At 40.7% G+C, this 134,828-nt stretch overlaps 5 protein-coding genes across 8 annotated transcripts; 2 read left to right on the plus strand and 3 right to left on the minus strand.

Annotated features, from left to right (window-relative positions):
* Positions 1–22,528: 22,528 nt before the first annotated feature.
* Positions 22,529–39,949, minus strand: wapla (WAPL cohesin release factor a). The gene is made up of 20 exons (XM_080036426.1): positions 39,697–39,949; positions 38,247–38,657; positions 37,402–38,089; positions 35,780–36,087; positions 35,409–35,539; positions 33,829–33,924; positions 33,116–33,289; positions 32,376–32,512; positions 31,248–31,359; positions 30,425–30,655; positions 29,769–29,880; positions 29,488–29,585; positions 29,155–29,231; positions 28,569–28,744; positions 28,075–28,190; positions 27,717–27,947; positions 25,924–26,149; positions 25,640–25,728; positions 25,453–25,548; positions 22,529–24,583 (listed from the first exon to the last, which is right to left on the minus strand). The coding sequence occupies exons 2-20, from the start codon at positions 38,629–38,631 to the stop codon at positions 24,518–24,520; spliced, it is 3,549 nt and encodes a 1,182-aa protein (XP_079892552.1). The 5' UTR covers positions 38,632–38,657; positions 39,697–39,949; the 3' UTR covers positions 22,529–24,517.
* A 4,677-nt stretch (positions 39,950–44,626) lies between these two features.
* Positions 44,627–67,314, minus strand: LOC307257846 (serine protease HTRA1A-like). Of its 2 annotated transcripts, XM_080037200.1 has the most exons (9): positions 66,663–67,311; positions 61,381–61,480; positions 60,575–60,779; positions 48,440–48,634; positions 48,311–48,343; positions 48,058–48,172; positions 47,442–47,499; positions 47,228–47,323; positions 44,627–45,287 (listed from the first exon to the last, which is right to left on the minus strand). In XM_080037200.1, the coding sequence occupies exons 1-9, from the start codon at positions 67,126–67,128 to the stop codon at positions 45,119–45,121; spliced, it is 1,437 nt and encodes a 478-aa protein (XP_079893326.1). In that variant the 5' UTR covers positions 67,129–67,311; the 3' UTR covers positions 44,627–45,118. The 2 variants fall into 2 exon arrangements, with proteins under 2 accessions (XP_079893326.1, XP_079893325.1); XM_080037199.1 differs by having other exon boundaries at positions 48,311–48,634; positions 66,663–67,314.
* Positions 67,315–70,126: 2,812 nt separating this feature from the next.
* On the minus strand, positions 70,127–86,565 carry LOC307257981 (pleckstrin homology domain-containing family A member 1-like). Of its 3 annotated transcripts, XM_080037356.1 has the most exons (13): positions 86,447–86,565; positions 81,383–81,605; positions 80,271–80,327; positions 80,094–80,139; positions 78,001–78,098; positions 77,381–77,512; positions 76,940–77,080; positions 76,452–76,520; positions 75,850–75,914; positions 75,642–75,705; positions 75,455–75,544; positions 74,283–74,356; positions 71,843–72,217 (listed from the first exon to the last, which is right to left on the minus strand). In XM_080037356.1, the coding sequence occupies exons 2-13, from the start codon at positions 81,521–81,523 to the stop codon at positions 71,980–71,982; spliced, it is 1,215 nt and encodes a 404-aa protein (XP_079893482.1). In that variant the 5' UTR covers positions 81,524–81,605; positions 86,447–86,565; the 3' UTR covers positions 71,843–71,979. The 3 variants fall into 3 exon arrangements, with proteins under 3 accessions (XP_079893480.1, XP_079893481.1, XP_079893482.1); XM_080037354.1 differs by lacking the exon at positions 74,283–74,356 and having other exon boundaries at positions 70,127–72,217; XM_080037355.1 differs by lacking the exons at positions 74,283–74,356; positions 86,447–86,565 and adding an exon at positions 81,842–81,956 and having other exon boundaries at positions 70,127–72,217.
* A 4,790-nt stretch (positions 86,566–91,355) lies between these two features.
* On the plus strand, positions 91,356–133,786 carry phactr2 (phosphatase and actin regulator 2). Its single transcript, XM_080036315.1, has 12 exons — positions 91,356–91,474; positions 118,059–118,238; positions 118,952–119,026; positions 119,459–119,587; positions 122,432–122,969; positions 123,281–123,459; positions 123,691–123,847; positions 124,564–124,619; positions 126,233–126,297; positions 126,967–127,104; positions 128,680–128,756; positions 129,789–133,786. Exons 1-12 carry the CDS (start codon positions 91,369–91,371, stop codon positions 129,802–129,804), a joined length of 1,716 nt encoding a protein of 571 aa, XP_079892441.1. The 5' UTR covers positions 91,356–91,368; the 3' UTR covers positions 129,805–133,786.
* LOC307257168 (N-acetyllactosaminide beta-1,3-N-acetylglucosaminyltransferase 3-like) lies at positions 105,778–109,273 on the plus strand. The gene is made up of 2 exons (XM_080036316.1): positions 105,778–105,826; positions 107,490–109,273. The coding sequence occupies exon 2, from the start codon at positions 107,500–107,502 to the stop codon at positions 108,628–108,630; it is 1,131 nt and encodes a 376-aa protein (XP_079892442.1). The 5' UTR covers positions 105,778–105,826; positions 107,490–107,499; the 3' UTR covers positions 108,631–109,273.
* Positions 133,787–134,828: the final 1,042 nt, after the last annotated feature.

A 134,828-nucleotide genomic window follows, 5' to 3' on the forward strand; every position in this document is an offset into this window, starting at 1 on the left:
TGGATAGAGAAATTTGCACATAAAAGAGACAGAGTAAATGAAACGTGATCCGAGGAGGCAGCCCATAGCAGCCTTCTCCTTGTGCTTACATACCTGTCTGTCAAGCCGACAGCTCTGCATATCCCACGGACGATGTTCCAGAGGGGGCCCGGGCTCTGTGCCAACAGAGGGGCCCTTTAAGTGGGCCACAAGATACTGGTTATGTGACCAGGGACCAGTCTGGGTCAGCCAGCACTGCAGAGCTTGATACGTGCCTAGACATTTACCACAAAGCCCCTCAGGCCCCCACAGTCGATGAGCCCAGGGATTGTAACGCAGCTTTCACCTCGGGGCCTCGGGATCTGAGAGTGAGAGTGGAAAGAATGAGAAGTAAGACAAACAGATGTTTTAGCAGAAGATATGGCTGGCCGCCTCTACATCTTACTAGCCCCTCATGTGTAGTCCACATTCTGCAACAACATAGCAGTCAGAGAGCAGCCTACCTAACTCACATATCTTATCACCTCATTTAAAATATGAAGCAAAATCAAGGTGTATGGGAGTTTTTGTATCTGTTTGTGCCTATTTGCAATTCAGGCAGTGTAGGCCTTCTCCAAATCATACTTGCAAATGATGCATGGGGAGTGTTTGTAAGTGGGTTCGCAGGGATGTTGGGAGATAAGGTAGAAACCATGTAGCCAACCAGATCAAGAGCAGTGTTTCAGGAAATACCCCACAGAGGAAAGCATTGCAGAGTGAGCTCAGCCAAAGCACTTAAGACACTTCTTTAAAGCCAAAAAACAAGCTGCAGAGGCAGCGTAGAGCACGTCTAAGATACATTTTGCCAGTGTGAATCTCTCTTGTTCAACAAACAAGCTCTAAATGGTAGAGAAGGCACCTGCATGGATAAATACAGTGTGTCAAGGTCCTGTCTAGATGGTGTATCAAAGTCCCTTATGGCAAGCCTTTGGAGAAGTTATTCCAGGCTATCCTTTATAATATTAGACATCGGGTTCCTCCACTAGTTTACTTGTAAAAGCCCAAACACGTACAAGTTCCCTAGTTGGACTGTTTCTGGACTACTGCATTTTGGCTTTAGCCTGTTAACAAGTAGACATTTTTGACCACATAGGTTGACCACATTAGGTTTAGTCGAAACCATGTGGTCAAAAATGTCTACTTGTTAACAGGCTAAAGCCAAAATGCAGTAGAAATAGCAGCACACAATGCTAATGAGGAGGAGGCGAGAGGGATGTGATGCTTCCTATTGGCTCTCCAGTTAAAAATAAATGATACTAACCAATCAGGACTCAGGATTGTGCCCTTATCCCGACTACATCATTTGCATGTTGCACACTATAGTTAACTAGTTAGCCTTAAAAACTGCAACTATTGAATTAATGGCTGCGGGTTGCAGCCCACATCAATCTACACTAAACTCAACTTTGACTTCACTAGTGACTCTTTTTGGAGTCAAAGTTAACAAGTAAACATTTTTTTGTGTGCAACAAGTTAAGTAGGTAAAAAATACCTTTAATGAGAATGACATCTAGGCATCTAGACCTCAAAAGTCTAAAAGGCTTTCCATAGTCCCAATATTTCTCAACACCTTAAATAAAGACTAAGAAATAAGAAACACCTTGAAAAAAAAAGTTTATAATATATTTAGTGTTCGTCTTTACTTAAAGCTGGGGTGGAGAATTTGGGGAGAAAATAGCAGTTGGGATAGAGATTTGAATCCAAATACCTCAACCGCTCCACTTGTTCTCTTTGGTCCCTCCCCTATGGTCCCTCCCTGACACCCTCTACAGCAGGGGTGTCCAAACTTTTTTCACTGAGGGCCACATACAGAAAAATCTACGAAGGGCCGGGCCACTTTGCAAAAATAACACATTTATCAGGACATGTAGCTGCTCTGATGTTTAGTTTCATAGTGTCTTCGTCAATTGTAATCCTTCTTCACGGCAACACTTTTCTTGCACATTAAACAGACACATCCCCTCTCTTGTAAAATGCCATTGATACACCCAGTGTTTTCCTTTTTTGCGTTCAATGTCCAGCTGGGTGAAAATAGTAGCCAGTCGGGATCCCGACCCTCATAGGGGGGTCCGGGGGTATGCCCCCCGTGAGATTTTTTTAAGTTTTTAAAGTGAAATGCATGAATCTGGTGCACTTTGAGAGGGAAATTAAGAGGCTAAATCCGAAGAATTTTGTATGAATAAAAATGGAGACACTGTGTCAGATGAATTAGAAGCTATTGGAGAAGGACACATGGATTTTCCATGATAATATTAATTAATTTTTTTTTTCAAAGGGCCATTTCACATTATATTTTTAAAAACGGCCGCGGGCCAATAAAAAGCGGGCCGTGGGCCGCAGGGGTGTCCAAACTACAGCCCGGGCTGTAGTTTGGACACCCCTGCTCTACAGACACCAACAATGTCGGTGCCAAAGTGAATGGACATAACAGTCCCAACAGCCAATAAAGCCGAGAATCAGATTTATTTTTTTTATTTTATTTTCTTTAAGAATCGGAGCCTCTGATTGGTCAAAGTGTACCGCTCATGTTAATTTTGACCAATCAGAAATCACATGCCCCAGCTTTAACCTGAGCAGAGCCAGGGTTAATGAGAACACTGAGTTCAATAACTTTAATGTTAAAGGCAATTTAAAAGTATAGTAAAACAATTAGAAAATATACATCAGCCATTTAATCCTCCTTAAAGCCTTTTTGTCACGTAAAAAGTTTGAGAGAAAAGTTAAATATATCCTACAACTCACCTGTGTGTGTAGCCATAGCTTAGCTAGCAAGAGACTCTCTAACTATTAGCATTTGAAATCTGTCCTTTGACAAAGTCGTGTTTTTGGGGTTTTACTTAGGCCTACTCTATATTCCATCCATGATCTGACTGGGCAGACTGTTGACACCACATTGTGGAGTCCAGCTGACAAATCGGCAAACTGATTAGACTACAAACAGCCATGCTAACAAAGGAGCTACTCACTTGGGGAAGATAACATTAGTGCTGTTACGAATTAAATGTCTAATGTTAGAATATAACTTGACTTACACATCTATTCCAGATTTTATTTTTACTTTTTTTAAATGATAGATGATAGCTGATACGGGTTGGTTTTCTATGTTGGAGAAGATTTCAGATACTAAAAGTAGCAATACCACAGTGTAGACATACTCTGTTCCTAGTCATGCATTCAAAATGTATAAGTGCAAAAGGTAATAAAAAGTGGCCTGCTTAAAGTACAAAAAGTACTCATGCATGATTACTGATTTCAGAGCAATGTAAAATACTGACTCATTAATGTGCACATTACTTTCCAGATGGTCAAGGTTTTATGCCAAGTAGCTGGTGAATTGCATATTTTATATTTTCTGAATGAATGAAAGCTATAAGGCACTGATGCAAATACAACAGTGTATTCATTTTATATTAAGGGCCATAGTAAATAGGCCTTTCTTTAAATAAAACAATCTATGTGAATTAAACCGCATTTCTTATACCTTTCAACAAAATGTCATGCCTTTTGATCTTGCATATTGTTCTATTGCAGCAGTAGAACAGGCGTTACTCTAATTCCTTTGGAAAAAAGTAGTACAAATAATATATGATTCCCTGCAATCTCAGGATCAAAGAATCCCACAGACATGTGTGGGTCAATTTTATGATTCATTCATCAGAGTTGAGTCTGTGTTTGATTGAACATCCTCAAGCGTCTTGATCACCCCATGGCCCTCGGAACCTGACCATCCCTTCTGACGTTCTTCTCCCCTCAATCAAATCTCAGTTTACTGCAAGGTGAATATTATCATCACTGCTTCTGAAGCATCAACATGAAAGCTGATTTTTTTTCCCCCTCCTTTTCTTTTTCTTCTTTCATCCGCCATGGCCGTTGGATTATTTTTCCTGGGAGCACAATACCTTTCCAAGACCCTGTGAAGTTGAACACTATTTTGGTCTCCGTGCAGGATCGCTTCAGGTGGGGCCCAGACAGAGAGTGCTGGTGTGATCGGCATACTGAGTGACAGCACAGCAATAACGAAGGAGAAGACAGAGAGAGAGAGAGAGCGAAGGTGGGATGAAAAGAAAACGAATGAGAGGTTTAAAATGAAATTATGAATTCCGGGAAAGGAAAGGTATGACGTGCAGCCCAAAATAAACAATGACACAGACAACTCTCCATCTTGATAGTGAGCCTATTAGAATTGCACCAAGAGTTTTGTTACACCATGAGAAAAAAAGTACGCAAAATCCTGAGCCGTCATGAGCAAGAGCAAAAGTTCAGGAATGAATAAGTCAATTTGGTCGGACAATGCACTATAATAGGGGCACAGAAATGTTTAGTAATGGTGAAGTAACAATAGTGTAATGATGCGTTCCTTAATAACTCAGCATGACGCATTCTTTTATTGGAAAAGGCAAAAAAATATGAAATATTTTTGTGTAATAAGGAAGTTGTGATGGAGTATGCCTTATGTGCCATTAAGCAACTGATTCTGAGCTAATTAGGAATGATTAATTGAGAAAGAGAACATTGGTCCATTAACACAGTGTCTCATAGTCTGCTCCTCCTGGAAAGCATCTTTAGAGGGAAAACATGTTTCGCCAGGAGGAAAGGATTATTTTCCTGCATTAAGAATACATGGGGGTCTATTGATTAGGACTGGCCTCCACATTGCCTTAGTATGAAAGTGAAACCTGCTACCTTGAACACATTGGAAAAGCTTAGAAAAGATGTCCATCTTCGCTATCGCATTAGCCCATCAGAGCTCGCATTTGAGTTAATCTGATCCAATTATTTTTTAATTCACAGGGATGATTATGACATTCCTGGGGCGACCTTAATGAAATTTGCTATTTGATTGGTGATTCCACGCAGTGTAGTGTACATTTTGTTTCAGTCTCACAAAAAAATTAAAAGCTAATGAATCGACTACAGCGAGGAAACCAAATGAGTTATGCGTAACCTTCTCAACCAGGTGCTACTTTTAAAAATACAAATCGTATTTTGCCCTTCACACCTCGAAAGAACTTTGGAATATGTTTTACATTGGTTCACGGCACTATCATTTGGTCAACACCATTGTCCTCCCTCGCCACAGTGTGAGTCTGCTAACTTGAAGGTCTGATGGAGAAGGTAATTAAAGGAGATGAGAGCATTAATAGTGCATGAAGCTATGCGTGTGTGTGCATGTGTGGATCTGGTTGAAAGGACAGCACGTGAGGGCAACATTGATCTGGGTCTCATGCGTACACACATTATTTATTTCAGTCCGGCAACACCTTGTTAGGAGGTATAAAACCTTTGAGGCGCACTCCCCAACCCATTTATGAACCGCAGAGATGAAGAATAGGTCAAAATGCCCTCCACTGCCGCTGCTTCCATGGCTACCACAAATCATAGAAATACACACAAAGAGTGAACACAAGAGGAAAGGAGCTCACATCAATAGGGAGACATGCACATGTAAAAGCATATGTTGTTTACTCATGTGTGTGTGTGTGCAAAAGAAACAAGTGTATGCAGCCAATTTCAATATGTTATATGGATTATTTTCTAAACTGCCTGTGGCAATAACTTCTCCGTCCGTCACAGTCGAAGCAAAATATGAAAAAGGAGATTGGATGCACTGCAGAAAGACAGTGTGATTGTGAGAATTAAAAAGAATGAGGGAGTCAGAAAACAAAAGTGGAGACAAAGAGGCAGAAGAAAGTTATCAGGTCAAATAAATGGATATAGGCATATGCCCGTCCCCTCCCTCCCCCCACACAAGTGCATAATTGGTTTAAAAAAAATGCAGGTTCAGGTGTAGCAATGCCTGGACAAGCGAGGCTAATCGGAGCCGAGATGCAGAAACTCTGGGTGAACTTTCTAAAGTCTGCCAGGCTCACTCGATACAAGCAGGGGCTTAAGGAAAGCAAAGAAGGCACACGTTGTTTTGGATTCACCATGCACATTTTTTTAAGTCACGCATGGATTAGGAACTACAAAGCCACTTAAACACTGACAACCTCAGTTTAAGAAAAATGTCATGCTTGGCAGACTCACTTCAGCTCTTGGAGAAGGCACGGAAGAGTGGGTGTCAGCAATGATTATGTTGCCCTGTGTTGATCAATAATGGAAACACACTTTGAAGATAAATGAACAGAGCAATACCTCTTCAAGCAGAAAGACAACCACACAGTTGATTTTCATTGTGTGAAAAGATTTACATATTCAGGTTTTTTCAATGCAAACTTTTTTTTCTGATATTTTTGTCCAAGGATATATGATCGGGATGTCACCTAGACTAACTTTTCATTTCCCTCGTCTCCTCCAGTTGTTATAGCTCATTTCATATCGATCAACATATTCACTGCAGCGGTTTCTGATCCCCTGAGCTGTAGTCTTTATGGAGCGATGCAGCAGTGGAACAGAGAAAGTTCATATTTTTCACGGTAATTTTTTGCTAAAAGGAGAATAGAATCTCTCCACTAAGCTAAATAGGTGTCCTTTTCCGGTGTTCCGGGCTTCTATTAACATACCATCACTGAAGAAAAGTCATAAATGGCCAAGCCTACTCAAAGATGTAACATGTGCAGTATTATAAATTAGAATATTTGAAGTAGCCTACAACAGAAAGGGGAACTCATGACACAGCTGTTGGTTGGTTGGTTGGTCATTACTCCCTGCTTTTAAACTGCAGCAACCAAAAAAACTTGTTTTTTAGCCCTCTGCATTGTGATACATTTTGTGAGTTTGGACACTTCATATTTCAAATGTACTGGGTTGTCCAGGCTATCTTTGTTTAATATGATCATTAGGGTTGCAAAATTCCGGGAATTTTCAAAGTTGGAAACTTTCCATGGGAATTTATGGGAATTAACGGGAATTTTGGGAATTAACTGGAATAAACGGGAATTTACTAAATTTAAAGCAACCCAAATGCACTAAATTTTCCTTACTATGTTATTTCAGTCCAGGCAAACGTTCTAGACTGTAAAAAGCAGTTTTTTCAACTAAGTTTTAATATATTTATGAACATTTAATTTCAAATCAGATTTTTTTTAAGTTTATTGAGACACCCAACTTGATATCATATATTGATTTTTACTAGACCAGGTTTACAGAGGCTTAAACTGTGATTTTAAACATAGTTGGGGACAATATATTTTAGCATAATCTTGACTAAAACAACCAGATTTTATGCAAGTACACTTGGCAAATTGCACATAGCACACATCCTACTGCAGGGGTACTGAGGCCATGTCCCCTACATGCTCTGTGCTCTCCATCACATGGGGGGCATTTGACTTTATTTATTGAATGGGTGGGGTCAGACAGATGAGTAATATTTAACTCAACAGTCATCTTTTTGTTGTTCAGTGAAATTATTGATTGTTCATAAAATAATCAAAACTTGATAAAGTTCTTCTTACAAATACATTTTTTAATTAATGTTTTTTTTAATTGTATTATTTTGCATGGATATCTGCCTATGACCAAACATAGTGTTTAAATGTTTAGATTTATGTTTGGATATGAAAAAAAAATCATTGAAATTACCGACATTTAGTTAATTCCTATAATTTCCAATTTTGAATATTCCCAAAATTCCCGAGCGAAAGTTCCCGTGGAAATTTTCCGGTAATTTACCGGAAACTTTCCACCCCTTTGCATCCCTAACGATCATCAATCAGATCAGATAAACCATCATGGCGTGTTTAGGTCAAAAGGCATAAAGGTTTATTCTAAAGTGTTGTTTTGAACTAGAAAGAAAATTACTTTTAACCACACCAGCAGCATGCTGGGATGGGTAGGGTGGGCTACTATCTCAACACCTGTTTGGAAGGATGCCATGACATTTAGTACAACATTTTATGGTTACTTGACAATGTATAATAATGAATTTACATCACTTGACTTCCTTTGACAACATGTTCAAATTTAACCGAGGTTTAGAGTAGGGAGTGAACTAGCGATACAGCCATGTTAAGCAATAACATAATGGCCTCAAGAGAGTGACATTTTTTTTAAATAAAAGACTAAAAAAGTGAGACTGGTTTTACTTTTAAGGCATGCGTGCTGGTCCGTTGGTGCAAACTGTTCAGTCTTAAAAGGAAAATTGTGTTCAAAGGACCAACAAATTTGTGATTATGTTGCTTTGCATTACTGAATGTGCTTTTTGGTCAATGCTATGGCACAAACAAAATGGCTTACATTAGAAAGCAAGTTTAAACATAATATAAATGCTAAACTTAGCCAATACTTAAACTAAGTTAGGAAGTTATTCCTGCATGTACATAGTAGTCCAGAGGATATTTGTTTTAAATTTGAGAACTACCATGGCTTAAATAAATATAATTGACTAGGTGTTAAAACACAAAATCTGCTTTCGCAATATATATTATGAATTAAGGGAATTCATGATTTTGTCTCCAGGCCCCTATAAATCACATCACAGATTCAAATCTTAAATGTTTGATTCGTAGCCTCGAGGAAAGTCAGACATGTTTACAAATTTGAATCACAGCTTCTCAGGCTCATGAATGAGTCATTTTTATTTATGATGGATCTATGCTTTAATTTTGATGAAGGAGCTCTCTCCAGAAAATGCTGAATTTCAAATGTCCCCCGTAACGCGCCCCTGACCGAGACTGGGAAATGAGTGACCTGAAGATACACAAGCCAGGTAAGCTGCACTGAGGAATATAACATGGCCTCAGGACTTATTTGCTGCCTCATAATCACTTCACTTTTTTGAACATACCAGTCTTTCACACTTTGCCATAGTTTCTAGTCGTTGCCAGGGTACAATGTGCAAAGCAATGCATTTGTGCTAATAAAAAGAACACAGCACCTTCTACCTATATTACTTATTATACACCTGTCCTGAAAGAGTTTGATATTGAAGATGGAGGCAGAGATATGAAAGTTGTTTGCAGTACCTGAAATAGAGTGATATGGACAAAAATATCCCCAAACTATATAAAACGGTGTTGTCACCAAAATAGCAGTTGAAAACCGTAAGGCTAGAAGCAAAATATTACACTTGGGAGATAAGGCCTGCAAATTTGCCTCGCTCCAAACTGCTAACACTCTCACAGGGGATACAATGATTGTGTTGAAGTGCCATCAGTTAATAAGGAAATCCAAAAATCCAAAACAGAGCCCTGAAAGAAAGTTGTTTTAGCTCTTAGCAGGCTGGTTCAGTGTTAGGGAAATCCAAAGCAGTCCAGCAGAGAATTCATGTAGGAGAATTGAATGCCAAACATATCACACTTAACACCAGAGGAGACAAAACAATCCCAGGTCGATGCATTCTTTTGTTAAAAGCAAAGCCACAAACTTTTCCTCACCCTCGGCAGCTAAATAGTTTTTATCATATTTTCAACTATAAAAAGTTTCACAGTCCCTTTGTTCCTTATTTCTCCTCTCTCTTGTTCCTCTTCCTTTGTATCTGACAAGACGCCTCTCATGAGTATAGCTGTCCTCCACCAACAAGGAATATGTTTACCTGTATCTCCATTCTCCATGATGTGAACACATTTCCACATAAAACAGTGGCCGCTGATGTTGTATTAAACTTAATTCTGCATTTACCATTAATCTATCTTCAACCTTAATGTAAGTTATTTATCCACCCAACCTTATAGACGTGTATAGAAAGTATATAAAACATAAGTGGTTAACACATTACAACAGTCTAATTTAGCTGTGTGCAGATAAGTGTAAATCAATTTTGTTTTACATTAACAATGAATCTCGTATATGTCAGGTTTAAAAGGCATGACATTGTTGTTTGATGGCCATTACGTTTTGTTGTCCCCAAGTTCCGTTAAACACTCATAACCGTGTTTAAATATATTAATGAATTAAAATATAACAAATTTGTAATTATACAATTTATTCCCTTTATAGATTGCTTTATGAATCATGAAATTATCATATTTAATATTAGAATATATGTTTATCCCTTTGTGACACTGCTGATGTAGGCCATGAGATTCTGCAGCAGCCTGCTAATTATTTGCACATACATATAAACAGTTAATAAATGCGTTGTAACACCATGTAAGGATTTGTTGGAGTGTTATCATATTGTTGAACATGGTTTCAGCTAGCTATGTTGTACTCTGCGATCAGCCATTCATCAACTGTTTAAACTAGGGGTGTGCACGTGTACACGTGTACACGTGTAACCGTTTAGTAAATCATAACCGTTTAGGAAAAATCAATAAACGAAAACCGTTTAAAAAAAAAAATCTTCAAATTTAAAATTGTCTTTTTTTCAAAGTTTTTAAATATGTTCTGGAGACACGTATTTATTGATTTTACATCACTAGTAGGCCTAAACTAATTGGGGATGATAAAAGCTAGTCTGCCGAATCGGTCTGTCCCTCGGCGAGTGTGTGAGTGTGTGTATCGGCGCGCGCACACACACACACACACACACACACACGGGGAGTCGCCGTGCCGGTGCTCGACTCACAGCCACGGAAGAGTGATGAAAGATAACCTAAAGATTAAAGTTACTCGGTTGACGTGAACTAAGCTCGTAAGTAGCCCGAACTTTATAACACCTGTTCAACCTGCATGAACGTGGACATGTAGAAAGCGATAGGCTATATTAATCAGGAAATGAATGAAGCGCGATAATGACGGCGCACATGTCAGGCGAACGTGTGTGTGTGTTTGTGTTTGTGCCATGGACCTATTATAAGAGGTGTGTAAACGAGCGTAGTTCATTTCAACTGTGTGTTTACAGGCGAACGAACGCGTATGTGTGTGTGTGTGTGTGCGCGCGCCTACAGGACGGCAGGCGCGCGAAGACAATGACGTCACGGTTAACCGTGTACACGAAAAAAATTCCGTCGTGTACACGGTTAGACATTTTTGTAAACGTTCACACCCCTAGTTTAAACATCAGTTATGGATGCTCCATAAAAACATTAAACACACAAATCTGTTTACAACTACGTACATTGCAGTTGTAATAAACAACTAATGAAGTGTACAGACACCGCTTAGAAAGGCTAAATAGTGGGATTAAAGTAAAGTGTTAAGAGTTACCTAAGATTTAACAACTGATAATAATAGAAAGTAAGAAAAAAACAACAACAAAGGAAACGATTCTTGGTTTTAGCCCCCAGGGTTGTGATAATGCCTCCCTCTCATTTCCTGCACACATTTTTCATCCATAGATTAAGCAAATCCTGCAGAAAAAACATATTTGCTTTGCAGATTATAGCGCAAAGTGCCATGGTATCCAGGGAGTCTAGTGTCAAAATGATAATTTCACATATGTGGCCTGCATTTCACAGTGTATGTCTAGGAGCTTAAGTGGCATGTGGGCAACTTACACTTGCGGCTGCTGTGTCCTTAGCTGTTGTAAAACCATCCAGTGAGTAAGTAACCTAACAATGCTCTGGATTTAGGAGGAAGGTGTAAAGTTCTACTTTATTACACCTTTCCACATATAGTGCCGAGGGCAGCCCTGCACTGCACTGTTAAGCCACTTTCCCCTATGACGCTGACTTTTTTTTTAGTGAGGAGGATCTTGGCACTTTTTTTTGTTCTGCCACGGGCTGCACAGCCTTACAAGGCAGAAAAGGATTAATATTAATCCCTGCCAAATTACTTAGAGATTCAATTATGCAAGATAATACAAATACAGAGGCTTTCAGGTCTGCCTTACTTCCCATACACACACACACACACACACACACACACACACACACACACACACACACACACACACGCAATCTCTCACACACACACACACACACACACACTCACACACACACACACACTCACACACACACACACACACACACACACACACAAAAGGACAAAACTGCCAATTGGAGCGCATGTTTGATAAATCAATCTTTTTCTTCTCTAGTTGTGTGCTCCTTCAGTGGGCTGACGTCCTCTTTGTGCTGCTATCTGGATTCAAGGGTAATGACACTGCTAATGTATAATGCAACCAAACTCTGCCATCAAATGCAGCGTCAGTATCAAAAAAGCCCTTTTTTTCTTTCATCCCTCGAAACTGAAAGTTTTTGCCAAGCTGCTAGCCTTCGGGGAAGTATCACAGGGGCCATTAGATCAGGGGGAAAAGGAGGTCTTCAAACTCCGTTTAGAGGCTTGTGTGCTGCTGATGTTTTGGTTTGCTTTTCTGGAGCCACGGGGGTCTCTGCTAGTTGGTGCCAGCATGCCCTCAAATGCCTCACACTGGCAGTTAATCACTTAGATCTCTGGTAATAAAAGAAGCCAGGCCAAGTGAGAAAGAAATACAATGTATACGAGAAAGGAGAAAGCAGAAGAGAGAAAAGTGGTAGAAACAGACGGAGAGAAAGAGACAGAGACTATAGGTACCATAACAATATCATAACAAATAACAGCAGGTCGGCAGGCAGACTTGACTGTTTTTGAAAACTTTTGCAGATGTATTTAGACTACCAGATAAGAAATTGAGAAGGCCACATCACAAGGCCACATCACACTCTGCATTGTCACAGAAAAAAATGGAAAGCATGTCTGTTGTGTCAATAAAATAAGGAGACCTAAAATTGACTGTGTATTGGACTGCAGCTTTTTCAACAAAAAAAACACAACAACAACAAAATTGTGTTTTTTTCTGTATCAGTAGCTGTGTATCTGAATCTGAATCTGATGAAAATGGGGGCGGGACCTGATAAGCCTTTGGCTTCTCCTGTTACCCTTCGGACAACACAAAGAAATATGTATGAATATGTGAAAGAGAAAATTGTGTATTGTGTGAAATTGTCCGAAAGAATAATAAATAAATAAATAGGGAATGAATAAGGAATAGTGCAGAAACAGTACCAAAAAGAGGACAAAAGAAGTGGTGTGAAAAGTGGCAACTGCAGACAGATCGCTTTTCTCCCATCATGATGAGTCTTGACAAAATGTCACCATGGTTTAATCCGACTATACCAGTGCTGCTGTGCGAAATAGTTACAAACAAAATAACAAAAACCTGCTGCTTAACATGTTGACCTAACCCCTTACGTGGACACATCCCCTATCTCTCTGCCAATCACAACACTATCTCACACTAACTCATAGGTAACTGAAATACACTGACACATCCAAAATGACATGTTTACTGACACACAGGAAAAAAGAAGCAACTAGGCCTACTCTTAATTAACACATATTTTTGCATAGGTTAGCCCTCTGACTAAACTAGCATCTTTGAAAACTGACACTCATGACTACTAACATTTAGCCTCGTCTGTATAGGTGTGTGTGTGTGTGTGTGTGTGTGTGTGTGTGTGTGTGTGTGTGTGTGTGTGTGTGTGTGTGTGTGGGGTACAAAACTGTTTGCAGACAGTTATGAGTAAGGAAACAAATAAAAAAATTGTTTTGCATAAACTGTATAAACATATTGTCCTGTTAGCATCCAGTAAGTCGAAGACTGTTCAACGTGTGCCTCCTGTGTGTTCATTGAGTGATCACTGCTTGTTCCTGCTGTTTTATTGTCTTACTGTAAGAAAAGTATCCAGTGTTGTTGAAGCTTGGTGTATAAGGACTCAAAGGTCTGAATGTTGTCCAGTTCGATTAGGAACATTCTTTTTTTCTTAAATGTCTCCTGTGAGTCCGATAACTTTGCAGAAGTGCAACACTATACCAACGGAGAAGTCCTTTAAAAAATAAGTAACAGTAGACAGAAATAATCTTCCTCTGAAGAAAACATGGAAGTGTGCAGAAGCCTATTATCTTCTATATCTACTGTGAAAACTAATGTGTTCCAGTAGTTAAACGCCGGCAGGATATGTGATAGGTACAAGGCGGGCATCATGGAGGACGAGTGATACAAGTTACCTTGAAGATAAGGGTATCAAAGATAAGATGCAATGAAATTGTCCGATTCAAATCTGAGCGGCCAGGTATCCATCTCTCTCTCTCTCTCTCTCTCTCTCTCTCTCTCTCAAGGTTTCCTGCTAGTCTCCACGATCAGCCTTTGAAGCAAGGCATAATGCCAAACAGATAGCAGTCGCAGACTGTGTGGAAATAGTGTGCACACAGCTTGGTTGGCTGCTATTTTGCAGTATCGAAAGGTTGTGGTCTACTCAGCAGGGGATACCTGCCATGTTAATTGCTGTTATTGCTCCTGTTGGGCAAATTTCACTCTCTCTATGTCTCTCCCTTGATCTTATGATCTCAGGACAAATGCTCACACACACACACACACACACACAGATGCTTCGAATGAGCGGGTGTCCCTGAGCTCCTCACAACATTCTTACAACCCAACCCACACACCATTCAAAGCAACCAGTCTCATAATCGGTCATGTCAGAAGAAAAAAATCTAAATGCTGAAGAAAGTGAGAGATAGAAAAATGTTCCAGCTTGCTGATCTGTGAATAATGTACAATTGTATCGGTGTGCTGTGGGAATTTCCTTGTGAACGTAGATATTATTTGCATGCGTCAATGCAGAAATCAGTGTGAGTGCATGTGTCAGTAATGTGGACATTAAAATGAAACAATCCTTTTTGGCAGATGACCCAAGGGCTTCCACTCAGGATCAACTGATGGAAGCCTGCAATTATGACAGCAACCTTAACATACAACCTACTGGGCTGTGGATTAGGTTACAGGAGGTGCTTCATTTGAGTGTGGGTTGAACCCCCTCACTCATACACACACGCTCACACACACACACACTCACACACACTCATCAGATACCCTGGACAGAGAGAAGCCTGGAGGTGTAGAAAAGCAAGACGCAGCGGCAGTGTGGGGTAGTAATACCACCACCACTCTGAGCTGCTCCTCATCTGGCTCGCCCGTGGACAAAGCCCATCTGTTAGAGTGCAGGTCACGCACACAGTAATACAGATGGGCTTGTGAGTCTTTCTGCCCTGCCACTCAATGATTTAAGGGCTGGCATTAAACAAGAAGCAATACCTGCACATGAGCGAGTAGAAATTACTTTGCCTTTGTACGGATGTGAACATATTTTTTTCAGCTGTGTGTTTTCACATTTAACGCTGTGCACGTGTTGCATTTGTCGTGAGGTGTTTGCAGGTCTGTGTGTGTTCTCTTATATGCCTGGCTGACTGTGCGTACAAATGTTCCTGCAAATGTGTAGGCTACGTGTGAAAGCATCCACTTGGGCTGCAGAGTCCAGTGTGCTGTTGCAGGAGAATAGGCAGCACCGGTGAATAAACCGTTTGAATCAATCTTTTGTACTAAGGGCTAAATAATCGAAGGCCTGTACACAAATCAGCGGGTGCCGGCTCTTTCAGTCCTATGCGCAGTGTGGGCATGTGCAAAAGGTCCTCCTTCAGTTGACAGTGAGATGCTCACGGTCGGTTCTAGAGCGGTTTCAAGATAATACACTCAGTTCAGCCTCACCGTTTACCCTCTGACTTAATCTGTCTTGGCGTACAAATTGAAGAGCAGGGGTTAGAATGAAAAGAGTTGTTCTCTGTTCTTACAGCAGTGGTGGAAAGCAGGCTACATTTACTCCAAGCGCTGTTGCTAAGTACACATGATAGGTACTTCTTCTTGAGTAAGTAGCTCATAATGCTACTTCTATGTCAGTGGTAAATATGATATACATAAAACCAGTTAGAAACACCTAAGACTGAAAACAGAGTGTTAAAGTAGGCCTAGCTCCAGCTTGACAGACTACAGTATTAAAATACTGCTTACACGCATCACTAACAGTAACATAGCATAATATTCTATATATATATATATATATATATATATATATATATATATATATATATATATATATATATATATATATATATATATATATATATATATATATATATATATATACGGCACAATTAATAGTTTTACTTTTGATACTTTAAAGGATAAGTCTGGTGATTGTCTATATTTATATGTATTATCTATTATAACAAAAAGTATTCAAAGCTACCATGCATCACCTCTGTAACAGAATAAAAAGAAACAGCATTTTACAGTTGTTTATGGAATCTGGGGCCCTTTCTTTTTTTAAATAAAGAATTTGTGAGCATTTATTTTACATTCTAATTGGAAACCAATGGGCTTAGAGTCTAGCAGCAAGTGCTCAAAAAAGGCTTTAGTTTTGGAGATACCCCTACCCGAGGTAGAACAAACCTCAACAATGATTTTTTTTATCTTTAGAATGTCCTGTTCATGAAATTGATTCTTGAGCACTTTTATCTTTGGGCGAAATGTGTTTTTTTGGTTATTCTTTAGAACTACCCCAGTCCCTCAAAAAGAGCCAAATTAGGCCATTCCGAATAGGGGATATGTGACAAAAAAGCCCATAACTTGGGAATTCTCACTCTTTTCTTCATCAGATTTGCTGAGGTACTAACCAGGTGTCTGTCCCACATCACCAAAAAGTTAGAATGTAATTTACCAAAACATTTATTGAAATATAGTCCTGTATACATAGCTTTAGTTTAGGCGGAAATGGTACTTTTGTGGTGATTGGAAAAGAGGGTTCCTTTACTTTTCTATGCACAGCCCTGCACAGTATTTCATATCAATTATTGTAACAACTTTACAAATTGTAGATGGCATTCACGCCAACTTTCAAGTTGTGATTAGGAGAGGAAATGCTCAAACATCTGAATTGAAACTTACCAATACTTATAGCACCTTAAACCCACAAATGGATATGTCACACCAGACAAATCTCTTTCAGTGTATTGGCCCAAATTTAGTGGATAGCGTTAAATTGTTAATGAACACCAGTGTTTAACTCTTACATGAACGCTGCAGTCATACATCTGTCCTGAGTACTCCTATGAAGTGAACACAAATATTAAAAGGCAATCCGAGGAACTTTGAGTTTTTGTTCATTCTTGCATCCGCTCTGGACAAAAGCAGTAGTGTTTTTACTACGCCAGCTGTCGTTCCTGGGTGAGCGTACCCATGACAAAGGCATTAAGAAAAACAATATAAAAAAAATAGCATTCTTTGCACTGATGGTCTCGTTTGCTGGTACATGTAATTTATGATCATCAGTGGAAAAATGATTTCAGCACCTTTAACACAAGAATATTTCCCATCCATACAACATCACCTGAATGCTGCTTTTGGGATAGATTGAGGGAGTCTGAAAGTATTCACAGGTTAACACACTATCAGTTGAGCCTTTTTCTTTAGTATTTAATGATGACAAATACATTTTTATAAATTTTCTTTATCCTTTCAATTGAATGAATGCTGGGCTTTTAATTGCAAAGATGTTTTATTTTTCGTACATTGTAACACTACTGTTTAAAAGCAATTGCTTTACTTAAAGGCTACAGATAATACTGCTGATAGAGGTAGGTGAGTGTGTATCCCTTTAGAATTACTTTTGTTAAACACGCGCTAGAAATTCTCATATGGATGAAACTTCTCGGTATGCAATAAAGCAGATTAGAGTTGTTCTTTTTTATCTACTCCCACATACCGCCTCCAAAAGCACTCAAGAGCTGTGCAGAGATGAATGGTTCCTGTCTGTTTCATGTGCTGGCACACAGCCCTAAGTAACATAAAGAATAATATTTTGACGTGAGAGCTTCATTTGAATGAACTGAATAAGGGTGTTGATGGTCAGCAAGGCAGGCAGCAATGGAGTCTCTTTATAAATGTTACACTTTACTCTCCAGTGGGCTATCAAGGGTGTGCATGTGTGTGAGTGCAACTGCGTCAGCAAGAAGAGGGCGTTAATCTCTCTGAAGACTGCAGAGATCTTACAGCTTGAGGGGAAATCAGTAGGCAATGCCACTGATGAGAAGATACTTGTGTGCACATGTTTGTTTGTGTGTGTGTGCTAGTAGCCTAGGCTACATGTGGATGTGTGTTCAGTGTGCACTTCACTTCAGGCACTGCGGTCAGAGGCTGAGTACTCACACCACCTAGTGGGCGTTCGGGCCTTAAATCACTCTTTCTCCAGGGGGAGCAACAGAAAGATAAAAAGGACAACATATATATTTACACACATGCACAACAACTTAGGCATGAGATAGAAAATCAAATGGAGTCACATGATGGACTTAGAAGAGAAGAGATCATTCTTGTTCGAGTAAATATCACAAAAACAAGAACACAACAGGTTATCAAAAGGTACAACACCTTGTGCACAGTGACGTGCGGTGAGGTCAGTGAGTGGGTAGGCACTGAGTTCTGAAAGCCAGATTTCTCTAAACCTATATATTGTTAAATCAAAAACAAACAACAAACAGGCACGCACGGCCGATTTCAAATAAGTTCCTCCCTTTCTCTCTCTCTCACACACACACACACACACACACACACACACACACACACACACACACACACACACACACACACACACACGCGCACACACACACAGACGGGACGTATATGAAATGTCACGACGGTGACTTCAGGTTTGCCCGTAGCCTACTGTAGTTGCCCGTAGCCTACTGTAGTTTGGTCTAAATGATTAAACATCGCATCCATCGACTTAACGGACCCGTCCCTCACACCGAGGGCCGAAAAAACGTAAGGCAACAAGTCAAACCTTCGCCGATTCAAACTACCGGTACTACTTCTATTCAACTTAAAAATAAAAGACAGCATTCATCATTATGTAGGACTACAGCATAACTGATGGCAACTCCACTCCATAAACTTTATCTTAATAGATAAAGTACCAGTAGCATATGCCCCATGGACCTGTCCAGCATCAGAATGTAACCATTTATCCACAATGCAGAGTTTGGGTTTGTCCGTCAGTAACAATGAAAACACAACTGCTCAATTGAATATAAAATGCAGAATGGATTGCACTCGGTATCAATTCATCCAACTTTATTATTAAATAAACCCCAAAAAAGTTTCTGACTCACCAATCTGACTCCCTGGCTGTAGAAAGAAGCAAGACGAGAGTAATCCAGTGACAGTCTGACTGACAGCACAGCTAGCTAGCATCCTTCCGTTCATGTAGGCTACCTGTCCGTTTGAAATGCTCGAACATTGTTTGTCCCTGTTGCTGCTGTACACCGTCCAAGGCTGGCGCAGGCCTTTCTCTTGCTGTTCATTCTGTTCGTTTTTAAATTATAATCCAATTTGTTAAAATTCCTCCAGTCTGAAATATCTGCGGGCACGGACATCGCAGCTGCAATGTTGATTTAAAAATCCGCGGGGGTAACGCGACGTGAATGAGCATAGCCAACGTAATGACGTTGGCCTAAGCTGCGTAAATGTCTAGTAATATCTCGATTTTAATTGGTCCATGAATGATATGTAACGTAAAGGCTTATGTGGCATACCATTTACGTTAAAAAAGCACAAAGAATTCCGCTTATTTGCGTACATGTTAAATAATACAGAATCAAGTGCGCATGCGCGAAAACTTTTTTTTTCTTGCCGTCCACAATGAATAGGCGCAAAAGCACTGATTATTTGCCGTACACAATGACTGGGAAACAGCAAAAGCACAATATTTTTTGGCGTAACTTACTAACTGCCACCTTTCTAATCAAAACGTCTACACTTTTTTAAAGTAATCGCGGATTACATGTAAAGATCGAAATAATTAACAATAATAATACAAATATAAGTTTATTAAATAAAAAAAATATTTTATTTTTATTTATTTTTTTTGCACACGGCGCCAGGGTAGGCACTGCCTACCTTGCCTATACCTGACCGCACGTCACTGCTTGTGCACAAGGGAAAGACAAATTAGTCGAACCGGGGAAGACAGGTGGCCAGAGGGAGAGGGAGATGAAAGGATGAATGTTGGGGGAAGCTGAACACATTAATGTGCAGTTCTCCCCCTTAGGCGGTGTGGCTTTACTGAAATGGCGTTTGATTGACAGGTGGGACACGCTAATCCCCTGTGCTCTGCATCCTGCCCTCCCTCGCAGTCTCTCTTATTTAGAGGAGGACATCCTATCAGTCTTGTTAACATGAAGGAAACGCTGCAGCTTTTCCCCTTCCCACTTTGTGTTTACTCACGTCTACAAGCTCGCTACTGTTGTTGCCTTGGAAAAGATACAAGTGTCATGTATAGCCTAATGTACAAAGGCGGATTAAAGGCAGAGATGGTTGACAAACCATACTATGCAAGATTCCTCCTATTTGGAATATACAGCCGCGCTCCCACCTAAGCCTAATTACAAATTGGCGTGTTGTGCGATGAGACATCAACTCATAATTACATGTTACTTTGTGCACTGTTTACCAACTTGTTACCCTGTCTTGTCAATTCCTGACAGTCCAGATTTAAAGCCTGCATTTGTCTCCCCCGCTTGTTGTATCACTCTTGACACAGCTGTCGCCTGCATGGATACCGTGTTGCCGGATAGCATTTCACTAAATTCCCCAGGCTCCCTGAGCTATTTGTAAGTTTGACTTCTCCACTAGCAACTGCAACCAGAATCTTTTGTTTCCATTATGCAGCAGTCAGTCAAGCTGAGGGGCCGTGTCCACAAACTGCCACCGCTGAGTGCTGTTAAGTATACCAACAACGCTTAGGACTCACTCCATACCAGCCAGTTTGTCAGGGATGAGACAAGGGGGTACACACACCCACAAACAGAGCTCTCACACCACACACACACTTTCACTTATGGCCTTGTAGGGTTACAGCAGGTGCTGACAAGCTAAAATACAAGGATAGGCATTCTGCAGCAGCTACACACTACACACTTGAATACAAAACAGAAACAATAGCTGCATTCCAAAACCCATACTTTCCTGTGATTTAGTATGGAAGAACAAGATTTAGGTTTTCCTGATACATTGTAGTCAGATGTAGCATGCCTAAAAATACCCAGATGTCCTACTACATCCGGTCCCAATTTTTAGTGTTCCAATCAGCATGATTTAGGTTGCATTCCGAATCGCATACTCTTTCTTTTTTCTATTCTACATACTACATCCGACGATAAAAAGAATCTAGTTAGGATGCAGTAGGCATACTATTGGGACATACTTTACTCTCTTATTTCATCATAACATTGCGCCTTGATCTTGCCTCTTGCTTTTATATCCGTCGCATCCCCGCTTGTTTTCATATGGAGGCTTCGTCGATGTTACGTCACTTCACGTGCACAATCTTGGCCGCATGAAGTAGGACATCCGGGTACTTCTAACCATCCTAAATCTGGCCATAAGAATCGGGACATCCTAAATCTTTTTTCTACATACTATATAGTAGAAAGTATGTACGGAAGAGGATTAGGGCCACACATGAAAAAAAAAAAAAGTTCTGACTTTATTCTCAGAATTCTGACATTAATCTCAGAATTCTGACTTTAAAGGGACACTGTGTAACATGACATCATCAAGAAAGTTCTAGAATGCAACGCTCCCTGGGTAACCCCACCCCTTTTGAATAATAACAGAAGCTACAGTGGCCTTCAAGGACAAGAACAATTCTACATTTTAAACAATGCACCTGATGACATTCCAAAAACATGGATTCCTCCATAAGACCTGCCTGCTCAATGTACAAAATGTAATATTAATATTTGTAATTCTCCGCTCAGGAGGATAATTCAGATTATTGGCAGAGGTGATTGTACACCAATGAGGACATATTTATGAATGAGGATATTGATTTTAGCTAATAAATTACTTCAAATGTTACACAGTGTCCCTTTAATGTCAGAATTCTGAGAAAAAAGTCAGAATTCTGATTTTAATCTCAGAATTCTGACTTTTTTCTCAGAATTCTGACTTTTTTTTTCACTTTTTTTGTATACATGAAAAAAAAGTCAGAATTCTGAGATTAAAGTCAGAATTCTGAGAATAAAGTCAGAATTCTGACTTTTTTCTCAGAATTCTGACATTAATCTCAGAATTCTGAGAAAAAAGTCAGAATTCTGACTTTAATCTCAGAATTCTGAGAAAAAAAGTCAGAATTCTGACTTTAATCTCAGAATTCTGACTTTTTTCTCAGAATTCTGAGATTAAAGTCAGAATTCTGAGAATAAAGTCAGAATTCTGACTTTTTTCTCAGAATTCTGACTTTTTTTTTTTACTTTTTTTATATACATGAAAAAAAAAAAAAAATCAGAATTCTGAGATTAAAGTCAGAATTCTGACTTTTTTCTCAGAATTCTGAGATTAAAGTCAGAATTCTGAGATTAATGTCAGAATTCTGAGAATAAAGTCAGAACTTTTTTTTTTTTTCATGTGTGGCCCTAATCCTCTTCCGTAAGTATGCGATTCGGAACGCAACCTTATTTTTTTTGATTTGTTGATCCGTGTGAGAACAACCAGTGATGCAACAGATATGTAAGCAAGAGGCAAGTTTGAGGTGCGATGTTATGATGAAATAAACAAGTAAAAGTATGTCCCAATTGTGTACCTACTGCATGCTAACTTGTATGATTAGTTAAAGTATGTGCTGCAGAATAGTAAAAAGAGTGTGCAATTTGGGACGCAGGTTAAAAATCACTTCTGGCTGGTTAAGGTTTTGCATCCTGTAGATGAATGTGAACAAAAACACATTCCTTTGCTCAAACAACAAAAGGAAGAAAACACATAGGGAGTGTACTGAAAGTAGCAACTTTTTTTTTTCCTTTTTGAGATACAACTATTTACATTTAACCAAAGATTGAAACAGGTACAAACATTTTTTTTCTTCCTCTTCCTGCAATTTTTGTTTTTCTCAAATGACAACTCAGAAATATTGTATAAAATAAAAATATCAGCTTCAGGGGGAAAAAAGTAGTCTAAGCATTTTTTAAATGTCCATTAACCTCTATGTACAGGAGTATTTACATTCTAAAATTCCATTTAGACCAGACTTTTGCAAAGTAATTAACAGTAAACACAGTTGCAGTCATGTTCACTGCAGCTTTACAAACCAGGTAAAGCTAATCTGCTTATACAGGTATGGCTGTCATTCAAATCAGTGATCGTACATATGAGTAGTACAAGGCCGAGGCGTTTTCAAAAAAAGGTTCATGTGCATCATTACAGGTAAAATGACACCACAAAAGAATAAATAAATGGGAGCTCAATACATGAAGTCCGATGTAGAAACATCATGATACAATGAGTGTATAAACACAAAGCTACAGGTGGCTGGACGTACAGAAATGTGAAGTCATTAGGAGATCTCTCATGTTGCTTAACAACAGAATTAAAAAAATCCTGTTTTATTACATGCAAGTTGCGATTACATTTTGCATTGGTTCAAGCTAAAGCCATAATTCAGCTAAATCTGTCAATTCAAAGTTCTATTGTCCAGCCACTGAGCTGTGTCACATGGGATGTACTAAACATGGATTGAAACTTTAGACACAAAATGGCATCTCACTAGGTAAAGACTTTGCATTTACAAAAAGGAGAAAGCATTAAATTAAAAATATTTCCAAAAAAAAAATTAACTTCATTACAAATTTAAAAGGAAGCACAACCAGTAAATTCATTAAATCTGTTTATATCTGTGAGTTTAAATGCATACTCTAATTTCATACAGTTGAAATTAAATGATCTAAAACTATAAAATGTGACCAAACGCTAATGGTCAAAGATAGGACATCCGGTCGAAGTCGGTATGTAACGCAGTCCACTAAAAGTAATTCATAACTCAGAGTGTAAAACAAAATGCCCTGAAGGAAAATCATATAATCCAAAAACATTGAGAACGCTCAAGTGACCGACCAACTCGCAGTAAACTAAATGAACGGGCACAAAAAAAAAATCATATCTTAAAAATTCTCTTTCCCTTACACATTCAAGCCAAATGCAAACATGAAGGAAAATGGATGTATGCATTCGATAATCATTGCACACAGGTTTACACATAGAGACGTCATTCTAACACCTGTGAAAATGATTGTATTTCATGCTAATCAATGATTTTACCCTTGGCTTTGATGCGGATGAGCACAGATTAAAATTTAATGACCCATAAAATTTGATTGAGGAAGTTCACACTCCATGCTAAACGACCAAGAATGGAGCCCAGGCAGCAGACTCCTCCTCAGTGGCCTGTTAGCAGTCCAAATCTCTAGGGACACAACAGTCCCGTCTTCACATTCCCCTTCCAACAGAGTATTTTGAAAAAAAAAAAAAAACTTTAGCTTAACCTCTGCACGATTCCCAGTTACCTGAGGATGAATTCTCGAGCTGGTTGTGAATGTTAGTTGAGCAGTATATGAATGGATTTGCACATCGGTCAGCTAGCAGGGCTTTGGTTCAGGCTGTGAAACTTTATCATTTGCGGTACACACACAAACACACACACACACACACACACACACACACACACACACACACACACACACACACACACACACACACACACACACACACACACACACACACACACACACACACACACACACACACACACACACACACACACACACACACACACACACACACACACACACACCCCTTTATGTGTGAAAATTCAAAGGAATCACAGCATTGTGGGATCTGGTCAAGTCAAGGGAATTCTGCTGAGACTCCAATGGCTCCTCTGTAGCGCCTGTCGGGGGTATGGGGGATGCAGAAAGGCCTGGGATCCATTTTAATGTGCAGAGTGTGAGTTCGCTGTGTGGCTGTCTGTTAACAGTTCTCCAGGTAATCGATGGCCCGCGAGATGGACTTCTGTCCTGTGGTGCCCATTGCACACTGTGTGTGCAGACAGAATGAAAAGAGTGTGTGAGTGCAACTGTACTTGTAGAGTTTTAAAACAGACAATGAAGTTTTTGAGGACATTTCAGCTTCTGTTCACTTGAAAAGGCAATATTTATGAAACAGATGGTTCAAGTCTTCAGTTCTGAAGGGATGAGTCACTGCTGCCAAATGCACATCTGTGACTAACTGTTCAGTTTAATATAAATGCTTGTTTTTTTTGGGTTTTTTTTCAAATCATTACATTTTGGATACATAAGAAACATTGAATTGGTAACAATTTATAGGTCTCCAGTATTATATAAAAGCTAATTGCCACTAGAGGCAGTGCAATGGATTGAGGCCCAGCTAAGATGTGGTTGAGAAATATTTGATAGAGCCGAAACTTGAGAACCTTTATATTGAAAGAAAAATAATAAATAATTAAGGATTCCTCTCTCTGTGGTTTAAAGAAATAAAAGCTTCCATTTCCTTCCAAATGTTAACCTTTGTCTGCAATAAGCTGAATGATGGTTCCAAAAAAACTGTGCAAACACTGCAGTTATATCTGAAACTTACAGGAAATCTGGTTTTGTACAGAATTCCTGATCCGCAAAAATGTTTATTTGACAAGCATTCATAAAAGATTACTTTTGCTCAATCGGTCCAACTAAAGGCATGTTTGTACAATTTGCCTGGAGCTAAGGATTGCACATCAAAATATTTAGAGGTATAAAAAGCTCTGGTGTCAAATATCTTTTAGGCAGAAAATCTATTTGACTTGTTACTATTGTATAAACTTTTAGTTCAATTCTAAATGTCCTGCATGTGTCTTGACAGCATCAACACACAATGCAGATGACAGGGGGTTGGTTTGTCATACTCACAGTGAGGTTCATGAAATTCAAGAACTTCTTCAGCATTTCTGTCATGATGGAGAAATCCCCTTTAGGTAGATGCTGTCTCACAGTAGTCACGTTTACCTGAGGGAGAGAAAGGTCAGGTATGAATTCCTTTTAAGTAGGAGACAAAAAAAATCCAATCCTGTTGTTTGTGTGCGTCATATATTCTCACCTGGCTGCCCTGGCAGAGGCAGCCCAGCAGCAGAGCGGTGTAGGAGGCAACAATGCTGTCCTCCATATGCTTGCCTGCATGCTGCAGAGCTACAGTGCACACAAGGGAGAGAGAAAAGGTTCACAATCAAAAGATACATACACTACCTCTTTAGGTGGAGATGCTTTTAAAACACTAATGGTAGAAACTGCTGGATACAGATGGATTTTGGCTTGTAAGCAGTTTTTTTATAGCAAATCTAAAAACAGCTCCTTTCACATGCACCACTTCAAACACACGTCTACCTTTATTTAGGTCCAACTCTTCGTCCTCTTCCTCTTTCTTTTCCTCCTCTTTCTTCTCCTCCTCCGTCTGGCTGTCGGCGGTGGGTTCGGCCGCCACCCACTGGATCTCTCCCGACGTCTCCTGCCACTCGCCGCTTTTGTCCAGTGCCGGCTTAGGCGCCTCGCTGATGAGGTCGTCAGTCTTTGCTTCGGCCAGGATGGCAGCACGTTCCCTCTCCAGGAAAAACTAAGATTAAAAAACAGAGAGAGTGAGAGAAGCACTTGTAAAGCTCCAACACATTTCATAGTGAATTAAGGAATGGCAGTTCAGCATGATAGTCAAGACACTTCCTTAATGGCGAGGTCAGGTAGCAACTGGACTGGGTATGCTAAAAGCTCTGAAACAAGCCTTTAAAGGCCAGGACACACCAGCCCGATAATCGCCGTCGTCAAAAAAAAGACGAATCTGTTTGGTGTGTGCCGTGACGTCGGCCGACGTAGAGGTCGTCGAGCTTGTTTTGAGCCTGTCGGGCGCCGACTGAACATGTTCAATCGGCGGCCGACTGAACATGTTCAATCGGCGGCCGACTGAACATGTTCAATCGGCGGCCGACCGTCTTTCATTTGGAGCAATTTGATTGGTGGAGGGCTAGCGAATCAGTGAAGCCCGGAAGTGAGGCGGGTAGCACAAACAGCTAACAACAGCTAGCCATCGTTTTAATGTGTTTGTTCGTTTCGTTTTGAGAGTACTCACATGCATCAACCCTTGTTGACTGCTCGACACCATGCTCGACACTCTCTGCTAAAAATTGTGCTCTTATGGTCCATAAATATAAATACGTATTTCTATCTATGTTTATGCTCTAGAGAGATGTCCAATCATTTCCGGCTTTCGTATTTTTTCGGGCCACAATACAGATTAGCGCCGCCTGCTGTTGTGGAGACATTACGTCCCGCGAGCGTACGGAAAATAAACAGTCGTCTCGGTGTGTTCTTTGGCCGCGACGGGAAGACTGGAGCTTCCTGAAACGGCCGACTCCATTTTTTGCGTAGTCGGAACATGTCGGACTGGTGTGTCCTGGCCTTAAGTCTTGAAAATGAAGGGCAATGTTGATCACTGATTTATTTGCAATTTCAGGCTTGGAGAAAGACTATGGTTGCAGAGATATCAATAATAAAGCTTTTATTTTTTTCTCAAAAGTTACATTTTGATCTTGAAAGAAAAATCCACAACCGAGTTTACATCGATTTATATTTACTTATTACTTGGTGTTCAAGTTGTCAGCCATATGCAAATTTAGACTAGCGCATTTACTTAAAATGCACTGAAGGGTACAGCTTATGGCAGGGTTTGTAGCACAAAGGGGAAATTTGAAAGTGATGATACAGCATGTAGCATCATCCATATTCATTATGTACCACATAGATGTTTTAACCATCTCCCTGAGAAACAGGTGAAACCCTGGTTCACCTGTTAATACAAAACAAAGTCTTCCTTGAACAAGAAAAACATTGATTTTTCCTTCTCACCACTGCTCAGTCACTTGTTCTGCTCACAGCCTGACTTCAAAAGAAATCATGAAAAACTCCCAGTAACCAAGTAACAACAGAAAAGAAAAGAAAAGAAAAGAAAAGAAAAGAAAAGAAAAGAAAAGAAAAGAAAAGAAAAGAAAAGAAAAGAAAAGAAAAGAAAAGAAAAGAAAAGAAAAGAAAAGAAAAGAAAAGAAAAGAAAAGAAAAGAAAAGAAAAGAAAAGAAAAGAAAAACACAATGACAGCTAAAATATGTATTAATGAGTCCTGGCACGATTCCTACCTTCACAAGGGCAGCCAAAGCACCAGAGATCTCAGGCTTGTCAGCGTCCTCTCCCTCAGTCTCAGCTGTGCTTGTCGGGGCTGATGCCGTGGCTGTGTCTGCCTGTATGGGGTCAGCAGGCTGCATCAGGCTGTCTTCTAGACAGGTGTTGTCCACAGTGTACTCCATGTCCACCAGACAGTGGCGGTTTCTGGAGCTGTACTCCACTAGGTTAATTAGCAAGCCCAGACCCTGGTTTATGCAACAGAATACACACGTAAAACACACAATTACAAATGAGTACACAGAATATATCTTAGCCTGAGAAAATATATATATATTTTTTAAGTTTGTTTTGTTTTATTAAAGAGTGCCTTACCAGTACTCGCACGTCAAAACGCTGCTCCTGGGGGATGTAGCGAGGAACCCGTAGGACGCAATTCAAAGCAGTTACTATTAGCTGTTCCTGCTCACCTGTCTTAGTGCTTCCCCACTCTGCAGATGAAGAAATATCATTACCAACCTAAGCTCATGCTACTCAATGCAATACCCTGCAGAGTACATCAATATTATATTCCATGCCGATACCTATACCCATAGGTATAATTAATAATAATATATTACAATAATAACCCTAAACATCAGACTATTGCAAAAGTATGCTATATAACGTATAAAATATTCAGACTGTTGTTTTATTCAGTGAACTGTGCTTCATTGTTATGCATAGCAGACAAACCGAATAATAAGCCATTATACTCAAGTATTGCCCAGCTCTTGTGAGAGATAGAAAAAAAGTCAACCAACACAGAATATAAAAATGACAAAAACAAAAAGCAAATGCTTAAAATGTCTAGTTGTAAATGGGAATACCATTGTCGTGGGTAAGGTTGAGCAGCACTCCTATGACAGCCCTCATGCAGTCCTCCACCGCTTTGCCCACGTTACTGAAGCTGCAGTGGGGCAGAGCTGAACCCGACAGTGACACAGAGGTGTTGTTTAACGCCCGACTGTACCTCTGGATCATATCCTCACAGTACCGTAATGCCCTGGTCAAAGTAAGGAAAGACATAGTGATGAGAGAAAAGAAAGAAAGCGAGTGTCCACCATTACAGAAATATTCAGTCCAAAATCATTCAGATCCAACTTTGCTGACAATTTTCAATAAAAAATGCTTAAAAATATTTAAATGCTTGTAATTATGGTGACCAGGAAGCTGCTTATGTTATTGGCCATATACATTTAAGGTCTATGCTTAAGTTATTACTGCCTGGTTTGAATATGAAATTAAAAGACATGCCCTCAAAGATCCATAACACCCTCACAGACACAATTTACTATGATTGGTACAATAGTGTTACAAAAAAAGGTAAACCGAACGAACTGTCGCTTTAACAGTAGGTGTGTCAGCATGTGTCTGTGTCCAGTCAATAAATAGCTCTGAACTGTGTCCGCTCACCTGGCAGAGGAGACAATGAGTTGTGACTCTTTGTGGGCGATCAGGTAACCCTGGTTCTCTGGGTTCTGCACCGTCACCTGCTCTCAGAAGATGAAAGGAAAAAGAAAATCAATTGAGGAGAAAAGTTCCTTCAAAAGGCTCAAAAGATAGTCCAGAAACAGAATAGGGAGTGGTGGGGGGCATTAAGTGCTCGAAACAAAGTGGTTTGTGCAACTTGTGAAAAGTTTCCATCCAATTCCCCAGCTCTCAGTACTGAACTACTCTTTTCCTCGAGTGTAGTTCTTGTCTGACTTTGGCGAAAAGAGAACCTTACTTTGGCTGAGCGGTACTTACACTTTCAAGCACTCTCAGGCACCTTTCAGCCCCCCATAAAGACGCTACGAGGCTCTCCTTGTCTTCTTCTTGGCTCAGGTTCTTCACACACTCCACAACTGTGGCAACACAACACACACATAAGGCACATGACTATTAAGACATCTTAGGCCGCTACATGAAAGTAGACAGAAGTTACACCTGGAACTTGGAAAGCAGATGATTGCATGTTTACACATACACAATTACACATGAGACTTGCAAATCACCCACACACTATGTATTATGCATCACACACACACCTTTGTCTACGATATGGTCCAAACCTCCGAGGAGCCGCAGTTCTTCTTTGAACCAATCCCCGGCTCTCTTGGATGTTAGAGAGAGCAGTGTTTCCATGGCAAGGTGACCCGTCTGCAACAGAAATAAACAATAATGTCAAATCTGAAATACTCTTACAGTATCTTTCCAAATGTGCATACATTTCTTTATTTGGCATGACACCCTTTCCCACTGGGAAAATACTTATTTTTTTAATATATAATTATTGCCGAAGTTTCCTGTATTACAATTTGTCAATTTCATAATGATTATCTACATCTAAAATACAAGCTATCTGTCATTCATCAACTTACATATGATAAATCTAATCTAATTTCTATGCATGTCTACATGCTACTGTTCCTTTAAAATGTAACCCAATTAATCTTCCAATAACAGGTGTCCAGTAAATTCTTAAACACACCTTAGGAACACAACAAGTAAAATAAATCATTACCAACTAATTAAGACTGACATTTTACATTCAATCTGACTAATTAGGGATTTCACAGAAACATTTCTAGGGAAGCTACTTAAGTATTTATCAAGATTAGCTTGTTAAAATAATCATTAGAAAAGTAAACAGCTCAGAGAGCAGATGGTGTAGATTCTTGTGTTATTTAAAGGGCCAACCCACCGTGATGTTCTCCAAGTCCAGGTGCTTGTTGTGCACGGTGTCACACAGCTTCCTGATCTTCTCCTTGACCTTCTCCACCTCCTTGGGGGTGAGCTGGTCCTGGTGGGCCGAGTAGTCCTGGTCCACCTCCAGCAGCTTGAGCATCAGCTCCAGACAGGCTCGGTCCAGGTCCATGTTTAGACGATCACGACTCAGAATGTACATCAGGGAAGCCGTGCACAGGCCAAGGTTCTGACAGAAGGACAAGAGAAGGGGGGCTTTTTTTTTTACAACATGGTGGAGGTGGTGTGTGGAGCATTCAGAGGTGAGACAAGGTGTTCAGGGTTTTAAACACTCTGGACCAGTTAAAAAAAAATATGAGGACCTGTCAACCATCACTATAGCATTCTCTTAGTTAGGAAACTTAACTTGGGAGGTTAATAAACTGTCCAAATGTGTGTCCAACCAAGGGATGTTTTAATAGAAATACTGCGCACCAAGAACACATCCCAAAGCTTTGACTTCCATTTCATTATTAACAGAAATGATTCATTAAAGCAATTTAAGAAGACTCAAAATGCAGCTTTGCAATTGTTTTCCAGAAGAAAAACCTTAGGTCATGGTTTATAATACAGTTATGTGTATTAAGCGAGTCAGTGCGGGGTCTCTGCTGTTATTTTTGGATTAAAAGAAACCATTAAGGTTCAAACCCTTCATTCAAAACATACATTAGCTACATTTCAATCTAGGACAAACAGCAGCAATTACTGAGAAGCGGCAAACATATTACTCATTTTCACTCATTTATTCTAGTATTTTAAAGTGGCGAATGAGTTTTACTAACCGGGTGTTGTGGAGCATCACTGAGCATGTTGAAGACCTGCGCCACTTTCCCTCTGGCCCGCAGGTGCATCCTGAAACCGGGCATGGCACACCGCGTGGCCAGGCTGATTATACTGAAAAGAGGAGAGAGAGAGAGGAAAAGAAAAGGATTACTGAAATGCTGGGACTAATGTTTATCAGTCCATCAGTGCAAGAATGACCGATGAGAAGAAATGTGCAGCCCACTTATGAATCAATGACAACAGTTGTGATTTCAATTTGAAACGGGTTTGGTTTTGTATTTCTTCCCTTTTTTCCCCCCCCCATCATATTTTCTCTGCATGTGTTGAAATGTAAAAGCATCCTAAAAAATGAGGCTTTGCTTCCTGCAGCTTTTAATGAATTTAAGTTATCTCTCCTGAGTGGATTCCATTTTCACGAAAGAATTGCTATATTCTTTATGAGACTACAGGACAACATGCTTGATCTATTCTGCATATTTTCCCAAAAGCCAGTGAGATACAAGGTACAATATAGGTACACGTGCCGCCGCTGTAGGGCTCATTACTTTGGTGGTAATTTTAAGAAAACTATTTGTTTTAGTTTAATTCAATTTTGAAAAAATACAAGAATATCAGCAATTGCGGAGCATGCTTGTTGACAAAATCACTTGTTGTCAAAAACAGTGAATATCTACACGTGATCAACTTCCTGTCCATACTGTGTGCGCGGCATAAAAGAAATCTGGTGTTAATACACAGCCTAGGCTCTTAGGGTAAACGGGCATAATGCTAGCTATGGTACATACCAGTTTACAGAGCCTTGGCTGTGAATTACAAATGGATTTTTTTTCACAGACAGGTAGTGGATCACAAGGAGATATTCACTGATTTTGACAACAAGCGCTTTCCACAATTGCCTACACCACCTTTGACTGAGGATTATTGTACAAATATCAAAGCTGTGCTCAACTAACGCAGCTGTTTCTCTAATTGCTGCCTTTATAAAGCAACCCTAGATGTCAAGAAAAAATTGCCATTCATGTTCCATTCATCAAAGGAATCTACATCAGAGCAGACTTGGAGCATTTAAGTGCTACTCTAAAGGACCCCACAAAAAGGCAGTACGTAAGTACTAAGTGTCCACTTACCTAAGGCACCTTGTGTTGAGAGGCTGACTGCTCTTTAGACCTGTCTCCAGGTACTCAAAATCATCGGTGAACTCTTGATTCTCTCCAAACTCCACCACGTCATTGAAGTGCTTCACATGCTGCACCACTGTGTACAGCTGGTGGAAGGGGAAATGGGGTTAATTACAGCTAATTGGAAAGCAGTGCATCTGTCCAGAGACACAATCAGCTCACACAAACACAGCTAGAGAATTGCTCTCATTGTTTAAATTGCTCTCTATTGCTACCATTGGAAGCGATAGCCGACTGTGCTAATACCCCACATCAATAAAAGCTCAGCATGTCATACAGAGTCACCACTCTATGTTTATCAGTAGCAACAGTAATGCTGTGTGTGCACTCGGCGTGACACAGGGGAGGGAGGACCTGGGTTTTAGATAACCACCATTTCACCAGCCATCTGTGGCAAGCCCATCTGTAAATGACAAGCTGTGTGGGAGTTTATATCAACAGTAATAGTCCTCATTGCTACATCCAACCCACAGTGGGGTTCAAATAAACAAAAGTGAACCTGACATGCATCAGATGAATGCCCCCCCTTTTATTGTCTAATCTGCATGAAAAGCAGATCTGCTGTGTATGAATAAGAGAGATTACATCATAGGAGTTCACAAAAAAATACAGCAAAAAGCAAAAACAACTGAGAATTAAACTGCAAAAGACAGTTGGTATGAAAACACCTCGGCATGCTCCAGACTCACCTCTTTGTGCTCCTTCCTGCATTTGAGTGCCGTGACAATATCCTGGTTGAGTCGTGTGGGGAGTGTCTCTGACTTGGTGACTTTGGGCGGCGGTGGAGGGGCTTTGAATAAGCCGTCATCTTTATGGGAGTTGCTGTCCTTGCTGCTGCTGCTGCTGCTGCTCGATAAAATGGCCTGAAGAAGAATAGAGGCGGAAGAAGAAAGGGCTCATACCTAAGTAACAAAATCTGTTTAACGACATGTCCGCAAGATTTACCACAGCTGAATTGTCAACCTTTAATGAGTGTTAACAGATGTAGGGAAGGCGGCGCAAAGTTCAAAAAAAACTTTTTACATCACAGTTGTCAGACTCTGATTAGCTAGTCTCTGAACAACCATTTATTCCACTAAACACAGAATATACAAATAAACTGAATGTGTACAGAAAGCCGCTCATTAGGGCTATTAAACAAAACTGTTTACTACTTAAACCAAAAACATAATATCTAAATTAAGGACAGCAGGGAATGGGGAATTAAACAAATGGTACTCTTTATCGACATTGGCTCAACATAATAACCTGTAATATTGTTTTCCTACTTTGTGCACATGAATGAATTACATACATTTCATTTGGGAACTTTAAACGTCACTTCTTTGCCATTTTCACACTGCAATGTTTGCCTTTATTATACTAAAAAACACAACAACCTCCCAAATGAGTGGGATCTTACCGGAGCAGTTTTTGTTCGTGAAATTGGAGGCACAGGTATCTCTTCAGGCTCGGGTTGGTTCCAGTGGCGAGCGTTGTACACAGCTTTAGCAGGGGACTTGAGGAAGAAGAATGTGTTAAGTAAGCTTTAACACGAAGCAAGTATCACCATCAATACATTGACAAAGACTATACAGAAACCCTTTCATGATAATAATCACCATAAACCACGCATGCACAAAGCCTAACATATTGTTGGAAAATAGCACGAGTGAACATTGGATGAACATTGACTTTGCACGATGAATTCACGATGATACACCGAGACAACAGCAGACTCAGTTTGGAGAACAGTCCCCAAGCAGCAAAAGAAAACATTTCCTGAGAATGACACATGGTGTGACTCAGTTATACATTGCAAAGACAACCCACAGAGCTTTAGCTTTCTCCACAAAATAACCCAAAGCCACTAAAAAACATGATCTACAAAAGCAGGAGAAATTGGGCATTATTCAAAATACCACAAATCAAATAAGCGTTACTCATATAAATATGAGCCAGAAGAAAGGGTCTTATTCAAACCCAATGCATAGGAAGACCCCCTATATATGCTACTTAGGGTTGCAAAGGGGTGGAAAGTTTCCGGTAAATTACCGGAAACTTTCCGGAAACTTTCCATGGGAACTTTCGCTCAGGAATTTTGGGAATATTCGATTTTTGGGAATTGACTTGAAATTGGGGGAAATTTAATGGACTATCATATTCAAACTTAAATGTAGTTCAAATGTTCAAATGTGTGTCTTCAAAAGTCTTGTGCTCTGGGCTTAATGTAGCCTCAATGCTCCAGGGTTCTAGAAATCATCTGTGCATGTGATGGAGGAATGCACAGTGCATGTAGGGGGCGTGGCCTCAATACCCCTGCAGTAAGCAGTGTGCTGTGTGCATGTGATTGAGGAAAAGCACATATTCTCAAGTGTGAAAGCATGAAAGCTGGTTTATTTAGTCAAGAATATGCTAAATATACATTTCCCCCAACTATATTTAAAATCACTGTTAAGGTCAAACCTTAAATTTGTTAAATTTTTGGTTTATTCCCGTTAATTCCCATTAATTCCCAAAATTCCCGTTAATTCCCTTGGAAAGTTTCCAACTTTGAAAATTCCCGGAATTTTGCAACCCTAATGCTACTGAACATGCATTTAACCATGTGAAGCAGCTGTCACAAGTTAACCTCTAGGCATGTAGTCTGCAACAGTAATAGCAGTTCTAGAACACTAATGCCAAATCACAGAATTTCATTAAATAAAATGACATCCAAAGCAATTGAGTATTCAGTACTTGCTCACTTGTCTCTAGTGCTCTCCTCTCTCCTATTAACTCGGCCTATTTTCAGACAAGCTGGGCATTCTCTTATGTAAATGTCATTTAACTTCAAATCGCAATAAAATAAATGTTGGTTGAAAGCCAAGCAGTGTCAGACCCAAGACAATTGCTGGTCGGGAGGAATGACCCTAGTGATGAAGGCAGATAAGAAGAAAAAATGACTTTTGAGTGAAAGCAGGCTGAGACACCCACAGCACCGTATCTAGTGAGCTCATGTACCTTTTTGGGTCCGCTGAAGATCTTTTTGGCTTTATTGCCAGTGTCCTTGGACTTGTCCCCTGGCTTCCCTGAACGACCTTTCTGCCCGTCAGGGCCGCCAAGGCTTGGGTCCTCAGAGTAGTCAAAAGCATCTGTCAAAAGCATGAAACAAGTACCATTTGTGAGTTGACTGGACTGATATTGTTTATTCATTTGTTGTATAGTAATTAATCCAACCTCCTTACATTTTTGGGAAAAAGTGCATATTTTAGTAGCATCTGTCTTAAACTGGAGTATTAACAAAAATCACCAAACCTGCACAGAGGTTAACTCTGACATGAATTAAGAAGTAATGAGTTGAGCATGTCTATTTAGGTGAAGGATGAGCTGACCTGTATTGCTGCTGGCCTGGCTGTCCTGAGAGTCACTGGTGTGAGGGCTGTCCACACTGGAGCTGAGAGCGGCCAGGGCTGCGGCCGCCTTCTTGGCCTTCTTCTTGTCTTTGGCCTGAGAGCTCTCCTCGTCATCATCGCTGTCACTCTCACTCAGGTCGTCAAAGCCAAAGTACTTGATCTTGTAGCTGCTCTTGCCGGCCTCTGTGGCCTCTTGGCTCGCCTGGTCCTCTTTGTCCTCAAAGCCAAAAAACTCTAGCTTGGTCTCAGTCTTGGTCTTCTTGGTCTTTGTCTGGGTGGGTCTGAACCTGCGAAGACACAGGGAGATGATTTGTTTTTTTTTGTTTGCTTGTATTGTCAATGTTATTTTTACTGAGACTCTGGGAAAGAGGAGGGAAACTGGAGCTGTGTGAACAAACATTTAGAACTAAAGTTATACTCTGCCAGATGTTTTATCTAGTTAACTGTCTTTTAAGTTCCTATCTATCAAATACTGAGTTAAAACAATGGTGATTGAGCATATGGCCCACTGATGAAAGCTCTTGTATTTGCTGCTTTGCCCAGCTATACTATCGGAGTAGCCGTGTCTTAAATTCCCGATTTTCCACGTACAGTCGAACACAGCATGCATGCCTGGGCGAGTGTTCTCACTGCTGAGTGCCAAATGCTGTAGCGATTTGATACAGACTCTCTGTGTCACTATGTACTTCTCATAACTTCTGTGTCACAATGTTGGATCAGAACACATGGAGAAAGCATTCTGCAGGTAAGATCTGCCAATATACTGACTTCATACAGTCAATAATGTTCGGCTTTGAAAGAAACTCTGGTCCAGAAGGGCCTGCATTTACATTTACCACCACTAGAAATGGCAGATTACAGCTTTAAGATTCATCTAAGGAATCCAAGCCTCATTGTTTACCAATTTGCCAGTTGTGATTTTTTTTTTAAATCTTTAAATAAGCTTACCCCATTCTTGTACTATTTCAGAATCCCACTTGACTAATGCAAAAATGTTTATGGATCTCAAATCACCATCAAGCAACAACACAAACTCTTAACAGCAAGTACCACTTCCAAGTAACGTACATACAATATAAGCCTTTTAACACTGCACGTTATCATTGAATACAACCTCTAGATTGACACCATTTTGTAACTGCAGAGACACTTCCATACCTGATGTGATAACATAAACTGAATGACTGAATGTCTTTTTTCAGACAGCTATATTAATATATCTATTAGACTGTGCATTGTTATCCTCACAATCTGGACATATGATACAATCCTAATATGGGATAAACAGGGGAGTACAATACAAACGCTATTTTCACAATTTGTGACTCATTTTACTGTGTTACTAGAATATCTGCAGGCGTGCAAAATCCTGAATGACTCACACATGACCAGCAATGTATAAAAGCTTAGAAATATACCAAATAAGAATTCTGTTCAAATGATTGGAGAAAATGTTGGGATAATATTTGTGTCCACATGTCCTATCCTTACAATTCAAATACCAGAGTGACTTCAATCTACAACAAAATTATTTGAAAGTAAAACATTTTCTTTCTTTAGAAAGGTTCTCCATAAATAACACACAAATAGAAAAGACTTACCTAATAGTTTTGGGTGGGGGAGCGTCTGTCTTCTTCTTCATCTGACCAGCTGCTCCAAGGTCAGAAGGGGCAGCTGGAGTAACCACCATTTCATCAATGCTCCGCTCTATTGAATCCTGGATAGTGACGTTGCACACAGACAGACAGGAAGGGTGCAGTACGGTGTAGTCCCGCACCCTCCCGCCACCCCTGCCAGCAGGCTTGGCTGCCGGTTTAGCATTGGCAGCAGTACTACTTGCATTAGCAGAAAGGACACTGTTGGGTTTAACTTGGGCACTCGCTGCTGTTTCAGTGGGCTTGCTGCTGTCGTTTTCTGCAGGTTCGGAGGATGCTTTGTTAGGCTTGTTGGGCCGCTGGTATTTCTTGCAGTTGGAGGCCCTTAGGGTAAACGGGGAAGGGGGAACGTTGTCCACTGGTTCTGGTTGAGGTTCCGGCTCAGCGCTTTTCATCTCTTCTGAAGGCAGTTGATCACAAGAGGTTTGGAAGTCACCGCTTCCACCTGGTGCATCAATGGATGGTTTGAGGGAGGCGTTTATATTAGGAGAGGAGGACATGAAGCGCTGGGAAACTGACACGTTCTGCACAGCAGAATGGGATGTGTTGGACTGAGAGGTCTTGCTTGCAGGTCTCTGGTTGCCGTACCAGGGCTGGTTATTTTTAAGAATTTTCACATCACATGCTTGCTTGCCTATAAATAGAGAAGACAATTACAGATGGTCAAAAAATAGTTGACATTGCAACAACATGGTAAAGCAGATACATATTGAGATGACAAGACAACCGAATGTAAACTAACTGATGTGACATTAGGCAATCAGGGGCGCACATTAAGTTGTATTTCTTACTTGTGAACATGGTTGTTGAGCTTGCCGAGCCCTGTGCAGTCACAACGGCGGCTGTCCCACTGCCCTGCACTGTGGTCGGCTTTGCCACGTCCCCCTCATTGGCTTTCGCCTGGGACACACTTTGTGAGGTAACAGTCTTGGACTCATCATCACTGTCAAACCCGAATGGGTCCTCTTCACTGTCGCTGTCCTCAAGCCTTGGCCTCTTGGGAAGCTCAGCAACGTCAGGTTTTAACTGAGGCCTTTTGGCCCCCAACTTGGCCTTGTAGGTGGTCTCCCCCCATTTGGTGCTCAGTGTGGGCTTTTTATTGGAGAAAACCTCTTCAAATTTTGAATTGGCCTCACCTCCCTTGCGGCAGTACGTTTTACCGAATCTGGATGTCATGTCGGCAGCTCTATGTTACATATTCCCTGTGAACAGAGGCAAGGATCGTTTAACATACCAGTTAAATATGCTAGAACTTGTTGTATTGTTGATAGGAGCCTGAGATATAACAATTTCATTGCCAGTGACTGCTCTTGTACTTCGTGTGCATAGGACAAATCTTGATTTGAGTCAAGTTAATTGTACAAACGTCAGGCAAAGCAAATCAAGTCTGAAGGTATCTATCATATGCACAACAAACACAGGCGCAATGGTAAGCAACGGAACCCCTACAACAATGATATAACATACACAAAAAAGAGAAGAACATACCACAGAGTCTAGGCATAGAAAAGACAATTGTGAAGGGACCTAAAATATAAAAATATGTAAAACATATCTACATATATACAATATGCTTTGCTACTGTACAGTTTGTTATTCTCAATTGAGAAGCACTTAATACTATGTTATTATATCAAAAATCAAGTTAAAGATGTATTAACTAAAGCGTTTGTAACTGCTGACGTTCATTAAAAGCAGTATTGAATCATGTTTCAAACAAACAAACAAAATAGATTACTTGTTATTCTATAATCACACTGGAGAGGTTGTAATAAATAACTTGGCGTTAGCTCGTAAGTCTTGTGTCAACTATTGGCTTATAACAAACCAAGTTAGCACGAGCTTAAGCTATCTGGCTAGCTCACGCTGCAAAGCTTTCAAACATTATCGGTCGTGTTTGTATGAAGGTACAGCGGTTTAGATTAGTTTTGGCATAACTTGAACTTAGTTTCATTACCCAACACTACACTGGCAGGACAGCTAACTTACCCTACGTGTGTTAACCCCTAGCTAGGCCTGCTATGGCTTGTAAAGTTACGACAAAGTTAGCAGTTAGCCATTAGCTTCACTGCTGCTAAACTATGCTAGCGTTAGTGCCGTGTTTACATTTCACACCCGGCTGCAGCAAATGTGGGGAATCCTGGGACATAAAACGGATTCAGTGATTTTACGAATTTCAGTACAGAGATTGAGGTTTAAAAGCGTAGTGGGCAGACAAGCAAAGCAGCAAACTGTGTTTACCTTGCAACTCGAGCTAAACGTCCGCTTGTGTTGTAGCCGGTTGGGCCTGATCTCCCACTCGCGCACAATCAAGCGGGTAAAGTGTGTTCAGCGCGGGAGAAACTACACTATAAACACATCTCCGATCCCGATATGTCCCCGAAGCAATGCTGGTGACTGAAGAAAAGCGGCCAAAACGCAGCCGTGGCTATAAGAGTGTAAATATTGTGGATAATCCGGACTTTTTGCATACTGTGGCGCTACAGACGGCCATTAAAACATCCCCTCCCTCTACGCTTTCTTCTTCTTCTTCTTTTTGGGTTTTTTTTGGCGGACGGCAACCAGCTTCAGGTCGCATTACCGCCACCTACTATGTTGGAGTGTGAACCGGAGTTAACTACCCCTCTAACTAAATTCTCCCCATCAATCCTGTCACCCTCAAATATTTAAATAATTTCCCTACCCCCTCTTCAAATAAACTTTTTAAACTAAACTCCCCAATTCCCATTTCCCTTAGTTCCCCTTTTAATGTTTCCCGTACTTGTGTGTATTCCCTGCAATCCATAATGACGTGCCTGACTGACTCCTCTTGGTCTAAGCAGCTTCCACACCTACCTGTAGGGTGTTTATTAATTAGATGCAGTGTCTTGTTTAACCCAGTATGCCCTACCCTCAATCTTGTTAAAATTTTCTCCTCTTTAGCACTCCTTTTAGTAATTTTCCTTATGTTCACCTTATCCTGAATTGAATAAAGATGCCTTCCTGTCACTTCTGTATCCCATTCACGTTGCCATTCTTTTATAACGTTTCTCTTAATTATATCCCTTATTTCTGATTTGCTAAATGAAATGCCCATTATGTTGCCCTGCTTCAATGACTGTTTTGCCAACGAATCCGCTATTTCATTCCCTTTAATCCCTCTGTGAGCTGGAATCCACAGAAATGCTATTATTACCCCCCTTCTTTTAACTCTAATCAATGTTTCATATATTTCATGCACAATATCTTGTCTGCTGTTGGAATGACATGCTTGCAACGACACCAACGCAGAACTTGAATCTGAACATATTAGAAACTTCCCTACGTTTTCCTGCTCTATCCTTTGTAGTGCTATCAGAATACCCAACAACTCCACTGTGTAAACTGATAAATGATGTGATGTTCTCCTATTGACCGAAATTTGTACTGATGGAATAGTGAATGCAAACCCTGTACTCCCTGTATCTGGATCTTTTGACCCGTCTGTGTATACTGGTGCATATGCTTGATACTGCATTTGGATCCTATTCTCCACTAACTCACCTATATTTCCAGAAAAGGTATGGATTTTCTCCAACAAACTTAAATCAATTGTGACAGATGGGAATAACCAAGGTGGTGTTCTTGAAATTGCTACTGAAGGACTGAATGATTTCTGATGTACCCCAAAATCCATAGCCACTTTCTCACTGGTCCATGCAAAACACAGTTGCTTAGCCCTGTCCCTCTCCCAGCATGGCTGCAGTACCTTTTTAGTTGGGTGTCTGTCCTCACTATGCCCTTGAAGGTTTGTCCAGTAGTTAGCTCTCAGCTGCTTCCTTCTAATGTGCAGCGGCATCTCCCCCATCTCTACCTGGAGAGCAGACACAGGGGTTGTTCTATATGCACCACAGCACAGCCTTAAGGCCTGAGTTTGAATCACCTCCAATTTCTTTAATGAGGTTTTTGCTGCTGACCCATACGCTATACACCCATATTCTAAAACAGATCTAATCAAAGCTATATAAATATTTCTAATAGCAGACCTGCTTGCCCCCCATTCTGACCCTGTTAAGCACCTCATTACATTCAAAATCTTTTTACATGATTTAGTACTTATCTTATCAATATGAACATTCCATGTTAATTTAGCATCAAACCACATACCTAAAAACTTAAAGACCTTCACCTGTTCTATAACCTGTCCATACATTTTGATCTGTTTATTAACCCCTCTTTTCCTGGTGAACATTACTGTTCTTGTTTTTTCCACTGAAAATTTGAACCCCCATGAATATGACCACTTTTCAACCATATTAACTGCCTCTTGTATTTTCCCTATAATGTGATTAGTATTTCTCCCTCTACGCTCCCTGGCAAATCCCCCATGTAGTGCGCTGCAAGCAGCCGAATAGCCAATCAGCGGGGTCGTGCTTTGAGACTCCGTCAGTAAACGTGGCTGTGATTGGTTATCAACAGAAACCATAATACACAACAGGGGGCGCTAGAGGACAATTTTAGTTAATTTAATCCCGTCATGCATGAATTACAATAAACTCGGTCAGGATTGTACTTTTCATGGATGAAAACAATTAAATGTATTTGTTAAAACACATTTTCAACGAGTTTTTAAATTAAATAATATATAATTCACAAACCAATTAATACATTTTTTGAAAAGTGTTACAATTGGCTATAGGCTACAAATATTATAATATATAATCCACTGTTGTGGTTGATGTGCAACTATTCATTAAACCCCATTAATGTACAAGAAAAAATTAAAGGGTTAAACCTGAAGATGTGCCAAAGAGAAATAGGACACATGGTGTCTTTTTCTGCTGAGAATCATTGCACTTCACCACAATAACCCATTCATAACTAAAATCAATACATGGGTTTAAAAAATGGCTCTAAATATATGTACTTACACTATTTCTTAATATTTAGTCATAATTCCTAAATAGCCTGAATTAAAAAGCACAAACAATATTTAAAATGGCCAAATCACTGAAATATCAAAACATAATGTAAGCTGGTATAATGGGGAATAGTGTTCAAGAACATGTTCAAATGAAAACTCTTCACATGTAGCCTAAGTGAGAAGATATTTCTACCTTTTTTGTTTGTTTGTTTGTTTGTTTTTAGATTTTCTGTCATTTGAGTGGACCTAAATTTGACAATCTGAAGGTGCATGAGCAGCATTTAGAGGTTCAATCTAGTCTGCCAAAGAAAAGAAAAAAAAGCTCAGTTCACTTTCATCGTATCATTAACGTTTTATTTTTACCACAGTCTTACAATGATTTTGCCCTGTCAAAAACACAACAAAACATTTTTAAAGATGTGTTTAACGTGTACTATACTTTAATATAATTCCTATCCACGTTGTAATTACAATATAATCATGTTTTGTCTTATAACAATCCATAGAAAAGCAACAGCTTACAGTACAGCCATGCTTTATTGTTGTGTTCTCACTGACTGGACCACATGTTGTGACACCTGCAGCATTCTGAAACCAAAAGCATATGGATCGCCAACACTATCTGGCACTGGTCTGGGGCACAGATGGTGTCAAGTGGATGAATAGTGGGTTATAAACAACCTAGGTCTGCGGGGCAAAGTAATCCCAACTGTATCAACACTGAAATGATCACCACTCAGCTTAGATATACACACAACGTCTCCTTCACAAATGGAAACCCTTCAAAACAAGAGGCACCTTCAAATGGCTAGTCTTAGTTCAAGAACAGAGGGACTGTTAATCACATGGGCAGCATTTGAAACGTTTTTCTCCATCTCAACCCAAAGAAAACAAAATAACATAACATATTCCGTGGTCTGAAGAAGAGTTTGCTGCATGTATTGGGTCTGAGAGAGACTGTCACTCCACATCAAGGCTCAGATGTGATGAGGTAATATGGCCATGCCCTGGATGAGTGATGGCTTGGACCTCAGGTCTTGGCAGTCTTTCAGTAATAACTTCATTTATAGGCAAGTTCTGCCACTGAGTCCAATGCTGCTGCATGTACTGTAATATCTATGAATGTTTCAGGTGTCACGGAATACATGAGTCAGGAATCGGTGCGACTGCCAAATGAAATAAAAACATTGGATTTTAAACTTTGTGTGTAACATCTGCCTGAAATCTTTTACAACATAGTCTAACGGGTAAATGAAAAATGAGAGCTGCAACACAGATACAGAACCATAAGATGGCAGCAACACTTTCCATCACGCTACTGTCTTTTTTCCCCCTTATTTTTCAAACTTTCACCCTTTTGGCCTCAGACCGCAGATTTAAAAATGTATCAATTAATGTTTGAAACGAGCCAAAATAGGTTATAATGTCCAGTAGATCTGTGTAACGTGTGATTATGATACTTGCCAGTGGGCTGCTGAATATCATGGGAAAGCATTTTGTGTAATAGCTTCCATGTGGGGTATGGGAATGGAGAAAAGGGTGTGAAGAATAATCATCATCTGGTTATTAGAGGTCTGAAATTCAATTGTGAAAACGGAGGAGCTGCACTGCTGGATCACAAAAGATGTTTGTCTTCTTGAAATTTGTTTGCTGACAGTGCATGGAGCCTAACCTTTCATTTAAGTTTTGCTGGGGTTACAATGAAGAAAAACAAACATTTGTCCGCTGCAGATTTCACATATAATGAAACTGTTTCTGTCAGAGACAGAGAACTTCCTGTAAATCCCAAAACTGTTTGTAGTGCGCTGTGGTTTATCCAGTTCTCATGCTTCGTAATGTATGTGGTAAACAGAAATCTCTCCAGAAACATTAAGTGTATTCATGCGAGCCCCACATCTGTGGCCACTGCATTGTGGGTTGGGTCTATGTTTGGCTCGCACTCCTGTCTCTGAGGTCAGCCTGCAGAGCCCATGGCCCAACAATCACACAAGACCCCTATCAAGCCCATATGAAGGCAATAAAATCAAATTTAAACCAGATCCCAATTGGTTTTACGACCCATTTGTGTGTGTGTGTGTGTGTGTGTGTGTGTGTGTGTGTGTGTGTGTGTGTGTGTGTGTGTGTGTGTGTGTGTGTGTGTGTGTGTGTGTGCATGCGTGCATGCGTGTGCATGAGCCATGGTTGAGCAATCTCTGGACACACAATAAAGGTATTGTAATGTTCATCTACATCATGTGTTTAGAATTGAGTGAAAGCGAGATAGAAAGACATTGAGAAAGCCAGCACGGATAGTGTCAACACAAATTATGGTTTTATTTTCTTCTCAGTATACATCACATAATAAACACAAACATTCTACAGTACTTTAAAAAAACTTGTTTAGAAAATAACAATTATACAAATTAAATTTGCCCAGTGAGTCTCTAGATTGCTAAAAGTGCAGCGGAAGGCCCAACTGAGCAAAAGTCCATATTTAAAAAAAGACAAAACAAAGAGAAAAGCAGATAAAAACAATAAACAACTTCTTGTGACCAAAGAGTAGTAGCATTGATCAAAGCATTAAAGACTAAAAGTGAAAAGACACATGGGAAATAAAGTACAGCACTGCTTTTGTAGAGCATCTGTAGTCGTTCCGTTCAAGGCAAAGCCAGAATTTTCCTGGATGTGTGGCGCCACTGGCCTTGGGGTGTATCATTAGAAGCCCCCCCCCCCCCCATTATAGGGTCCGCTGGTGATAAGTCAAACCTATACTCCCAGCTCCTGTGTGATGTGATTTGAGGGTCAAGGGTCGATCTCCATGGGAAGAACCGTGAGGATGGCGTCCTCATTTCCACGTCGCACCACTACTTTCAAGGCGCCGTCCCTCTTGACTGCGGCACTGACGTCGGTTGCCGAGGCGATCCTCTGGCCGTTGATCGAGATGATGACGTCATGCTCTTTGAGTCCGGCACTGGAAGCGAGAGAAGAGAAAGATAGGCTATGACTGATAGAGGGCTTCACGAATGGTAAGCATGCGTTTTGAGGATAACAGATCTTAGCAGAGTGATATTTTGGCACAGTTTGAGCCACTAAATATGGGAGTGGAAGGTAACACTGGCCGGCGATGCGGGCGTCCCGTTGACCTAGGGGTTTAAGATGCTGACCGTGTAATCACATCTATGCCAGTTTAAGTCCAGCTGTTGCATGTCTCTACTCTCATGGTGCTGGAAATATTCACTAGAGCACCCAATCCACTGCTAAAAATAGTCCCAAACAAAACGCTCTATTTATGAGTAGCGTTTGCTGAAAAAGCTGCAGCGGCAACCCGGCTGTTTAAGGAAATTACTGAGCTTTTTTGAGAATATCTTAAAATATATATAAAAAGAAAGTAAATGGCCCGTTTTCAAAGATTGTCGCCTTCAGTAAGACCTAGTCGGCTTGTAGCTGAATGCCACAGACTGGTTAGGGGTGTAAGAAAGCATCAAGAGACATTATGGGTTTTCATGTTTTTTTGTTTGTTGACATACTAATACAATATCAGCAGCCTTCTTACTTTAAAGATAGAAATGTGTTGTTTTTATGCCCCCCCCCTCTCTTATTACTGTAATTTCCTTTTTAGATTTTAGTACAGATAATTAAGGAAGCAGCTTCATTTAATGGCCTACAGATGTATAGTGGCTCACAAACTACACATCACTCACAGCAATTTAAAAATCAAGTCATCCTCAAGTGTTTCTAGTGTTCTATACAAACATATCCAACTTTGTCATTTGGCCAGGTCCGTGAGCACAGTCTGAATCAGTGTTTTGTTGTAAGAACAGTATTGATGAAACGATTATGATGCACAGCAAGGTTAGAACCCCGGGGGGGTGGTGGGGGGGACAAACTGGTAAACATGAAACCGCACACAGCCCACGGCCGTAACCGGCAGTGATATCAAAAGCTGACTCTCTATACACAGCTGCTTAATCACAGCCATGTGTGAACGCCAACCACCACACCTTTTCCTTTGCAGCAGCAGCAGCAGCAGCAACAGCACCCATCAAAACAACCTTCTCAATTCACTCAGCTGCTTTCACACCTCCAGCTGAGCTGAGCAAATAGAGGGTTTTTCAATGCAAGGAAGGGGGTCAAGATTTCCTTACTAGCACAAAGCAGAGTGGGATCAAAAGCATGACAGCGCAGCCTAGAAAAAACAACAAAGAATAAAGCAAAAGCAGCCACAGAAATGTTATTATGCAACAAAAGAAAAAGAAGAGGGTGGTTTATGCAATGAGTGAACTCTGACGAGGCCCGCCAGGGGACACTGAGGCTGGGTGAGCTGGCATATAGGAAAACCACAGCGCAGCCTCCCTGCATGACATTTTTGAAGGAAAAAATGGCTGAGCTAAGCGTCTCACCAAGCCCCCACCTCAGGCTGTGGCTGTGGTTGGGAGGCTGATTGGAGTGGGCTGCGATTGCGGGGAGTAAGGGAAATATTTCAATATAGGGCCAGGCACTCCAGGCACGTCGCAGTGAGCCATGAATTTACGCTAGGCTAAGACGGTTGAGTAGGAGGCTTTGTGTGCGTTTTGAGTGTGTCTACGCACACACTTGACAGTTAGAGGAGAGAAATAAAGTAGGGAAAGGAAATTAAATATACTGTCTATTTGCATTGCATATAGAGCGTGATGAGTGTCTTGTGTGTGTGTGTGTGTGTGTGTGTGTGTGTGTGTGTGTGTGTGTGTGTGTGTGTGTGTGTGTGTGTGTGTGTGTGTTGTGTGTGTGTGTGTGTGTGTGTGTGTGTGTTGCAAAGAGAGCCAAAGACAACATCCAAGAGCCGAGCACTGAAAAGCATAAAGTTACAAACCAAGTTAGTTTGAAGTGAGTCCATGCTTTTGGAGGCATATACGGATAAAATTCCTTCCTTACGTCGCAGCTGGTGTCTTTGCGATGACCTCCATCACGTACGCGCCAGAGGTGATGTCAGGGAAGTCACGGTGTCGAGTCTTCAGCTCTTTGGCAAGCCTAGAGGCACACAACAATTAGATTTTGTCCAAGCGTACTTAAAGGGGTCATATAATAATTTCTAGAGACACTCTGGTGCGAACTCAATGGGCGATGTACATTAAAGCTCGCAACTTACGCCGGAGTGAGAGTCATCATCCTCACACCGATATACTTCTTCTTAGCGGCTGCTTGCCCTAGAGATGGACGACAACAGAGCACACGTACAATCATTCATCCTGTCGCCTGCAATAGTCCGGGTTCATCTTCGGGTACCATCTTTCAACATACATTTTATTGTTTTTAGTTATTTAATCACATCGATATATCAAATGGAGAAGCCGTGCTGGCGGTCGCATATAAATTACGTGTGCGTTCTGTTCCAAAACACTAGTGCGAAGTAAAGGGTGAAAAAGCAGTACATTATTATAGGACAACCTGACACATACTGGCTGTTTCCCTCTTTGTAGTTTTATGGCAATGTCATAATCCTGTTGGGTAATCCTGGGCGCGGATTCACGAGGCTATAAATGATGTGAATGTATCTCAAGAGAGAGAACTCGGAGATCAAAACTAACAAGAGATGGCGTGGCTGAGTTATACGCTCGTTTACTGTACGTGCACATGGGATCTTTGTCCAACGGTCCAACTCTCGCAGCCAACTTTTTAAATTGTGCCTCCCGCGGTTTGAAGTGGTTATTGACGAGGAGCAATAAAATGAAAACATCAGTTGTGTGTCACCGAAGGGCTCATACCTCTGGACTGCCTGTCGTAGGACTCGGCCAGGAACTCTCGAATTTTATCCGAGGGTATGGCGAAGGAGATACCAGCTGTCACTTTCAACGTGTTGATCCCAATCACCTCGCCATCCTAATACAAGCAAATGTCAACTTAGTGTTATGCAACAACAGACTGTGACTTATGATATGGATTTATGGATTTTAAATCACCATGGGAATATAAAGAAAATGGGAACGGCAAAAACAAAAGGAGAAATATATATCTTACCAGATTTACCAGAGGGCCTCCTGAGTTGCCGTACTGTGAACAAAAAAAAAGAAAAACATAACCTTTTATCTCTGAGAAAAAACAAAAACGTAGGCATGCATTACGATGACACATCTTCATTGTCTTTACATTGATGATGGCGTCAGTCTGGATGTAGTCCATGTCGGAGTTGCGGAGGCCCAGCTCTTTGCCCCCTCGCTGAGTGGTGCTGACGATCCCCGTGGTGACCGTGTTCTGGAGGGAGAAGGGGCTGCCGATGGCCACCACAAACTCCCCCGGTCTCAGGTCTGACGAACGGCCCAGCAGCAGCACAGGAAGCTTGGTCTGCAAAATGAGAAACACCAAAGGGACAACATGTTCATGATATACTCCTGTAACTTCAGGCCCCCAAAAAAAACAGAATGATTCACTACAGGCCCGGTGTGATAAAACAAATGGTCGTGTAGAGCAGTAAGTAGGAACAAACTCATGAAATGAATAATTTTGTAAATGAAGAAATAAAGGTAAAAGAAATGCGTTACAAAATGGTAGAAGGGTTTTTTCTAAGGAGTCAAAATCCAAAGTGTGTCTCAGTGGAAAGACCCTCTCTGCCAGCTGCCTTTTTTATCCCAGCAACAGAATAGAGATCTGAAACCTGAAATTACTTTACTTAATGATACAGTACACTGTATATGGGATAAGGAGCTGTAATGTACGGTGAAAGTATTTTGTGGTGATATTCAATAATACCACAAAATCTCCACATATACTGTGCATACATAAGAGAACATACCTAATAGCCTGTTAGTGGAGGGTGGTCTGAATAAACGGTAGTGTAAAGTAGTGTCACATGAGGAAAGAATGGGCTATATTCTGCCACCGAAAAAAGGGATGATCTGTGACATTGTTAATCTGTGTAATTGATGTGTTTTGGTGACTGATATATTTTCATCACACAAGACAATGTAGGTTATTTCTACTTTCCTAGCGGAGCAGAGCTCTAAAATAAAAGTGCTAACTCTGTGTTGCTTTAACTGCAATTACTCTATTATGCTCTCCTTACTTCTCATAATCATGTATTTTAGGAGTGGACAGTGGGAGAAAAAAAGTCACAGCCCACTCAGTGCTGCATGGCAGTGCTCCCACACACTAAAACAATCACGGCCTTTCCGCGGCAGGGAGAAGCCACATTTATACCAAACAACTCAACTCAAAATGCTCATAATCAAGATCAAAGGCTTCTTTGTTGGACTGCAAAGTTTAGCCCAGATGACAAATCTTTCCAAATGAATAGTGTTTGACCACAGATGCTGGAAAATTGACTGATATATAATAAGTAATGACTTCCTTCGTGTTCGTGGCCTTGTTACACTGGGCAGTGGAAACTATGGCTACTGGAGAGCATGCTACTGCAGACAGACACAGAGAGGATGTATTTATATTTCCATGTATGTATTTATATGTTGCAGTGACAGTTTCCTTCTCTGAGTGTAACCATCAGTGCTGGGAAGCCTGCAGTCAAAAGCCCACGCGACGCCACATCACGTTGAGTCTGTGCAGAGGCCTGTACCCAACACGCTAATGGCAGGCAAGGACCTGTCCCTAGTGCTCCTCCTATGTATCCATTTTGTTTACTCTGGGTTATAAATAGGAGCCAGAGGAAGATGCAAGCTATCTGAGACAGCAACATAAGTTGGCACACTCAGACAAAAGCACCTATGTGAAATATGCATACCCAGTCGAGGACTCAGACAGAGCAGGCAAATAACACATTTTCCCAATATTAAAGGTGAAACCCTGTTGGCGACGCATGCATACACACATTTCACTCCACAGATGTAGACAAAATAACAAATAGAACATTCGATCGTGGGAAAAACATTAAACCTTCAATTCAGTCGTCAGTGTGTTTGTCGTTTAACGATCGTGAACCTTGAAGTGAGGTTATTATTAGAAGATGACAAAGATAGTAATAGCCAGTAACCAAGGAAGGGAACCTTTCAACCCCTACTTTTCACCTTACCTCACACGCACACAGATACACACACAAACACGTACACGACTAACACAAATGCCCCAGGGCCGTATTCCTAATTTGTGTGGGAATCTTCTTAGCACATCGTGGGAATGCTAAGGTAAACATGGCACACACACACTAACACACAGGCTGCAGAAGTGCGTACATAAATACATAAAAAATGTATTTGGCATGTTGCGAAACACACACTCACACACACACACACACACACACACACACACACACACACACACACACACACACGCACACACACAAACAGACACCTGACATAGGAGTCGCAGTCTACATAATTACCCCCCACAGCCCCAGCTCCCCTTCTCACCCTGTGTGAGATAAGAGCATAACCAGATGGAGGGAGGAAGGAAGAGAAACACACACAGCTGAGAGAGAGAGAGAGAGAGAGGATGTCAGGTGGATGTTTATTCACTGCCAAAAGACATTCAGGACTCATGATTATGATAACAGTCAGTGATACTTATGGTGCCATGGTGACCGTTGCTATCAGGTGAAAAGCTAGTCTCTCCAAAATGTCCACTTTGAGGAACCGCTTTGTTTTTGTTTTTGCCTCAACTTCACTTTTAATCCTCACATGTTCTATAACAGTTTCATAATAAACGCAAGCGATGCAGAGCTTCGACCCATTCCAGGCCTCCACACACACAGCCACCCACACAAAATCACAATGCATTCAGAAAATCCTGTACAAAGAGTGCAAAAATGCATCAGTATGCTGACAACCAAACAGCGCCTACACGAGAAGGCATGAACAAACAGTGAGCGACATTTTGAAAGACCCTTAGCTTACACATGTCACTTGCTGATCGTGACTAGTCAGCAATCTGGAACCGCTCGTGGAAAAATCATCTCGCCATGTGAGTCCGCTCCTCTCCTGACCACCCAAGTGACTCACCCTGCTATTTCAGAGGAAGGTTGCCGTGCACTGGCACTTCACCCAAAGACACTATAGCCACACTGTAAGGCAGGAGGGCAAGGTGAAAGAGATGTACAAGCAACAACACCACAAACCACAGAAGAGGAGTCTGAGAATGTGAGACGAATGAGTCAAATGCAGTTCTGTTTAACATCATGTTGTTAGTGCAGGCAGCCTGCATCAACAGCAACCGGCTTATGACCCAAAACATATTTTTTGACCCTGAAGAGCATCGGTTTGAGAATGTCTTTCTTCAAAACGTTTCTTAGTTTGCCAGGGAGACCACTGCATTTGATATTTAGTATTACGCCATAGACTTCGATCTCCGAAGTCACAAATTAATCCATGTTTTAGCAAGTTCTGGAGTGGGGTATCACATTGAAAGCATGCAGGCAGGACTAAACAGTTTTGTTTTTCTTAACAGATAAAGAGGCTAATAGGGGACCGTGCTGTGAAAAAATTCCAGACACCTTGTTTTTTTCATCCATTGCCGCAGACTTTTTTTGGATTCAGCCTCCTATATATGCACATATTTTGACCCAGCGAGGTCTTCGGGATGTTGCGGTGAAGGGGACAGCAAGACATAGAATCTGGCAGACAAGCAAACAGATTGCTTTGAAAATAGCAGTTAGGAGTTTCTACAGAGATGTGTGATTGTTCAATGTTACAGCCCCTGGTCGTTTGGAGGCTCATTTAAAAGCCATTACATTAACTACCATTTTATGACTATAGGACCAGGTGCAAACTTTAACTTCAGTCGAGCTGGGATGGACTGTGGCTTTTCTGAGACACACGTACGCATGCACACACACACACACACACACACACACACACACACACACACACACACACACACACACACACACACACACACACACACACACACACACACACACACACACACACACACACACACACACACACACACACACACACACACACAAACACACAAACACACAAACACATATTATATAACAGAGAGAGAGAGGGAGGGAGGACGAGAGGGAAGGAGGGCGGGAGGGAGTAGGTTGCCTGGACATGAACCCTCACAAAGTCAAGTCTGTAAACTAAAACCCACACACACCTGGCCCTATTGAGATATACAGCCAGACCACTTCCAAATACACACATCCAGACACAGAAGCTGCCTCGGTCAGGTCGGCACGTGACCCCGACTTCAAAGCAGGCAACATACTTTCTAATGTTACCCTGCAAAAGTGCCCTAACGTATATGGTTTTTACTTCTGAACGTGTGCCCTGGAGGGGGGGGGGGGGGGTCTGTTCTAACGCAGATAAAATGAGGGCAGGCCTCAGCATGCTCCTACAGAACTTCAAATCAAAGGTTAAAAAGATCAGACTGAGGGGCTGGAGAGAGGGGACACTGAGTGTGTGTTTGTCTGGCTGCTTCTATGTTGTGTAAGTCTAACTAATTTAATTGTGCTTGAATGCCTGTTTGAGCATGAGCTTGGTTGACTTCAAAAGACTAAACAGATAATATGTGAGTGTTGCAACCATGATTTTCACACACACAACGCAAATATCAGAGATGTAGGCGTTAATCAAACCCATAGACACCACGATGAGGAGTTCTTGAGCAATTGCTCACACTGTAGCTAACATCAACACATTCAGATCACACTGGCTAAACCATATCCTTGCTGACACTAGAACGGAAACCACTATGGTTTCCATAATGCTGTGAGGAAAGTTTTGAGTCGGTATAAGAGCAAACATATGTCCGTGAGTTCCGTGTGTATCCTCCACTCTGTGCCGTTCTACATGAGACTGGAGGGCGTCTCAGCTCTCCGGCTAGACACCACAAAACTTTGAACTGCGCAAATGACAATGATGAGAGGAGATGAGGTCTTATGTGTTCTTTTGCTTCAGGAAGACTGCCTCAAGTGTAATAGCTCTCTTTCATGCATAGCAATGAGGTAATGCTCTATTTAATATAGTATTGAAATGTTTCACTGGATTTACCCCACAGCTACGATACCTGTTAGCCTGGAACGGGTTGAGAGGTTTAGAAAATGGATGCTTAACTGTTGACAGTGTGCCTGCGGAGATAATAAGAGTTGAACCTATAGTAATACGTACTCTTATAGGTTTTATATGTCTAGGGCCGTTATAATGTAGTCTAGACTACTCTTTATATGGCTGGAGGAGCACACTGGAATCTGCTAAAGCAACTCAAAAGGTTTCTGGATCTGAGTTTAGAAACCAGAGGCTATCCATGCATGTAGGTGTTGCCTTCTCCTAAAGCATACGCCCAAAGATAATACAATTTGGTTAATACAATAAGAGAAAAAAAAGGGTAAGTGCTCATTCACCAAAATACAAATAATAGATGGAGAATCAGGATAACAAACAGCATATTGCATGAAGAAGATTGCTAAGTCTATTTCCTATTCACAATAGGATTATGTAGAGCAAACTTGTTTCGGGAAAAGACATGTCGCTGTTGATTTATTTGAAATGTCAAAGCTGTTAGCTTAACAATCTAAACTCCATTCAACCTTTCAAGTGAATTGGATTTCTTAAGAGGATCACCTAAACCTTGCCAAATGAAACAAAACATATCTGCAAGGCTCTGTGTCCCTGGGGTAAGTTTGATTTTATTGTATTATTTTTTTTTCAAATATAAATTAACTAACCCTTGTAGCCAGGGTCATATTATATAATCTTGGCACTGTCACATAATTGCAGAGCCAAAGATACGTCATATAGTCTAGTGTCTATTTCATGAATGTCTCAAATACACCGCTGGATACCATGATTCATACGCATTCAAAGTGACGTCACTGACTGGTATGTCGAAACAGTTTTCAGGGAAAGGCTGTTGGGCTCGGGAAACGAATAACGGGTCCAAAAAAGTAGGCCAAGAAAAAGTGCATCGAGAGACCCAGCGGAGGGAAAAAGAGTGTGTGTGTGTGTGTGTGTGTGTGTGTGTGTGTGTGTGTGTGTGTGTATTTTCCTTGGCTCTTCTCCCATCCAACTGCGTCCCTAAGCATGGGAAACGGTTTTGGTTACAGGGACAAGAGATGAAGGGCAGACGTTGGGTCAGGAGGAGAGCAGGACATGATTCATTTCCCCTATGCCCGCCTCTAAAGGGCAACAAGCAGCGCCTTTCCCCTGGTCCCTGCAGTGAGCGGCCTTAAAACCATCCACACACACACACACACACACACACACACACACACACACACACACACACACACACACACACACACACACACACACACACACACACACACACACACACACACACACACACACACACACACACACACACACACACACACACACACACACACACACACACACACACACACACACACACAGGGGTGGCCCTCTCCAATAATAGCGCTGGCCAAATTATTACCTATTGTTAAATGTCATTCACATACCCAGTGTTTTCGCTAGTGCCTCCATTGTCCAACTGGGTGAAAATAGTGGCCCGTGGAGATACTGACCCTCCTAGGGGGATCCGGGGGCATGCCTCCCCGGGAGATTTTTTTCACCTTTTTAAAGTTAAATGCATAAATCTGGTGCACTTTGAGAGGAAAATTAAGTCTGAGGAAATCTGAGGAATTTTGTGTGAACAAATAATTTGGAGACGCTGGGTCAGATTAATAAGAAGCTATTGAAGAAAGACACATGGATTTTCTATAAAAACTATTAATTTAAAATAAAATAATATGGAGGGTCCTCTGGGTTGGGCTTGATGCTCTTTTTCTTTTATGGGACATATTTCTCTGTAATATAATCAATGCATTTAAATGCAGTGAGAGGAACGAAGCAGAATAACTCTGTTGTCCACTGTCCAGCTATATTTCTTTTCACAGATGTTGCTGAAATAGGCTATAGACTATACACAGTGCATGGGCAACTGAGGGCAGCCCCATTTCCAAATGTCTTAAAATAAACTCAATACACAGTGTGCATGGATGTGTTTGTGATGTGATCAGTTAACCTCGGATTACCTCCCAGATGAACTGATTCAATTATTAGGCTATTAATTATCTAGACCAAAACATGGTATTCCTTTTTTTGTATGAATTTTTGGGGGGGGGGGGCCCTGGCGGTCGGGGGCCCTAAGCAACCGCTTAGTTCGCTCATTCCTCGGGCCGGCTCTGCACACACACACACACACACACACACACACACACACACACACACACACACACACACACACACACACACACACACACACACACACACACACACACACACACACACACACACACACACACACACACACACACACACACAGATTTGAATAATTGATTGCAAGTTTGTAATCAAAGAGTACTGAGGGACTTGTATCCCTTCAGTACTCTTCATCTAGGATAAAGCAGTAATCTCTTACTTCCTGAGGAAACATTTACACAATGTTGCTGATATACAGATAGGCTGCATGCAGGAACACATGGCTTCATAGGGCTACATATGGGAGGCCAATTCCTTCTATTTCCTTTCTGCACATATCACAGACACATATACATATTCCAATAATAGCCCTGCCCATGCTGTCCAAACCGGCACTATGCAGGCACATTTCCCAAAGCAGGTTTTGTGACTCTTGATAGTAAGTGATAGGTAACACAGAGACAAACAGTGAAATTGATTCAGGGGGACCATACTGGAAATATGAGGCCATAATTGCTTCAGGACTAGTAAAGCATGAAGGTTAAGTTAATGGTTCATTTATTGCTACAGTATATCCAACTGTTTCAGTGGGATTTAATTACTTTTAGGCAACTGTCTCCAGTGCTGAAAAAACTGATAATAAAGCTTTCCCTTCTAGCATGTGTACACATGGTTATATTCACGTCAAGTCAAGTTGATTTTATTTAATATAAAAGCTTCAGGACTTGTTCTTAGAGGGAAAAGTGTAAGAGAAACCCCAGGAAAGGCAACAGAGGAGGGATAGCTCTCCCAGGCCGGACACACACACACACACACACACACACACACACACACACACACACACACACACACACACACACACACACACACACACACACACGCATTATATTAAATACAGTAGATAAGTAGATATATGTTGTTCACAATGATAACTGGCAGATTAACCACTCAACATCTGCAGTTATTTATAAAACAAATAGTCCTTGATTCCAGACAAAAGCAGCCTGTGATTTTTTTTGTTTGTTGTCAAACAGACTTTGCCAAGCTGAAATGCAGCTGTTGCCATGAGATTGTATAAACTGTAGCTAGCTAATCAACATCAGTGCCATCAGTTTGATGAAATATGTCTTTCATGAAATGAGAACCATGTAAAGCTCATAATATAAAGCTAAAAGGCTAAAAAAAAAGTACTCAAACAAGCAACACAGTGGAAAGATGCATGCAAGTATACGGGAGAAAAGGCTTCGGGTATAAAGACGAACAGATGAGTTTGCCTACAAAGCTGTACTGTGCTTACAAGTTTAGGATGAGTGACGCCATGTGAGTTTAGCTGCGGTTGCTGGTGTTTAAACTTCCCTCAATACAAAAGCAGGATAGAGCCACGGAACACTAGTCAACGTAAGCTTTCTAGTAATCCTGTAAAATAAGGTAGGTAGCAAATGATATGCTAACCATTGGTTACTGTTATTATTGTAGACAGGAAGCCTGTTAGCCGGGCACAGTGTAGTTTGTAAGCCCACAGTAGAGCAGATAAACACACGTCCGTACATTCCTAAAGTGTATAGGCTACACTTACAAGCTTTTGGTTGTGTGTAAAAATCCAAAAGCTTTACACAGGCATGCATGCCATGCCTTCTTACGGTTGCTATGCTACAATTGGAGAATCAGTGTTTTTTGGGGGAAGGGGTTTAACAAATGATCAGTTCTGCCACAATTGATTCAGTGAAAACACTTTGAGCTGCAGTGTGAACAAAGCCAAACATTGATGAGTTCACTGCATTTTGCTGCATTTGCAATATACAACACCCAAACGTGAAGGTTGAGGATACCATGCTATAAAATGATCTGGAATTATATGGAAAACTCCCTGCGCAGAATTTAAGTATTTCAAAGTCATGCAAGCAAGTCAAGGTGAGTCCTTGAACTTAGTGAACCTGGATGCATCCAATACATTGAGACAAAGCTATTCAAAGTGCTGAGTGAGAGAATAGGGCCTTCTGCAAAAACCTGCGTCAGGATGAGCTCTAGCCTTATTGTACTGTTGCCACATCACACAGTGCACTCATTAGCCTATTAGCTCACATAGTCCTCCAGACATAGGGATACATTTTCCAGGCCTTGGACCACATTGCGCTCTGTTTCTCCGTGCCTCTTTTGCGATCTCTTTCCCCCATCCCCCCATTCTCTCTACACAGGAACAAGTGAGCACAGCACTCTCCTCTCCTTTCCCCTCTGAAGTTCCAGCTGCTGTAGACAGACTAATGTATTCCCCAGAGTGAGCTAAAGGGTAGACCACAACCCCAGGAAGGGACTGAGCCTTGCACCCAATAAACTCCAATTTCACACAGAGAGAAGGGCACAGGAAGAAAGAAAGAAAAAAAGAAAGAAGCAAGTAATTACTCTCAGAGAAAAAGTTCACTTTAAACTTTTCTCACTTATAAAACAATACAATTGTTTGGTGATTATCTGTGGCTATACCTCTGGAGCGCTGATGTCGGCTGCTATCGACTTTTATTTAACAGAGAGAACGTCAGCAGGAATAGAGTGAGGAGCGGAGAGCAAGGGCAGACAAGAATGAGGGAGGGGAGAATGGAAGATTGAAGAGATATCTACCAGTCAGGATATGAGTTTCTTAAATCACATCCAAACATAACTTTGCTTGTGGGTTAAAAAGCCAAACTGTGATCTGAAAAGCTCCTTTAAATTAAAGGCATGAGAGAAATAAGTGGGCTTGTTTCATGTGTGTTGCTCCAACAGCAGCTCTTGTTAGCTTTACGGTAAGTGATGTGTCAATGAATAAAGGAGGAAAACCTCAAAGCTGGAATTTACAGTTTTTAGTCTTTAGGTAGGCTACTGAAATTAAAAAGCCTTTAGCTATAGGTTCGGATGACTACATTTCCTCTTTTAAATGTGATCCAAAAATGACAACTTTGCTCGCCCTCCTACCCTCTCATTATAACCTCTCTCATCCTCTAATTTCCCCTTAAATTAACTCTCTCACTATGCACACAAACACACTCACACACTTACGCCAACTTGCCCTCATTAGCATTAACAAGTGTATCCTCTTTGGTTTGAACGTGTGTGTGTGTGTGTGTGTGTGTGTGTGTGTGTGTTCTAGGATGACACCCTGGATACATCTGGTCATTCCACTTCAATGAGCCTTTTTCTATTGCAATCACCTGTTGTTTACCAACCAGTGAAGTCATGGTTTCATGCAGAGGAATGCTACAAATACATTTTACGTGAAAAGGCTGTGCCGCTATCATACAGTCTTTGGCCGCTATGTGACAGCTACCAGAAATGTTAACACTATAGTTTACAAGGACGGTAACAATACGTTTCATGCTTCGACAATAAGGAGTAGCACTTATTCTTGAATCTAAAAACACTGCCTGTACCATACTGACTGTACCGTGCACAGGCTGTGCACACAGAGTGCACGTGATGTAAACAAACAGGAGAAAGCCTCCCGACTGCAGCCCAGCCTGTCATCGACAGACGGAACAGCTTTTATCATGGGATGAACCAAAACAAAGCGTCTGTCACTGCTCTCTTCCGCACTCTTCGCTCACGTTGTCGGCCAAACAAAACCCTGGATGTTTCAGCTTTCTTTCAGAATTGGAGGTCTTTGTAATACACCTTGTGCTGCTGTCATGAGCATCTATTCAGCTGCGCCACCCAGCCATGAGAGTGAGCTCAGTAAAGCACTCTTGCTCTGGGTATGAATCCCAGTCAATGGGCTCGGGATCTCAGCCACGCATTCCTCCACATGACTGTTGGCTGTGATTAACCTGTACCACTGATCCCTCTTGTCCAGTAGACAGAGAAATAAACACAGACAGACGTGGAGAGAACAAGAGAGAAAATGTAGCAAGGAAATGGCATGTTCAGCAATGTGTAAGATAGTGAACTATTTCTTTTAAAGATCAACAATGGCTTTATACTAGCCAAAAGTCATATCATTTCGCTCTTGCTCATGAGAAGACTTGTGAATATCTGCGTGTTGTGTCTGAAGACCAGCAGGACCTGGATCGACTGACTGGCTGGCTGACTGACTGACTGACAGCTGGCTTTTAAAGACCCATTTGGCTGCACCTGCCTTCTCACACTGTATTACTACACTTGCACTTTGAATAATCTCCTGGATTTAGAAATGTTTTTATGTCAGCCTTCAAATTTCCCAACAGTTTAATTGGGGAATTACAAAACAGCCAGTCATTGTTTTGATCTTGTGAGCACTGGGTGAGAGTGCTGTAAGCGTTTTTCACAAGTACCATTGAAAAAACTTTTAATTCCGTCCAACTTGTAAATCTTTGCAGAAATGCTCATTTGTGAAACCAACATTTTTAGACACGTCTAAGGTTGTAAAATAAAATACCCTAGAGGCCAGGTATTTTCCTGGTCTATGTGAATAAGAAGGGGTGTTAGCTTACAGAACTTGACAAATATTATTTTCTTTTTCAATACTTATGTATGAGAAATTATTGTTGCTTTTCTTTAAACAAAATACACCAACCAGAGAGCCAAATGACTCAAACAGGAGCTAACAGAAGCTGTAGTTCAAGTGTAGTTGAAAGGTTGAGTGTAGCCTTAGTAGGCCGATCCTAAGGAAAAAATATATGTTTTGAGGAATAGCTCAACATTTTGGGAAAAACCTTTATTTGCCTTCTTATCAAGAGTTAGCTCAGAAGATTAACAACCCCCTAATGTAGGCCTAATATGCTAACTGTGGAGCTAGATATAGGAGGCAAATAGCTTAGCTTATTTTAGCATAAAGATTGGAAGCAGAGGAAACAGCTAGCCCAGCTCTGTCAAGCTTGCAGGGCAACCAGCATCGGAGTGCAGTGACTTCCTTGAGCCTCTGTTGTCAAATAGTTATGCTAAACCGAGCTAATCACTGCCGGGCTCTAGCTCCATGTTAAGCAAACAGGCATGAGAGTGCTGTTGACATTTTCATCTCACATTCAGCAACAAAGTGAAGGAGTATATTTCCCAAAAAGTTCAAACTATTCCTTTAATGGTATAGCTGGCTGAAATACGCAGCAACCAAATTAAAGGGAGCATATGGATGTTCAAGCACTATAGCTTAAACGAGAAACCTCTACCACACTGTGCTAATAGTTCAATTTGCTTGGCCTTCTGACTATCTGGTACTTTGACTGACCGGTGCCTCGATCTGGATGAGCGCGATGTCGGATTTCTCGTCCACGTCTTTGATTTTAGCGTCGTAGGAGGCGCCGCCCTTGAGCTCCACTTTCACCCGGTGCTTATTGGCCACCACGTGGGCATTGGTCACAATCTGGCCATCCTCTGACACCACAAAGCCAGATCCGCTGGCCACCGCCACCTCCCGCTTGGAATAGGTCATCCTGTCGGAAGGGGGGGAAAGAGAGGATTGAGTGTGTGTACTGCCATTTACATTACTCTTTCAACGTCTCTCCTCCTAGAGAAACACCAAAACCAAGGCATGGTGAAACAAAAGGGTAAAAGGCTAACATTAACGCTAAGGAAACTTCTTTTTAAAGCATGCGAGATGTAAGAGGGTGAGACATAAAGCTGAAAAATCAGAGAGCTGCACACACTCAAAGAAACACTTTACAGCCCGCAGTGACGGACAGAACGGAGTAAACAAGATCAGATCAAGAATTGAGGTATCAGTGAAAAAAAGGATGAGAAGCAGAGATAAGAAGAGCGTAAAACAAGCCAGTAAGAGGATGAAAAAAAGACAAAGTGGAGAGCAGGGGTTCTCTACCAACTGGTGTGGTCTGGTTAAGTACACAGGTGTGGGCTGTAAATTCTACAGATCTTCAGTCTGACCTATACACACACACACACACACACACACACACACACACACACACACACACACACACACACACACACACACACACACACACACACACACACACACACACACACACACACACACACACACACACACACACACACACACAGGTGCACGACTCTTACTTGCGGTAAAGTTCAATGTGAACCACAGATGGAGCAATTTTCTCCACCACGTCTGCGATGAAGTTGTATTTGTGTCTTAGGCTGTCTGGGTTGTCCTGAGCTGGAAACAGACACACACACACACACACACACACACACACACACACACACACACAGGATGTCAGACAAGTAAAAACAAACAAATTATGCATTGAAGTACTGCATGATGTAAAAACTGTGTAAGAATAGAAAGCCAATATATAATAAAGAGCTTCTTCATAACAGAAATATGACAGTTCATCTGTGGTTGAGACTGTCTAGGTCAGATCTGACACACACACACACACACACACACACACACTAATCCCTTGCTATAAACTATAGTGACAAATACTTAACCGTTACCCCTTTCTCACCCTATGGTTAACATAGACTATAAACCATATACCATCACACTGTCACTGTCTGACACTGTATGTATGAGAACTGCCAAATGCACTGGATCACTCCATCACACCACTTAAAGTGGTGGGCAAGTCCGGAAACGTTGACTGATTTACCTGGCAATTAAGTCTTACAGAAAAGAAAGTTTAACCAAAGCTATGAATCAAAATACCCCAGACCTTTTCCTCTGAGCTCTTCATCTCTTCCATTCGTAAACCCTTATTGTGCCACGTACTGCAAAACTGGGCCTATTTTGTGTCACAAGAACAATTTACAGTCATTATATCTCCAGGAGTACGGCATTTTGTAACACTCAAAGGCACTCGTCACTTAAGCCCCGGGATATCATTAATTGCAGAGAAGGGTTAAGGAAAGAGAAAGAGAGACTTTTCGTTTCTTAGTTCAATTAAGCTAACACAAGCATGGAATGAGCACAGTCTTGCCGTACCAAATGCCACAAAATTATACAGTATAAAAAAATGTGTCAACCCGCAGTGGGAAAAATCTTGCGTTATACGATCACTATTGTGATCAAGATATGCTTTCTATCCATTCATCCATTTATCTATCTATGCATCTATGTATTTATAAGACAAAAATGTCAACCTCATGGTGGCACTACACCAAAAGTCATGGATCATCATCAAAGAAATATGTACATAAATCAGCAGCAATCAGTTGAATAGTCAAGATATTTTAGCCTGGGCTGAAATGGGGGTTTGACCAACTTTGTCATCCCTAGAGCGTCGCCACTAGCAACAAAGTAAGTTGATGGTATAAACAAATGGTCCAACTTTTCTTCAAACCTTCACCTCATCTTCTTTGTTGACCCTTAAAGCAACAAATGAAACAGTAAATCTTGATACACGTCACAAGACTATCTCAGCACAGTGAGAAAACAGAAGAAATGGAAAGATTGGAGTCATTCTCCCCATGTGAGCTCAAACATCAGGAGGGTTGTAGTCAGCACAATATATATTATGTATATACTTTATATACAGTATATATATTATATATATACTTTATTATTTATATAATGATTATATTCTATCTATGGTCAGCACTGAGGATTATAATTAGAGAGAGGAGCAGGCCCAGGGTCCAGAACCTGTTGTGTTGTTTCTGGAGTGCCATTTGATGCCAATCAAATAATTTAATGATTGGAATCCATCTAACGCAACATTAATAGTTAATTTTTTTTTTGCCAATTACACCCACTCCCTCTACACATTGGCCTCCACCACCAGGGTTCCAGCTCAAGATCTCAACTTCTTTTCTTTTTCAATTTTCCCACACAAAGTACCCGCTGTTTTACTGGCGCCTGCAGGCGGAAGCAGCTTTTTCTTTTCCTCTACAGTATAGTACATGTGAATATCGGTCAGCTCCTCTCCTTCATGCACCAACACTTTCACTTACACACACGCTGAGTCTGTACTGCTGGGCAAAGTGGGGCCCCCCCAGGCCTACGTTTAATGTAGGAAATGGAAGCATATTTTGCAGCCATTGTCAAAGAAATGTGATCATTGGTAAAGAAAAATGAAATAAAATTAGCTTTATTGGCTTTCTAGTCAAAACTAAGCTATTGAAGTTAATGGAGCTTTGAGAATCGTGGCAACCACAGTGCCTAAGTAATGTGTATAAGCTATTATAAAATAATTCCCAGTAAGTCATTGATTTGATTTTGGCTCAACTGACATATTTAATGAATCAACAGATGTGAACATAGGGGCACTAAAGTGTATAGCGTCATGCAGTTAAGAAGATATACAGTTCAGCTTGAGCCAATGTAACTTTGGATACATTTGTTAGATGACCCACTGTGAGTAACTCTAAGCACATTTTTCAATGTTTTAAATGTGTTTCAATTTATCACAATTTAATTCAATTTCAACTCAAAGAAATGTATTTTGCCATGATGGACTTCACCCAAGGGCGGCAACACACAATATAACCAGAAACACACACATATCTGAGTCATTAAGAGAGGGACAGTCATAGTTTTTTGTTGTTAAAAAATGATATTCATTATAGGATCAAAGAGCTTCATAGATCTACTGCCAAAGTATAAATGCACAGACCTTTGAAGTTTAGAAGACAATATTCTTTTGAAAACGTATTAACCGTTAATATTGCAATGTGAAGGTCGTGCAGCTCGAGTCATTTATTGCCAATGCAGCACTCAATGCAACGTTTCGTACAATTTATCCTGGTACAACAGGGACTGTACTGGCAAAAAGGAGTGCAGACATCAAGGTTTGTTTGTGTTATTGATGGGATTTGGGGAAAGAGTACGCACAAAACCAAATATGTCCACGTTGTTGTTGCCATTAAATGAGCATAAGAGCAAAATGATGTCTGTGGAGGAGAATGCAGCAAAATAATGAGCAGGCACCATGTACAAGAGAGGAAAATAGATGAGGAAAACAGACACGCAGAAAAACAGCAGGAGAGACAGACGATAGAACAACAGAAGAAAAAGGAAAATACACATGCACAAAGATGATATTTTTTCATAGTATGAGTGGCTGAGACAAGCCGGGGAAGAATGTGCATATTCAGCACATGTCACTAGCTGGAGTCACAGAGTGCGTTGTGCAGGCTGTAGCAACACCAACTCAGCAGCCACAAATTGTATTGTGCTTACATTAGATTCAAATCTGAAGGGATTATTAAGAAAAAACAGTGCAAGTATCACCTAAATGTTTTGAATGGGTCATTTGGGGCAACCTGGTAGCAACAGTTTCGGTTCAGGCCTGACTTGGGACTTGTGTTGCATTACTCTTTATCCCTCATCAGTCATCATTTTAGTTTTGTTTTAATGTTAATCATACTATTATCTCCATCAATAAAGGCTTGAAAATGGCAATATACTGTATGTACACCATAAAAAAGTGTTAATTTTAAACAAATATGACCCAGATGTCTCAGCAACATTTGGCCTAATTTTCCTTGCCAAAATGAACAGCGTCCATAATCAACATCTTTACCGTCCAGACACGATATGACATCATCCAAAGTGTACTTGCATATGTTTTCTTAACATGGGGCCAAGCTGCAGGGGAGTTGAAGCAAGGCGCTCAGGCGGGGGTCGAGTTACTTTTTCAGTGCCAACTCCTGCAAAAATCTAAGACCACATCCTTGATCACAAACTTATGGTTAAGATAATCTATGAAAAATATATGAAAAGTAGATGTATACTACAGACTGCATTATCCACCACCTCACCTCTGTGCTTTGACAGAGCTCATCCAATGAAACGCGACTCTTTTTATTGCAGCTATGGAAATTTTCACCGGGTGCCTTTGGAAAATCAATAGCACTCACCACAGTCTTGCTCTGTTTCAGACATGAGTTAGCAGCCGCGGAATGACTTAACCATCTAAGTTGCTTACATGGCTGACAAACAAATGTGGCGTTACCGTCTGCCCTACCGCCGCGCCCACACGCCTTTTGATGCACATGTAAACCTTCTCCCGAAAAATATGGGTTGCTAATTCTGTGCTTTCCTCTGTCTCCTGCCTGTTCCAAACTGTCTTCTATGGAGGGGGAATTATGGCTTTGAATCAGTGCCAGGCATTCCTTTATGTGACTGTTAAAGTGTGATTTATGAGTGACAACAGAAACACAGAAAGGGAGAGACGCACAGAGAGAAAAGAAAAGAGGGAGGCAGGAGTCAAGAGGGTGTGTGTGTGTGTGTGTGTGTACAAGGGGGGACCCCATACACTTCCTAACTTTGAGGTGAATTACAGCTCTTTGAGGCAACGAGGTATGGAAGCTCCTTAATGAGACATTTTATTTATTTTAATTGCACACGCGTGTTGCACACTTCAGATGGACACACAGGTCAAACACATGCACTTAAAGCTGGATGTCTTCACCACCTGTTCATAGACTCACATGTGTGCAAGTGTGAGTTTGAATCCAGACCATTTTCTCCTTCCTGAATATCTCATCTGTCATTTAAAGCTTTATTATTATCACATGAATGCAGCATTAATGATGATGAATGACTCACTGATTAAATTGAATGAGCGTTGGGCTGTGCTGTATCACAGAGCAGCACAAGTGAAGAATGATGCCTGTTTGTTTTTGAGCTCCACTGATTAGGTTTAAATATTTTTCACATGATGACACTCTGATAAGGTGCAGTTCCATAATGAAACACTCAAGTATAATACCTGTTATAACAAGTTCACCCCTTCAGTACTATGCAATTGCAGCCAGATATGATACTTTTCCCTTCCGTTCAGCTAATGCCATGAGCTGTTTTGTATTAAACAATCAAGCAGATATAAGCCTTTAACCTAAGGGGGGTGGGGGGGGGGGGGGGGGGGGGGGGGGGGTAGAGCTCTTGACTTCATTCAACTGGGCAAAAGTGAAATGATTACTCCGATTCGAGCCTAATTGTAATGCAGGAACAAGAAGGGAAAGGCACTTGAATGGTGGCACACAGTGTAGATTGTGTGCCACTGACTGAATGCAGCTTTAATCTTTAACATCTGCGTATGGTTCAAACCACAATCGTCCAGTAAGGACACGAGGGGGTCATGCACAAGAGCAAAGTTGTGAAGAGTGAAGGTGAAATATATAATACATAATTTTTTTTTTTGTAGATTTACTCAATCAAATTGCAAACATGCTGTGACTGTATTCAAGATGTATGTAGTGGATCTCAACAGTTAAATATTGTGTTTTAGTTTAACTCAGCAGGTATTATTCAACAATACAGAATAATAGGCTACAACAGCTCATACCAAGACAATCAAAATCATCTAACTTTTTATCAAATCTTTTCAACATCTCAGTGTGTTTTGTTGATCCTGTTGTGCTGATAAAAAAAAATACGACCTGAGCTTTACCTTTCCCGCAGGCTCCCCGCTGAATGAAAATAACAGGTGGCTGCTGCAGCTTCTGCGCCCGGCGGCTGACCCTCTTCAGCTCGCAGATATTCCGGTAGGACACCCCGTCGCTCCCGCACACCGGGTCGCTGGTTTTGCAGGCGCAGGTCCCGCTCTTGCTTCTCCTCCTCACCGTGACGGTGTAGGCCACTCCGCCGGACACAGAACACTCCAGCCCATCTCCGCACACCGGGTCTCCGAGCTTCCCGCTGCCGCCGCACGCTTCGCCCTCGCCGGACGCGCACACCGTGCAGCAGTTGCAGAAGTCGAGGGCTTGACCCGCCTGGCACTCGCCTGGTAGCCGGGGACACATCGACTTGTCACACCGAGCAGGACATCCGATGACATAGCGGCTGGAGAGTTGCGCATCTGCCGCCGGCACGAACGCAAAGGCTACGATTACGCACAACAGCAGTGACCTAGACATGATTGTAACTTTGTGTTGTTGTTGTTTAAAGTGAAAATACAAGTTGAAAAGAGTTCAAAAGTGCGCTCTCTGCTTGCAGTGTTACGGGACGAGAGAGCTCAGTAGTGCGGAGGGGGGAGGCACTTCAGTTGCAGAGGCTTTTAACTGAATAACTCCACTGCGCAACCAATTACGCGCGACTTGGCGTTTTTCTTTCCTGCCCTGCATCATGGAAGCAACTCACTTTCTAGTTAATCACAACAAGCCTGGTGATTGGTTCCTTAAAGTGACGTGGACTGCTAAACGGAAGTACTGCGTGCTATATTGGAGTGTCTAAGCCTGAATGTGGAATTTATGCAACAAAAAAAAAACACGGTATTTTTTTAAGTAAAGATGAGACACGATTTTGCAGAAAAAGTTACCAAGTTGGGTGTAAATTCTCCTTTATAGCCCACTGCTCCCCTCCAAGTGGAGGTGAGAGGGTAAAGGGATATTTCATCATTTGCTGATACTGGCACCGAGCCTGATTTAATTATGACAAACATAAAAAACAAAGAATTAAAAACTCAGTGAAAGGAGCCTCGCAGCCCAGATGTTTTATATGATGCACAGCACTCCACACACCCTGCAGGCATATTTCCTCCCTGTAGTTTTATTTAAACTACTCTACCCTGTATGAATTAGTCACACCTGGCAGCCACACAAGCCCTATATAGTAATTTAGGAAAATCAGCAATGGAAAAGAGCTGGGTTTGACTGTGGGATTTGGGGAGTTAATGTAGCACTTTTACGTGGCCCTTATAAACAGCCAAATTTGTTTTAATTGGAAAATTGCACGAGAGCACAATTTAATGCATTTATTATTATGAGGTTATACCAGCTCTGTGGGTCATAATCCCTCAGCTGGTGGGGAAATAACATCTAATGGGGATACCCACTTATATATTTAAAAAAAATCATTGCCTCCCATGTTTAAGTGGAAATGTATCTAAGAGTAATATAAACATTTATTTCACTGACCATACTCAATGGAATTTTCTTTGGAAGTACCATAAAATATGCATTAAATACAAATATACACTATTACATTTAAGTGTTGAGAACAGCACATCTCTGTTAGGTTAAGGTGTCCGTGGTGAGCTGTAAAAAGATTACAAGAAGATTTATTAAACACAGAGGCAATGAATCAGTGTCATAAAACACCTCAATACAATGTGATTGATTATGGGCACAGGGTTTTATTAATGGCTCTTGGTTTTAAGTGTTGTGGCTGGATGCAGGGGGGCCACCTCTCAGAGCTGCTGCTTAGGTATGTAGGGACTTGAGGGACGAGGCCCCCTGTGGCGTGCCGGCGCTCGGGGTAACACAAGCCTCTGTTTCCCAAAAGGCAATTAGAGTGGGACATAAAGTGACGCAGGGCCGTCAAATGTTGTCCAAGACTGGACTGCCTTGTACAGCACAGTAAACAGTAAGAGTGTACAGTGTAAACTCGTTATACAGAGAATTCAAGTTAGGCTATTCATTTTTAAAGGTGGAGTCAATGATTCTGAAGAAGGTTTGTTGTCAAAATCAGTGAATTTCTCCTCACGATCCACTACCTGTCTGTACTGAGTGTGCATTGAAAAAAAGCTGGCGTTAAAACACAGCCTAGGATCTGTAAAGTGGTATACAACCATAGACATATCTAAAGAAGGCAAGCCCACATTAGCCAGCAACATGAACGTTTACAGAGCCTAGGCTGTGTATTAACATTGGATTTTATTTCCCAGCACACACACATGTAGTGGATTGTGAGGAGATATTCACAAAAAGTGATTTTGACAACAGGCAATCTCTAGAATCGCTGATTCCACCTTTAAAGGGGACATCAATTTCCCACAATGCCACTCACTGTTGACTGAAGCAGCAATGAGACCCATTATGTGGCGTTTCCCGTGGAGCGCGACAAGGACGTAGGCGAGAAACGGTGGGAAAATGCACAGATGAAAACAACCTCACCCAAACCCAGGAACACCCATTCTCACCAGGGCCATTGAGAGCCACCGAGGAGGATGGACACCACTGAGGTCTATGTGATCTCCACTAGAGTCTGCAATGAAGTGTTGACTAGCGAGGCCCCTTAAGTTGACAGAGTCCAAATGGGGCTCGCCTGAAGCCACACCAAAGTCTTGCATCCTCCAATAAGGAGCTGAGATACAACTTAGTGTGCAGTATATAAGGCCTGTACATCCCAGCTCCTTACCCCCTACCCGCAGGCACCAGCCAGCTATTACATTAACCTTTTCCCTCCCCATCCATGATATGCAGTGCACACAAGGATCGAAGCCCAGAAAATGCCATACCTCGCTATCTGACTGATTTAAGAGGCTTTACATATTCAGCAGTGCTCCATGACCTCATTCTGTAAATCCATCAACACATACTGGACAAAGCCAGAGGTTGCATATTATGCATCAGGGGACTCAATAGGAGCTGATGAAGGATCCATACATGACTAAATCACTAGTGTTGGAAGAGGGAATGCTGTCTGAATAAGCAGTGGTGGAATGCAACTAAGCACATCTGAGGTACTACACTAAAACTTAAGGGAAATATTCACTCGCATAACAAAAGTAAGCTCCACCTATACCTTGTTCATGTGGCCGTAAATCGTTTTGTTAAGACAGAAGACTATATTTTATATTGTGATATGATCTTGCAAACAATAATTCCACACAAACTGCAAATAACACTGAACTTGTGGAGTTCAATGCTTTGACCATGAATTTGATTCTTACATGTTTTTATATACATTTGCTAACATATAAACAAGGAGACTTTATGTCCATACCATGTTGATGAAAGTGAAGTTTCTTGTCTCGCCACAAGAGGGCAGAGGGAGCCCAGATGAGCAGAAACCGAATACTGAAAAGTCAACAGGTGATTTCCTTTCCTTCCAGACTTACTAAAGCTCTCGTTTTACCTTCACAGACTCATTTAGCTTTAAACACAATTCTGAATGATACTCCAGGGACCTGAGCACATTTTCAGTGTTTATTTCTTTCAAGTCATCCACGTAATAAATAGAGATAATTCAAACCAATTACACCAGACAGAAAAAGGGGTGAAAAAAGCTTGAACCTTGTTGGACTGAAATGAAGCAGGCACTTAAAAATTAAAAGATTAATGTGTATTATTTAGCTTAACTACAGTGGGACTTTTTTTAAGAACAAAAGCACAAGGCGGCTGCCTTCTGCTTGGTTGGCAACACGGGTACAAGGATTACGATCAGGAAACATCTAAAAAGGCGTATAAAAAATAAATCTGCTGCACACAGCACACAACCGCAAACACGCAACACACAGAGCGGCCGTAGATAAAGACTAAAAACAGAAAGACAGTCTGAGGAATCCTTAAAATGTCAACATGCAACAGAAGTGTTTTGAGCTTGAACGTTTTCTTTTTCCCCCGTTAAACCATAACCTAAAATGTTGGTATGGTGTTCACACACAGTATATAATCATCATCACACAATAGACTGCAGCTTAAGTTAACTCAGTCTGTTACAACATGAAGCTTATCTATGACTGAACTAGCCCTATTGTTGAAGATTCCATTAAAATGAGTTACAAAATGTACACAAGCGTACTTTTTGTACTTATTATTTACTCATAGCACTGTTTTTTCTTTCCCATTATCAACCAGTATCACAAACACCAGTCTGGTGCACTGATTCAGATCGTTTTCCGATGCATGTACTCTGATCACTTTTAAAAATAAACAGTTCTCTTACTTTACAACCAGAGGTGGGTTGACTGTTAAAACTATTCACTGTAGATTTACATAGACACCATTGTTTGATTAAACTACTTTACCCTTCAATATATGAAATAGTAAAGAGAAATTTAAATGAAATGCTTGGCAACTGTTAAAAAAAAAAAAATTGTGGCTGCAATACATTTAGTCACGCATTATCATACACAGTGGGTCATACACAAATATTTTATATTTGTTGTATCTAGTCGTAGACTAGACCAGAATCTTGTGAGTTACAATTTGCATTTTTAGTGAGGATTTTCTCTCAAACTACACCTATATCCCAAACTCTGGAAAGCAATAGTAGACAAATCCAGGGTCACTAGATGGGAGTGTATATTGATTAACCACACAGTTTGAATTAGTAGATTAGAGAGGCCGGTCCTCAGTTTGAACACTCTTTATAATAGCTTGCATTTGAAAGCTCCCTTATTTTCTTGGCACAAAGTGGTTTACGAACATCCTCCACACACAGAGACCATCTAGACGCATCATCACATGTGCGTAACCAGGTTAAAATAAAGCTATGTCACTGAATTCTAATAATGAAAAAAGGTCACTCAAATGTTTTAGTTTTGTTTGACAGCATAAGCTCTTCTTAGTAAATAAATACACAACTGTAAATGCGACAACAGCAGGCGGGCAGACGGGTGTGGGTGAAAACTGGGTCGTCTTTGGCACACGGGTGCAGTTCAGTGGTGACCCAACTCGCTTCTCTAGCTAGCACACTGACGGCACTGACGGGGATCTCAAGACGATGAGACTTTGTGATCCGCCAACAGCTGTGGTTTGAAAACCAAATACCTGCCTCGATTTTTTTTTTATTTTTTATTTTTAAACACCTGTTGTGCACGCTTTCCTCTTTCTGTATGGAAACACTGTGTCGACATCCGTCCGAGATGAGCAAGGTTTTTTTATTGTCCAGTTCCAAAGCGGTTCAGACCTCGCTCACTGGCAGGTCGGCGTCATCCAGGTCCATGTGGGGTTCTGGGATGTGGGGTTCGAAGTTGCTCCGCCGTCGCCACGGTGACTCCTCGAGGGAGCCGGCGATGGTTGTCGGGGGAGGGTCTTGGCGGGTCACTTTGCCAGGCGCGGGGTCTCCTGCAGGGACAGGCGTGCTGGCGTGAGGCTGTGACTGGGCCTCGGCAGCAGGCTCATGAAGTGCTCGCTGTCCCACGCCAGGCTGCGCGCGTGGGCCGCACGGGACAGCAGCGCCCCACTCGGGGTAGCATGGTGGCAGGGCAGAAATGGGCGAGCGAGGGACGGGGGGACCCGCGGGGCTGCGGTAGAAAGTGGAACGGCTGCTCCCGTGATCCTGGAGCAGAGGGAGGAGAGGGGGGACACAAGAGAAGAAGAAAAAAAGCAAGGATGGAGGAGACAAGACAAGTTAGTTTACATTACAACAAAAACATATATTAAACTTTTTTTTTTATCCTGATATGTGTAGTTTATTTTTAGAAGCATGAAAAGTGAGTTACAGGCTTGGAATTAGCACCAGCGTGTGGGGCTTGATGCAGCTTTTAGCAGGGGTTGGTACAGAAGGTTGAAGGTGCTGAAGAATGTAAGATTGCTAGAGAGTGGAGATGGTGGTAGTAGCAGTAGGACTAGAAGAAGCAGCAGTAGTAGTAGTAGTAGTAGTAGTGTGAGTGGAAGTAGCGGGAGGAGGAGGAGGAGGAGGAGGAGTGGTAGTAGTGTCAGCAGGTTTTTAGTTTTTGGTAGTCTCAACAGGCTGTAGTGGAGGAGCAGAGGGCCTTAGGAAGCAGTGGTTGGTTCTTGCTCTTTATTCTACAGCTTTTCATTGTCAGATTTCAATCTCTGAAACACAGAACAGAAGCATGGTAGGAAAGAAAGAGAATAGCAAGAGATACACACAGCTCTAGAGGTATTGAGAGCCATTACGATGCCAATGAGCAGCTGGTAAAACGTTAGTAAGAGAAACTTTCCAGCTAAAAAGTATGAAGACTCCAGTACTTATGTTAACAAATGCGGCTCCATTTTAACATCTTGTAGTTCGACAGAGTTTTTCCACACACAATGCTACAGCAGCAAAGTAACACCCTGTGATTTAGGCTAGCGAAACTCAAATCAATAAATCCACATAGTATGACTGAAGTATCAACAGATGTAATTAGTTTCCTAGAAGAAATTACTCTTAAAAATCATAGGGCGAGCCAAGATATGTTTTATGCTGAATCCAAAAGGTCCAATCAGTTCTGTCTGACATGTAGTCAGTTTATCCTCGACACTAAAACGTGGTGCGTATATTGATCCTAGGCTCTTGTGTGCTTTAATACCTCCTTCAAACCCACATACTCCCATCTAAAATCAGCACACCACAACATACACCAATAGCACAAGTAGTGCGCGTCTGGATTCAGCAATGTTCAGTCCCCATTTCAAAAGCTATTCAAATGTTCGACATTATGCACGCATGAGGTACAGGAGTTGCCGTGACAAAAAGTTATCATGTGTATTATTGTCGTGTGTATGAGAAAGAGAGAAAACACATACAGGCAGCGGACAGGAGGGAGGAGGAGAGACAAGCAGGATGTCACACATCTAAGACAGGTACACAGCTGCAGCAGACTGCAGAGATAACAGAGCATGAAGGGGAAGAGAAACACAAGGTGTGAAAGACACATGTTCCAACCCAGTAATAGAGACAAGAGATAGAAACAGGCCTACCGGTTTTCATAGGTAGGCGGGTCATGCAGTCAGTGTGAGTGTAAGTTTTTGCCTGGGTTGTAGATGGTGTGCATGTGTGTATTATATATAGAACTGTATATCAACCATCAATAATAGTGAAGACAGGTGAAAGCTGTGCAAGTGAAGCTGTAAGGGAGGGAGGGAGGAGGGAGCGAATGACTGCAGGTCTTTCCAATGGTTCAATGTTCACATTCCTTCTGTATCTGGTTATATCTCTTACTTTTTAACATTTGAAAAAAACTTTGAGATCTGCTTGATTTCAGTCATGGCGACAGTCATCACATGCGAGAGAAGCTAAATCAAGCACACCACAAGTCCTTATAATCCTGAAACACCATTTTCTTTTTGTTTATTCATGTTCCAACTCGGGCTCAAACTTTGAGGTCGAGCTTAAATTGACAGTTGGGCAAAAGTAAAAGAAAAAGCAAAGGAGAACAACAAGTGGATGGGAGAAGCAGCGAGGACCAGGGTGTGAAGGGAGGAGGAGGAGCGCTTGTTGGGTTATCACTGTGGTTGGTTCGCAGAAGGAAAAGGAACATCGGATGTGCCGTCAGATCTGATCTGCTCTCACACAACGTCTACAACCACAGAGGGCCAGCCAGTGAGTGGAAAACAGTATTAAAAAAGGGAAACGTATAGTTTAAAGGGGGGGGGATTTAGACGAGCTGACATACGTGCTGCTGCACTCCCCGATTCGGGTTGTATACCTCTGTATACAGGGATTCGACAGCCGTCTGGCCTGCCGCATCTGCAACAACACAGTGCAAAGCAGTATTAGAGCAGATGGGCTGTCTGCCCACAGGGAGGAGAGGAGGAGAGAAAGAAAGACAGAAGAGGCAAGAAAGAGGGAACTGTAGAGGGACAGACAGCGCGGATGTGTTGAGCAGTCGAACCAGAAGGGACCGACTGCAGCACTCCCTCCTCTGCTGTCAGGACAACAAAGCCGCTGACTGAAGCAATACATTTGTTCTAAAACTCAGGTAGTATACACTCACACAGATATGTTGTTATGTGAGAGTGCACCAGGCGGTCACCTTTTGGGTGGTTTTGACTGGTTCATTTACATATGACCTACTTTATTTCAAAATTTGTTTGGGGCGCCTGGCAGTTCAGTGGTTGAGGCGGGAAGAAAAAAAACGCAACATCCCAAGAAACAGTCAGACTGGGAGAACTTTGATGCAGGTCATTCCCCATCTCTCTCCCTCCCCTTATTTCCTGTCACATATCAATTGCTAATTGTCTACTAAAAAAGCATAACTTGGCCAAAAAGGTATCTTATAAAAAAAATCTGTATTTTGTTGTTGGTGGCAATGAGGAAAGATGAGGAAATGTGGCTCAGACTGTGCCAGGTTCAAGTTAAATGAGCAAAAATGACATATAAAGTAACATATCAGCTTTTATGGAGTACTACTGAAGTTGACCACACAGAGCAGAATGTAGCTTGTAATCTTGTTTTTCAGACTGTACAACCACAACAACATGTATTTTTATTGTTAAAATACAAATTCTACTATCATCTGAAATATAGTGCCAAACTCCTGGTTCTGCTACTCGGCAACTATTTGAGATGAAGTTCGAAACTGCCAACATCATCGATACATGACATGAGTGAAAAAAAAACAATAACTTGTGTGAATAGCCTTGACTCCTAATGCCACCAGATCTCACTTAGTAAGTTTAGTCTCAAGTTCTGCACATGCAAGTCTGAAGTCAAGTCGGAAGTCATTTCCCTTTTCCACATTTGAGGTCCCTCAACTTTTGAGAGCAGCCAGACATAAGTCTACTCATAATGCCTTGAATCCATACTATGGTCACACTGTGCGCTTCTGTAGTGCCAGATACATACTGTGGCAGCAGACCTCCCAGGCCCCCGCTGGGCCACAATGGCCCCGGAAACAGCCTTGATCCAGCTGTGCATCTCCTCAGGGCTGTCCGCCTAGTGGAGACATAATAAGAAGAGGAAAAGAGTTTATGAAACATGGTGGAATGGGAAGGTCTGACAGTGTGCGTTGAGAATCCACTTTACATCCTACCTGTATGTAAAAAGTCCTTGATGTGGTGACGACCTCAAACAGATTATCTCTCAGCATAATGTCACTACAACATAAGCGGGAAAAACAGGTCAGATCATATTTATCTTGTCTACATCTTAAATCAGAAAAGGTAAACACCTTCCTACTGGACAAAAGACTTTTATTTATTTTTTGTACAAAGGGGAAAATGCTGGGACACGTTAAATACCTCTGTTTGCACTCCTGGACTCGGTGAACTTCCTTCAGCGGGATCATTCTAAGAGGCTCTTTCTCCTAAACGCAACAAAACACACAGGATTAATATTACCATCTGCATCTGTATTACTTTGTCTAATGTGTTGGCTAAAAAAACAAGTTGTTCTGATTCATTGGGAAAGAAGACACTGAACTTTCCTTGAAGTAGCAGAGTGCAAACTAAAAACCATGATAGTTGTTACTGTCTTGACCCGGCTATTTGATACCACAGACAGAGAGTCTGTGTCCTTGGGGCCTGTTGATAGCCAAATAAACAGATAAAGCTGTCAAATAAGGGCAGACCCAACAAGAACAGGGTATGGGACGTGCAGTATTATCCTGTGCGTGTGTGTTTATGTGTGTGTAAGAAAAGTCAGGGGGGGGAGAGCAAGGCATGATAGGACATGTCGAGTGAAGGCATTGAATTCCCCAGACTGCGGATAAAGCATGTCACAACTTGAGTCTGTGTTTGCTGTTACTCTGCCTCAGACTGTGTGGGTGAATCCGATCCACATGCATCGTCAATAAGAACATTCCTTAAGAGGCTTCACATTCACTGAATCAAAAGATAATTACCAAGTCTGACTTGAAGTAGCTCATTGAGTTTTCTTCCAGTAGGAAGTAACGCCGTTTCCAGTTCCTCATCTAGGGAAAAAAGGAAAGAGATGATCAGACCTTTTCAGTAGAATTTTTCCATGTAAAATAAGATCTGTCACATTTTATCAATTGTGCAACAATAATGATAGAACAATTTAAATTCTAGTTTTAATCTAGTTCTTAGCTAATTTACATTGTGGCTGCAGGACTGCATAGTGCTCTCCTTCAGGTTCACGCTCTGTTGAAAAGGTTTCATTAAATTGGAAGTGCTTCTTTCCTTGCACAAAAATACCCTTGAGGCAGGTGTTGCATTTTGCTAAGTCTATCTTTCTTTAGGGAAACTGTGACACAAACGTTTGCTGCAGTCTAAATTTCTATTGAGTTGAGGAACTTCTCTGAAGGGTATGAGAAGGCCAAGGGAAACCAAATCAGTTATACAGAGAACAAGGACAGCGGAAAGTACTCACCACGGCCCCCTGCTTGACGCAGTAGCCCGACTTGATGACCGCTTGGTCCTGAGTCGGTCTGCCCAGGAAGTACGGCAGCTGGCTGTGGGAACGATGCAAGGCCTCACGCTCCGCTATGTTTCCACCATCACCACCTTCATGCTGGAGGGGGAAGACACCAGAACATATTAGAATTGCAAGTTCCAACAACATTAACAAAGAACTAAAATAAAATAAAATTCAAAGACAAATAAAATCCTATTTTACTCTCGGGTGACCAATTTATGTTATTGATTATTACCACAAAATACATCAGTCACGATCTGGTTCCTTGTAAAAGTTAGCACCTAAAGATATGCATAGTACATTTAGTCTCTGCTGTGTTTCCCTGTAGGGTCATATGCATTTCTAAACAAGCATGTCAATTCAGTGTGGTGCATTACATGTGTCTGTCCCGTTTACCTGTGTCTGGGTGACGATGGGGACTCCTCCGATGATCTCGGTCTTATATGACACTTGTTTCTTGGGCCCGACGACATCTGGCAACGACTTCTGGTTCTCTGCATTCTGCTGCCCATCAGACAACTTTGGCACCTTTAGAAAACACATGCACACACAGTCACACACAATTTGAGGACATTTTTTAAAGAATTACAGATTTTTTTTTTTAATGAGGAATGCTGCTCTGGGATGGAAAATACACCTATTCACCATAGTTCCAATAAGAATCTATAGCTTTCGTGTGTGTGTGTGTGTGTGTGTGTGTGTGTGTGTGTGCATGTGTGTGTGTGTGTGTGGAGAAGCTGAAGAGCCTTTAACACATTTAATATCCATTTCCTTTGTGGATGATTAAGGCTTCATGGAGAACAATGGAAACAGTCCTTTATCCCAGATGCAAATCCTACAATACTGCATCCTGTTAGTCATGCTCTGACTCACTCCCATGGAGTTACTTGATAGTCCACTCATTCACTTCTACAGAAGAGGAAGAAATAAACGTTTCTCCAAGTGATAAAGCCTGAGCCACTAAGAACAGATAAACACAAGACTGTATGTCTTGTGTGTGTGCGTGCGTGCCTTACAGTGATCTTGGTGGCTTTATTGAGAGCGGTGACCCAGTCCACGAGGTCTTGTTGGTCGTTGGCCTGCAGGAAGAACTTCCTCATCCCAGCATTGATGACTAACGGATCATAAAGAAACACAGCAGTGGGAAAAGCAGAAAGAGTGAAAGTATATTTAGACTTTAGGAGGAGTATCTGGAGAACAGATACACTGCCACAGATTTCTCTGGGAGTGAAAATCCATGTGGTGGATGACCCAGCTGTCTGCAACCATCTACCCACTTCTAGTTCTAACCATGACGCGGTAGAAAAAAAAAAAAAAAAAAAAAAAATAATAATATCTATATATCTATATATATATATATACACACACACACACACACACACACACACACACACACACACACACACACACACACACACACACACACACACACACACACACACACACACACACACACACACACACACACACACACACACACACACACACACACACACACAGTATATAATATCATTTTTTAATAAACACCAAAGATTCTTGCATTTGTTCCCATCCATGGGAACATGAGCGAAAACATCAGTATGGGGTTGCATAGACATTTCTGGGTCAAACGCTGAGTCGCTATGGATCACGATTTAGGAGCTGAAATAACTCAAGTCTTTCATTTTGTCTCTCTCTACCGTAAATCCTTCAATTCCCCAGATGAAGCCGTCCTTATGTCTCCTCTGTTTCCTTTCAACGCCTTGTGAATAAATGAATAAAAGCTGGACTGTGGTGAATCTGGCGGGGGCGAGCGTTAAAAGGCGTTGAGAGTCTGTGGCAGTGGCACAATGAGGATCATTCTTCCTTCTGTTCTGTGTGTCTGGTCCAGCTCTTAACACACAGGCAACAGACCTTGCTCCCCTTTGAATACATGTGTTGGATGTCCAGGATGAATTGTCCAATGGTATTAATCTTCAAATATGTCGACTATAAGTCTAGAAGTAAACTCCTCGAAAGTGGGGGAAAGTGTAGCGGTCAGTTGGGCACAGGGATGACTAATCTGGGAGGAGGGGTATCCCATCTGAGTCATTCTTACACATTATGAAGCAATGTGTGCTGCTGAGAAATGCAGCCAACCACTAAAGTTCCCACACATGCAGCACTCTTGATCTCTCTCTTTCACCACGACACACAAAGCACACAGACCCAAAATCCATCATCAATCACAGGATGCAATCAAGTCCTTACTTTAAAACTGTAAAAAAGATCATTAAATGTGACGGTCGTGACCTAACTTCTATAAATACACCCCCATGTTGTTAGATGCAGGAAGAGCAGGGGAGCAGCCGGGCTTCGTAGATATCAGCAAAATATGTCGTGGCACAGAAACGCCGCAGTTTAAAAATAACTTCATACATCTCCGAATCAGGTTCCGATTAGGATGCCGACATCCTGTCCGAAGCTCAACAAGGCAACTGGTGTGCACACTGCGCAGCCACTGAAGTCAACACACTAGTATTTCCTGCTATGGCAGCGGAAGGAGGAGGAGGTGAGGGGCTAGTAAACAATAACGGGGTATAGGGGTTTACTCCTGAATAACCCGTTGATGGTTCATGTTGATGCAACATGTTTCATTACCGTCTTGACCACACAGGTTGACGAGACCAGGACAAATATCAATTTGACAACATTCCCTAGAAGGATCAGGGGATACGGTCAAATAAGGTGAAATGCCATTGAAAAAAGGTTACAGCTGCCTGTGTGTGTGCTTCATCAGAACTGCTCGTTAGATGATACTTATATAAGCTCCAGAAAATCTCTGAAAGTGTTGAAGTTAGACATATATAACCAGGTGCCAACAACACAAACGTCTCATTGATATGGCTAAATGAAATCCGAAAGGCAGTAAACAATCGTAAAATAGTTCAACTTGATCAACAAAAATGCAGTTCATCAACTAATGTAGCTCTTGTGTGTGTTGACTAAACATTTAGAGTACAAAGAAGGATATCACACATTCCTCTCTCTTGTTGTATTACTACGTGTACTCGGGGGATGCTGATTTTCATTGATAGTTTTACTTAAATTAGAACAGAAAGCAAGATGACGATGATCAGCGTTCTCTTACCGAAGCAGTATTCTGCCTTAGGCCTCAGCTTAGTGGCATCGCTGACCTAGAGCAGGACAAAGTTCACAATTGTTAGCTTCCCAGTTCAACCAAATACTCCAAAACGATTCTATGTATATATACACAATCTTATCATGTAAGCGTCAGATAGGCTTCAGTGGTAACATTTCTTCCTACCTTAGAAATGTAGTGGAGCTTGAGAGAGCCAACACAGTCGGCACCAACAGGCAGATTCTGTGGGAGAGTGGTAAAAAAAAAAGAACAATATAAACATAAGGAAAAAAGTAGTCTTATAAAAAAGGCACACTGTCTTAGCTATGGATTAAAGCTAGAATATAATGTAGGGGGAGTGTGAAGTCAAGTTCTGCAAAGCAGGTCGATATTTCAGAGTAAGTAGAGTAAAAGTTGCCATCCATCATAGTTCACTTCACTTTCTTGCCGTGCTTCTGAGACTAGGGGATCCAGGGTTGACATCATTAAAGTTTAACCTTTTTCAATCTATAAAAAGAAAAGAGACTTCCTGAATTATTTAAAATGTCTTCTGCACTACACGATTTATGAATACTTCATGCAACAGCAGCGCACTTACACAGCCAAGCCAGCGTGATACACAAACCAAGAGGGGAGTTACACTGCAATAACTGTGACACAGAGGATCGTATAGCAGAATGATGAACACAGGGGTCAACGTAAATATCAGCATTCTATACATGGACACGTCGAGGCGACTCACACACGATCAACTCAAACAAATGTCTAGATAGCTAAAACACCATCACACCAGTAGCCCTGACCTACCCGTGTGCCTGTAGTATGGTGCTGCCTAATTGCTGTCAACTAGAATTACATTATACAAGTTCTCTCATTCTTTTCTGGCTGTCTGGCGATGGAAACATTTAGCCTGAACTAAGCTTTGGGATAGAAGATAGCTTAGCTAGAATTGACCAACAGTTTTCCTGCAGTTGCATGAGAGCTGATCATACATACTGATAACTAAAGTAAAGATGGCAGTTTTATTTCATTTCACATATTTATATACGCCTTCATTCAAATCATTGAAGTTTTCCCTCTTTTGCACCGCAGTCGAGATACAGGCAGATTTAACTAATTAAAGAGGACAATACTCAGCGAAAACAATTGCAGTGTGGGAGGTAAAATGCTCAATTTTCCATTACCAAATCAAGCAGCCCTTTCAGTAAACTAGAGAATGTTACCCCCCCCCCCCCCCCCCCCCCCCCAAACATGCTAAGCGCTAAGCTAACGCATCCCCCTGTGTGTGTTGTTATTACCTGTGGGTTGTCCATGAACCAGACCAAGCTTCCCTGCTGCGTGTCCAGTATGAAGTACCGGCGCAGGAACTTGCCACTGCTCTCGTTCTCCTCTATGTCTAGGAAGCCACAGATGCGGTTCTGTCGGTCCACATAAGGCATCGCGCCACCGGGACATTCCCTGGCCTGCTGGGGCCGGGCGTACAGGGGGGAACGGGAGGGCGAGCGGGACCGGGAGGAATTCCTTTAGGGGTACAGAGAGAGAAAGAAAATAAATGAGTGGAAGGGGAGAGATGTGGGAGGGAGCAAGTAAGGAATTTGTAGTTGTCTTTGTCCCTCTATTTCTCCGTGTACTATGTACTATATCTCTGCTCTCTCTCTCTCTCTGCCACCTGGAGCTCACACGGCCGCAGCCTGCCAGGAGATCATGTGACACAAAGAAGCACAAACCCCGCCTTAATCATTTTATATCAGCCTCACCCACTCTCTCACTCTCGACGAGTTCCCTCTTTTTCCCTTCTCTTGTAACAAACTGTCACTCTCTCTTCTGCCTCTTCGCCCACCCTGGCTCACTCGCTCTTCATTTCCTTCTCCCTCTGCCCCTGCAGTCCTCTCCTCCCTCACCTTCTGTCCTCATCTGATTTGGCAAGCCTCTGGCCAGCCCCTTTTATCCCCTCCCTCTCTCCCTCCCTCCACAGCTGAGCACCCACTTGAGCAAGGTTTATATTTTAAAAAAATGTTTAAAGCCACAGTGCGTAACTTCTGTCACCCCCATGATGAACTAATTAAAACTACAATGTTGGTGCATCTTCATGAGGTAAGCCTTTGGTGATGATCAGTGAGAATTAATTCCTTCTGCTGTACGACCAGGTTTTACCTATGCCGTAGAATCAACAACTGAAAAATGTCATGGGCACTTCATTGGTTTGCGCAAGTGTCAGGGGGGTTGACACCAGTTTTTTCAAACTCTTGCCATACTGAGAAATACGGAGAGAGTTTTGTGGAGCCGATAGGCTTAATCAACTTGTCTCAACTCGCTTGGCAAATAATTGAATGTAACCGACATTCATCTTTATATGAAAAATGTACACACAATAGCTTTGAGCAAAAATACAGCTTGTTTGACACAAACAAACACAAATGCTTTTAGGAGCTGCACACGAAAAGAAATGGGCAATATTCAACCTGCTGAGGTGGAACACATCCCTACTAGCTCACAACAAAGAAGTTAATGATTAAAGTACATGTGTATAGTCCTAGGTGTACCAATGTCAAACTGTGTGTGGGTGGGCGCAGCATTACTGTAGGCATATTGTCGTATTAGCCTGTTTAAGCTGCTGTCTTTTTGGATTGAGCCTAAAATATGTGATTGAGACGAGTCTTTGGAAAGCAGGGATAATGACTCTCTATCTGCGGGACATTATGAGCACTGTGTGGGCGGATTGGGGGCCAAAGCAGGGACAAAAGGCCCGCTTGTTGTGCATGGACTGTATGCTGAGAGCTTCTCAGTTAGCCCCTGCCATCTACCCTGAGTCATACCGTTTGACACAAACACTCACACACAGGCCCGAGAAAGGAGCCGCACTGTCCGAAAGCGACAATCTCCACACTACACAAACAGTAATTGTCATGCGAGAGTGAGAGACGTCTCTGTTGAGTTTAGTGATCCTTAAATGAGGTGCTGTGCGTGTGCAAGTTCATCTGAATGTGTGGTTGTTATGCATTTCACTGATGCAGAAAAGATGTTTAATGAGAAAAAATTAAAATCCAAATGTGGTTATAAACAGGCAACCTAAGGAGGCTTTGAACTGCTTGGACACAATTGGTTGGCTAGTTTCAAGAATAGTGAGGTTGTTGTGACCAATACTGATATTTGAGAGTTTAAAAAAAAAATACAATGGCATTATTTAAAAAAAAATGTAAGTGTATATTTTTTACTGTACAATCAGATTATTTATTATCATAATTTTACAAAGTTATTACTCAATCTATTGAGTTGACACACACACACACACACACACACACACACACACACACACACACACACACACACACACACACACACACAGACACACACGGTTTCTATTTGAGTACTTCAGGTAGAATATTGTGACTCTGAAGCCGGGACATGCTCAAACAAATAAGCAGGATACTTCAAAATCAAGAGTAGGATACAAGCGTAGTACATGTGAAAATGCACCCATTCGGTCAGGGAACACAGGCGGGAGGTTACAGAGCAGCCACAAATTCCTGTCATGTGTAATCAATGCAATACTGGATACAGACAGAGTGACAATAAACAAGAGAACGTGAGATGGATACACTAGGAAAATAAATAATTAAATGCTGCACGTACAGAACACGACGGGTTTAAAGGTCTAACTCACTGATATTAGTTGACTTCTTTCAAAGTCAAACATTCCCACAGTTAACTGACTCTTTACATTTGCTGCAAGGCTTTGTCAATGTCACATGGCAGCCAACTGGTCACACAGGACTGGGTCATAAAACAACAGTAGAACCAGCTGGAGAGAACAGGGAGAGGGTCAATATTTTCCCTCCATAGTTCAGACCACTGCTGAATCATTGGAAATCACACAGCAGCTGGAGAAAGTAAACTTGGAGCAGAAGAATACTTGTGTTGTTTTGATGTCTACCTACCTAAGCACTAAGCAGCCATTACTGGTAACAGCTGAAAAAAGCTTTAAAAAAGGTTAAAGTTAGATTGAAGACTTTTTTTTTTAAAGACACTCAGAATTAAATTAGAGACCAACTAATTACTAACTTAGGGCAATTCACAATTTTCATTAATGTGTCACTTAAATCACCCAGAAGACCCAAGCTGTATCCCATTCGAGGGGCCGCATCCTTCTAAGGACGCGGTCTACGCGGTCTATGAAGGCCGATTCGAAGGCCGAACAAGCGTTTTTAATTGAGACGGTCTCCGCAGGTCTCGGTTTACGAGCATTTCAGGTTTGCGTAACAAGCCGTTATCTTGCATGACGACTCACCGCTCCTGTGCTGCCTAGCAACCCTAATTGCTGCCAACAGAAACAGCCTTGTCAACGGAGGAAAAAAGAAAAAGAAGTTGCCTACCAGACGAAAAGAAAAAAAAGTACAAGAAAAAAAGAAAGGAAGATAAAAGTTAAGAAGATGGAGCAACACGTTGCTGTTTTGTTATTTTTTATTTTATTTTATGTCATCTCTGAAAAAAACGCAATGAATCTTAGGATATGTTGGGCCAAGAAGGATACATCTGTTTGGACCCTTCAAAACCGTGAAACGAAGGCTGCATTTCTCGGCCGCATATGAAGGAGCCTTCCAAATGGGACAAGCCTTTGCGCGCCGCTATGACGCAATCGGTCTTCAAATGCAGCCTTCGTAGGCTGCGGCCCCTCGAATGGGATACAGTGTCCGTGTCTAAACGTGAGTGACCATATCGGATCATGCCATGCTGATATACATTATCTGAACACTTGATGCTGCTAGTTTTTTAAAGTGGCTACAAGGATTTTCAGTTGTTGATTCTAGTGCCCCCTTAGGACAAAAGCAGTAGTGCATTTACGCCACTAGCGCATGCCGACGGCGAATGCGTTTGTTTAGGAAACGAGTGAAGGAAGAGACCGCAGGATGCATGGCAATGAGGTAATGGAATTTATATGCGACTACTGTATGTTGGATTGATAATGGTAATGTGGTGAAGCAAAGTAAAGTTGATTTAGTACCATAAACACAGGATGTTTCGGTCTGCCAGCCGTAAATTGTTTTGTCTTAGTTCCCGGGAAATCTGACACGTGCAAATGCACTAACATAAACTATATAAAAATAGCATTCTTTTCTCAGATGGTCTTGTTAGCTTTCAAACGTCATTTGTGATCATCTGAGGACAAATATGACTGTTTCAGAAACATATAAAAGTTAATCTGAAGAGGTTAAAATTGCAACGTGAGAATTATATTATTTGATAGAATTCTGCTTTCTTAGCATTTTTAAAATTTTTGACAAATTGATTTAAGACATTTTAACATCACTTAAGGCCTTTTTATATCAATAAATGTAATGCCTTTTGTCACTCTCTAAGGATACCCTGTAACTACGCAGCAAATCACTAATTTTAGGTGTTGAGGAGATCAAATGTTATACATCAGATTTCAATAAGACCAATGAAAGAAATAGTCATTTGAGGTACACAATGCTGGTGGAGCTGAGGCAATCTAGGGAGAGGAATGGGACGGTATTAAAGCTCTCTGCAGGTCAGAGATGGGGCATTCTCAGGGCATTCCGGTTCAGCTGTAAAGAGTCATTTCTGGGTCCGAGTCTCCGTCCCCTAGCAGCACATAAGCCCAGCTGGTTTGACAGGCTTTGGCCTCCACAGTTAGTCAGGCAGGGTCCAGTTAACTACAGCGCACACAGAGAGAGAGAGCGAGTGTGTGTGTGTGTGTGTGTGTGTGTGTGTGTGTGTGTGTGTGTGTGTGTGTGTGTGTGTGTGTGTGTGAGAGAGTGAGTGAGTGAGTGTCCAGACGTACAAAATAAATGGTAATGTTAGCGTTAACTTGTGACACTGACTTGAGTCCCCGACAACAGACGAACCTCTAAATTACAGGCTAGGATAACGTTAAAATATAATCAAATAAAAAGGTAACGTTACAACCACAAACAGCTATAACATTAGCCAAAATCACAGTATCACAACATTAGTGTTAGCAGCGTAGACGACTCTGGCTCTTTGGCCTGAAGTTAACTGGGAGATGTGGCTCAGGTTAGCCTGCTATTAGCAACTACTTCACGCCACAAACTTACCCTTTTACTGAGCACCGAACGCAAAAAATAATATATCAGCTTGAAACAAACACCATTCGTGTGTTGCTTACCGCGCTACAAACAATATCACATTACTGGCTAATGTTATCTGACAGTCTGGTGAAGAAGTTGTCATACACGATAACCTAACCAAGCTAACGTCGGCCACTCACTCTTTTTAGCCACTCTCCTGAAAAATATCTGGCAACTTTAGCTGTGCGAATGAACAAAGCTGGGTTTAATTAGTCTTCATTAATTGTGTTGAACGTCCCAGGTGGCGCTTACCCGAGTATTCCCGTCTGGAGCGGCTGTACTCGGCGGCCGTGGGTGGGTGTCTGTCGGTGTCGTTGGGTCGGTCCTCTCCGCCTCTCTCCACTGATCCAAGACCGAGCTCCAACCCTGCTGCTGCTGCTGCTACTAGTGGTGTGTTTGAGTGTGGAGCAAAGATTGTGTATAGTGAAGATGATCACTCTGTGATAAAAAAAAAGAAGAAAGAGATAGATAGATAGATAGATAGATAGATAGATAGATAGATAGATAGATAGATAGATAGATAGATAGATAGATAGATAGATAGATAGATAGATAGATAGATAGATAGATAGATAGATAGATAGATAGATAGATAGATAGATAGATAGATAGATAGATAGATAGATAGATAGATAGATAGATAGATAGATAGATAGATTGTAATCAAAACAAATCATATAAAAGAGCAACAAACACAGAAACAACAGTAAATCAGTAACACAATCAGAAATGATTGATGTATCCTCTGGAGGGCCAATCAGTTTTGTTACAGCTGCTATAATTTTAGAATAGAAATGTAATATAAAAAAGAAATAAGAATAATGTTAGAAGAGTATATGCCAATAGCATAACACAATTAAAAAGATAAAAATAGTAATATAAGAATAATAGGTATACAAATGTGTACATTATACTACAATAGTTACACATAGGAATGATACAAGAATATCTATACGAATAAATAAAGAATAACAGGGGTGAAAATGTGAATAGGCCTACAGTGATTTCAAAAGGTTCTCAAACAAAAACAGATTAAAAAAAACATCCAAATATTTTAGTTAAAAAAAAAGAAATACATTATAGTCAACAATTTAGTATAACAATATATAGCCTCGTTCGACTTGGAGCTGCCTTGCTCAGACCTGCGCAACTATGACGCGCGTCTTGCTGAGCGCACAACCAAAATGCTGTAAAAATGCTGTGCGCTCAGCAAGCCGAGCGTCATAATTGCGCAGGTCTTAGCAAGACGGCGATATCTCAAACGAGGCTACTCACAGCAGCCATTTTTCCGCATTGATTATTTTTACTTTTACATAAATAAATGTTTCTGATTATAGGCCTACTTACAGATATTTTCTTAACTAATACCCTGGGGAAAACCCCCTTTTTTTGGAAAACAGATATGGGCTGTTGTAAAAGGTTGTTCACCAGAAATGATATCTAGGACCTTCAAGGACCTGCTGGAAAGCTGTAGCGGGGCGGAAATACAAAATCGTAACCACGGTTGCGTTCCGAATCGCATACTTTTTTTTATTTTTTTTACATTTTATTGACAATAAGCAATACAACAGCTGCCAGGGGTAGCTTACAGAACTGGCCGATAGGCCTATATAAAAATACAGATACAAAAATAAAAAACAGCATTACATTAAATAAAAACATTATATAAATGACATACATAAAGTGTTTTGATAGCTTTCTTATTTTTAGAGTATATAATATTTTTCATATATTGCTTGGTTTCTTTTTCAAACACAATAAATAGAGGTTTCTGATTAGAGTACTTACATTTATGAATATGCCATTTAGCTAATAAAATAATAAGGTTTATAATAAAAAAATTGGTTTGTTTGACGAGGGGTGTAGCCTAATTATAGAAACCAAACAATATATGTTCAACACAAAGGGAAAAATTGGGGTCAATGAAACGAGTGATAAAAGTGCAAATATCTTTCCATAAAAGATTTGAGTGGGAACAGTTCCAAAATAAATGAGATACATCTTCAGGGTACATATTACAAAATGAGCAATTGACATCTATATCTAATTTAAATCTTTGCAAAAATATTTTAGAGGGATAGTAACGGTGTATAATTTTAAAAGATGCCTCTTTCATTTTGTTAGTGATCAAAAATGTTGATGGTAAAGTCCAGATTTTTTTCCAATTAAGGTCAGCTACAGAATTATTCCAGTAGGCAACTACATATGGGACAGAGACTATATCATTTTGGAACAATGATCGTATGCGTATTTATGACAATCATAGACATAATAAAGGATAGACGCCGCGTTGGCCGCTACTGCCTATTGGCGCTGACGAGCCGTGGGGCCGCCATCTTGAACCTTTATTATGTCTATGGTGACAATCCTATTTGGGCGATTCTGACCCACAATCCAGTGCGCACGTGAAGTGACGTCACATCGACGAAGCCTCCATATGAAAACAAACGGGGATGCGACGGATATAAAAGCAAGGTTGCGTTCCGAATCGCATACTTTCTACTATATAGTATGTAGAAAAAAGATTTAGGATGTCCCGATTCTTGTGGCCAGATTTAGGATGGTTAGAAGTACCCGGATGTCCTACTTCATGCGGCCAAGATTGTTAGTGTTGAAAAGTGCATCCTATTTGGGCGATTCTGACCCACAATCCAGTGCGCACGTGAAGTGACGTCACATCGACGAAGCCTCCATATGAAAACAAACGGGGATGCGACGGATATAAAAGCAAGAGGCAAGATCAAGGCGCAATGTTATGATGAAATAAGAGAGTAAAGTATGTCCCAATAGTATGCCTACTGCATCCTAACTAGATTCTTTTTATCGTCGGATGTAGTATGTAGAATAGAAAAAAGAAAGAGTATGCGATTCGGAACGCAACCCATGAGGCAAGATTAAGGCGCAATGTTATGATGAAATAAGAGAGTAAAGTATGTCCCAATAGTATGCATACTGCATCCTAACTAGATTCTTTTTATCGTCAGATGTAGTATGTAGAATAGAAAAAAGAAAGAGTATGCGATTCGGAACGCAACCACTGTCTATGCTCGCTACGTGAAATAAGACAGCCACTACCGTAACATACCAGCAGATGTCAGTATTCCTAAATGAGCTGTTAAATGGGGCTTTGTTGATCAGGCTTTTTGGTGAAGCATTTGGCCAGAAAGATTCGACACATTCACGGGGCTTCATCACACCATCACTAATTCTACATACTACATCCGACGATAAAAAGAATCTAGTTAGGATGCAGTAGGCATACTATTGGGACATACTTTACTCTCTTATTTCATCATAACATTTTGCGCCTTGATCTTGCCTCTTGCTTTTATATCCGTCGCATCCCTGTTTGTTTTCAATGGAGGCTTCGTCGATGTGACGTCACTTCACGTGCGCAATGGATTGTGGGTCAGAATCGCCCAAATAGGATGCACTTTTCAACACTAACAATCTTGGCTGCATGAAGTAGGCCTAGGACATCCGGGTACTTATAACCATCCTAAATCATGGCCACAAGAATCCAAGAATCGGGACATCCTAAATAATTTTTCTACATACTATATAGTTAGTAGAAAGTATGCGATTGGGAACGCAACCCACGTTTTAATGCAAAGGTAAAATTGAAAAAAGAAAAACAAAATCAACTTGCCAACTTTGCCAGTTGGTTATACTGGAATTAAAACAATGAATATTTGTATTGAAGTTTTTTTCAAAAAAGTTTGAATATTTATGCAAATTTATCATATTTCACAAAATATGCACACATTTGCAAATCTTTGAAAAACAAAATCTAGATATTGGATTATTTGTGAAATATGCTAAATTTGCATGTATTCAAACATTTTTGAAAAAAACTTAAATACAAAAATTCATTGTTTTAATGCTAGTAATATCAACTGGAAAATTTTCAAGATGATATCTTTAAATTAAACAATTTCAGTTGTACCCTAACCCTCGCATTAAGCCCAACGGACCTTGGTCATGATTTTCTATTTGCGCCCGCTGTAGCTTTCCAGCAGGTAGGCTAGTTGACCAGGCTGTCCACCCAGGTTGTAAACTTGGAAGGTCCGATATGTCATGTTTACAACAGCCCATGTCCATAAAATCACTTTGCCCCCTGGGTATAGCCCAACATTGTCAATGCAGGACAACATATTGATTGTAATCTGGTTTTAATCTGCCTCGTTCAAGCATCCAACGTTTTAAAGTGATCTGTCCCGTAAAAAAGAACAGAGCGAGAGCTCTTACTTTTTATCGCCTCTAGGCGTGCGAGACATTTGGGTGTCAGCCATGTCAACAAATGGAAATCTGAATCGGCGCTTCGACTACTAGTGATGATTTAGCGACATCTAACGTTGAAAAAAGCTGCAGCCACATGGGTCTGTCTCTTTTTCCATGATGCTACATTGACTTGTTTTTTTTAAATTGCGTAACATTTATTCGCTAATCCACCAACAAAGGATCCTTTATTATTTCAAACAAACTGTGATGATGTATGACGATAGGCCTACATTTTATTTTAATGTGGTTACGGTGTTGTGCCAAGATGTGCTTGCCGTGCCGAGCACGAGCATGCATAACTCGGCACAACAGTTAGACTAAAGTTTTTTATTTTATTTATCCACAAGTCATGTTTTCATTTAGGTTATTTTATCATTCACAATGGTTGGATTTTCTTAAAAAAAACACATACATTACAGATAGCTTGTTAATTAATTTGTGCATGTAGGCTAAGGAAAACAAAGCTCGCAGCAAAGTGTAATGCCAATTAGTATTTTTTTAATTTGTTTTGCAAGCAGTCTATTCTACACTCAATCTTAAAACCTCTCGACACAGCAGCCACACACACACACACACACACACACACACACACACACACACACACACACGCACACGCGCGCACACACACACACACACACACACACACACACACACACACACACACACACACACTGGAGGGAAGTTTGAATTTGTTTAATAAGGGGCGGAGTGGAGGGGCGGTCTGCTGTTGCTGATGATGTTGGTGAGGCTCCTGTGAAGTTGAAATACGTTTTCACTGTCTCTTCGGTGACATTGCGAACCCCTCTCTCTCTCTCTCTCTCTCCTGTGGGCTGTTTGACAGAAAGGAGGCGATCATGGAAGAGCAGGAGGATGAGGGAGACACCCATCGGGAGATGAAGCCCTTTCCCCCGCTGGGGCCTATCGCCAGGCTCCGCTCTTACAGTGACACCTCCGGATTTCGCGCCAGGGTGCTATTCAGGCTCCGGGGTGCGCGCTCAGGTAGGAGAAACCACACACACGATTTACCAAAACACTGTGCAACTATGAGCACTTTTTTGAAACGTAACGACAGTACAGTCATGGGCACAACATCAAACTTCTCTTTGGTGTTGCAACTCCAAGCTACTAGTTCCTCCTGGCCTGAGAAGCATCTCTGTATGACTAATGATGCAGCCGTGGCTTCCTGCTCTGCTACACAGAAACACTTGCCCCCTCTCTTCCTCTCATTTGTTGGTGTGCTTGTCTTTATGTAGGCCTATACAACAGTGTTTATAATGTGCTTTATCCCCTATCATGCATCAACAGGTTACCCCTAGGCTACTTGTCACACCATCCAAAATGATCACACAGTCGCTTAATAGGTTGAGTTGAGATAATATGTGTGTGTGTGTGATTACGGTGTGACTTGAGGTTAAATACACAAGTAAATCAATTGGTTTGTGAATACATACAATAAGTAATAGCTAGGTTTACAAAAATAAGAACCCACCTTGAGGAACAAAAGATAAAGGTGCTTTTAAAATAATATTAATCATAATCAATTGAACCAGTAAAAAGATAAATCAATAATTCATTGGTTTATTTTGTTATGTCAATGTAAAGAACCTATTTTTTCGTCCGTTTTGTCTGTGTCAAATGTTGATAGCAAATGGGAGGAGATGAAACTATTTGGCCGACCTTGGCTATGGTGTTAACAAACCAAATATGTGTCCTCAAAGTGCCTTTCTTAATGTCAGTCTTCAGGCCTGACAACGTTGGCTATTGAGACCTGTCAGGCTTATACAATGTTTCAGTGGTTAAAACCACTTCCTATTACCCATCAACATTGTTCAGCCAGCCTGCCTGCCTGCTGGGCTCTCCACCGGATTCACACGCCTACACCTAAACCTAGACGGTTGATTTGACAGAGGCCTATACAGTACATAGTATAGTACAATTCATTTATCATAATGTTACAGAAGCAATATTATGTTAAAAGCTGCAGAGGTTTTGCTTGTACTCAGCCACCTCAGGAAATGTTGTGTGTTTATGTTTAAGGTGTAATTACAGGAAACGATCACGGAGTGGAGCAGTTAGGAAATTAGATGTCCTAAGTTGTCTTCAACTCATGCCAGTTTGGATTTTGAGCCTCAAGTGCTGGGTGACTTGTCCTGGTCTGAAAATGAAACATAGAATTGACTGTTATAGATGCTCTTATACAATCCTTTCATTTTCCTTTCAATTCATAGGAACTAAATTTACAAGTAAATAAAAACAATTAGGAGGAGTTACTCTGAATATTATGTTGTGGTGTGTTTAAAAAGTTAAACAACAGGGGGAGCTAATTCACTTTTTCCCTCTAAATATCCTGCAAATCCCCAAATGTGCAGTAAAATGGACCCTCACATACAGTATATGGAGACATTACATTTTACACATTCATCCAACAGGGTGAACTCCAAAAGTGTTTTTTTTACTGAGGGAATGAGTGTTGGGTTCATTTAGCTACAAAAACTACGAATGACACAGTATGGATTCCAGTGCTCCAATTTTTATTCAAGGGGGATTTTTTTTCTTGCCCAAAGGAAGGAGAAGGCTCCTGTGGGGAATGTTACAAGAAGTAATGGCTGAAGAAGGGAAGATTGTCATTATTATGTCCAAGTACATGTACTTTTTTGTTTGTTTGTTTTGTTTTTGTCCATTTGAAATATCTTAATATTCAATTGTACAGCTTATGTTAGTTATGCATAGTAATAAATTTAATTATATTTTTTTCTACTTGTGCACTCACACGTGTGCATGCATGCTCTTATGCGATTGTTTGACGTAACGTGTAGGCTGAGACGGTCTTTGCTGTCTGTTGAAAATAGCATGCTGCACTGTGGGTGGGCGCTGTAATTACAGGCAGAGAAGAGGGCGATAAGAGGGGAGGAAGAGAGAACATGTCAGACGGGGGTGAATAAGAGAGGTGAACAATGGAAAGGAAGGTCAGACTGAGACACATTAAGACAAACCATGACAGTAATGGCTGAGAAAGGAGGAGAGGAATGATACAGTCAGAGGGCGGAAAGTAAAGGAGACATGCAGGGGGGATAGTGATGAAAACAGTGAAGAGAGGGGAGGAGGACAGAATGATTAAGTAGGAGGAGAGGATAGATGGAAAGGCTGGAGAAAAAGAAGATGACAACAGATGAGTTTTGGCTGGCTGGTGGTGTGCTCTAATGCTTGCTTGCTTGCGGGTGCTCTCCTTGAAATAACATTGATTACAGACCCTTTTAGTCTGGTATAATTACTTGTTACAATGTGCTGTAATGCAGAGAACAGCTTTACTGCCCACACATAGTCCATTCTCAGCTACTGTTGTAGCTGCTCTAACAGCCTCTAGTAGCCATTTAAGCTTCATCCCAAATGTTCTAGTGTTTTACAGTAATGTCCTTGTGTTCCAAATTTCCCATATTCAAACATTTCTGAAAAAACCTATTGAAAAAATGTTTTGTTTTAATCTCAGAAATCAACTGGCAACGTCATGATGAAATAGACGATATCTATACGTTTTTTTTTTTTTTTAAATCCCCTAGCCTTATTGCAAATCAGAGCCACGGGCTCTGATTTGCAATTTTCACCAGTTGACCTGGTTATCTGATCCTTGAAGGTCCTAGATATCATTGCGTAATCATTTGTAGTGTATTAATTGTTCACATTTAAAAAAAATAAAAGACCTTTAGACTGCATTTCTTCTAGCAGTTGCACCTGTGAAGAACTGACTGTTTAGTGTTTTCATGTACTTAAGTTATTTTGTGTGCAATTGTGTGTGTGTGTGTGTGTGTGTGTGTGTGTGTGTGTGTGTGTGTGTGTGTGTGTGTGTGTGTGTGTGTGTGTGTGTGTGTGTGTGTGTGTGTGTGTGTGTGTGTGTGTGTGTGTGTGTGTGTGTGTGTGTGTGTGTGTGTGTGTGTGTGTGTGTGTGTGTGTGTGTGTGTGTGTGTGTGTGTGTGTGTGTGTGTGTGTGTGTGTGTGTGTGTGTGTGTGTGTGCGCGTGTGTGTGTGTGTATGGCTTTGAGCCTTTTCACTGGAATGCATCAGAAGTCAAAGTCTCACTTTCTCCGTCTCTCTGTCTATCAGTAACTCTGCATGGTTACTTGCTCAGCCTTTAACTCTATTAATATGTGTTGAAACGCCTCAACAGCAAATAAACAGGATGTTAACAAAATGCTGTACGGCCTATAAATAATGTTGTGTACAAACAGGTAATGGATGTGTGTGCGTGTATAATGGAAAATTCAATAAACACTTCACCACAACACAAATTTTGGTTTCATTATATAAAATAAAAAAAACAGTGGAACGGAGGGACATTATGATGAAAACGACAAATATAAAATCATCAGCTTGAAGATAGTTACAGATTAGACGGTGAGAATAAGGATAAAACAGAAGGAAGGAAAATTGATTGGATAGAAGTTAGAAAAATGGAATGTTAATAAATGTGCAATGAAATGTAATGGGGCGACTGTGGCTCAGGTGGTTAAGCTGGTTGGCCAATGATCCTAGGGTTGGCGGTTCGATCCCAGCCCGGCCACTTGTGTCATGGTCGTTGTGTCCCTGGGCAAGACACTTCACCCACCTTGCCTCGTGTGAATGTGTATGACTGCTGTATGTTTGAGGTGGTGGTCGGAGGGGCCGATGGCGCTGAATGGCAGCCTCGCTTCTGTCAGTCTGCCCCAGGGCAGCTGTGGCTACTATGGTAGTTTACCACCACCGGTATGACTGTGTGTGAACGAATTGTCTGGAACCCTGTAAAGCGCTTTGAGTATCATGAAAGGCGCTATATAAATCCAAGCAATTAATTAATTATTATTAATTATTATAATTATAATTAATTATTATTAATTAATTAATTAATTAATTAATGAGATGAGAGGAAAGGACCACTATAACATTACAGTATAGTATATTACAGTCAATAATGTTATTGTTGTGTTACACACACATACACACGTACAGTTACTTACAAGTCTCTCATTCTTCAGTCCATCAACATATTTAAATGTCCTGCGCCATTAATTAGCATTAAAAGAGAGAGGTTTAATAAATAACAGGAAATTACAGATCAACTGTGCTTGATACGACACAGACACTAATACACAAAATAGCCGTGTCTCTGTGTGTGTGTGTGTGTGTGTGTGTGTGTGTGTTTTAAAGGGCATACGCAAGACCAATTGTGTATGTTTCTGACAACTTTGAGCGGTTGAGACCAAGTAAAGACCATGACAAAGGCAGGGCGAGTAAAGACCAGAACCACATCAGTGTGAGCTCCACACTACTCGGGTGTGACATGTAACAAACATTATGGATTAGAAATAAGTCGAGTTTTGAGTATTTGAATCAAGAGGTTTTACATTCTATCACTAGCCTGGAAAACCAGACCCAGCAAACTTAATTAGCGAGCGGCAGAGAAGACTGGGTCAAAAAGTCTTGCAATTTAAAGAAATGAACTTTCGGCTCTGATAAATAATTGTGATGAGCGTTTTAACTGAAGGAACCATTCAAACATAAAACATAATCAGCAGATTAATAACGTAGGGTTAAAACCCTCTTGAGATTCACCTTGATGTTGAGTTTGCAAAAACCGATCCCCTTGGCAGTGAGAAAGCTTTCCCATTCAAATAACCACTGTAGATGAACATGTCACTACCCCTGAACTGACAGAATCCACACTGTCACTATACATGACTTCCTACTGTTGCACTGATAACATTGCAGTGATGAGGTCTGTTCATATTTTCAGAAGATGACTGATAGCTATACAAACATAGAAAAGTAAACACACTGAACCTACTGCACTATTGGATGCATCTCCCTTTTTATTTTCCTCCTCTCTTCCGTTACCTGCACCCTTAACGGTGACACCTCGTGTGCATCCTGCTCTCTTTCTCTCCTCTCCCCCATTTCCTACGTCACCGTGGTACCTCAGCACAGGAGGGGGAGTGAAAAAAGGGAAAGAAAAAAGGATGAGAGAGACTGAAGTCAGACACAGTAGACAGCGGAAGGAGGGCAAACTTGACAGGCAGGGAGATAGAGATAAATGCAGCAGGAGATACGGATTGGACGAGACGGGACTGAGATGGAAACAAACATTAACTTTTAATGCTCTTTACTGGAGCGAGGGAGGGAGGGGCGAGTCAGGAGCAGACAGTGGAGGGAGACTGAGAGAGGGCAAGGCAACCAAGGAGGGAAGTAGACAGAATAGGAGAAGGGGGGAGAGACTGTGAGAAAGGGGAAGAGGGGGGGTCAGTGAGGGAAGGAGGCAGAGAGGGTTGCTTATCGGGAAGAGAAGAGGATCAACTCACTCTGCTGACAATATTCCCTGGGTCAAGTCATGGAACATGACGGTGAGTTTTTCTTCTCCTTTCTCCTATAATAGGCCGTGCTTCCTATCTTTGTCTTCTTCCTTGTCCTTGCTTCCATGCTGCATGTGATGTCCGGTGTATAGCTGACCTTCTGTGTTACTGCGTTAATGTAACAGAAGGCATGATGTTAGACAAACAGAGAGAGAGAGAGAGAGAGAGAGAGAGAGAGAGATTCCTTGTACCACTTGTTTTTCTTCTCTTAACGTGCTGCTCTGTTGATCACCTGTTAGCCGGTGATTGAAACACACAAACAGCCTTCAGTGCATGAGTGAGTAGAGTATAGTTATGAACCAGCCTGCTCACAGTGCCTGACTGTGTTTAGTCTGGGGTCAGCTTTGTAGAGAGCACTCAGTTCACAAGTCACAAAAAGGCAGCCTGTATAGTGTTCATGAAATTGCACACAACTCAGTGTTTTTGGTGGCTGCTGGTATACTGCTTTGCAACATGAAATAATTTTACGTAAGCATCTGGCCATTGTTGTCAGAGACCACTTGGGTCTGTGGCCTTCCCTGTTTTGTTGTTTTTTTCCAGTACCCTTTGCCTGGTTTCATAATCTCAAATAAATATACGGCAAAGGGCAGTGGCAACAACACACATTTAACACCACACATTACGTACAGGGACCCTTATACTTTAAAGACCCAAGCAACTTCACTGTGTCCATGCAATATTAATATTAATGCTAATGCTGGAAGGGAAACACTTAGTAACATCAAGGTTGGCCGTATCTTCACTTAACCAGGCTTCTGGCTTGCTGCGAGGGCCAGTTTTGAAAATGCTTATGGAGCAATGATGACTGTGTGTTTCACTCCAAAGGCAATTGTCCGTTTTGTTATTTCTCCCAGAGTGGCGTTAAGAGTTTCTTGAATAACTTACAGTAAGACATAGCCCAGGCTAATGGCAGTATAGCTTTATCGTCTATATATCTATAGAGGAAAGAAGGCAATAACTCCAGATGGGCTTGGTTGGTTGGGTGTATTAAATGACAATGATGCATTGGTCGGTATCAGTTAGCTAGAGGAGGAAGGCAGGCTATATCGGTCCCCTGTTATCTTACACAGTTTAATTACTGTTTGCAGAGGTTGTCATAACATATCGCCGTGTTCAATAAGCAGAAAGCCCCTGTGGCCATATGTTACTAAAGAAAGACAGAAATTAAAGCACAGAGAAGAAGGGTAGATCCTATTTTTTTCTTTCTCTGCTGTTTTCTCAGGTAAGTGTTGCAGCAATACATCCAATTAAATCCCTTCTCCTTTGTGCGTGTGTCACCCAGTGAGTGGATGGCTACATGGCAAATGATCTGCGTTGTGAATTTGTGAAGCATCAATTTTGCAAGGCAAAGCAGCACCTGTGATTGTGCACACATATGCATATGCGTGTTATGTCATGCCGTGTGTGTGTGTCTGCTGCAGTGAGCGTGAGTTGTTGGTCTTTATGCTCCTCTCTTGGTTTTCTTTGCTCACTGCTGATTGTGTATGTGTCATGTTTTGTGCAAGTGTGTGTTCAGGAGGCAATGTGAGTTGAGACTGAATGTGCATATTTATTCATGGCCATTTGACTAAAATGATTTACCATTGCAGTGTGACCTTTATGGAGTGCATAAAGTGGTCCATGTTTGTCATGAGTACAATTCACTGTAAATAAACTCTGTCGTTCTGTTTACATCCTGTTTGTTGCACATCCACCTCTGCACTCAGGGAGACTGACATTACCTTCTTAGATACAAAAGAAATAGAAAATGTTTCTCCAAACCTCCGTTATGTGGAGTGATAAATGCTGTGTCAGTTTTGTAGCTTGCAACTGTCTCTGTAAGATATGTCTGTTTATCTTTCTGTCACACACACATACTCACTCACTCACTCACTCACTCACTCACTCACTCACTAACTCACTTTAATTTGATGGGAGACCTGCCCTGGTAAAACAACATACCTCCAGCTTTGCAGATGGAACTACTCGTTTGGCAGGAAGATCTATGTGTCCAACTCACATAAAAAATAGTGGCACAATCTTAACTTGTTTACATTTGTACAGTTGCTTTAAACATGTGGTTAATGACAAAAGGTTGGCACGGGACCCCTGAGCCACACTATGGTAGCAGACCTCGGTAAAAGCTATAGCTAGAAGCTGGCCAAAGCAGCCATCATCAATGGAAGTCTACTTTAAAACAAACCACGTTGAGTCTACGTAAGAGTAATCATTTCCTGACCATGCAATCACACAACTAAGCAAACATGACTGACGTGCTTAGGGCAGCTGCTTTTGCAATTGACCGTGGCTCTGCTGTAAATCTGTACAGATATGGCCTTATATAGTTAGAAGATGGAGGTGGTGAAATAAATACGCTTGCTGCTTTTAGTTTAGTCACTACGTCCGCTGTCCTCTTATGGCCTTCAACCCTTAAACACCTTCATAGCGTGTGTTTTCTTTATGAAACTTAGTCTGCAATCTGGTGTTGCTATTACTTCTTCCTGCTACTTGTGCTTGTGCATCCATCCTCTGGTTATTCTGAAAGAGCCCACGAGACAGCATAAATCTTTCCAGCGCCTCTGTCTCTCCCTCTCTCTTTCTCTGTCTGTCTCTCCCTCTCTCTGTCTGTCTCTCACAAGCTCTCTGGCTGCCCGTCTGGCAGGATGTCAGCTATTGATTTATACAGGCAACATTTTAGCAATGATGGCGGCGTATGGGCCGTGCCAAACGGAATACAACAAACAGGAGATCAGGTTACAGAAAGGCTGGCTAGCATAAGTGAAGAGGAAGAGAACGGACAGTAGCCAGCCGTACATAAAAGACATACAAGTAATACTAAAATGACACCTTTTAAAAGGGACACATGGCATTATGAAGGTATAGATCAGGTACAAGGAGGCATGGTTGAATATTGGTTGTTTTCAAGTACTGTATAAAGGCTTTCTTTCACTGTTTTGGAGTAGGGTAATGTGCAACAACTAAATTGTCCAATATTAAGTTACGATTTTAGATTATTATCAGCAAATGAAGCCACATGCTTTGCAGTTTATTCTCAAAGCAATCCCACGCAAACACAGGTAAATTGTGAATGCCAGTCAGTGTAAGTCAGACCTATTGACGGCATATATTCTGAATTAACTGTTGATCAATTCTGATTGGATCACAGAAGGTTGTAACATCACATGTTTCCTATTGAGCCCTACCTACCACTTACATTAGCACATAATCTGTTATCTCCCCAAAAAGTCTTTACACATGTCTGAGGTGGGAAAATGGTTAAATCAAAAACGGTAAAATGCTACAAAGTTCAAATGGTAAAACCAATTTAGTGAATAAGTCATGACTTGCATGTGACGTAAATGTCCATTGCAGCATCTGCTGTATTGAAGACACGAGAAATGGCGGCAGTCCTCACGATCATATACCATCATTCTGCTTTTGAGACACTATGCCTTGGACATATGAAGCCTCTGAGTGCTGTGTTGAGATTTCCATGGTTGAGACCCTTTTAAATGGAGTTCCTCGTCAGCCGGGCTTGGTTTGCTTGTATAACAGAGGCTGTCCGCTGCTGAGTCACACTCGACTGTTATGACAGTTGGGTGCAGACTAAAATGGCACAGAGATGTCCGGTTCCTGTCTTTAAAAAGGTTAGCTGCTCCGTAACATGGAAAAGCTATGGGTGTAACTTTACAAGCTTATACTAGTTTGGATGTATGCATGTAAGATAGGCGTGCATTGATATAACTTCAAGATAGACAACTTGTTTTTCAGACAGTGAATGAACAGTATAGTGAATGCACAAAATAATTTTAGCAAATGAGTATGAATGACACATTCAGATATTATTATATATTTGGTTATGGCATTAGAGTGAGAAGGTACCCTGGAAGAACATGAGTTTAATAAATAAATCAAGGAGAGGGAAGAAAGGCTCTGAAAAGTAGCACTTAAACAATTATTAGCCCCTTGTTCCGCTGATGCTACTACTTAATATTTGATGACTCCTTCCCTTTCTTCTGGCCTTTCTCCTCCTCCACCTCTCCCCCCTTACCTTTTGCTGTTTCGGTCAATGGAAAAAGTCAGTTGATCTCTGTTATTTAGTGTCAGGACAAACAGGGCCTGGTTCCTGAAAAAGGTGTTGAACCTTGATCAATTCCCATACTCAAAGGGACGTCCTTTTGACTTTGAGTATATCCCCAAGGTTCTCCATTTTGGATTTTGGATTCTTGCACAGATTTACAGTAAAAGCATCCGATCGATCTGAGCTAAACCCAGTGGGAGCGCTTCCCTGCTTGTGTTTGATCCACGATTTGACACAGAGGAATAAAGAGTTTTAAACGGTACCGGCTAAAAAGGGTCGATAGTGAGTTTGTGACCAGAAGTTCCAAAAGAAAAAATATATATACACTCACGATCAAACATGATATCTTTGTTTTGGGGGTTTCTATTCATAAGCTGTGACTTGACCTCTCTCGTCTTTTTCAAACTGACACACATTGACCGTTAGTCATCAGGTCATCAGTACTTTAACAACATCCTGTCATGAAGGAGGGAGCAAAAAAATCCTCACCCTTTTAATAGCTAAATCTCAAACTCTCAAGATGCTTTCTGATTGGGTCTGTTCCTGTCAAATCGTATTTTGGGTCCAATTATCTTTGGGTCTGTTTGGTTCAGGTTTCACTGTCCACAGCTGCCATTCAGATTGAGTATCTTTCTTTTTGAACTTTGACCTTACCAACAAATTCAGTACGCAATGCCGTTATTAACATCATTACCTCCCTGTCAATACTAACGCACTCGCTTTCCACTATTGGCTTCACTTAGTACTTGCATCATACCGTGCTGTCTTCAACCTCCGACCTCTTCATTTACTTCCTTCCAGTCTCAATTATCCACTTCCATTTTGTTCACTGAGGACAGTCCCGTAAGACTGCACATTGTCTTGGCAGCACCCAGTTTTAAATTTGTACACGACTGCCAAATATTATATGCCAAAAAAAAAATTAATTGGAAATTCAGTAATAAGTAACTGGCTTTATTTTTTCTATTTTTTATTGCAGCAGTCCATTTCAAGAATTTGCTCACTTATATGATATGTGTAATGCTAAATATGTCTGGGGCTTCTGAATGAGAATTACTAACTTACAAATCACCTATAGTCTCACTGAGGAGCAGTAACTTGACTAGTTAACAGCAGATGGCAGTGTAAGCCTTAATGGAAAATAATTTCCAGATCAGGCAAGTCAGGCACTGCTATGTGTGAGTGTTTGCCTGTGAGTGTGTGTGTGTGTGTGTGTGTGTGTGTGTGTGTTTCAATGTGCGTTCGGCCATTCAGTTCTGTCAAGCTGCGATCTGAAACGTATCAACTGACACTTTGTTGACAGTGGTGACAGATAAAGCACAATCTCTCTCTTGCTCACTCTGACACACACACACACACACACACACAGAATTGAGGTTACTGTACTGACCACAGACATTGTCCAGGCCGTAGTCTTGTTCTCCGTCTCTCGTAACTTCTGTCTCCACAACAGACAGCGCTGCACTGCCACAGATGCCTATGCCGATTAATTCCCCATCGTCGTACTCATAGGCAAAAATATTCACACACACACACACACACACACACACACACACACGGTGTCCGTTTATGCGGGAGACGAGACAGCTAGTAAACAAAATTGTACACACGGAGGAAGATTGAGAGATACTTTTGAACCTACATTGTTGCACCCACTAAATCAATAATGCACAGACACTGCGGAGAATAAAGTAAGATGTTTTCCTACCTTCATGCTTATTTGCCCGAAGCATCCCATAAACCGTCCATAGAGCCCTCGGCCCCGCCCTTTCCCCCAGCTTCTCTCTTTACTTTTCTCCCTTTAACCCGTGCGGGCCGTGTATGCAAGCTACAGGTTCAGCTCGGTGCAGCTGCGCACCACTTTTGCACCGGGTCAAAGGGCATTATAGAAGTATATAATTTTTTTAATCGCGTTAATTGTTCTGTGATTAATTAATCGAAATGAACGCGTTAATTTGACAGCCCTAATAATAATAATAGCGATTTTATAATGATAAAAAGCCGTTTCTGTATTGGTGAAGTATTCCTTTAAGTAAAAGGTACTGGTCTAAAAATCTACTTATGTAAAAGTAAAAAGTAGCTGATTTAAAATGTACTTAAAGTAAAAGTTACTAGTTACTTTTAACGGCAGGAGGGCATTATAGACAAGGGGATATACATCTCAAACTAGTTTTGTTTAATTAATGCAACACCTTTACAAATTAAAGTGCAAAAATTAAACAAATCCTGTCGCCACACATTTATGGATGTATACTGTGTCATTATACTTTAGATAAGCAAATTTGGAGATAATAATCTGTTAATGTGGGAATTTAAACCGACTGCAACTGCAGTTCTCTGTTTATAGCTTGTTTAATAATGTAATTGTGTATAATTGATCCATACCATGGAAATTGCAAGGTTAGGCTGCTCGATTATGACAAAAATCATAAAATGATTATTTTGATTGACATAGTGTTATCACGATTATTATATACAATTATTCATTGATTTAAGAACATCATTGACTTATTTAACCTTCAACATCATGACTTTGGACTTTAAACATATCCTAATTGAACTGAAAACAAGGACAATGCAAATAAGTAAAAACTATTTTTAATAATTAAATTAAATAAGTATGTCAAAATAAAAATATACCTTTGCAAATGGTGTTGATAGGGCACGTCTTTTGCTAGCAGGAAAATGAGGGCATAATTAATGTATGTCTCATGGAGCTAGCTGGATAGGCAAGTTGCATTGTAGGCTACAGTGTTCTTACAGTTTTTTACGATTGCTAAACCACAGTGGGCACAACTGGAACGACAAGTGCAAAACTCTAACAACAGTATGCAGAGCGGTTCATTCGGGCCAAACTGTAGCTCGTTTTTCATTGCTTAAACACAATTTTCAAAACTCTACACACCTATCTCATGGCTTAACCACAGCCTGCACAACAATGTGGATTTCCAGCACTTTTTTCAAATGCTAACACACTGCTGCCACAACTGTAAACCACACATTCAAAACAGAATGAATGCCTTTCAAACACTCCGGATTGCAATTTCAACTGAAACACTAAGATGTCTTGTTTTAGACTTGTTAGTGAACATATATACAGTATAAAGGGGAAGCTCAAAAATATATATTTTTTTGGAAAAGGACAAAGGAAGACAGGTTGTTGGAGGTAGAAGAGTGGCAGTGAGAGTGTGGATGTGTGGAGGAAGACCTAGAAGACATAGAGCTGTAATGTCTGATGAAATACAGTAAGGGCAACACTGATAGACCCTGTTGTGAATCATGGTCTCGCATTGAGAGAGGCAGGGTTGAGAGTGCAACCCAATCTGCAAAAATCTAAAGTTGTAATCTGTAATACAAATTTTCCAGCAAACAAATAGCTTAGATGTGCATCCTTACAGTAAATGACAACATTACAGGAATTGATTTCTGTATTACAATTATAGAATATTTACACAGATAAATACTACATTTGGAAATGTTTTCAATAAAATATACAAAATGTGTATCTATTGAAGCAAACTTCTGATTTTAATTTATTTTTGTTTTCCTAAAAAAACTATTATGTTATAAAATAAACAATTTCATGTGAACGAATTTCACCCTTTCATCAAAGAAAATATTATGTAATTTGTGTGAAATAACTAAAATTATTCAAACTGTAAAGATTAAAAGTTTGTAATTTGTGTATTGGGGTTTGATGCTAGTGTTTGTACTTTGAGCAGGTTCTGAGTGACAGTGTGTGTTATCTCAATGAGGCTGGTTCATAGTGTTTGCTGCACTGAACCTGTTTTGCAGGTGAGGTGAACTATTCAGCTCCAATGACTGTTGGTAGTGCATAGTGTAGTTAGAGTTTTGCACATTGAGCTACAGTTGTGCCCACTGTGGGTTAGCAATCGAAAAAAACTGTAATTGATGACTGTTGTGGTGGAAGGAGTCAAGGAGTTTTAAACTTTGTGTGTTTCATATCTTTTTCTCTCTCTTTCTATGGCTTCCTCAGTGGATCTGTTTGCTCGAAAGCATAAACGTGGTGGGCCAAGGTGGTGTGGCTGTGTTCTATTGTGGCTGTGTTCTATTGTGGGTACTCTGTTCTGTTTGCGGCAGGGGTCACCTGTGGTTTTAATAGATGTACTGTTGACACTTTGTGCTTTTAGCTGACATAGTACAGTTATACAAGGAAAATCTAAATCCAGGGTGCAATTTGTGAAAACTCTTATACTGCCCTTCATACGAATCCAATTTGCAATAAGTATTATGCTTTTATATTCATTTTATGTTTTCATTTGTGTGTATTTTTTTCACAACATAAACAACCATTTGCATAACATTAACCTGCTGGCATTAAAAGAGTTAAAATCCTTCAAATGGTTTGTATGGTCAAGACTAAAGTTGAAAAAGAAAATGATCAACTTTTTTTTGGAGGGGGGGGAGGATACATTCATATCAAATAGATATTTGTACTCCTAATGGCCCTCAAATGGGCCAAAGGAGTACAGTTAATGAATGATTTTTTTTTTTTTAATGATGCACTGTCGGAGTAAACATGCTCAAGAGTGTCTGTCCCCCCGTGGAACGCTTATCATGCTAGAAAATGTTCAGAAATATGATATCAGGTTTGCCTGATCAAAATCTTCAGCTAAAATGTCACACTATTGGGGTGAGCCAACTGTTGTATATTTAGGGCGTTTAACTAAACAGCAGAGCAAGAGCTGTCCTAACATATGCATCAAGTCAAGTGTTAAGTAAACAGCAGTGACACGTAGCTGTCAAGCTTCAGGAGAACAGTGCCCGTCTATGATAATACTGTAAATATGTACACTGTGTGGGTACGTATATATATATATCCTGTACTTACCAGAGTCTTTGACGTCCCACAGCAAAAGTATCAGATCACCCCAGAGATCAACATAACTTAAGGTTTGTACAACTTTTTATTTTAGAAGACTTTAAAAAAACTTTAATCATGAGCAGACAGACATCAGATTAATGCTGCTGATAAATGGGTATTAATTTAAGAGGTTTTAGCTGAAAGCCTTTGAAACAGTGGTCAGAGTTTGGGCTGTTTTAATATATTATGATTTACAGTGAAACATTTATACCATTATTGACACTACTAAAGTCTGTTTTCACAGGCATTGTTTAAACAACCTCTATTTGCTATAAAAACAACTGATCTAGAGAGTATACTAGCTTTTCATTTTGGATTTTGATCCACGTTCATGTGATGAAAAGAAAATCGAATTATTCACTAAAGTTGTCAATGTAGAGATTGATTACATTACACTACTTTTAAAGTCTCTTTACTGGCTAGTTAGTTGCAGAATTAATTTTACGATCCTGTATTGGTTTATAAAACTCTGAACAGTCTTAGTCCTAGTTATTTAACAGAATTTATTTTTTCATTTGATGAACCCTCAGGTCTTCTTGCAGTGTTTTTTTAATAGTCCCTAAAGTTAGAGGGAAAACTTGTGGTGGGGCGTTTTTCTGTTCCTATACTCCACATCTGTTAAATAGCCTGCCTTGGAACCTGAGGGACAGTGTTGATATTTTTAAAGGCAAACTCGAAACCTACATCTTTAGTCAGTGTATAAAAGGCTCTGAGATTAATGGTTACTGTCGCTTTAAGAGCAGTTGCTCCCAGTCTACAGGTGGCTCATCGTCTCTCTGTTACCTGCCTTATTGTTTAATTCTCTTGTATTGAGTTCATGAAAATGTAAGTGCCTGTTACTTTGTTTCATTGTGAGTGTTAATCAATAATGTGTATGTGCAAGTTTGACGTTGGTTGTTAAGCTAAGTTAAGCTAAGTTAAGCAGCGTCGTTTGGTTGCTATGGCAGTTGGCTTATTACGTGAAAGGGAGATGTCCTGCACATGCAGTGTGCCGCTTGGCCCCATGTCTGCTCTTTGGCGCGGTCATGTTATGTAGAGTCTGTTTATTTTATCTGAGTATATTTTGTGTATGATTTCTCCGGTATTATGATTGAGGCTCTGTTTAGTTATTTATATCAGCCTGCTATACTGTATATATGTTTAGCCAATAGTTATTTATTTATTATTCTTTATACAACTAATTGTGTTTTATTTGACTGTTTTATAGAAAACTGCAAGACAATACAGAGGATTTAAATAAATACGGCTGAAAATAATATAGCCTAAAGAAAGCTACGTCTCCTCATCATCATTCCTTGCACTCTGATCGGTGCACCATTCCTGGATGCTATTCATACCTACTGATCTAGCCCTCCTGCATTATCACTAAAACAGTCAGGCTTTTAATTAAACTAAATATTGATCCATCTATTTATCTATTTTAGGCTTTACATTGAACAACTCATTTAACTGAATGTGTTGTGTTAATACAACAAAGCTAGCAACACGCCCTTTTACTGAGCCTAGGCTGTAGGCTATATTAACATCAGCGCACAGACAGAAGGGACAGGAAGCAGATTATGAGATGTTCACTTATTTTGACAAAAATATTTCTCTAGAATCGCAGACCACACCTTTTAAATGTGTTATTTTTTAATTTATTTTTATTTATTTGTTCTGTCAGACTTGTAAAAACTGTCTTTCATTTTGTAGAGTTTAAAGGATGAGAAGAAAATGGATGAAAATCCTCCTAATAGTTGGAGCTCTTGGTCTATTGGTTTTCCATCTCTGGAAAGATGTTTTTGTTCAACATACAACCGACCACCTGCAAATAAACGAGAGAAAGGATGACAGCACAAAGAAGCCAACCACCAAAACGAAGCCCTATGTTTATTCTTGGCCAAAATGTCAACTAAATATGTCTGCTGCCCAGATTGAAGGCTTTAAAACCTTACCTCAGCGCATTCAAGACTTTCTCTACTATCAACACTGTCGCCATTTCCCCATGCTACTGGACCTTCCTGACAAATGTGGAGGAGCTGATAAATCAGCTCAAGTCTTTCTTCTGCTGGTCATTAAAAGCACACCTGACAACTACGACCGCCGAGAGGTGCTGCGCAACACCTGGGCCAAAGAGAAGGACCAGAATGGTCTGCGGATCAGAAGGGTCTTCATCTCAGGAACCATCCACACTGGGTTTGAGAAAAGAAGAATGAACACACTCCTCACACTGGAGCAACGTGAGTACAATGACATCCTCCAATGGGACTTTGATGAATCATTCATCAACCTCACCTTGAAGCAGGTTCTCTTCCTGGAATGGATGGAGAGAAACTGTCCCAAGACTCGCTTCCTGCTAAATGGTGACGATGACGTGTTTGCCAACACAGACAACATGATCCAGTATCTCCAAAGCATCAAGGATAATGATGGAAGCAAGCACCTCTTTGTTGGCAGTCTGAATGTAGGCATGTTGCCTATTAGAGAACCACCACATAAGTATTTTGTCCCAGTTCTGATACAAGAGGCAGACGTGTACCCCCCTTACTGTAGTGGTGGGGGCTTCCTCTTGTCTGGCTATACAGCTTTGGTCATACATAACATGTCCCAGTACGTTGCTATTCATCCAATTGACGATGCTTACATGGGGATGTGTTTGGCCAAGGCAGGTCTCAGTCCAGCTTCCCATGAGGGATTCAAGCCCCTTGGACTGCACGTCCCCTCAAATAAATTAGATCTATACGACCCCTGTTTTTATAGAAAGCTCATTTTGGTTCACAGATTCATGTCAGCTAAAATGTATTTTATGTGGCATGCAATAAATGATCCTAATCTGAAATGTAGTGGGCCTTAAAGGTGCAGTGTGTAAAAGAAATAATTTTTTCTTACCTTTTTTCTTTTTCTAGCATTCTATATTTACTTGGAAGCAGAGGCCGACATGTTGCACCACCATGTTTCTACAGTAGCACAGAGAGGACAAACTTTACCTCCTTTCGCATTTTTTAAATATAGTGGCCGACTGCTAAACATGCACCTGTTGGAGGACGAAGAAGTAGGCCTAATATAGAATAAATAACTAGATACATTTTCACCTCATCACTTGATATTGTGGAAAGACTTGAGGCAGTGGTGGATAATGCCATCTTTAGTAACTAGCTTCTTGTCCTTGTAGGCCACAGTAGCTTCTATAAATGATCTGAACGGGAGGGGTAGCAATTTGTGTTGCATTCTAGATTGTTCACCACTAGATGTCGCCAAAATACACCTTTATTACGCACTGCACCTTTTAAAAAATGTATGTGATCATGATATGTGACTGACTTGATTTGCCGAGCAGCTTTGCAGTGAGTTGTATGAGTTCATTATTCACTTATTTTGTGGTATACACTGAATACTCTTTGCAATATACAAAATGTAATATATACGTTCATCATCTTATCCAGTAAATAATGTTTCTAAGTAAATAATATTGAATTAATGCAATGAGCTTGCGAAAACAAGACAGCATTTTTTATAAGGATTTGGCTAATAATTAAATTTCACCAATATATTAGACAAGTGGCTGCCTGTCTAGCAGGTTACCTGGAAGATTTTAAGTTTGGTAAGGTAGATGGGAGAATTTGTAAATTTGTATTGCTCATGTACTGTGAACATTAAATAATGTATGATAACTAATATGGTTTACATATTTATTACATCCTGGCATCTCCTTCTTAAACTGTCTTGAGTCAATCATTCTGTCCTCTAGGCTACACAATATTTGCTACTTAGCCTATAATGCTGTTACAACTTCCAGTTAAGGCCATAGCCGACATAGCCTCTTTCACCAGTGATAATGAACTAGACTACTCTCTTGGCCAGTGTAAACTAGTGTGGGTGGAGGTGTCAGTAGTACCCCTTTACCCCTTGACCCTGGCAGCGCCTCTAATCTGCACGGAGGAATGAGAGGCATTTTTCAGCTGCACACAGGAGGAGGAAGCGGTGGGAGGGGAAGTAACTACGTAGAGCAAGAGAGAGAGACCCAGGCAGCCCGTCAGTGAGTGAGTGAGTGAGTTAGTGAACCAAGTTTCCAGCGACTAGTCTACTCCATCACGGAAAGCTAAAACAGTTTGAAATGAACTCCATCGTCGGCTGCAGGCGGGATTTGTGCGGCGATACGAGGCCGTGACCGCGGGTAGTGTGTGTGCGCGCGCCCGTGTGTGTGTCTGGGGGTTAGTGGGGTGGCGATCGAGGCTCGGTCCGGGCCCGGTGCTCCGGAGAAGAAGCAGAATATGGGTCAAACTGCTGTGTCTGCCGTGTCTCAGACTGCGAGCGGTGAGTTTGTTTGTTGGTTTGTGTGTGTGTGTGTGTGTGTGTGTGTGTGTGTGTGAGTGAGTGTGTGTGTGTAGCCTACTCCCTCCCTCCTCCTCCTCCTCTCTCCAAGGACATTCCGCTATCTTAACTCAACTTCTTCGTTTTCTTTTCTTGAAAGTCTTGTCGGGATAATTTATGGAAACGTCCTCTCTCTTCAACACCCAAACAACCCGCCTAATGCTTTCATGCTGATACGAAGTTAGCCCACTACATGATGTAGTAAATTAATTGAAATGCTCTTGCACCATTAAACCCAGTTTCTGTTTCTAAATTTATCGCCCCGGCTGTGTTACCCAACTGCAGTAAAAACAAGTGAAATAGCCAGTTAGTTTTAAAGCAGGATGTGTTGTTGTGTAACCCAAGATTTGTTTATTGAAGGCTGCATTGTTGGTGCTGGCTGCGTAATGAAGTGCACTGTGTTTGATGTGAGTTTATGTGTTTAGCAATAGCAGCCATTTGACACTAGTCCAGATCTGAGCAAAGGAGAGCAGCTTATGATAAACCAGTTTGTTTTCCTACACCATACTGAGCAGAGGACTGTGTGAAAGATTGTCAAAAGTTTATATTTAAAGCGGAGTCAGTGATTCTGTAGAACGTTTGTTGTCTAAATCACTTTTGGTCAAAATGAGTGAATATCTCCTTGCGATCCGCTATCTGTGTGTGCACTTCAAATACATCCAGTGTTAATACACTGCCTAGGCTCTGTAAATGTTGGTCCCCCTTTGTTTACATACCCTTTGTTTACATGCCCATTTACAATGCCTATGGCTGTGCATTTAAAACAGATCATGTCAGCGTGCCGCACACACAGTAGCTTAGGCCTATGAGGACATATTCATTTTTGAGAACAACTGTTCTCCAGAATTGCTGACTCTAGCTTTAATTCACAGACAGGAACTCTATAAACTAAAACAAAATGTTTATGTCAAAATGTGAGCTTGCTTATATTTGGCAAGGTTTCTCAGAACTCTTCCTCACTTATAGCTGAGGTTATAGACATGGAACCTTGTGAAAATGTCATTTCACGGAAACCATCAAAGGTTTGGTGTTTATTGCTTGGAAAATGATTAAAACAATTGCCATGTCATCAAAATAGTTTATTTAAAATGTGTAATTTTATACACAACACTCCAAAAGATAAAATACTACAATATAAAAATATATATAGGCAATAACCCCTTTCCTTTCCTTTTAATCTCAATTCCTGTGATTGAAGGGCCAGGTTGAATGCTCACTGTGCCCACTATCAGTGGTCTGGAATTGAGCACCTGATGAATTAGGAAACCAGCAATTCAATATGACGAACCACTGCTAGTGAGGAACAATCTTTTCAATACAGGCAAAATAAAAGTAAAACAACAAACATAAAGTAAGTTTCTACCTCAGTCCAAAATCCCTTTTTCTTCACATCATTTTCACATTCAGGAAACCATTTATTGAGCCCTTGTGTCCTGCGTTTTGCTCGTAGGCTATATTGTACTTCAATATATCAGGTATAGACCAAAATGTGTCTGTTGCACCCAGTGTGGAAAATTGTCAAACATTGCCATTGAAGTTGAAGTCTTTGTCTTGTTTACGTCTTCTTTGCTTCTGACCATCTTTCTTTGCTGACCATGACTCTGTCTGCAGAGGAAGATAATGTCCAGGCATGGGGCGATTTAAAACTTTAACGTCACTAATTTCACTGGCCAAATAATCGTGTGTGTGTGTGTGCATGAGAATTATCACAATATTATCCTAATAATCATCAAAATACTCTGTCTTTAAAACATACTGGAGTCACTTTACCTTAGATGTTGTTATACATATGTATCTTTTTTGTTTCCTAAATTCCTTAAATGAGGTATCCTTTAATTTATCATAGCTGGACTATTGAAAGCATTACTCATAGTAGGCACCGTTTGATAAGAGGAAATGATAGAACAGGTTGTATTAAGGCAATGTTACAACTGAATACATTTGTAAAAGTTGGAATGCTGCCCTTAAGTTAATCTAAAATACTTGTACTCGAGAAGGATTCAGCACCCCAACAGAAGGTGCTAACTGCTTACTGTAAAACAGAAATAATGTATGGATGCATCATACGCTTTTTCACTCACTGATGAAGCTATACAGAATGATCTTAAGATAAAATATGAGATTAACTTCACCTGCGGCATTTCCAGTAAGCACAGGAGTGTATGAGAAAGTGCTGTACCTTTTTTAATGCTTACTAATCTTTTTTTAATTTTAATGTCATCTTTAGCCATGTCCGCAAGTCATTAAGTAAACGTTTCTGATGTGTTCACATATTTTTTTTCATGGGAACGCTTGAAGGCAGCGAGGTCCAGCAAGTGAGGAAGTTACTCCGGATGAAAACAAAACTGGACTCCTTTTTTTTTTTTTTATGGCGCTGTCAGCATTTTCAAATAAAACCCAAATTGTTTTGTAGCTCACTTAAGCCAACGTGCCTATAGGAACCTGGGGGCTGTATAATGATCTATTATAATATGCTTTTCGTGGCTGCATTAAGGCTTACATAATGCTACCGTGATGTGCTTCAAATGCTGAATCCACAGTACTTAACAGCATCGTATAGGGGGGAAATGATTCTGTCAGGGTGATATTGAAAGATCATTAATATAAAACTGATATCCTTTTCTGAGCCTTGATGACGCTGCGTTAAAAAAAAACACTGTTAGAAGCTGCAGCTTCCTGTTTTTGATTTCTTTCTGGTTTGTTGCTCTTGACTCAACATGAACCTCTCTGGTGTGGTGAGTTAAACAGCGACTGTACTTCTCTGGCCTGCCTGCATTGGGGAGAAAAAAAAATAACTTGGAAGAAATTACCAAAGTGTTAAAACTGCAGCTAATGCCCGGGTGTGGTCCCTCCTCCTTCACGCTCACGTCCTACACCTTCTTCTTCTTCTTCTTCTTCTTCTTCTTCTTCTTCTTCTTCTTCTTCTTCTTCTTCTTCTTCTCCTCGCTTTTTTCCCACATTTTCATTCGCTCAACCTCAGTTTCCACTTCTTCCTCTGTTTTGGTGACGTCTGGTTCCTCCCTCCCCGGTGACTTGTGAAGGAAGGAAGCCTCTCCCTTAGTTTCCCCCCTCCTTCTTAACACATGTGTTCCTGCTATAACATCTGAGAAAAAAAAACTTGCTGCTGGCTTTGTCACAATACATCGCCACTTGTCTTTAACCCTACAATTATGCCATAAAGAAAATGTATAGAAAAGCTGAATCGCTGCTGAACCATTGTGAAAGTGCATAGTTGCCCTCTGTCCTGTTATTGTATTGGACTGGATAAGTCCCTTGTGTTTCTGATTATTCCACACTCACTTCCACAGCTGCTATACTGTATATCCTAGACCTAGACCCTGTCTCACTCACTCTTTTAGCATGAAATGAGATCATGTGATTCAAAAGTAAAACGCCTCGGTGCAAAATCCACTGTCGAGTCAGCACTTGTAATGTATATATTAACATCCCAGAGTTGACCCCTGAGGTGGACTAAAGAAACGTTGGTTAAAATAAAAAGCTTGTACCTGTCATTGTTATTTTTAGGTTAGAAAAACATTGTTTTTCTTGCACGGATTTCTCTCGCAATGCAGTATTGTGGCTGAAACTGTTCACATTTGCTGATCTTGTTGTATAACAAATACATTTTTTTTTTATGATCTCATCATTGGCCCAAGTTTTGCTTCATCATAATACTTACCATTGTATTCATGAGCATATTAATAACCACAAATCCCTGAATTGGTGCCCAGTTAATCTTTTCTTGTACAGTCATAATTTGTCTCTCTTTGGCCGTGAGGTTAAAAGCTATATTGTATTCTTTAACTGCCGTTTTTACCGATATATGACCGTGCTGTCACTTCCTTTGTCGTCCTCTGACAGTTGTAATTTCTGTACTTATGTGTCAGGGGGCGGGGTGTGTGGAGGGAGCAATGGGGGAGGGGTGGGTGAACATGACATGAGCCAACGTCAGCTGTTGAATGAGTGAATCGGTTTTATGATGTTATAGTAACTTGATTGTTAAAAGTTTTTCTTAGGTGTAGGCACGCAATGAATGAGCTGGGGTTAAAATAGGCCAAAGTACCTTTGTTAAGGTTATGGGCCATTTGTCCTCGTGGTTACAATAATTAAACTGTGGCTGAGGTTGGGAAATGATCGTGATAGTATTGTTTTATAAAAAAACAACAGTGTCTGTTGAAAGCAGGGAACATATTGTGGTCTCCTGTGTTTAAGTCTGATGTTTTGTTGATCCATCCATTCACTTTGACCTAGTCCCGAACTCCTTCCCACGAGTCGCTTTAAAACAACTTCCTCCTTCGCTTCTGTCATAGTAACTTTGTCGCTTGAACTTGATCTTATGTGGTATCAGAAGAAACTTTATGAAACGACTGATGCTGTCTCTTTTAGGGAGGATGGTCTTAATGTGTGGGTGTCAAGACAAACTAGAGCAAAACAGCCCATTCAAATTAAATTAAGTAATATGGGCCTATTCTTAATTAATAAAGAATTGGGAATTAATCAATCGCGTGGCACCCCACTGGTCTGGAAGATATGTATGCTGTATTCTATCCTGGAAAATAACTTATTTTGTAATGAATGAGATGAGAAAGTCATTTACTTACTAATTTTTTTAGATTTAAATTGAGTTTAGCTTCTCAGTGTGAATGTTTGCATAGGAATATATAGGCTTACTAAAATATCCATTTCCTGTATCACCCCAACACGTTTTAGATTTAAGTTTTCCTCTTATAAGTATCCTTTCCTTCCTTTACAATACATGTGCATAGTTACAATTGTATTATTATTAAACACTTTGCATACTGCAAGGACATTTATGTCTATTGATGAAGATGACTTCCTATTTCTCTCTGTCTCTCTATCTCTCTCTCTCTGTCCCTCTCTTTGCTCCTCTCCACTGTTCCCCTTACTTTTCTCTTCTTTCTCTTTCTCTCTCCCTTCTCTGCAACTAATAAGCTACTTGGTTCCCATCAGAGGTTTAATAGTTGGGCTAATGGTGATTATAATGGCTCTTACTTAGTTTCCCATCATTAGCAGCACAAAGCAGCTGCTGAAATGCACCTATTGTTGAGATTTGATATCAACACAGGAACAGGAAATGAGAGTGTGCGTGTGTGGATTTATATGTGTGTGTGTGTGTATGCAAGAGAGGGATTTAAATTGCTGTCTGGGGAGAGCATGTACTGGGCTCTGCACTGCACTTTTCCATGTCTTCACTCTTGTTTTCTTAATTACAATGTTGCTACATCGCTGAGCAGTCGGGGTCATAAGGCAAAGAAATGTCATGCTGTGAACATGCTACAGTAATTGCATCCTTAGACTCTGCTGCTTTTCGTTATTAGAGCCCCACTTTATAATTACTGCAAATGATGAGACATCTGTGTTCTTGGTGCTGACTCTGCCACAGAACACCAAATGCTTTTAGCCTCATCTTTGCATTTGATATAATGCGGTATGCTCTTACTGAAACGATACATTGATCTGCCATCACCAATAAACATCAGTCAAAGGCATGTTTTATGATCATATAGCTTCAGTTCATATCCATCAGTCAGCACCAGATGGGCCACTAACATCCAGTATGGGCATCAACAGTGTCTGTAGACGCTGGGAAGAGACAGACAATCAATTGGTTATCGATTGTTTTCAATTGAGCTGAGAGGATATGCATTTGCTCCGCATCAGATGTGGTTCATAAACATCCTCAGAAGGCAAAGCAAACATCTGATTCGGTTCCATAATTCTTTGCGCGCATGTGTGAATGTGTGTGCTCACATTTTAAACAGCCAAAGATCAAGATGGTTTTATGGTCATATGCACAACAATTACAGAGCTGTCGCTGGCAATATAATTCTTTAGTCTTGGGCTCCTCCAACAATGCAATATAAATAAAAAGTAAAAGTTTAAGAGTAACACAAGTAGGAAAGCTAATAATAAAATAATAATAAAAAAAAGTAAGTGTATAAGAGGAACGTAAGTAGGAGAGCAGAGACCTGAATACAAAACTAAATAAAGGTTAAGCCTTGAAGGTATGAATTTAACCCCTACATTTTCTCAGATTCCCTTCCTGGATGATGACTGTGTGTGTGTGAATTGTCTTTCGTCTAACAAGTTCAATGATCAATGATTTGATTTGATTTTCCCGTCACGTCCCGTTTTTTTCATCCTACATTTGTAAGTTTGTAGATAAGTTGAAATCGTTGAAACTTTTTACTTAATAAACACACACTCAAACTTTTAAGCGAATGAAATCTCAAATGTAAAATATTTTTGGTAGTAGTAGGCTTTGTGCATGTGAGTTGATATTAAATCAGATAAATTCATTGTGTTGTTGACCTAATTCATGTGAAAGTTGATTAATGCACCTCTCAATGTCTACATGTCTGTACTTATTTGCCAAAACAAAACTGTGTTAGAGAGAGGGATGAAGGGGACAATAAAAAAAAATCGAATTCATGTTCACACAACCACAAATTGTTGGTAATTTTGGCACAAGGAAGAAGAATTCGCATAATAAAAATGTATGGTTCTTCTACATCGATTTTAATAAGTTTCAAAATGTGTCCATCATGCGTCCAACAATGTGATAGTAATGCTAAAATGTTGAAGTACTCTTTTACCAATAATTTGAGGGGAAATAATCTAGTAATGTGTGGGCATCTTCACACTAACACTGCTGTTGACTCCTCCTGTGTGCTCTCTCGTAACCGACCCAACCAGCCACAACAACTAACTTCAGTTCCTAGCTACTATGATAACTTAAATTAAACATTCCATTGAGGGAAATAATTAAGTCATTTGGGAAAAAATTACTTTATCTGTAATCATAAATCAAAAATTTGATCCATGCTAATAAGCTCCCTACAGATAGGAGGTTGGAGTGACTCAGTAGAAGCTGTTATGAAGCTGTAAAAACAAAAACTTCCTTTGAATTCCTCTTGAATCTGAGGTATCACACACACCACCTCTCTTTCCTCTGTAAAATATTTTTGGCACAGCACACACACACGTACGCATAAATGCACACAAACACACACACACACACACACACACACACACCATCCACACACTGTCTGCACTATTCCAGAGAGTTCACAGCACTTCTAATCTTTCGACAGGAAGAGGAGGAGATGTGGAAGGACAGTGATCTAGCCAAGACACACACACACGCACACACACACAGAAGCACACACCCTACAAATACTGTTCAGAGACGGAGTTACAAATAATATTCCTGTCAGCCGTTGAAAGCTGAGTAGTAGAGTGAAACAAGCGATTGATGCAGCAAAAATATATACAGTATTGTAAAGATATTTTTGTTTGGCATTTTTATGCTTTATTGATAGTGTAGAGACAGAGTTGAAATGGGGCGGAGAGGGGAGTGACATGCAGAGAGCGACCGCGGGCTGGAATCGAACCCGGGTCCGCTGCTGGCCGAGGCCCTACCAACTGAGCTAAGGGCGCCCCAATATACAGTATAGTAGACATAGTACGTGAAAATCCTCTTGAAGCATTTGCTTACATAACATTTTAAACAATGGGTGCATTGAGGCCATATAATATGTGTATTGGCATTAAGCAGTTAAACTAAAGAGAGTAGACTTATGCTGCTGTGCTCGCATTGTTTCAGTTGAGCACTTGTTATGGTCTTTAAGACATGCCTCTTTCCAGTATTTCACAAGACAAACTTTCGCAACATTCACTGGAAAAAAAACAGTAAACAGGATTTTGCAGCAGATGTTCTTTTTTTATTATTATTATTTTGTATTTATTGTATGCTGTCTTGTTAAGCATCTTGATTCTTGTAAGATACATCTTGAACTGAAGTGCATGCTTATGTTTGGAGTTTGTGTAATGATGCAGATCTGATTTTTTGATCAAGTATTTCTGTATTTGTGCATGTGTTTCTTGTAGTTGATGGCTTGGAAAAATCCCTGGCCAGCTGTGACGTGGTGGTGGACAGCACCGCCAATACCCAGAATGCCCCTGCATCACGGCAGCAGCGAGGCAAGCTGTCGTCAATAGGAAAACTGTTCAAACCCTGGAAGTGGAGGAAGAAGAAGACCAGTGACAAGTTCCAAGATCTTTCCAAAGGTAAGAGTGTGTGTGTGTGTGTGTGTGTGTGTGTGTGTGTGTGTGTGTGTGTGTGTGTGTGTGTGTGTGTGTGTGTGTGTGTGTGTGTGTGTGTGTGTGTGTGTGTGTGTGTGTGTGTGTGTGTGTGTGTGTGTGTGTGTGTGTGTGTGTGTGTGTGTGTGTGTGTGTGTGTGTGTGTGTGTGTGTGTGTGTGTGTGTGTGTGTGTGTGTGTGTGTGTGTCCAGAACGAAAATGAAGCAAATAAGCAAATCCCTCACATTTGAGAATTTGAAATCAGAAGATGATTATTATCTAAAAAGTTGCACACGTCATAATCTTGTCCATTATTAATGGGACTAATCTTTTCAGCCCTACATGGGTGATCAGCTCTTAGCACAGCACACTCATCCGGTGACTCAGCTGCGTGCAGGACTCATTGTGAACGAGGCAGATTGATTCCTAATGATCCCCATGAGGTTTCAGGGAAGTGGGGTTGCAGTAGGATGACAGACGTAGCTTTAGTTCCTCTCTGAGACTCCATATGTGGTGCTGTCGCGTGCAGTGCTAGGTGGGGATTGCCAGGACTTTTTTCACAATAAGGAGAGGAAAGCAGCTGTTGTGCAATGGCTTTTTATAAATGTATGTGTGAATCATTTGATGTAGCTTGCCAAGTAGACTAAATACATCACATGTTGAATCGTACATTGACCTCCATTTTTTATTTATTTTTTTAGTTCTGGAGAGAAAAATCTCCACGCGACAAACAAGGGAGGAGCTCATCAAGAAAGGAGTTCTTCTCATCCCTGAGGGTTTGTGTCATGCATTCATATACGTTTCTTCATTCATTGATTTATCTCCACTTATCCTTTTGTCAAATGCGAAAACTCAAGACATGATTATCCTGATTTTTGGGAATACAAAACAGAAAATCCCATGTGATGGAGCTGTAATTACTGCTCAAAACATTGTAAATACTTATAAACCAAATGGAGACTTTGTCCTTTTGTGAGATCTGACATCTTAACCGCTTCCTATTAATGTATTTTTCATCAACTTTACACATTTGTCCATCTTTTTTTTTTCATTGTCTTTCACACTCGGTTCAACTCTGAAAATTCAATTACTCAAGTCACTTATAATTCCAGTAAAAGCAGAACTCAAAAAACAAACGTGAGTACTTTCGAGAAACTGAAGGATTTCGGTTGCAGTAACTGTTTTCTTTTTCTTTCTCCTTCTTGTAGATGTAACAAACAACAGTGAAAATCTTAATGGCCATGCCACATCCAGTGTGACACCGGAGGAGGTCAAAGTTGACATTGAGTCTCCAGAAACACAGCTGGAAGAAAAGGCCAGCACTGAAGACAAAACAGGTAACATCTGGCTCTGTGTAACTGTGGGATTTTATAAATAATAACCAGAATTCATTTTATTTCACAGTTTGTCTTTTTGTCATTCTCTTGTCCACATGTGTTACTATTTGAATACTAGCACTATCACCCATAGTGATACAGTTTCGAATTAAGCATTAATTCACCATAGAGATTGTAATGTTTTTTTTTTATGAAAATATTTCCGAATCTACACAGAGAAGGCAACATTAGGGGAAAAAGATACTCAGAGGGCAAAATGGGCGGGGGGGTGTATTTAGTATTACAAAGAGGCTCTGTTTTCAGTTTAAGAAATGGGCCTGAAAATATTTTACGCCTCAAGCATACAAATGTTGTGCTCTAAGTTAATAGATATTTCCTGGACCATGGAGCTATTTTGGATCCATGGTAGTATTAATGTGTTTCGAAGGATAACCCTAAAATCGGCTTCACTCTTCCAGACAGAAAGTGTGTCCGGAATGTGGGGGTTCTGTATTCCTTTGACAATTTCATGTTCATAAGGCTGAACAAACTCTTTTCACCTCTGCCGTGGAATGTATGGGTATTAGTTTTCTTCCTGAAACCTCTTGTGTGGTCCCTGCCTGCCTCTAATGTGTTCATATAGATATTCTCGTTATAGATATTCTCATTATATCAGCCTATCAGCAGGCATTACACAGCGTCTACACAGAGCGCTAGGCATCTCCTAATGCCTCCCTCTCCCTCAGGAGACGGGGGCCACTGTTCTCCTGTCTGATGCTACCCTAAGTGTTGCGCTGTTCTCGTCTCAACCCTGTTAGCATTGAACTCAAAGCCATTTTGTTTGTTCATTTGTCAATAATATGGAAGGGGCCTAGGGCAACACATACAGTAATGGAAGACACATGCCTTAACGCTGGAGGATGGGGGAAGGTTAATGCGTACACTTATCTGTCATATCCAAAGCCTTATACATCATTCATTTAAATAAAAACAAAACCTGCTGTAGACTAACGGCTCAATCATCTTCTCTCATCATCATTAGCTCTGTCCAACTCACCTCTTTTTCTTTCAGTTTCTCTTTCTTTCTAATCTCTATGTTAACCTCTAAACATCTATCACTTCTCCCTCACGCTTCCTCTGATGGGCTCAGAGAGGTGTGCTCCTCCTAAACCCCTTGCCCGGGGGAACCAGGTGCGACCTCGAGACGTTCAGGCTAAAAAACATCAAAGTGCCACCCTGCCCACCTCTTCCAAAACTGCGGGTGGCACTGCAGTCACTGCCAGGCACAGAGACGGTGCCTCTGGGAATAAAAAGACACAGGCTAAAACCACAGGCAAGACAGGCTCATCCACTCAAGCTAAAGCTAACACGCGGGGCACTAACAACACTAGTCGTGGGATTGGTAAGTTTCGGCTAGATGGGACTGAAGCCAGTTTGCCTGTTGATGCTCTTACCTGCCTGCCTCCCCGCATGGAAAATGTCCTTGTTACTTGAACGCTAAAAGTCGATCACACCTGTAAGACCATGACCAGATTTCTGTTTTATGATCTTTCTCCTACTGTGTTCTGAAAAGCAGATGTGAAAATTAATTGGTGTCTCTGTATGTGTGTGTGTGTGTGTGTGTGTGTGCACAAGTGTTCAGGGACACATTTATAAGACCATTGATTGAGGGCAACTTCTGCAACCGGGGACACAAACTGTGTGTGTGTGGGGGGGGGGGGGGGGGCAGGGGTGTGGTGAGTCTGAGCGTGTGAGCACATTTGAGTGAGGTAAGTGAAAATGAGCTTCTAAAAATGAGCTCTGACAAGCTAATTAAATATTAGCATGATGCTAGGGCATGATCACCATCCCCCGTCCAGTATATGTGTGTGTACTTGTTGGAATTTTGCATGTGATGTTCATGCAGTCTTTTCCCAAGGCATCTGTTTATCTTATGGTGAGTTACTGGGGATGTGGAACAAAAGTTGTTTAATGAATGTTTTAATAAGATTTGAAGTGCATCCTTTTCCTCTGGCTTCCTTTACCACCACACAAAGACACTTCACAGACACTCAAAGAGCCACTTCAGTCAGTATAACCTTAGGTATTTTTTATTTGTTGCAGTTTTAAAAATGTTATTCAGAAACGGTTATTCAAACACTGAAAAAGCCATGGCTGCCGGCATGTTCCAATACAGCAGTTTACTCCTTCAAACACTTTGAACATTCACCAATCAAATTGCCAAATGTTACACTACTATTGGTTAAAGCAGTAATGTTAGCATTCAATCATAGGCAGACAGATACCCTGACTAATGGTCAGACATCAACCTGCTTCACAACACAAGAGCCACAGACTTTGAACAACGACCAAGTGTATGGGAAAATGCACCGTTAACATCAGTTTGCAAGCTAAATGGCTAATAAGCTTATCAGCTGCAGCATAATAAACAGCATAAATGCACATGACTTGTTTGCCTCGGCACGTTTCACAACTTTTTCTTTGTTTTCATGCCGGGGCTCAACCTGCAGGCTGCTGTCAATCAGACACAGACGTACGCTGGCTGGCTGAGGCAAAAAGGAGCATATCTGATATTTCCCCAAGGACTCTTTTCTCTTTCTTTTTTAATCCCGATAAAGAAACATTTAAAAACATGTTGACTGTATTTTTGAGTGCAAAAAAGAAATGCTTAAATGTGAGTGTAGTTGGAAAGTATGTACAAATATAAGAGAGATTTTTTTATAGATAGAAACAATATCACACCGTCAAACAATGTAGAGCTCTGCTAATGTCTTGAATGTCTGTGGGAGGACACTGAGCCACCTGGGGGACAGAAAGTGTCATTTTCTTATTGTTTCCTTTTCTCTTTGTCTTGCTTCTCCTCAGCCAAATCCTCCCATCCAAAGAAGACGGGCTGCCCCACAAAAAACACCACAACCTCCACCTCCAGCACCACCCCCCGTTCCCGCGCGTCTAAGGATGCCAGCGCCGCAGCAGCAAAGAGTGGAGGGGCAGATACAAGGACCAACCGGAAATTGGACACTCTAGCCTCTTCATCCACACCTCCAAAGGCCTGCATAGAGACTCCTAGCCAGCCTAGGGGGCTCAAACCTTCTGCTCTTTCCCAGGACACCAAGTCTGCCTCACCCAAAGCCTCGGACCATGAGATAAATGGAACTAAACCTGGTGTAGAGCCCAAATCTGCTCTCAAGTCCTCTACCGCAGGTGAGGAGACACACAAAGGTATGCCTCCGCCTGAACCCGCAGTCCATTCCCGCCATATCAACCATGTCACGGAGGACACTTCCTTCACAGAGGCAGAGACAGACAATAGTTCAACGGAGAGAACAGGAGGGGAGGGCGGAGAAGAAGAAAAGAAGAAGAAAGCAGATACGATACGGTCTTCTGTGGAGAACAGCCCGAGGTAAAAACCTAGTTAGGTCTCGAGAGTTGGTGAAACATTGTCCATGTGTTTGTCTTCTCTGCATACTCAGTCTTATACCTCTAGAGTGAATCACATTTCCACACAGCATTCTTGCTGTAGGTACATGATAGGCGCTGAAATAATTCAGAATGTGTTTTTTTGAAAATAAATCAGTGAATCATTGTAATTCTTTGTGTACACAATAATGTGAAAAATAAAAATTTGGTAGAAACAGCTTTACCAATTTTAAGGATTTTTTCTATTTCAGCTAATGCGTGCGATCATTCTGTTATTGTTATTGTTCCCTGCAGGTCGGCGGAGCAGCAATCTGAAAGCCCCAAAGGCCTCAGTGTGAACACGGAGCAGGCCGTGGTGACAGTCATTCCTGACAGGCCGAGATACAGCCAAACCAGCGACTCTGATTCAGACGGACCAATCCTGTACCGCACTGATGAGGAAGAGGATGAGGAAGATGACGAGTACACAAACAGTACGGCATTTCATTTTACACAACCATAATGGAGATCATCGGGAGAAAGCCAGTGTGTTTACCTGCACAACCTGTACGATTATTTTATAGTGTTGATGTGCAGCCCTCTTGACAACACCTACTCAAATTTGACATGATGATGTGCAGGTTGTTTTTATGAGGCATTAAAAGTATGCAATTCATGTTGTTGAAATGTATGACCAGTTCTCTTTCTGCATGTCTCTGTTTCAGGCTCCCTAGCCATTAAGATCCGGCGACGAGACACACTGAACATAAAGCTGGGGAACAGACCAAGCCAGAGAGAGCTGGAGGACAAAAACATTCTACCGCGGAGCTCAGACACGGAGAGACTTGAGCTACGCCAACAGATAGGCAGCAAACTAGTCAGGTACACACTCACTCACTCACTCACTCACTCACTCACTCACTCACTCACTCACTCACTCACTCACTCACTCACTCACTCACTCACTCACTCACTCACTCACTCACTCACTCACTCACTCACTCACTCACTCACTCACTCACTCACTCACTCACACCTAGTTTAGTTTAGTTTAGTTTAGTTTAGTTTAGTTTTATTTGTGCAGATAAACAAGATTAAAATGGCAAGAAGATGCGCATAGACATACATAAATGCAAGGGTGGGACAAAAGAAACCCCAAAGGGCTTATAAAGGATGTTCCACCTGAAATTAAAATACAATAAGGTAAAGAAATAAAGTACACCTACACACACACACACACACACACACACGCTCAGTATGCTGTGAATCCTACAAAGATAGGTGTGAATTCTCATTGATGTTCTGGAGCTGTGGGGTATTACCAGTTAATGTTTTTTTTGGGTGCAGTTGTGGGCGGTGTAATGTTACAGAATGATACTCGGTAAAAACCTGCAGAAGCTTACGTGTTGGCCTTTTCTATTAGATAAGGCAGAAAGGATGGTGCCAAACTGCCTTCAGAGTCGACTTAAATACAGGTGTACAATGTATGTTACTGTGATTATTCATGTTGTTTTTCTAAAGAAGTCGATATAATATTTAAATGTTTTTTTTATCGACTATTGTAGAAAAATATTTCAACACAGTTTTTCACTTTTCAGGCGCCTGAGCCAAAGACCCGCCAAAGAGGAGCTGGAGCAGAGGAACATCCTCAAGCGTAAGTCTCTGAAATCCACAATTTAACGGAGGTGTTATGTGATCAACCATTTTCATGAATATCATTATATTAAGAACAATTATATAATTATTACTAATTTGTTTTTATTCTTAAGCTATGACAATATCAAGAAGAATAAATATGGATGCATGGTCATTTGTGTTTCCAAACTTGTCTCATTAGTATTGACATAACCACCTCATCTGATACATGGTCAGGATGTGAATATACATGCTGGTAGCTAAATAGTTAAAAATACCATTTGCTATAACAGTGTTTTGGTTGTTGTAGTTTCCTGCAGTACCAATAGATGATTTTAAGAGCGATGTTTTACTGATAGCATTTAAAGTTCCTCAGGTCAGGAGCACTGTTGGGGTTTTATAAGTAATAAAACTGCTAACAAGGTTCATTATGGCTTCGGTAAAAGGGATTGTGTATGCACTTGACAATCCTGATTTTAATTTTCTATGAAGCTGTTTTATTGTCCGTTTGTATTCATTGCACAAAGAAAAGGTCCATCCAGATCATAACTGCAGGCAGCAACAATATCATCTGCCTGCATGACATAAAGTAATATATGTTCCTGGTTATAAAGGGTATCATGGTGTTCCAGCTGTCTAGTTTTAGAAACACATTGCCAGATGTGGCCTTGTGTGTTTCATTAATCAGATAGATGCAACAGATATGTCTGTCTAAATGATGACTTATTGTCTATTGAACGCGTTATGTCTCCTGCACAGAGCTGATGTGGTAACTCACACTGAGGTCATTGTTAGTTCATGTCAGTGAGGTAAAGCTCAATCGTGCACAATCGACTACTTATCGTGATGAATATTAAATAGACTACCTTGTCAAGACACAAAATCTGTATGTATAATACAAACAAGCAGAACTGAATTTATTCTGCTAGGTCATGAGTATACTAGGCAACCATTTGTGCCAACAGAGGCTTCAAATATGCATTTAAGCTACAATTTCAAAAGTACTTTTTCTCTTAGGTTAACTGAATGAATACAAATAGCCTTTTCTCTTACTGAAGACTGAATATTAATGCAATATCTGCCTCACGCTATGCGCAATAGTCACTTTGCATTCAATGGATACAACAACACAGGAAATACAAATTCATCAGGCATATATAGGCAGTGTATCCGAAATAGCACAATTCAATTTACATTGATCTGAACAGTGTTTCTGACCTTGTTCTTCCTGTGTGCCTACAATATATACATGAATTGTTATTTGAGGCTTTACATTTTTTTTTTATGTATATAAACAACTTCTAAAATAAACGTTCACGCCTGACTGGTGTAGTGGTACTGAGCACAAACATTGCATGGCCTAACATTCCCCACATCATGTCTGTACCTTATGTACCCAGATAATGTGCAATAATCTGTTTTGCAACTTCAGTCCATGGCATCCACACACACACACACACACACACACACACACACACACACACACACACACACACACACACACACACACACACACACACACACACACACACACACACACACACACACACGTATACATTATCTAGCTGTAACAAATTTAAGCAGAAGCTTGTTGCAGAAGGTGTGAATGACTGAATGTTTGTTCTCTGCTAGCAATAAAGAATGAAGCCGAGGAGAAGGAAGCCAAGCAAGAGATTAAAAGGAGACTCTCCAGAAAGGTACTCTAAACACCAACCACTCACACACACACATACACACACACACACACACACACACACACACACACACACACACACACACACACACACACACACACACACACACACACACGCGCGCAATAGAAAAAAATGGACACAGCAAGTCTATGTTTAGCCACTAATATGTTTTGCTGCAATTTATGAGTCATGGTAGGAGGCAGAAAAGAAGCTTGTGCAAACTGATTAGTCCATCTAGTGGACATGGATAGAACTGAAACTTGCCTTTCAGAGAAGTTCTTTTTTCTGTCTCTATAAATCTTGTAATTAAAGATAACATTTTCTTCCTTTGTTATTTTTTAAACAATTAATACAAGGAACAAGAGTAAAATGAAACATGGGCACATATAACATTAACGAAATATCAGACAATAAAAAACATTGAAATATCCATTCCCGAATTAAGTTTTTTTTTTCCACTGTGTGTGTGTGTGTGTGTGTGTGTGTGTGTGTGTGTGTGTGTGTGTGTGTGTGTGTGTGTGTGTGTGTGTGTGTGTGTGTGTGTGTGTGTGTGTGTGTGTGTGTGTGTGTGTGTGTGTGTGTGTGTGTGTGTGTGTGTGTGTGTGTGTGTGTGTGTGTGTGTGTGTGTGTGTGTGTGTGTGTGTGTGTGTGTGTGTGTGTGTGTGTCTATAGCTCAGTGTGAGGCCTACAGTGGCAGAGCTCGTTGCTCGCAGGATCCTGTGTTTTAACGAGTATGTGGAGGTAACAGACGCCAAGGATTACGACCGGCGGGCAGACAAACCCTGGACACGGCTTACCCCCGCTGATAAGGTGCTACAGCTAACATGCTACATTGTAAAAGGCGCATTTTTAGTTTTATTGATTGACTACTTTTGTCCATTTATTATGATATCAACCTCTTAACCTGTTACTGTCATCAAAGCTATATTGTTCGTAACTTCTGTCGCCTCTATGAGTTATTACAACAACACTCTAGGCACATCAACGTGAAGTAAGCCTTCAGTGATCGCACATGGATTTGATCCCTTCTACTGTATGTCCAGGTTTTTTCTTGCACTAGAATATACAACTGAACATTTTTTTGGGACTCTTTTTCTGAACTCCTGCACAAGTTTCAGGGGGTTACACCAGTTTTTAAATGCTGCCATACTTAGAAATACAGAGAGTTTTGTGAAGCTGATAGGCGTAATCAACTTTGTGTCAGTTCATTTGTCGATGGCTTTAATGTAACCGACATTCTTTTATATGATAAAGTAATGCACTGTAGCTTTAAGATATCGGCCTGTAAGTGCAAATGATCTAAGGGTGTGTGAAGGATCTCAAAGTACACTGCATCTTAGCACTACAACCAAATGTGTGATTGTTAAGTATTTACTTCCAACACTTAAGGGGCGTTAATCCGATGCCATAACAGCCTCCATTCTTCTGTGGAGGTTTTCCACAAAATCCTTGCTGCAGGGATTTGCTCCAATTCAGCACCAGGAACGTTCAGACAGTGTGGGCGCCTATAAGGTCTGGCTCAAGTATGTGTTTCAGTTCCTCCCAAAGGCGTGAGAAGGAGTTGAAGTCAGGGCACTGTGCAGACCAGTCAAGTTCTTCCAGTTTTTGTTTGTTCCAACTCTCCAGTTCGAATGGCTCCCCTGTGTGTCTAAAAGAGGAAAGGCCCTCAGGGTGCACTGACTGAAGGGCTGGTTCTATGTCAATCCTGCCCTCTGCTGTTGATGTTTAGAACTACACAGCACACAAAAGTCTCAGACCTACTACATCCTTGAACATTAAAGACTTTATTTTCATTTGCATCACCTGCATAACTAGTACAAGTACCGAGTGCAAGAACGTGGGTCAAATACTGTACTGGGGAAAAGATATGGACTGTGGCAGATGGATTTCTGTGGCCAAGCAAAAGCAAGGCAAATTTATTCTAATTGAGAATAAAGAGTTGTTCAACTAACTTCCTGAATGAAACAATCTTATGAATTTTTAATCATGTTGTCTGATAATAATAAACCAACAATTCAACATAATTGTGACTTAAGAGACCGAAGAACGAGGCCCACGTTTGCTGCTATTGTTGTTTGGCAGCACTTTTTAAGAAGTGGGAGTGTTCAAAAAGCCCAAATGAGATGCCTCAAGCACCCGCAGGTTTCACATTGTAAAAGCCCTTTTAAACTTAATGGGAATGCACATCAAAGTGTGCAAGTCCATGATGGTGGGCACTGTGACTGAGCCACAGATGTTGGAAGTAAGTGGAGTTCAAAACACAAATGTGTAGTAGCTGAGTTTTGATGACGTGTGACGGTGTGTGTTTCTAAATACATTTTCATCAGTGTGTGTGTTTGTGTGTGTGTGTGTGTGTGTGTGTGTGTGTGTGTCTCTTCCCCTCAGGCTGCTATCCGTAAAGAGCTCAACGAGTTTAAGAGTCGAGAGATGGAGGTTCATGAAGACAGCAAACAGTTCACCAGGTACTCGAGCGGTCGATGACCATTTATCCGTCTCTGATGATGACTTACGCTTCATTACTAATTCATCACCATAAATCCTGCTGCTTTATTGGCTCAAATTGATCAATATTTATAATATCCCGCTCCCCCTAAAGCCATTTCCTTAAACCACAATAAAGTAATTATATATACCCGGGTGGACTCCGGTTCGTTAGCCTCTGGCATCGATTGCCAATAAAGTGCAGCTTAACTCTCTTACTGGTTATTAAATCTGTGTGACATGGTTGTATATCATATCAGTGATAGTGTAAAGCAGATATGTCCTGTGTGTGTGTGTGTACCACTGTCCTGTCATTTCCTTTCAGCCCTCAGGAGAACAGTTCAGCTTCACCAAAGTCTTTTTAACAAGTCAAGCTTCAATAGGAGCAGACAAGTCTAGCTAAGAAAGCATTTATGTTCAAAGCTCCATCTGATTGGAACAATTTGCCTGTCAACATTTGCTCTATTCCATCTCTGTACCAAAAACATGCTCTCTCATCTCACTTTGAAAACAGTTGTTCATGTAACTAATCACGTATTGTAATGAAATCTTTCACTTTACTTTTTGTTGTCATTGTTACTATCACTTAACCATGTATTTATTTATTTCTCTCGGAAAAATATTATGCAAGATTGATGTCAAACACTTATTACGTAGAGGACCCGCTCTAAAACGAGATGGTTTCATCTCAAGGGGTTATTCCTAATAAATAATTTGAAAGTCCTAATGTAATTGTAGTCCAATCGGGAAGTAGTTTGCCTTTTATTTTGTCATGTTGTGCTACAATTGTTTCATACAATTTTTTTCACTCACTCGGTATCCCATAATCACGATTTGTTCAGTGTCAGCTACTTAGAAATGATTCTGTCAGATACAGTACATATACAGCATTTCACACACTTTATTTTATTTATTTTTTATCAAAACATTTGATAGATTTTCAATTATATTGCGTATTTGTGTATTGTATTTTTTCACGACTTGAATCCTTTGTATATGTGTTATATTTTCAGATTTCATCGGCCCTAAGCATGCTCACTGCCAGCTGGATGTCAGCACCGCGGGTTCTCCGGTCCACATGTCCCCGCAGGCCCCCCCTCAGTACACAGCTCAGTCCACTTTGCTTTGGGATCCTCTTGCCCCTGATGATTTGTATTCCTGTCCATAGGGACAGCTACAAGTGTGTCTTATGGCCGTGGCCAGCTAAAACATTTGCACATATCCATAGTCAGAACAGTGGAGTGTATAGTGCTCTGATTGGAGCAATTTATTTATTCTTAGTAGCCAGAAACCTGCTGGTCTATGATGCTTTATGTTTGTTTACGTGTTGGTTCACTGCAGACATTGTAATGAGAGGTTCCAGGAAAAGAAAATTGGACAAAATGACCCTTGAAGTAGCAAGAGTGGCTCGAATGAACTAAAGAGTGTGTGTACTTGCCAACGTATGCCTGTCGTAAACTGCCATGTGGCCATATATGGGCATCCTCTTAGAAAAGGAAATGGGTGTGATTGGATAGTTGTGTGGTGATGTTAGTGCCTATGTCATAGATCAGAGGGGAGTTTGTTTTGCTCCGATGTGCCTCAATGAGTCGAATCCTGAAATCCTGCTGCTCATTTTTAGATATATTTAAAGTATATTGCCACTAGAGGGCATTAGATCATAAGACGTATTGGCTGAAAGGATGAAGATGTCTATGCAGATGGATAATAACCTAAAGGTGTTATATTTATACCTGCTGATGCTGGCACCTGCGGCTCCAATAGTGCAATGGAAATCACTTTAATTCCAATCCCTCAGGATTTCTCCTGATGATACATGTTAATCATGTACAGTATCATCATATCTCCTGTGTTGAGTTATCAAGTGCAAACCTCTGATCACAAGGTGCTGGACTGCTCAGAGGATCTACAGTAGTTGTCATGTTTAGGGTTTTGAATTTTAGGCTTTAGGCCGGAGATCTAACTCAGAGTGGCGTGTTGCCAAAGGAAAAAGCAGGAATTTGATCGTATTTTTTGTTTTCCCTTTTTCAAAGATTACTGGTTTGACTTTGTAAAAATGTTTAAGGAATAGACCACAGGCAGAAGCAATCAAGTGGCCTCTGAAAGATGTAAGGAAGTCCTTTATATTTCATTTCCTTGAGTGTGATCAGGCATTTTAATGTCGGCCTGCCGTAGATGTGTAAGGAGAGACTTGCTGACAAGAAGCGCCTTTCACACCTTGTCCTAACATGCACCTTGAATCTAGAGTTAAAGATCTGATTCAATCGTACAGTGTTTTTTTTAACCAAAAATGCCAAATATTTGCTGGTCAGGTGGTGACATTGATGCTGTCTTTAAACTGACAAGCCCAAATTATAAAAGTAATTTTCCACTTCTTTAAGACATTTTATAGATAAAATGTCAGCTTAATAACAGTTTTGCACACATACAAGGTGATGGTTATTTATCAATTAATCATGAGAATTATCAACAAATAAATCAACAGTCAAAATAGCACTAAATAATGCAATGTTTTTTTGCATCACTTTTAACCCATAGTAAATTTACAGATTTCTGCTTCTACGAATAATCTAGGTGTATGTTAATGTAAACGGGATCAATAGTAAACTACTTGTGTGAATGGCAGAATGTTTGGTTATGACTGAGCTATAAGAAAGAGAAAACCCAGAGAAATCGGACGTGTTCAGACAGGGAACCTGAACCTACAGTATAACTTGCTCTCAAAATGTTGTAAGAAGAATAATATAAGAAACCGAGACAGAAAAAAAAAACTGCACTAGATGGTCCTATTTAACTCAAACAAAGAGGCTAGTTATTATTTTTTACCCCTCACAGCATATCTGGACTAGAAAGGAGAAAACGTTCTTGAAAGTGATTCTGACGTCCAAACACTCGTTTTCTTGTATACCTTCAACCTCCACAACACTTGTCATTCTTAGAAAAAGTAACTGAAAAGGACAAATGTATTCTCTCTGCCAATGAATGTTGCAGAGGTTGTAAAATGATGTAATGTACAGCCATTGTAAAAGAAACAACAGTATTCAATGATGTCAATGTCTATGATGTTATGTATATTGATTATTTTGTACAGAATGTATATCGAGCATGTCCATACATTGAAATCAATTTTAATACCAATATGATACAATAGAACTTTCATGTGAATGTTTTAAGCTCTGATTTTATGTTTTTTGTTTTCAAGCAGACAATGAAATTGAAATCAACAGTTCAGCAAATGTATTTAGTGCTGCACTGTTGAGTAACTGTCATGATTTGACCAAACCTACCTGTCCTCTAAGCAGACCCCGGATGAGACATTATTGTATTCTGTTCCACTTTCGCTTTAACTGTTAAAAGTCAGCAGGTGCCACGCAGTCGGTATTTCATGGGAGGAAACACATTTTGAAAGCAATCTATTTTCTCTGGACCTTTACATCTTCAGAGGACCCAGAGTCCTGCACCCTGCACAAACAGGGGGGAAAAAAACGAATAGGAACGTGACTTGAAAGTTAATGAGGATAAGCTGTTAAAAATGCTCACATTTTGCCTACACTTGTTCAGCAAAATATGATGCTTGCAACTTTTATTAAGAGACGATAAATTAATCCAGATGAAATATATAACCGGTGACATTTGTTTGAACCTAGCCCATTTAGCATTTATAAGCAATATATAGTCACTGAGTAAGTGGTTACGTAGGATATAAGCAGCTATAAAGACATTTAAAGATCTATCATTGAATCAACCAATATTTTTTATAATAACATATGAAGTGACAAGATATTTCTCTCAGGAGTTGATAGAGACCAACACAGATGTAAAAAGTGATTGAATATTGGGCTTGCATTCACCCGGTGGTAAGAAGCACAAGCTCAAATTAATGATACATGTGTGTTTCCTTGTAACCTCTGGATGTTTAAATAAGCAACCTGTATGGTAATAATATAACAATGCTGTGTTCACAATGTGTTTCCGCTGTCTACGAGCCACCAAAAATGACAGAACTTGTTTGTGCTAGTTTAAGGGTTTAATAACGTTGTTGTTAATGACTTCAACCTTATATGAAGCGTTCACAACTGTTGCATAAACATGTATATTTTGTTACATATCATAGCATATTCATGGCCTCATATAATTAAGTCTGCATAAGTTTTGAACCCATCAATGAATTGTTCAAATATGCTTGGTAACACACAGAATAAGTCATGATAATTATTGTAGCCGTCTATACACAAGTTATGATGCTAAATCAGAGTAGTTTGTGACAAATTAAATTATAAACACTTTTGGCAGCCAACATCTGCATTTTAAAGTTGTTTTCTTTTTTCCTGCAAAACAGATGAATAATTCAATACCGGTATATTAATCTAGAATTGGGTATGGTATACAGGAAGGTTTGCTCTAAGGAGCCCAGAGAGTGGAAGAGCCCTGGAAGTTGGTGTTTAGTCATAACCACTTAGTATTATTCACAGGGAGAGAGGCCTGTAAAAAGCCTTTATAGCTGCAGTCTGTTTGATATAAACACAATAAACCTTTATAAGTATAAGACCGACAGAAGCTTTTAAAGGTATTTCACATGCCACTTTTCTCTGCGCTGTTCATGATAGCGCTGAAGGTGATTTTAAATTAGAAAACACAAAAATCCTGCCATTAAATTTCAAAGTATTGCATTAGTTTACATTTTTTTTTTACAGTTGCCTTCCCAGTTGCAGTGCTGGAGACTTCCAGCCTGTTCATGTTTACATCGGAGTGTGTCTGCTGCTGTAATGGGGCCTGGAGTTTTTTTTTTTTTTTTTATCTCTTCCACAAATCAACTCCCAGACATAATCAGACTGCTGCTGCTGCTGTTGCTCTTGATCAAGAGCCTTTTATCCTCAACAGGTAATATTTCCTTGATGGTGTGAAATTCATCATATCAAGCCCTTTTATTTTATTTATTTTGTCCGCAAAATACACAGGAATGGATATTTCACAGGCTCAAAACAGTTTTAATGAATGTTATTGACATACAGTTGGTCTTTGAAGTCGTAGGAAGACGTTATATATATCCCACCTCAATACTGTTACATCCAGACCGTGTATGTTGCTTTTGTATATAAAGAATCATGAAAAAACATCTATTTTGTCGTCCCTGTCTTTTTCTAGACACATAGGCATTGCGTTATTGCTTAGTATATCAGAATTGAGCACATTAGATAGGACTGTGCACAGGAAAATGTCTGCATGATGTAGGCGGAAACAGCCGTTGCTGATGTGCAGCAGCAGAGTGCACTGAGGTGAACATGGAGGTATAGGGGTGTTGTGAAAAATGATTTGTTTTTATAATATAGGAACATTTGATTTGTTACCTCATCCTTATGTTCTCATCACTTCCATCCAGGTGACATATTTGCACATGACCAAAGCTTGTAATAAAAAGTGACATTTCATTATTCACCCTTTTTCTATCATTTTATTATTGCTATAGCTGCAAATCTGAGCTGGTTTCAGGAGCAACGTTTCCTAACTCACCTGTTCGCACAGGCATGAAATGGAATGAGCAAGACACTGTAGTGTTTATTTAGGATCTCAGCAAGGTGTCTTTGCTTTTTAAATGCATTTCCTCATGCCATGCAAATTTCCTCAACTTATTAAAAACTGCTTTTTTCTTTCTTTTTCTTTTTAATTTACTCACAAGGTTACAAAGACAGAAGCTTATGTGGAATCTCGAAAGCGTTGCGAGAAGTTTCTTAGAATTAGAATGATGCTCCTATGCGAATTATGTTTCTTTTACTAGGAAAACCTGGATTTGAAAAATTGTCCAGGATGACAGTTTAATTACTGGGAAAATTCTGAATTTGAACCTTGATGTGCCTTTGGGCTCTCAATGGGTTTCTGCATGGGTCACGGAAGGAAAAAAAAACAATTACGTGAAAAGGGATGATGACACATGTAGTTTTTTATAAGCCGGGCTACTGGCATGACTCAGAGGAACTCAGGTCTGACAATCCACTACTTTGGTCCAGGATGAAATATCTCAATTATGACCAGTGGATGGATTGAAATGTTTTATT

Source organism: Ammodytes marinus (genome assembly GCF_949987685.1).
Source record: "Ammodytes marinus genome assembly, chromosome: 11".
Lineage (NCBI taxonomy): Eukaryota > Metazoa > Chordata > Actinopteri > Uranoscopiformes > Ammodytidae > Ammodytes > Ammodytes marinus.

Excerpts from the sequence above, each read along its gene's own strand:
- wapla (XM_080036426.1), bottom strand. The coding sequence starts at position 38,631 with ATGACATCCAGATTCGGTAAAACGTACTGCCGCAAGGGAGGTGAGGCC. Across the intron at positions 27,948-28,074 it reads GTTTTGACGTGCGAGTACTG|GGTCTGGGCTTGCTAATTAA; the intron begins GTAAGGCACTCT and ends TGCATAAACCAG. Across the intron at positions 24,584-25,452 it reads TGAATTTCATGAACCTCACT|TGTGCAATGGGCACCACAGG; the intron begins GTGAGTATGACA and ends CTGCACACACAG.
- LOC307257846 (XM_080037199.1), bottom strand. The coding sequence starts at position 67,128 with ATGTCTAGGTCACTGCTGTTGTGCGTAATCGTAGCCTTTGCGTTCGTG. Across the intron at positions 61,481-66,662 it reads GCGGGGAGCCTGCGGGAAAG|CTCAGGACAACCCAGACAGC; the intron begins GTAAAGCTCAGG and ends GTCTGTTTCCAG. Across the intron at positions 47,500-48,057 it reads CTACGACAGGCAGTCCAGAG|GGCAAGCAGCCGCTAAGAAG; the intron begins GTATGAGCCCTT and ends GTCCATCTCTAG.
- LOC307257981 (XM_080037354.1), bottom strand. The coding sequence starts at position 81,523 with ATGCCTTATGTGGACCGACAGAACCGCATCTGTGGCTTCCTAGACATA. Across the intron at positions 80,140-80,270 it reads AGCTCCACTACATTTCTAAG|GTCAGCGATGCCACTAAGCT; the intron begins GTAGGAAGAAAT and ends GTCCTGCTCTAG. Across the intron at positions 75,706-75,849 it reads GTCCAGGAGTGCAAACAGAG|TGACATTATGCTGAGAGATA; the intron begins GTATTTAACGTG and ends CTTATGTTGTAG.
- phactr2 (XM_080036315.1), top strand. The coding sequence starts at position 91,369 with ATGAAGCCCTTTCCCCCGCTGGGGCCTATCGCCAGGCTCCGCTCTTAC. Across the intron at positions 91,475-118,058 it reads GCTCCGGGGTGCGCGCTCAG|TTGATGGCTTGGAAAAATCC; the intron begins GTAGGAGAAACC and ends TGTTTCTTGTAG. Across the intron at positions 123,848-124,563 it reads ATAGGCAGCAAACTAGTCAG|GCGCCTGAGCCAAAGACCCG; the intron begins GTACACACTCAC and ends TTCACTTTTCAG.
- LOC307257168 (XM_080036316.1), top strand. The coding sequence starts at position 107,500 with ATGAGAAGAAAATGGATGAAAATCCTCCTAATAGTTGGAGCTCTTGGT.